General features: G+C 39.4%; 3 protein-coding genes and 1 long non-coding RNA gene across 19 annotated transcripts in view; 2 read left to right on the top strand and 2 right to left on the bottom strand.

Annotated features, from left to right (window-relative positions):
- Positions 1–811: 811 nt before the first annotated feature.
- Positions 812–115,558, top strand: MYPN (myopalladin). Of its 10 annotated transcripts, none has more exons than XM_086382713.1 (21): positions 17,593–17,657; positions 20,629–20,919; positions 29,563–30,465; positions 49,576–49,751; positions 52,871–52,922; positions 56,636–56,750; positions 57,948–58,019; positions 66,192–66,333; positions 68,177–68,200; positions 71,067–71,183; positions 71,961–72,330; positions 82,370–82,963; positions 83,723–83,861; positions 93,401–93,622; positions 94,768–94,917; positions 95,929–96,011; positions 97,185–97,311; positions 98,490–98,697; positions 100,380–100,545; positions 103,948–104,081; positions 106,997–115,558. In XM_086382713.1, exons 3-21 carry the CDS (start codon positions 29,564–29,566, stop codon positions 107,164–107,166), a joined length of 3,963 nt encoding a protein of 1,320 aa, XP_086238839.1. In that variant the 5' UTR covers positions 17,593–17,657; positions 20,629–20,919; position 29,563; the 3' UTR covers positions 107,167–115,558. The 10 variants fall into 10 exon arrangements, with proteins under 10 accessions (XP_086238846.1, XP_086238840.1, XP_086238839.1 ...); XM_086382711.1 differs by having other exon boundaries at positions 20,578–20,919; XM_086382714.1 differs by lacking the exons at positions 17,593–17,657; positions 20,629–20,919 and adding an exon at positions 860–979.
- Positions 64,551–111,439, bottom strand: LOC147343021 (uncharacterized). Of its 7 annotated transcripts, none has more exons than XM_086382759.1 (4): positions 111,301–111,439; positions 106,042–106,140; positions 68,665–68,730; positions 64,551–65,633 (listed from the first exon to the last, which is right to left on the bottom strand). In XM_086382759.1, exons 2-4 carry the CDS (start codon positions 106,123–106,125, stop codon positions 65,280–65,282), a joined length of 504 nt encoding a protein of 167 aa, XP_086238885.1. In that variant the 5' UTR covers positions 106,126–106,140; positions 111,301–111,439; the 3' UTR covers positions 64,551–65,279. The 7 variants fall into 7 exon arrangements, 4 of the variants coding, with proteins under 4 accessions (XP_086238885.1, XP_086238884.1, XP_086238886.1 ...); XM_086382758.1 differs by lacking the exon at positions 111,301–111,439 and adding an exon at positions 106,240–106,365; XR_015157110.1 differs by lacking the exon at positions 64,551–65,633 and adding an exon at positions 66,373–67,466.
- A 3,491-nt stretch (positions 115,559–119,049) lies between the features above and the next one.
- Positions 119,050–120,701, bottom strand: ATOH7 (atonal bHLH transcription factor 7). The gene has a single exon (XM_086382762.1). The coding sequence runs from the start codon at positions 120,174–120,176 to the stop codon at positions 119,718–119,720; it is 459 nt and encodes a 152-aa protein (XP_086238888.1). The 5' UTR covers positions 120,177–120,701; the 3' UTR covers positions 119,050–119,717.
- A 1,069-nt stretch (positions 120,702–121,770) lies between these two features.
- Positions 121,771–121,896, top strand: part of LOC147343018 (uncharacterized) — a 4,221-nt gene continuing 4,095 nt past the window's right edge. Inside the window, exon 1 of the long non-coding RNA XR_015157113.1 lies at positions 121,771–121,896. This exon is cut by the window's right edge and continues 24 nt beyond it. This is a non-coding gene — a long non-coding RNA (uncharacterized LOC147343018).

Here is a 121,896-nt window from a genome sequence, read left to right as displayed (position 1 = left end):
CTATGTTCATGGAATTCTCCAGGCAAGAATACTGGAGTGGGTTGCCATTCCCTTCTCCAGGGAAACTTTCCAACCCAGGGATTGAACCGAGTTCTCCCACGTTGCAGGCCGATTCTTTACCGTCGGCCACCAGGAAAGTTACTCAGAGGGATATAGAAAATGCTAGTGATATAGAAAGGAGAAACTTGAGATAATGTTTAGCATATCCATTTTGTCCACTGCATTTGTATATTTATTCTTAGTTAATGAACAATTTGTTCGATTATACCTATAATATATATGAAGACATAATTTTTATTCATTATATAAAAACTAAGGAATTTATAAGCCCTCCTCTTTGAATCTGTCTATATATTGAAACATCTTATTAGCTCTTGAGGACAGGGACTCTGCTTTATTAAGTTTTTATTCTCACATCTTAACAGAGATCATGGAATACAGTGGAAGTTTGATAGATCTGTTATCAAAATTACATAAATGAAATACAGACATGCTTTGCTCATCACTGTATCCCTGTGACTTAATACCTTATTCACAGTAGAAACTTAGTGAATGTTTGTTAGATAAACATGATGTGGAAATCTGGCTACTAGAAGTACCACTAAAATCTAACATAAGAAGTTTTCCTTAGTCCCTAGAATTCAGGTAAATTCAGATTAGAGTAAGTATAATTCTGGAAGATATTTTACTGACTGCTAAAAAATAGCTCAGTTATACAGAGTTGGGTTGGGGAGGAGAAGAGAGAGAAGTTGTAACAAACAAATGAGACTTGGAGGAGAAAATAGCTCCTCTGAGGGGAGCCACATGCTCTGATACCCAAGGCAGCCGCATGAGGAAGCAGCCTAAAATTAGCAGGATGGGCAAGCCCACGGAGGGAAAGCCACAGCAGATTTCCCTGCACTCAACAAGTGAGGTGAAGGACCAGGAGCCCCAGTGGAACCCTCTTTAGCCTGTAGAGATCCACGAAAGTTTGTGCCAGGTAAGGTGCTTCTTCAGAACTCACTTTGGGAGGTAAAGCAAGTGATTTCTTAAGGGAATGGGCAGAAATTGAACGATTTAATATCACCTAGTAAAGAGATACCTCCAGGAATCTAACGATTAAGAGAGCGATAAACCTATTCTTGTATCCATCCTCATCCAAGCTGTTCATCTGAACCACCCCTTTTTACTTTGTTGAATTAGGGCTTTCTGGGGTATGTAGGTGCTGTTTTTTTTCTAACCTTGTTGCTGGTTTTTTTTTTTCCTTACCTCCTACCTTGTTGGAATAAAGGGAGGAGCCTGTCCTAGGAAATTTGTAAAACCAGGTGGAAGAACAATAAGGAAAGAGTATTCCCAAGTGACATTTAAAGACTGGATAAGAGCAGAGCCAAAAAGGAAAGATTAGAGATACCAAAATAGGACTCGGTGGGCAACAGTGTTCTTTGATCATAGGTGAAGTACAGAGTTGTTGAATTGGTCAAAGACAGACAACAGAATCCTGGAGGAGGCCAAGATTTTCTGTGTTGTTGTTTCACAAAGAACTAGATCAGTGATTTACTTTATGTCATGTAAATTATTCCCAATTATAGTATTTATCTATCACTCATCATATTTTCTGTAAGTTCCCATTTTCTGTGCTGGAATTCATTTTTACATTATCTATTTTTTTGAAGTTCAGTTCAGTCAGTTCAGTCGCTCAGTCGTGTCTGACTCTTTGCAACCCCATGAACCGCAGCACGCCAGCCCTCCCTGTCCATCACCAACTCCTGGAGTCCACCCAAACCCATGTCCATCGAGTTGGTGATGCCATCCAACGATCTCATCCTCTGTCGTCCCCTTCTCTTCCTGCCCTCAATCTTTCCCAGCATCAGGGTCTTTTCAAATGAGTCAGCTCTTTGCATCAGGTGGCCAAAGTATTGGAGTTTCAGCTTCAACATCAGTCCTTCCAATGAACGACCAGGACTGATCTGCTTTAGAATGGACTGGTTGGATCACCTTGCAGTCCAAGGGACTCTTACTACTCATTAATTGTAAAACCCTCCATTCTCTTAAGAGGGTATCTCAGGATTGATCTGAAGGGACAGCAGAAATGCAGAACTTTAAAAATAATTACAGCTATCTTGAGATATAATTCACATACCATACAATTCATCTATTTTAAGTATACAATTCAGTGGTTTTTACCATATCTACAGACTTGTACAACCATTTCCACAATCAATTTAGGATACTTTATCGTCTTCTCCAACAAAACCCATACTCAACAGCTGTCACCTCCTCTTTTCTTCCAACACTCCCCTTACCCACAACCCTAGGCAACCACAAATTTACTGTTTCTGCAGATTTGCCTATTCTGCATATTTCATATAAATGGGATCAGGCATAGTGGTCTTTTGTGAGCTATTTTGGGGGCAGCTGGGGAGCTCGGTGTATAGCAAGAGAGAAAAGAACCTCTTCTGTTTTAGTTCTCTAGTGATACCCTAAATGAATGTACTTCACTGTATCAGGCTATATCCAAGATTATTATTAAATAAAAATTGTCATTATTGAAAAGAATTTAATCATATAATAAATGAAAATAAGATGTCAGGTGAACGGTGCCTGGCAGATATTAGATTCTTGGTAAACAATCATATTTTTTCCTCTATCCTACTCCCGGTGTTAAACATTTACTCATATTATAAAACATATAGAGCAGATTTGAAGAAAACTTAGCAGACTACTTTGAACATACTAGTTACTCAATAAATACCTTTTAAAATAGGAAAGGCAGGTATAGTCAGGTATGTATGCATTTTACAGCTGTGATATTATTTCATAAAGGCTATGGAAAATAGCTTTATTTGCTGGACTAGGAGGCACCAATTATAATTTCAAGTCTGAGCTGATATCAACTGCAATCTTAAATAACTGACTTACTTTCTTTGGTCCTCAATTTATCTACAACTCCAGCCCAAGAAAGATAGGCTGGATCATAGCTAAAATGCCGTCCCCATCGTTCGTATTGTGGAAATATCTTATGGCAGGATCTCCAAGATACACTTGCCTTTTGTGTATTTCATACTAAAGGTCACACATTGGATTATAGGACTCCTTCTTAGGGAGGTTCAGTTGGTTGACTATCATTAGATCTTGCTGCTTGTAATTACCTTGATGAAATCACCAGGTTCCATTGTCTGGTCCTCAGGTATCCAAGATCAGAAACTTAATTTGTTTTTCAGAAATTCTTATAGTGATCCAGTCCTTTTGCAAGGTTATTTACATTAACCAAACTCCCAAGTAATGCAGCATCCAAAATTCCAATTTGTTAATTTACAGTGAGAAAAATGACTTGAGAGCAAACTAAATGTCATATTTTCCTATTAACTTATTATTTAAAAGAAGTCTATTAAAAAAAAAAAAAACGCAATTGAAATTAGAATGCTGTGGCATCCAAAATTCCAATTTGTTAATTTACAATGAGAAGATGACTTCAGAGCAAACTAAATGTCATATTCTTCTATCAACTTATTTAAAAGAAGTCTATTTAAAAAAATTCAATTGAAATTAGAATGCTGTTGCATGAGAATGCTGTTGCACCAAGGTAAGTAATTGATCATGGCACCTGGCAGTATTGTTTTGAGTTGCCAACACCACCATCAGGAGCAGAAAAGGCTCTCTTGGATGAACATTGCTGATTCTTTCCTCTTTGACTTCCCTTTCCTACTTGTCATTCCAATTATCTCTTCAGATATAGATGCAGATATAGATATGTGCTAGTCCTTTCAGCTGTGTCCAACTCTCTGGGATCCTATGGACTGTAGCCCACCAGGCTCCTCTGTCCATGGGATTCTCCAAGCAAGAATACTGGAGTGGGTTGCCATGCCCTCTTCCAGGGCATCTTCTGAGATATAGATATAAATATTTATATACACACATACATTTGATAGATAGGTAGGTAGGTAGATACTATCAGTTAGGCTACAGTCAAATTATACTTCTTTTTTCTACTGATGGCCTTGATGCTTTTGTGTGTGTGTGTGCCTTGTGGGCAATTTTTACAGTTTTTTTTCTTTTTGTAAATATCATACACCCTTATTAGAAGTTTTTTTTTTTTAAGTACAGCTAAGAAAAATATGAGAAAAAAATCTTCCACAGTTCTACCACCTAGTTATAACCAATTGACATTTTAGAATACTGTACTCCAGAATTAAAAAAAAAAAAAAAACAGGGTCATATTACAAATACTATTTTGAAGACTATTTTGGGTTTTTTAAAATCTTATACAAATGTTATTGCTCTTTAAAAATGAGTATTTTAAAGAGGTATATACAAGTATGGGCTTCAAAGTCTCAGAACTGAACCAATTCTCTCTCATTGAACTAATTTTTTTTAAACTAGTTAAAATTTTACTCTTTAATTAAAAACCTCAAAGGGGAAAAAAGTCACAGTAGGACTTGGAAACCAATGCTTTCATCTTTGCTTGGGTTCACTGTATTTGCTCTTAAGTATTATTTTTGTTGTTCAGTAACTAAGGCATGTGCAACTCTTTGCAACTCCGTGGACTACAGCACGCCAGGCTTCCTGTCCTTCACTATCTCCCACAGTTGGCTCAAACTCATGACCATTAAGTTGGTGATGCCACCCAATCGTCTCATCCTCTGTTGCCCCCTTCTCCTCCTGCCCTCAATCTTTCCCAGCATCTGGGTCTTTTCCAATGAGTCGGCTCTTCACATCAGATGGCCAAAGTATTGGAGTTTCAGCAGTATTATAAAATGACTTAAACATCTTTACAAAACTACGCTATAGAAATATAGCCAGCAGTATTTTATCACAAATAAAATTTCCTTTGTGATATGTAAATTATGCTGCCCTAAAATAATCTTACTAAGTCCTGTTCATTAGAATTTACAAAGAAAACAAATGAAAGAAAAAAAACATAGGTGGTTGTAACTGTGTAAAGATGTAAGACATGAGACATGAAACTCAGTACATGCAAATAACTCTTTCTTGCCATAGTGTGCAGAAGTATCTTGGGCACTGGCATGGTTGGAGAACCAACCATAAGTCAGATTGCAGAATGGAGGCCCCCGCCTCACTTCTGACACACCAGCCATTTCACAACTCTACAAACTCAGAGTACCTAGAACAAGCTTAACATAGACCCTCAAGGCAGGAACCTTCTCAAATCTTACTTCCAAGACTAATCAGAAATGAACAATTTAAGGAATTTCCCCCCAAGCTTCCTTTAAGAACACAAAACAAGTTTGAATGTTCATAATAGGTTTCCCTATTAAGTAGTTTCCCTATTGAACTGTTAAATAATCAACTTCATAGGGACAGGAAGTAGAATGGTGGTTGCCAGGGTCTGGAGGTAAAGGGGGATGGGGAGTTATTATTTAATTAGTGCAAATTTTCAGTTTTGCAAAATGAAAAAAGTTCTGGAGATGATTCTGGAGATGGTGGTGATGGTTGCACAACATGAATGAACTTAATGCTACAGAACTGTGTCACGTGAGTGTATGTTCCTGGGTTCTTTGTCTCGTCACAACAAAGATTTGGAGCGACGGACATTAAAGCCCTTGGCGCGTCACAGCTCTCGGGTCTTGGACAAACCGTGCTACAGCTCTTAGGCAAATCAGTGTTACAGCTCCATTTTATTTAGAAGATAGCAGGAGAGAGAGAGTGAGAGAGAGAGAGAGAAAGAAAGAAAAGAGCACACGCACGCGGGAGAGAGTCTGTGAGATAGCGCTTTGGCTCCTCCTTTTATATGTTTTTTCCTCCACCTGGGCCTGCCCTATGCAAATTGGGTTTAGCCAGGAGTGCTGTTTGTTCTGCCTGAAGTCTTCACTCTGGTCTTCGGACCTTCCTTTGACCTTCCTTGTCTTTTAGCCACTGCCATTTTGGACTCCTTTTCCCTATTCTACCTACCTAACATTCCCCCCTCAAGAGATGGGAGGCCCAATTCTTTGGGAATAGGGGCGTCGAGGTCTTTCTGGCTACTTCCTGCTGAACTGAGACGGCGAGGGGTATTGGGCCTCCCCTTCTTGCTAGTCTCAATCCTCAGAGTCCTTATAGCGGTGTCCAAGGGTGTGTGATATTTTCCGTGGTCAGCTGTAGTTTTATATCTTTGTTGAACTGGCACTGCATGTTGTAGCTGGTTGACCCAGCTCTTCTTTTTCCATCCAAGACAAAGCTGCTTCCATCAGTGTACCAGATTTCCTCAGGATTGGTCAGAAGATCTTCCGACAATCCCTCTTGGGGTTTTGTCCAGTGGTCCAAGATTTCTAGACAAGAGTAAAAGGGGAGAGAGCCCTTGGAGGTAGGGAGGAGGGTGGCTGGGTTAAGAACCTCACAAGGGGATATAGTGAGGCCTGGATTTCCCATCAGCATTACTTGATATCTGAGGATTCTTTGATCAGACATCCATAAATGGCCTCTCCCATTTAGGAGTTGTTTTACTTGGTGGCTGGTAAAAAATAGTTAGTTTGCCCCCAAAGGAGAGTTTTAAAGCATCTTCTATCACGATTGCAATAGCTGCAAGATTTCGAAGACAGGGGGGCCAACCTCGGGTAGTTGGATCGAGCCTCTTAGATAAGTAAGCTACAGGCTGGGGCTTAGATCCCAACCTTTGAGTTAACACTTCCAAGGCTATTCCCTCCCTTTCATGGACATAAAGTTGGAATGCTTTTTCTGGGTCTGGCAACCTCAAGGCAGGTGCCTGAGTTAAGGCCTGTTTTAGTGTAGCCTCTGCCTTCTTTTGAGGAGCTCCCCACATCAGTGGGATTGAATCATTTCGTCCCTTTAAGCTTTCATATAAGGGCTGGGCAATTAGACCATAGTTGGGTATCCAGATTCTACAATAACCAGTTAGCCCCAGGAAAGCTCACAATTGTTTTCGAGTCGTGGGGGAGGGCAACTGGAGGATTCCTTGTACCCGATCAGAGGACAGCCTCCTGGACCCGTGTGTAATCTGAACTCTCAGGTAAGTGACCTTTGTCTCGACCATCTGTGCCTTAGCACGGGAGACTTTATATCCCCTTTCTGCCAAGAAGTTTAGAACCTGAATTGCATGTTGTTGGGCACTTTTCTCATCTGGAGAGCAGATTAGTAGGTCATCTACATATTGTAATATTTCCCCATTAGGTCCCAGGTCCAGATCTAGGAGGTCCTGGCTAAGGGCCTGTCCAAACAGGTGGGGGCTATCTCTGAACCCCTGAGGTAATACTGTCCAAGTCATCTGTTGGTGTTTTTCTCCTGGGGCTTCCCACTCAAAGGCAGAAAGGTATTGGGATTCTTTAGCCAGTGGTATGCAAAAAAAATGCATCTTTGAGATCCAAGACTAAACCGCTTGACATTGGGTGGGATTTCTCCCAAGATTACATAGGGATTGGGTACTGTGGGATGGAGGGGGACTACAGCTTCATTTATGATCTGGAGATGTTGAACCAGTCGCCAGGTTCCGTCTTTTTTCTTTACTGAAAAGATTGGGGTGTTACATGGCGAACTGGTGGGGATCAATAGCCCACAAGCAAGGAATTTATTTATTAAAGGCTGTAGTCCCTCCCGAGCCTCTCTTTTGAGAGGATATTGTTTCCGATTAGGAAACCGAGTGGGATCTTGGAGGACAATGATGACTGGTTCAGCTTGGTGGGCTCGTCCAGGATTCCCCTGGTCCCACACCTCGGGGTTAATTTTGTCTGCCCATAGTTTTTGGTCCCTCTCTATTGAAGGTGTAATGGGTTCTTCAGTAGTAACCAGGAGCTGTAGAGCTCTAGGGGCTGAAAAACTTCCCATCACAAGGGTGGTCCCCAGTTTAGTGAGTACATATCTTCCCAATAAGGGGGTAGGACACTCAGGGACCACCAGAAACTGGTGGGAAAATATTTGTCCATCCCAGCAACAAAGAAGTGCTTGGGTGAATCTTTTAGTAATTGCTTTTCCTGTAGCACCCAAAATGGTACAGGTTTGGGAGGAGAAGACTCCGGAGTAGGAGGTCAAGACAGAGTAGGTAGCCCCTGTGTCAACCAAGAAATTCTCGGACCTACCTGCCACATCCAGTTGCACCCTTGGCTCCAGCCCTGTGATGGTCATCTGTGACAGGCGGGCTGGCTGGAGCGGGACGCTTCAGTCCTCTTGAACCATCAAGAGGGTAGGCTTGGCCCTTGACCTTGAGGCTCTTGGGTCCCTAGGGCAGAGTGCTGCCCAATGTCCCAGTTGATGGCATTCGTGGCAAGGAATTCTAGGAGACTTGTCACGGTTTGGACACTCTTTGGACCAATGCCCCGCCTGTTCCCCGCCTCACTTCTGACACACCAGCCAGTTCACAACTCTACAAACTCAGAATACCTAGAACAAGCTTAACATAGACCCTCAAGGCAGGAACCTTCTCAAATCTTACTTCCAAGACTAATCAGAAATGAACAATTTAAGGAATTTCCCCCCAAGCTTCCTTTAAGAACACAAAACAAGTTTGAATGTTCATAATAGGTTTCCCTATTAAATAGTTTCCCTATTGAACTGTTAAATAATCAACTTCATAAGGACAGGAAGTAGAATGGTGGTTGCCAGGGTCTGGAGGTAAAGGGGGATGGGGAGTTATTATTTAATTAGTGCAAAGTTTCAGTTTTGCAAAATGAAAAAAAGTTCTGGAGATGGTTCTGGAGATGGTGGTGATGGTTGCACAACATGAATGAACTTAATGCTACAGAACTGTATGGTCATTGCAATTAAAAATAAATAATATTTTTGAAAAAGAATAGGAACCTGGAGATCAAAGTTCAAAATAAATTTTTGATTAAGACCTTTTCTCACAATGTCAAAATAGAATAGAATTATGCTAAGACAGGTCATTTATTGGTATGAAGTTGATCCACAGATGGGTAAAAGATGATATATACAAATCAACTAATATTTCTAGTAATTCTTAAATCATATTATCCTATGTATGTGGACACAGTTCACTAAAACTTAAAGATAAATACAATAAATAGTGATCTATTCAAATAAAAACACAATATTCAGGTTGTTTTTTGGTTTGTTTTTTTTTTAGTTATTGACATGCTATGTAACTCTAGCTAGTTAATTATTCTTTATGTCAGCTTCCTCACATATAAAATGTGAGTATTAAAGCAGATCTACTGACAGGACTCTGATGAGAAATAGCTAATAAAAATAATAAAACACTTTTCAAATGTAGTGTTAGTAGAAAAGATCATTTAAATAAAAGTATTAAAAACATCATTGCTCTTTGTATTTGACATCTACCCCAGTTCATCATCCTTATCATTAGCAGCATAATGGAGAAGGAAATGGCAACCCTCTCCAGTGTTCTTGCCTGGGAATCCCAGGGACGGGGGAGCCTGGTGGGCTGCCACCTATGGGATCGCACAGAGTCAGACACGACTGAAGCGACTTTAAAAAAAAAAGTCTTCTTTATTTTATTTCATGTGGTGTTTATATACATTCAAAATTAGTCTATTAGACTATTCAGGATCATGGGAATACTAAAATGTCCCTCACTTCCCTAGATTTCTCCTCTCTAAATCACTTGACCTTAACAATAGTTTTGTCAACTTAAAGTTTTATACTAATCTTATGCTAATATCCTTTCCTAGATCTGATAAAAAATAAAATATTTACCAATAAATTCAATTATTTCCTGTCATAAAGCACATACCACAGAGTGGATATACTGCTCTGATATTTGTCACCACTCTACTTATCTGGCTAAAGAAGGCTTGTTTGATACCTGGGTTGTCAGATCAAATTATAATTTAAACCCTTTAGCTATGTTTAGCCCCTTGGCAGTAGCTGAGTTGAGAATTTAGAATTCAGAAGCAAATGGTTCAGGAGCACAGTAACTAGATGGAAAGCATTTACCTCCATGTCATCGGTTTAAACCTGAACTTGGTTGATCACTATTGGTGTCCTATACAAGATGTAAGTGATCTGATTTGAATCTCTAAATGAATAACACCCATGTTCAAAAAAAAGCTCATCACTCTTGGCACTAATTGGCATTCTTGTTGTTCAGCGTCAGGACAGAAGCCAAGGACTGAATCAGTCTGGAAACCTGAACTGTGGCTGTGTCTGAGTCATCAGTCTCGGTGGCCCATTCAGCCTTTGGCCTTTCCTGAGAGTTTACAGCTCAGCCCAATTGTGTACACTTCACTCCCTGTGACTTCACAAGCCAGATTAAAAGATGTTTACTTAAAATACATCTTTTTATGATAAGAATGGTAATAATGATAGCTGACATTTACTGGCCACTTGCTAGAAGCCAGGTATTCTTCTAAGAGTCTTTACCTAACTCTCACAGCAATCCCATGAGATTAGTACTATTATATCCCTCATTTTTAGAGATAAGGAAACTGAGGCACAAAGAACTTAAATAACTTGCCTACGGCTTCTCAGATAATAAGTGGAGGTAGAATCTAGCTCTAAATACAATCTCTCTGCCTAATTATAGCATTTATTTGACTTCTTTTAACATCTTACCATACCACTGATCAAAGTTTAAACATTCTATGTTCAAATCAAACAGGGCACATATCAATGTCTCAGTTTAAAAACTGCTCACTTTTCTGTGCTAGTTATTTTTATTCTTTGTTTCTGAAAAGAGGCAATGGATCGCTCTTAAATTTGATTCACATGCATTCCTTATTCTGATTTTAAGATACTTGAAGACCTTGATTTGGACTTTCCTGGCAGTCCAGTAGTTAAGATTCCTCACTTCCAAGGCAGGGGGCACGGATTGGATCCCTGGTTGGGGAATTAATATATCCCACATGTTGTGAGATGCAACCAAGAAAAAAATAAAAAGGACCTGGATTTTACAATGTTTTAATGTTCACCTATTTTTTGTTGTTATTGTTTGAGCGAAACATTACCTGAACTTGGAAGCATCCTCTGACCTTAATGTTTCTAAATTAATAGAGAGAATTAAGTCAAATAAAAGCCTATCTACTACTCCATCCCAATATAAACATAGTGAATGATCACCAAATAGGCAATCCAGCTGCCTCTTTTTGTTAACATAGTAATTGAGTTCTTCCACCTACTCTTCATGCAAAATTAAAAAGCAGATAAGAATTTTTTTTTTTAATCTGAGGCTCCATTTCATGAGACTTCGCATAGTAGCTAGGAAGGAACATTTAAGTATACTGAGATAAATGAACTTAAAAATAAAGTTCATGAGCAATTTGATTATTTTAATGAATAAAAGAAATTAATCTGGTTCTCACAGAAAGTTTTAAGACAGTAAAATATTGTTTGCCATAATCACCAGCTAAAAATAGAAAAGAATCACTTTTTATGCTTCTTTCAGTCACCATCCATACTCAGTTATTACAAGCATGTTCGAAGACTCATTTAACACATATTTATTGCTCTCAGTTTTGCTAAAAGATAAACTTTGGGGTATTTCCCCCCCAAAAGCTCTTGTTAAACTAAATTAATAATGTAAACTTAGCGATCTGGGTTTTACTGCAGATTTACATCTACATGCCCATTCTAATCGGAGAAGGCAATGGCACCACACTCCAGTACTCTTGCCTGGAAAATCCCATGGATGGAGGAGACTGGTGGGCTTCAGTCCATGGGGTCTCGAAGAGTCGGACACGACTGAGCAACTTCACTTTCACTTTTCACTTTCATGCGTTGGAGAAGGAAATGGCAACCCACTCCAGTGTTCTTGCCTGGAGAATCCCAGGGACGGGGGAGCCTGGTGGGCTGCTGTCTATGGGGTCGCACAGAGTCCGACACGACTGAAGCAACTTAGCAGCAGCAGCAGCAGCAGCAGCCCATTCTAGTGTTTCATTTTCCAATTCTAGTGTTTCATTTTCCAATATACAAAATAATCATAATAAAGACGAACTTCACAAAAAGTGGTGTTGTTTTATGTAGTTATTAGAACATAATAACCAAAGCATGATTGTAAATAACTTCAAAAAGATAAAATGGTAGCTAAACATCTCCTTAAGATACAGTCTCTTGTGCCTAATTTCACTATGTCTAGTAATTTGCAGATAGAGATGTACCAAGAGAATTGTTTATTTATGGTTACTTCGATTTCTTTTCTTTTTGTAAAATTTTTGGTTGCACTGGGTCTTCATTGCTATGTGCAAGCTTTCTCTAGTTGCAGAGAGTAGGGGTTTCTCATTGTGGCGGCTTCTCTTGTTGCAGAGCACAGGCTCTAGGCACTCAGGCTCAGTAGTTGTGGCTCACAGGCACGTGGGATCTTCCTAGACCAGGAATCAAAACCAAGTCATCTGCGTTGGCAGGTGGATTCTTATCCACTGTACCATCAAGGAAGTGCTCAATGTATTTCTCTGACCAGGGTGGCACTAGTGGTAAAGAACCCGCCTGCCAATGCAGGAGACTTAAGAGACACTAGTTCGATCCCTAGTTGGGGAAGATCCCCTGGAGAAGGAAATGGCAACCCACTCCAGTATCCTTGCCTGGAGAATCCCATGGACAGAAGAGCCTGGCAGGCTACAGTCCATAGGGTCACAAAGAGCTGGACATGACTGAAGGACTTAGCACACAGAGACTTAGGTGTGAATCACAGCTCTGAGGGGCCTTGAGCAAATTTTTACTCCAATCTTCGGCTTGCTGCTGCTGCTAAGTCGCTTCAGTCGTGTCCAACTCTGTGTGACCCCATAGACGGCAGCCCACCAGGCTCCCCCGTCCCTGGGATTCTCCAGGCAAGAACACTGGAGTGGGTTGTCATTGCCTTCTCCAATGCATGAAACTGAAAAGGGAAAGTGAAGTCGCTCAGTCGTGTCTGACTCAGCGACCCCATGGACTTCAGCCTACCAGGTTCCTCTGCCCATGGGATTTTCCAGGCAAGAGTACTGGAGTGGGGTGCCATTGCCTTCTCCAGATCTTCGTTTTCCTCCTCTATAAAAAGAGGATGATGATATAGAACACCTTGGACAATCTCAAAGTATACCTCTTGAGACTTTTTCAGATCCTTGAATTTGCAAAACCCACAGTAGTGTACAATTTTTTCAGTTTCATTCTCCATAAAATGGAGATAATGATTCATACTTCCTGGGTTGTTGCATTCAGTTCAGTCACTCAGTCGCGTCCAACTCTTTGCGACCCCATAAATTGCAGCACGCCAGGCCTCCCTGTCCATCACCATCTCCCGAAGTTCATTCAAACTCACGTCCATCGAGTTGGTGATGCCATCCAGCCATCTCATCCTCTGTCATCCCCTTCTCCTCCTGCCCCCAATCCCTCCCAGCATCAGAGTCTTTTCCAATGAGTCAACTCTCGCATGAGGTGGCCAAAGGACTGGAGTTTCAGCTTTAGCATCATTCCTTCCAAAGAAATCCCAGGGCTGATCTCCTTTAGAATAGGTTGTTGCATTAAATTATGTATTAAATATGAATGATTAAGCTTTTGTGTGGTCACTGGGCTGGGTCAGCTAGAATCACTCAGAAAGCTGAGTAATCCATTCTGGTTTATCTGCATTTTAATAAGTCTAATTTGCAGTCAGTCACAAATAGTTGAAATCTTGATCTATGTTAGAGAATAAATGTGTGTTTTAAATGTGTTGTACTCTATATCACAGGCAACTCAGTCTGTGACTTGAGCTGGAATCTCAAAAAACAGGGCATAAGAATGGACAAAATTGCCTCTTATCTATGAGTAGTAGGGTTTTAAAGTTCAAAACAGAAAGGAGAAGTCTACAGAAGCAGAAAAGAGTTTGATTCTAAAGGACTGGACAGAAAGTAAAGACCTGATGTAAAACAAAGGTTGTTCCAAGGTGGGCAGGAAAAATAGTGGTAAGCCAGTTCAGGAGGATGCAAAAGTATGACAGTGCCTCTTATGGCGCACCTATAGAAGAACTCTAGGGCAAGGTGGGAGTTGTCAACAGCCCCAATCCTTTTCCAAAAGCAAAAGTCGCCCATATCAATTAGCTCAGGAATGTGAGCATCCACTAAGCCAAATCACATATAGTTCCTTACTCAATGACTGGTACACAAAGAGCATCCAAATATTTTTAGCTCCTTTTCTCATTTGAATTGATGCTTAATAATATTTCTGTGTTAAACTAATGTAATTGTTTTTGACAACCAAATCAGTTAATGTTGCTGAGAGTTTGGTCATTCAATCTTTTCTGGCATACAATAAACATTCATTAAATATTTATTGAATTGTGTAAATAATTAAGGACAACTCAACAATTAATACATTATTTTTATAGCATGCTATAGACAAATATTTTTTAAGTGACTATTTTGTGCCATGCCTTGAGATTGAAATTGTGTGGCCTACATAAAAATTTTTTATGGCTTCAATTCTCAAGGGCTGGTCTAGTTAAATAAATAAAGCATAAATGCATAAATGAAAACTCAGTATAATTCAGCAATATAAGAAATGTTATAATCACTAGTTGTTTAATTACATAATATTTGGAAGGAAAGATAAGAAAGAAGGAAAGAAGAAAAGATAAAGGCAAGAAGGAAAGATAAACCAAGGAAATATTCCTGAAATTTTTGGAGACAAGGATTTGTGTAGAAGAGTGGCAGATCAGACCAGAAAGACTATTAATATTTTACAGGATCAAGATGATCACATTTCTGATTATACTAAGATATTTCTTATTCCAAGTTGAAATTTACAGAATACTGTCTGGCCAGTGGGCTGACTACAAAAAGATTTACTCCCAGCTCAGTTTACTCTGGGGTAAATTTTTGTGTTTAATTCCCCTTTGACATTATATATTTGTTTATTCCTTTTATTGACATTATCACCCACATTTTTTTTTTTTTTTTACTGTACCATGTGGCTTACAGGATCTTAGTTACTTGACCAGGGATCAAATCCAGGCCCATGGCTATGAAAGTGCCAAGTCCTAACCACTAGATCACCAGGGACTTCCCTCACCCATATTTTTAATTAAAGTTTATTGTCTGGGTTAGAAGATGAAAGAAGAGGATTTCAAGGATATTAATGGGAGACCTCTTGATTAGACTAGGTTTTAACTAATCCATTCTCAGCTTGGAATGAAAAACAATTAGGTGAAGAGGCAAAATAAAAAAGGTTTTCCAGGTCTTCCTCTATTAAAGTACACTGCCTTTATTTGATAGGAAGTTTGTTAACACAAGACACACCAAATGAGTAAGTCCATTTATGCAAATAAAAACGTGAACTTGAATAGGGATATAAAATACAAATTCATTTTGATAGACTTCATGTAATCAGATAACTTCTCAGAAATGTGTATTAGTCCTTGCTATTTTAGTCAACCAATTTTATTGAGTCGTCTTTGTGAACAGTCCAAGTCTTAGTCATATGCTATTTTTCTGTTCTCTTCTAGATTCTGTTAAATAAACACCAAGTCCCTAAAATCAAAGTGATAACTTTAATAATCCTTTTCCATCGATACATATGAAAACAATAGCAAGTTTCCTTCTTTGGGTGATTTCTGATTTTTTAACTAGCCTGTATAATTACTCTTCATTAGAAGGCAATGGAGGCCAATGAAAAAAGAATACATTTAAAACTAAGAGGCCTAGGTTTGAGTTCAACCAGCTGCGTAGCTCACCGGTTGGGTAACTTTGGTAAAGCTAAACTCCTTTAAGTATTAGTTTCCTCATGGGTGTCCCTGGTGGCTCAGACAGTAAAGAATCTGCCTGCAATGTGGGAGGATTAGATCCCTGGGTCAGGAAGATCCCCTGGAGAAGGGAATAGCTACACACTCCAGTACTCCTGCCTGGAGAATTCCATGGACAGAGGAGCCCGGCGGACTATAGTCCATGGGGTCACAAAGAGTCAGACACGACTGAGCTCGACTAACGACACACTTCCTTCTTATAACATGCAAATAACAATACCTTTTCAGGGTTGTTGTGAATGTTGAATTAAGAGATAAAGGCTGCTCCTGTCAGAGTACACTAGGATGAAAAGTTCATTCCCATTTCCTTTCCTTCAGGTAACTAGTGTTAGTGCAATTATTCAGGTCATGCATAAGAACAGTGAACTCTGGTTTCAGCTTTCTGAGATGTCCAAACTGCCCAAAAATAGAATCTTGAGTGGAATCCCCCAGAGCCTAGCACACTGGCATTTAAGATATTCTATGATACTGTTACAAAGAGAAAATATTTCAACTGTTATTTTTCTACCCTTAATTTGTAAAAAAAAAATTACCGACCCATGTTGATGTGCTGAGAAACAACACAAAGCATTTAAACTTACCTTCAAAAGAACAAAGCTTTTAAATTGTCTGAGCAAAATGATTATCGTAAATAGAAAAAAATTAGGTCTGTCAAAGCATTCAGACTGACTTCCAATGTCCTATCTTTCAGCATTAATGCCTCATGTTTTGGTCTATGTATCAATTCATGTTCTCAGCTAAAATATTGCAGACAGAATGTTTCTGAAAGCATTTGCTCTTTTTTCTTTCTGTTTTTTTCTCTTTTTGCTTGTTTGTTTAGTCATACAAAAGAATTTAGCATTGGTTTCTGTTAGAAAAATTATAAACAAAACTCTATGTGTTTCCTTAAGGAAGAGTAGGTCTTATGCTCACTTTTACCCTTTAAAAAAATGTTTGCAAGTACCACAGAAATGTGAACTTTTAAATATGTGCAGTAGTTAAGAGCACAGTTAGTCTTAGGTTGAATCCTGGCTCAGTCACTCACCCCTTGTGTGACCCTAAGCAAGTTTTTAACTTCTTTCTAAGCCCCAGGTTCTTAAACATAAAATGAGAATTCTAATAGTACCTACTTCAGAGATTGTTGAAGGAATATGTAAAATAAAGCGCAATATCCAAAAGCAACTATACTTTAATAAAAATTAATTTTTAAAAAGCACAATGTCCATAAAGAGCATAGTGCCTAGCATAGTGCCTAGCAAACAGTTAAGGAATGTTAACTTAATTCTACTGAAATGATAAGCTTCTATGTGCATTGATATAAGCATTACATCAATGTAGGGACCAGTAGGAATCAATTGTAGACCTCAGGATTACATGCCTGATACTAATTGTCTTGGATTTCTTAAATAACTTAATGTTAGTCATAGATCCTCTTTTTAAAATAAAAAAAACCCTAGGAACAGATTTTCTTCATGGAAATAATACTTCCTTAAAAGTATAAATGTTGATAAGTTCTCCATATCAAAAGCATGAGTAAAGGAAGACTTACTGTGCTTTCATGGAAACCATATAGTAAGGCTTTAAACTACCCCCACATTGGGCACACATTTAAGTATTACAATAATTGATTATTTCCCCATATTTACTTTAATTAAACTGTCAACCATACTTTCAGTTTTGAATCAAGTAAAGATGTTTACACATGTCACATGCATCCTGCTCATGGATATTTTGTGCATTCCTTACATTCTGTTCTTTTAAATGTTATCATTATTATCCTATTCATCTAAGAAGAAATCAAGAAAGTGTATTTCCTTAGTCATCTTAGTCATTATCCACCCCCACCCTCAATCCAGGCTAAGAACACCGTGCAGACTGAGTTATTAAAGTCGATCCGAAAGAGCAATCTGTTCTAAATGACTGTCCCAAGATCTGCCACGGAACCCTGTAAATACTCTTCATTACTCTGGCAGGGCAGTATCACATTTCCTTCATGCTACTTTTGTGGCTGACTCAAGTTAGGCAGTGAGATTTGGGCTTTGGATGATCCTGGTTGATTGATATAGGAATGGTCCTTCTCCTGGGACAGGTAATCAAATTTACTTTTCAGGATAGTAAGTATTCTGTTTATAGTTTTTTTAAATGCTTTTAGTTTGTAAAACTAGAAAGGTTTTGAACTTACAGCTTTTTAAATTCTTTTTTTAGTTTTAGTTTTAAGCAAATGTTTTCAGTACTATTGAGACGAAAAAGACATTTCTTAGGATTTAACTGTAGCTCTCAATTACATTGTATCATGTTTGTATAAGACCCTCTATAATCTACCATACATACATTGTTTTGGATGGTCAAGAACTTATCTCTATTGTGTTTTTCTCATTAGCAAAGATTAGAAAGTAATGTATGTCTCTGTTCTTTAAAAATAAGATATAGACGGTTGTTGTCATTTCATCTGATACACACCTCAATATAAGTCTATGAACTTTAAGCAAAACTCATTGAAAGTTTGGAATATGTGAGAAATTTCTTTTAAAGGATAAAAATCTATAGCAATTTGGAAAAATAGCAAACACAAAAATTTTATATGAATCTGCTAGCACAGATTCTTACACACTTATTCTCCAAGTGAAGACTTCCTCTATCATAGATCTTCCAGATTCTTGGACATTCCTGTGGATCACCCCAATGTGAGTAAATTGTTTCTATAACTGAGTGACTGAATTCAGAAAACAGCTGAAGGCAAGCACAGGATCATGTTCAAACCACAATAAACACATGTGTTAGATGGGCCACTCAACTTTGTGGGTAAGGCTTAAGACATGTAACCTTGTATTTACCTGACACTTATGAATTTTGTTTTTAACTGTATTGGATTTAGATATATTTTTTTAAGCTTTAAGAATTATTCTTTGTCCCAGTAAACTCTGTTAAAATCTCAACTAGTAGGTTTGTGGTGTAATATAAGATGATATGCAAGTTATATTATATTACTTGCGAGCAGAAACCAATTTTTAAAAACTAGAATCTAGAATACAAGGTTCATGGATTGTATGCAAGGTATAATATAAAGTATTTATATGCATCTTTTTCCCCCAAAGAGCTCAAAAAATTTTTACAGTATCTGTATTCGAAATGTTACAGTAAAAATGAGAGGAGAAATATTAGTGTTATTCAGAAATTCTTTGTCTCTTTTTTTTGTAACTTTTTTTAAAAATGGATTTTACTTCTTCCTATTAATTCCTAATTTCACTGCCCAACCAACTCTATTTTATCTTTCAGTATGGGTCTCCTCCCACCTCAGTGTTCCATATACCTGGGTAAAAGGTAGGATATCAGGCTTATAATGGAACAGTTTGCAAGGAAGTCGAAATGTATTCACTTGCAGTGTGTGTGAACATTTCCCTTTGGAAGATCAAACTGTAGCACATCTATGTGCTAAATGAAACAGAGGTTCTATTTTTCCCTGTCCCTACTCAAGACTTAGTAGTCCTTATACTGATTATGCCTCAAGATCTGAATGGGATAAATGGGGAGAAAATCCTCTTTAAATAAAAAGAAATATTTGGGGCATCTACATAAATAGAAAATGCAGAAATACAATTAAGTAGGTTAATTTCAGAACAGGACTAGGTAAGAGAGCAAACAACCCTGTATATTGACGATTTAGATTAATGCAGTAATGAAAATAATCTATCCACATAACTCAGTTCTTCTTGTGCCTTCTTCCCTCCTCAGTAACTGTTCTTTTGACCTGGATTATTTTAAAGTTTTTCTCAATACTCTTTTTTATTCTGTCCATGTAATTTCAAGGTTCTTTAACAAAAGGTGTAGTGAAGCTTCTGATTTGATCATAGTAAACAAATTTTAAGTCTATTCAATATATTATAGAGTCTCAAGGTGACTGAAAAAGGTAAAAAAAGAAAAACCAAAATCTCTTAGTAAATACCATGAGGTCAAGAATCGGTATATTTTCCATGGACAGAGGAGCCTGGGAGGCTACAGTCCATGGGGTCGCAAAGAGTCGGACACAACTGAGCACTGCTTTATACCCAGTACCTGGTACCTAGTAGGTAGTAGGTAGTAGGTACCAGGTACTAGGTATATCATTAATTAGATAAATATTTGCTGAATGAATGAACAGGAAGAAATTCTGCAAGTAGTTGGTGATTTAAGAAAAGTAGGTTTAAACCAATGTATTTTATGCTACCCAAATCTAAGAATGACCTTTTTAAGAAACAGTTAATTGCATTTATCTGAATTTTCAAGACCCAGGCTTCCACAGAGATTGAAATAATGGGGCTAAATTTTTTTTCCAAATTCATATTCTGAACAAGTACGAAATCCTATCAAAGAGCCTATCCTTGACAAAGTGGGTTTTTCAGCAGATGTTGGTTTGGTTAAGGATTCTTTTTCTCGTTCAGTAATACTTGTGAAAGAAGAAATCGGGCATAGACCTTTTCAAAATAATATACAAAAAAAATGATTCCAGGATAGTAACAAATGAACAGAAGTTGTAATATATTACATTATACAGTAATTTAGACTTTTAAACAGTACCTGATTATCTTTTTTTTCTGAAAAAGTTTGTTCAAACTAATTTGTTACCAGGTTTATTCTCAGACTGATGGCTTTTTCCTCTCCATTTTTTCTGTGATCTCTAGCTACCAACTTTTAATGTTAGTTATCGTCTGCTTTTGCTAAGCTTTTGGACAAACAACAAAAAAAGATCTCTCAGCTTTAAGATGTTAGAGCTCACCTTCATGCTGGCTTTTCACAGCCAAATTTCCTAAAATGGATCAGTGATTAAATGAGAGTAAATTTCCCATGAATTAAGATTAATTCTCATAAAAATTAAGAATTTTGAAATATTTCAAAAATAATGCCGTTTTCTTTGAATGTGCTATCATGAATCCAGTATTAATTCTAAACATAAATCAATAAACAACTTGGGCCTCTAAGCTGTAAGTGAAATTCTATAGGTGGGAAAACTGACTGACCCCCACCGCCCATAGGTGCTGTCCTGCCGTGGAATCCCTTTGCTCAGTGTTCTCCTATCCAATCAGGTGGAATGTTTCACAGGCACATGGTTTATACAGCTCAAAATAACTTGGGACCTGTGAGCTGACAAATGCTCTGGCTCCGGTGGTGACAGGTTGTCCAGCTTCTAACAGCCATCTTCACTGAAACTAAGGTTAACTCCTCACTCTCTATGGACGGCTACTCTCTATTTCCAAGGGCGTGAAGAATTTTCTTTTTCTCCTGGGCTTTCATCTAAGCATTCTCCTTGGATAATTATCATCACAGTGGAGTGCCTGGGTTGGACATCCTCATCTGGGTCAACTGAAAAAAGAAAGGTAATATCCAGATTTAAGTTCTCGAGTGTGTTTTGATAACAAGAAACTGACAATGGGAAAGGGGGGATTTCGGAGACCTAATTTCTGTTGTGTGGAATGAAACCGAGGTTAACTTCCTAATTATGTATGATGGGACACAAAATTACATGAAAAATAAAGTTTTCTACATGGTCAGATTTTACAGGGGGGTTGATGAGACCCTCAGAGATCACAGCCTACTCAGGTCCTAAGGGAAAATATCTCAACAGAGGAAGTCATGACATGTGTGTATCATTGGCATTTTCCATACATTCTTTTATTAAAATAATGGTGTTTATATGGAGAATATGTGTGCAATGCCTATTTCCTTTTTAATGGAAATCAAACCTAAAATAATATGACTCCATAGTTAAAGACTTTCATTTAACATTTTTTTATCATGTAAAAGGATATGCTTGCTATATTTAGTGCTGGGAGATCTGCTCCCTGGATTAATGTACACAACAGCTGCAGAAAGTCTTGCTCAAAGGACATTGCTCTTTCTTTCTCTCCTTTCTCTCTCTCTCTCTCTCCCTCCCTCCCTCCCTTTTCAGCTGCAGCAGAAAGACGCTTGACAGTCAGTGGCAAGTGTTTGGCCTGGTACATTGCACTATTAGCAGTAATTAGATGCACAACTTGAATTATTTTTTTAATGATCATATAAGCAAAGAAAAAGAGAACATGAGTAAATCTGTATTTCCATTTCCCAAAAGTGAACATTACAGTAAGAGTGCTAAGAAATTTTACTATCTTATCAACAGATTTTTTCTTTTTACTCATACTTGTTAAAGATACTAGCATCAATCTATTTGATAGAAATAAAACAGATAACCAGTTTCCTTTCTCAAAAAATTATGATTCAACTACTTTCATACTGGTAATGATAAAATGAATTCTACAAGGTCTAAATTAAAAATTTGTTATAACTTTTCAGCCTCTCCTTAATAATAACTCTTAACTTCACATAAAATACATATAATCCTTTTCTACAAAACTAGAATATCCAGACTTAAAGCTATAATAAACATATTTTTAAACAAAAATTAATATAAGCTATCTGATACACAATTTGACAATATGTAAACTATTTCAAATCAAGACCATCTCATGAAATCTGAAATATATGCACACTAACTTTGTCAGGAGACAAAATTATAAACATTACAGAATCTTATAATAATGGACTATGAAACAAACAGTTGGACATTATCCAAATTCTGGAGGTTTGTCTCTATTCCCACTTATAGAATATGGCTAATGCTATTGGAACTTGAGACAATGTATCAAACCCCTAGTGTTCTATATGTCTATAATTTTGAATAAGACTCTATTCCAGACTCTAATACATCTATTGTATAACAGAATACACTTTCCAGCTCAAGGTGCTTACAAAGGCACATATTCAGCAGAACAGACTCAGAACCACAATTCACAGACACAAGAAATTGAATGAGTTTGTACCCTGACTAGATTTGGGAATTTATAGAGCTGAATTTTCAAATTTACTTTTGAAGAAATGAGACTGCAGGTAAATTGGGTTTCACTGTGAAAGATCTTTAATGGACTAAAGTTAATATATGAAAAGGTGACAGCTAGATTTTTTTAACAGTTAACTCATATACGCAATAGGAGTAATGAACTCAGCTCATTAACCTGAAAATATAAAATGAATGAGACTGCCAACCCCAGAATAATTAGTTTCCTTCACTGACATTGAGATTTGACAAAGGCATTGCTTATTGGATGGTGTTATTGCCTATAACAAGACAAAAAATGAAAAGATTTTTTTTAACTTTTTCCCTCTCTTAAGAGATACAGAAGGATCAAACACCACAGAGATATTTTCTTAAATTTCTATGGTGCTTTACAGCTAACAGAGAGCTTTAGAACTGCTATGGCACTGTGCTTTTGCTTAAAGGGAGCAACCCAGGCACCGACAAAATGGTCTGTTGAGTAATTTAGGAACATGTGTTTAGCAGCTACATTTTTGGTGGGCACAAAAGTTGGTGTGACTGTTTACCTGCAATTACTGAAGAGCTCTTAGAGCTCATGTATAATTAGAGTCACCTTGACAAGCTCTGTACAGACTATGTGTTACATAGACCTCTACTTAGAGTCACAGTGCACCCCACAGTCTGGGATGGGCCCAGCAGAGCCTTCCCACCAAGGGCTTGAATTCCAACTAGATCTTGAGATCACAAACCTATTTGGGGTACTTGTTCCTTTCCCAATCTAGCGAATATGTCAGTTAAGGAAGTTATCACTTTTCAAATCCTTAACCACCTAAGGGAAATTGACACGAGTATTAGGAGAATGAAGAAAGTTGAAAATGTTTAAATTTTTTTCTTATTTTTCTTACTTAAAATGAATCTTTGAGTTAATGAGAATTGACAAAGTTTTCTTATTTGGGACTTCCTGTATAAGAACTAAGTTCATCATGAATGGTGAATTGAGAGTGAAATAAAACTTCATTTTTGTGAAGGGTTTGGTAGTCACCCTAGAATCCTGAAGGCTTCTTACTTGGCTTCCATTAACCTTTTCATGGGTCATAGACTTTACTTCTACACTACTTTTTTTCAATATTTCAGATTAAATACTAACTTTGGGCTCTGGTTCCAGCATCCTTTATACTAGTGCAAAGGATTACCTTAATTTTGTATAGTGTTCTACATGTCTAAAGTTCTTTCACAGAGAATTCCCTGGTAGTCCAGTGGTTAAGATTTCGCCTTCCAACACAGTGAGTGTGGGTTCAGTTCCTGGTCAGGGAGCTCAGATCCCACATGCCTTGTGGCCAAAAAAACACAAAACATAAAACAGAAGCAATATTGTAACAAAGTCAATACAGACTTTTAAAACAAAAATTAAAAAATAACTTTAAAAAAAAATAAAGTTCTTTCACAAACCCTATGAAGTAAGCAGGGTAATTCTGTTCATCCTCCATTTAGAGGTGAGTTATGAGTTACTTAAAGACATCTATCTTTTCCTGTTCTAGGCAAAGTTAACTATTACATATTAGGTTGTCTTTGTGTTGATCTAGAGGGTAAAGCGTGTGCCTGCAATGTGGGAGACCTGGGTTCGATCTCTGGGTTGGGAAGATCCCCTGGAGAAGGAAATGGCAACCCACTCCAGTACTCTTGCCTGGAGAATCCCATGGACGGAGGAGCCTGGTAGGCTACAGTCCACGGGGTCGCAAAGAGTCGGACACGACTGAGCGACTTCACTTTCTTTCTTTCTTTTAGCACCAGATTTGCTTTTTCACTTAATACCTAAGAATACTTCATACTTCATAGCCAGAAAACTTCAGTAATCATGTTTGAATTTAAATTACTTCATATAACATTTTGCAAAACATCCATATTACAACCAAAAGATGAGTTAATAACTCATGATATTTCTAATGATAAGGTAGTCTTAGAACCTACAGAAGAATATTGTTGTGTTAATAAGACTTGAGAAATATGTCCAAAGGTATCAGCATTAAGTTTTGTTTTTATAAACCAGACTCTTAAATTTTAAGCAAGTCCTGAGGTGAGAGCTCTTTTTCAGGAAAATTCATAGGGGAAAAAAAATAGAGATATTTAGCAAAATAAAGTGAAGAACATTCAGTAAGCATTCTATGTGGCTAAATTAATTTACATGATTTACTGAAGTTGGTCTTGATGCCACATTAATTGCCTCATTTCAAACCTAAGACCATTTCATCAAAACCATAATCTGTTTCCAAGGATATTTACTGATTCTTATTTTGAAAATGGCAGAATATCTGTTTCAATTTTATAAGCAGCAGAAAGAAGGAAGCAATGTCCAATGTTTAGCACTGTGAACACACCACTTGAAATGTCTAAGAGAACTTTGACATCTGTCAAATGAAATGTCTAAGAGAACACTTCTTAAAACCTGCTTCTGCCTCATCCCAGTAAATAATGCCACCATTCACCTAGTTGTTTAGGTTACAAATACTAGAATCACTCTTGACTCTGCTCTTTCTCTTGTATTCCACTTTCAATCCATCAGCAGATCATACTAGCTCTATTTTCAAAAGATACCTCAAATCTGGCCATTTCTCGCTACCTCCCACTGATACCACTCATTGATCCCAACTAGCATCATTTCTTGCATTCTTTGCATAGCAGCCACAGTTGAACTTTTTCAAAACCATGTTGTCTGCTTCAAAAAACTTTAGATGGTTTCCCATTCACATGTTTAATAAAACTCAAAGTCTTTCCTACGGTCTGAAAGCCTTCACATGCCCTAGCCCTCTACTCTTCTTTTTCACTCACCTCCTGGAACACCGGGCTTGACTCAAACACACCAAACATTCACCTTCCCTGGCCTTGACACTTACTGCTTCCTCAGTCAGGAATATTCTTCCTCCCAGATGGTCACATGGCTAACGTCTCCACTGCATGAGAAGCTTTGCCTGATATCCCTAGCCTAAATAGCACGTCTTCTTCTCTACCCCATCATTCTCTATTCCCTTGCCCTACTTTATTTTTCTTCTTAACATTTATATATTCTCCACTAGAATGTCAGCTCCATGAGGGCAAGGACTTTGTCTTTTGTTCACTGATGAATCCTCGGGGCCTAGAACAGTGCCTGGCACATAGTAAATGCTCAATTAATATTTATTGGATGAATAAATGCAAGCGGGGTTATCCATAATAGCTCTTAGTTTTTTAAAAGTATAAATTTTATACAGATAGTTTTTAAATTAATGCTTGAAACAGAAAGTAATATATGTTCATATTTCCTATTTTAGGTAGTATCTATCAGTTTAGCAATTTATATATGCATTTCCACCTAAGAACTAACTGAGATGAAATTGTTATTACCCCATTTGATAGATGAGGATAATTGAGATTCAGATGCATTAAATGACTTGCTCAAGAAGCAAAATTATTTAGTGTTGGACTTGAGATTCAAACCCAGTTTTTTTAATTACAATCAGGTGTTCTTTGATACTTCTGGTATGAAAAAAACGCATAATTCTAGTTATTTTATCCACCATAAATACATTTTTATTTGAAAGTTACTTTGAATTTCCTACTACTTTTACCAGTTTATATTTTTTCTTTGTGTCTATAAATTTCCTCTGTAAATATTTCTATGTATCTGTCTTACTTTAGCCTGCAACTTAAAAACAATAGATTTAGTAGGAAGTTCTAATGAACAAAATAATTCAACAGATACTTTTTGATTACCTTCTATATGCTGTGCGTGCACAGAGATGATGGTATACAAAACAAAGTGAGGTAATAGTAAATAGGCAAATATATACTGAAATAAGGGCTGCGTTTGAGGGTTAAGACAGTGAATTTGGGGAGCATATTGGACAGGGACCCAATTCAGGAAAAAGAAGAAATTCCAGGGCCAAGTGTCAGGTAAGAGCTAAAGACTGTACAGGACTTGGGCCAATAAGATAGCAAAAATACATGAAGAGAGGGAGCAGCCTGAGCAAAGATATGTACAAAGATCTGCAGGGAGCATAGTTTGTTCATAAGACTATTTCAATGGAGTATAGATATGCTAAAATTAGAGTTCGATTTCTCTTCAAAATGTGTCCTTGCATCAAGTCATGTCACTAGTTCTACTTCCATTTCTTATCATGGTATGTGGCCACAGTTGTTAAATAATAATAAATAATAGTATCTACCCTATATTGACTGTTTACTAAATGCCAAGCACATTTAATAACCCTTCAGCCTATGAGATGGCTACATTATTATCCCTGTTTACAAACAAGCAAACTGAGGCTTATAGAGGTTAAGTAATTTTCTTAAGTTTATACAGCTAGGAACTGTCAGGATTAGGCTTTGAACCAAAGTGTTAACAAATGCTACATTCAAACATTAAAGAAATCCTTAATTTTGAACACCTGGAATTTTTGTTAAAATAATTTCTCATGACTAAGCATCAGAACAGGTACACATTTATACCTCAATTGGCTCCTTTTCTTTAAAAAAAGAAAAAAAATATTTGTAGAGAGCAGTAATTACTTATATGAGTATTTTATTCTGTATTTGCACCATAAATATAAACTTTCTGGAAGTTCTTCAACACTAACATCACCTTTTACCTAAATATTATCTTTTTACTAACATCAGTTGAGCTCTCACTATAGTGGTTGGCCCTGTTAAGAGATTTGCATTCATAATGTTATTAATCCTCACTCCCCTGGGAAATAGATATTATCCATGTTTCACAGATGAGAAGTTAGGTAATTTTCTCAAAGTCACACAACTCCTAAGAGATGAAGCCAGAATATGAAAACAGATTTATCTGATTCCAAACCCAATGCTCACTCCATGTTGCCCCAAGATAAAAGCCATCTTAAACTAAACAATTAAAGACAAAGTCACATTAAAACACAATATACAAGGTACTCTTTCTGCCCCCTTCTGATGCCTATGTCAGAAGCTTTTTCTATCTCCTTTATACTTTAATAAAACTTTATTACACAAAAAAAATAATAAATAAATAAAACACAATATACAGTAATGTCCAACTAATAGAGGGGACATCCTGATTTATAAATCACTTAATTTTTCTTCTCACATTTAAATATATACATAAACTCAAACTAGGTTAATGGGACAGTTGATTTACAAATGGAAAGGATTTTCAATCAGTATATTAATCATATTTTTCAAATAGCATTTTGCACCTTATTTTAATATCTTTAACTGTTCCTCTACAAAGTAAATGTACAAAGTGACAAATTTTCTGCTGGGCTCTCAATTACATTATTATGTACTATTTTGTATATCCTTCAGGGTTCTTCAAAATTTAATACAGTCATATAGTTCTATTTAATGAGTATATCATAATTTAACTAATTTTTATTGGACATGGTTCCACTCTTTTAATATTATCATCCATACTATGATGAATATCTTTGTAGATAAATCTTCACACCCATCCAACCCCTCTGCATTTTCAGTTAATCTTTTTTAAAGTACATATTCATTTATTTGACTGTGCCGGCTCTTGGCTGCAGCATGTGGGATCTAGTTCCTTGACCAGGGATCAAACCCGGGTCCCCTGCATTGGGAGCATGGAATCTTAGCTGCTGGACCACCAGGGAAGTCCCTCAATCAATCTTTTTTTGAGGCACAATAAACTTTACCCAAACAAGTGGCTCCAGTGGTGTCAATCTCAGCCTGTGGTTAGCAGACGGAAAAATATTTTGCTGTAGGTCATCCTTTCAGCCATCTCTAATTGTCCTCTCAAGGTGATTGCCTACCTTGTCAATTTAGAAGTTAGTTTTAAGTAGCATTCTAAAAGTATGAGAAGTAGGGCAGTCCCTAGGAAGCCCTACTTGTGATACATTGTGGTATTACAAATATTTTTACTTATAAGTGAGGCTGTCATACAAAAGAAGGAAGAGAAATTAACTGAAATAAAATTTGTCATAGAATGTTAAAGCCCGAAAATATTCAGGATATTACTTTCCTCTCCACCTTTCCAGCACAAGGCACACAGTAGCCAAGAATGGCAAACAGCCTTCATCTCCATTACCAGCTCTGATTGGCTGGTGGTGGCTGAGGGAATGGAGACTTAAAAAAGTGAAGGTCAGTGGGAAGAATACTGTAATTAGTTGGCTACATCTCTAAAGGGGGAAAGAGAGGAGTAACAGCCTAAGGGTCACAAGCTTGCTAGCCCTCTAGTAAATGTCTGAGTGAATAAAATGGATGTGACAATAATACGACAGTGGTTTGCATCACCCAAACTTCTAGTCCAGGGGACTGAGCTAAAGTTACTATACTGAATGAAAGTTACCATACTATTTTTATAAGACTTTACAAATTATTTATTTTTTGAATAAATATATTCATATAACTTATGCGACTATATAATTGATTATAAGATATTCATATAATTATGATTTAAAAGTGAGAAAATGGTATACAGTAAAAAGTGTCCTGTATTGAACCCCACTTCCCTGTCTTCCATATCTCCTCTTCACCAATGTTAATTTAAGAGATTTTTTTTTTAAACCTAGGTGTACTCACACTTTTATAGAAATTAATTAATTATACCTGATTTGAAAAAGCTAAATCACTACAGTTTTCAAGAGCAGATTGAGCCTACAAACAATATTGAATTTAAACAATTAGTTTCTAGTCATAAAAGCATTATTTATTTTCATGAGCTAGATCAAGTTTTTATTTTTCAGTAACAAGATTATTTTATCAAAATCTCTTAATTTCTGTTATTTTATTACATTCAGGGGGAAGGGGAAAGAATGGAGAGAAAATCTCTGTATATGAGAAACTCCTCTAAAACTAAAAGCCCTTTATAGATATTATCAAAATTGTGCTTAGAAACTATATTTAATGTCTCCATAGTTATAGCATAGCTTTCAACATTGAACTCATATTTAAAGATTAATTTAATAAAGTGATAATCACCCATGCTTTTATTTCCAGTTTCGGGGAAACCTCATTCAGTTCCTCTCCATTTTACAATTTGAGAAGTCTTTAAACTTTGTGAAAGTTATCAAAATTAGGTAATTTTAATTTTAAGGTTTAAGTTCTTAAGTATCTATCATGCTATAATCAACACAGACCTATTATTCTGTAGAAATAATCTAAACATTTTGTCATTATTGCTATTTTGTGACAGCATGCAAGACGACAGCCTAGAAGCTTCTACTTCCATATCTCAGCTTCTGAGAGAAAGCTATTTGGCTGAAACTAGGCATCGGGGAAATAATGAGAGGAGTCGAGCAGAGCCTTCCTCCAACCCTTTCCATTTTGGGGGTTCTTCTGGAGCTGCTGAAGGTGGAGGAGGCCAAGATGACCTTCCAGATCTTTCAGCCTTTCTGAGCCAAGAAGAATTAGATGAAAGTGTCAATCTGGCAAGATTGGCAATCAATTATGACCCTCTGGAGAAAGCAGATGAAGCTCAAGCTAGAAAACGTTTTTCTTCTGATCAGACGAAACACTCATCTATATCAAGTTTTGACTCTAACTTCTGCCAGGATAACTCTCAAAGCCCTACCAACTCTAAAGAGAGCCTCCAGGAGACAAAAAGGCCACAGTACAGTTCTGAAGCCCAGTCCAAAAAAGTATTCTTAAATAAGGCTGCCGATTTCATCGAAGAGCTCTCATCCCTTTTCAAAGCCCATAGCTCCAAAAGGATTAGACCTCGTGCCTGCAAAAACCACAAGAGTAAACTGGAATCGCAAAACCAAGTTATGCAGGAAAACAGCTCCAGTTTCCCTGATTTATCAGAAAGAAGAGAAAGATCTTCAGTTCCCATACCTATCCCTGCAGATACCAGGGATAATGAAGTGAACCATGCGCTGGAACAGCAGGAAGCTAAGAGGCGTGAAGCTGAGCAGGCTGCTGGTGAGGCGGCCAGTGGAGACACCACCCCAGGGTCCTCTCCTTCTTCTTTGTACTATGAAGAACCTCTGGGGCAACCTCCCCGGTTCACACAAAAGTTACGGAGCAGAGAAGTTCCAGAAGGAACCAGAGTACAGTTGGATTGCATAGTGGTAGGAATTCCACCACCTCAAGTAAGGTAAAAATGTCCCATTAGTAATGCTTGGTAATTACTTTCCATCTATTGTGATCCTTCTAATTTTATCTTTCAAGTATGTGGTTTCAAAGATTATATGCTCCCTTTGAGAAAAACAGAGTTTAAAGCAAACTGTCCAACGGAAGTATAATATTAGACACATGTGCAATGTAAAATTTTCTAATAGTCACATTTTTAAAAAATAAAATAACTTGGGGTGAAATTGATTTTTAAAACTATATTATTCAACCAATATATTAAAAAAACTACCATTTCAACATGTAATCAATATGAAAATTATTAATAAGACATTTTATATTCCTTTTGTCACACTAGGGCTTCAAAATCTAATGTGAATTTTGCACTGACAGCACATCTCAGTATGGATGCTAAATTTTTCTAGGAAATACTTAATGTGCATTTAGAGTTCATAAAATATACAGTTGAAAAACTACACTGTAAGATCCAAATTGTTCCAAACATATTTGAAAGGTCTATCAGAACTGAATTGAGTATCAGCTTTTACATTTAAATTAATTAAGGTTAAATAAAATTAAGAATTCAGTTCCTCAGTTGCACTGGCCACATTCCAAGTGTCCACATGTGGCTAATGACCATGGTATTAGCACAGGCCTACAGCCTATAGCTTAAAAAAAAGTCTTTATGATCTATACTCAACAAATACCTATGGTAGTTTTTAATTTAAAAAAAAGCCGAATAATAGAAAAAGTGTGATAGGATAAAGATACAATAAAATTGGTAAAGATCAATTTAAAGTTTATTTTACAAGTATTTATTATATACTTTTTGATTTATTCTAGGTATGTAAGCAGGGCGTCATCTTTTTTGCAAAATAATATTATAGGGCAGTAATAGCACTTGTATTAATAATAATATTTTAAATTATGTACGCTTATTGATTAAAGGAATTCTAGTCTAAAAGCAAATTTATATATTGAATTCTGCTTTTCAGAGTCAACATAAGGCAATACTCAATACTATTTCTACAATGGCATATACATGTTACTATCTAGTTAAACAACTGAGCTCCTTGAGGAAAGGAGTGTCTCGAGCACCAGGCATAGCTCCTAGCCTATAGTAGTCATGCATAATACATTAGTCGCTAGATTATGAGTATACTAATGGATAAAGAAACAGGAAAACAAGAAACTCGACTTAGATTTCAATCAGGAGTGAGACAATTGGCCTAAGACGTGGCAAAGGGTTGGAACAGCATAACAAAGGGAAGTGTCTACCCTTCTCTACGCATACCTGATGACACTCCCTGGGACTCTGGTCAGTGATGCTGGCAAGATGTCATCATAGCACCATGATGGATACTACTCAGTGGCATCTGGTCAGTCTAAGTAAGCTGGTGAGCACTCAAGTTATGGCACAGATACGGCTTACTTAGACTAGTTCTATCCATTCCACTAGTTTCTGGACATAGATTGGACCCTTTCAAAAAAATTAGACCAGGTCACTCAAGACTCATCCTCCCCATTCTTAATCATGACAATCTCAAACACAAAAAAGACTTGGGGCTCTTGTGAGAAAAATCACTCAGGAGAATTACAAAATACTCATTCCCCCCAAAAACAAAGTAATATGGTGGTTACTCAGAAACAACTTAGTCAACCAATTAAATATTTACAAATTTAAGAGTGAAAGAAATATACACAACTACCATGCAGCAATACTCATTTTTACCTGGAAAGAATTTCTTTAGTGATAGCATTCATGCCTATATCCCAGCCACTGGTTTGACGGCAGGAAATTAATATGTATTCACTAAGTATTTTCTGAATTCATCACAGTAATCATATTAATATTAAGAAAAAACTTAGGATTGTCTAAATAGATTGTTTTTGATGTTGTTGTTCAGTCGCTAAGTTGTGTCCAACTCTTTGCAACCCCATGGACTGCAGCATGCCAGGCTTCCCTGTCCTTCACTGTTCAAACTCATGTCCATTGAGTCAGTGATGCTATCTATCCATCTCATCCTCTGCCATCCCCTCCTCATTTTGACTTCAATTTTTCTCAGCATGAAGGTCTTTTCCAATGAGTCAGCTCTTTGCATCAGGTGGCCAAAGTATTGGAGCTTCAGCATCAGTCCTTCCAATGAATATTCAAGGAATATTACTTTGAATATTCAATGAAAATTATTTTCCTACATATAAATGTATATAACTCTAATCAGAAACCAAGTATACGTACCTAGCTTTTACTCTAAACTCAGCACTGTGACCAATACAATGACAGAGGCAATATAAACATGTGTCCCTGCTCTCAAGGAACTTGCAACCTAAATTAAAGAAATCATCCTAACTCTACTGAATACTCTGTAACGGCTTATATGGAAAGAGAATCTAAAAAAAAGAGTGGAGATATATATAGATATAGATATAGATAAACTGATTCACTTTGCTGTACACCTAAAACTAACATTACATGTAAATATACTATATTACAATAAAAATGATAATAAAGAATTCACCCTAATTTTTATAGGACAATGAAGGGCTGGAGGACTAGATAGGTCAAAGAAGACTTCAGAGACATAAGGGAATTTTAGCTGAACCTTGAAGAAAGAAGAAATTTAAGTAGAAATGTAAATCATTTATTCATTCAACAAATACCTACTGAGTTACTAAAGTGACTCATTGAGAGTACAAAACAATTGGGAGCTACTGGAGGTCAGGGACCTTGTTTTGAAACCAAGGGTAAAACTATTCTAAGAGGGTAGCTCACAGTCTAATAGAGCAGTCAGACAGACATATGATCAAAACATTGCAATACTGTGTAATAAGGGCTGTAACAGAAGTATGCATGGAATGCAATGGCAGCTCAAAGGAAGATTGATATTTGGCCTGAAGGGCAGGATGAAGGAAGTGTTAATGCTGGAGGTGCCACTTCAGTTGAGAAAACTTAAGGTGGAAGAGGAAAGCAGGTGGAAAGGCCCAGAGACAAATGTTTTCAGGGAACTGCAGATACTTGGCTATGTGAGGAACATGGGATAACAGGTGAGGAAAGATAAGAGAAAAGACAGAAGAAGTAGGCAGAGGGACGGGTCCTTTTAGGCCAGGTCAACTCAATATGTTTATATAAAAGTACAGATGCTGGCGGAGTAATATTTTTAGATGACAGTGAAGAGACTGACCTAACTGGACAAGAGTGGAGCCAGATGATTTCGAAAAGCCTTGAAAGCAAAGTAGAATAGTTCCGACTTGGTTTCAAAATCAAGTGGAAAGCATTTAAGGTTGTGTATAAGGACATACTAAGATAAAAGGGAGAATTTAAGTAGAATAGGTCTGGATGAATGAGTTAGACCCCAAACAAATAGAGCCCCAAGGGCACTTTGGAGGCTGTGAAAGGTATTCCAGGCATCAGACACTCTGATATCAGACTGGGGTAGGGGCTGTGGGAAAGCACAGAAAAGCTGTGAGGGAGCAATATTTAGAAGAAATGAAACCAAGCTGAACTTGGTGACTGACTAGATAGGAAGGACATGAGTAAAAGACTGATTCCACAAATTTGAAGCTGGGCACCTCAGAGAACCCTGGGGTCACTGTCAAGGTCTGAGAAACTGGAGGAGGTGGATGATTTGAGTCTGAGGAGATGGAGGGACCCTATCCAATAGATAGCCAGAAACGTAGGACTGAAGGGCAAACGAGGGGGTAGTGGAACTGGAGACATTCCAAGGAATGCCCTGGACACTGGGAGATTTGGATGCAGTATCTCTGGCGTTACAAAGGAACTATAAATACAGGTAACATTGGAACTCACATCCAGTTATGCTAGGCTGGGGCACGGTTTTTTCCAACCTTCTTTTGGCAGTAATTCCTCCTCCCACTTTTCTCCTCACAATGAATATGTTACGTTACCCCAGTACATACTTTACACACACATACACACACACACACACACGCACACACAGATTTCTTAAAGATGAGATTAGTGTTTCTGGGATTGAAGAGGATTGGGGTGGAGGAAGCATGCAGTCCTGCCTGCTTGCTCACCGCTGAAACTCCTAAAGCATCTCCATAGAACCCAAGAGCACAGATTTTGATTGAAAGAATGCCTTTAAAAATGCATTACAAGAATGAGGTGCTTTGGTTTGCCATAAAGGAAAACAGTACAGCCCAAAAGAAAAGTATCCTTTTTTCTATTTTTGCAAGAAAATATAACGCATATACCTGGCCACTGAGGTCTAACCTTGTATGTATGTGCCTCGGTGTGTTCTCCATATTTTACCCATGTTTCTATAATTCTAGTTTAGCAAACTGAAAAACGCTTTTGGCCTATATTTGTTGATTTCCAAGTTGACTGGGAAGAAATTGTTTTGTAAGGGTAGGATCCTGTATCATTAAAGCTAGCTGTTTTTGATAGCTTGTTAATTTTGGACATAGCTTCATTGGAGGAGCTGAAATACACTCATGCGTTACCCACAGATGAAAGAGTCTGCAGGAATTCACAGCAAATGGCCATGATCCCTTTTTGTATCCTGACTCGAAATTCTTTTCCCAGGAATGTACAGCTGGGTCACACTAAGTATGTTTGCTTGTACATAGCCCTCTGAAGCAGTAAAAACTTACCTTTTATAGATGCTGATGTCTGATTTGGCTGTTAAGTTTTGCTATTGCTACTTCTGGACATTTGCCTATGAGTGCCATGCTGAGGAATAAAAAGGAAATAAATTAGTTATAAAAACAAAGGATATTTTAAATTATATAAAATAGTATAAATAATTATATATGATATGTAATGTAAAATATTATATAAGTATTTTTAAATGCTACATTATTTAGGGGCTTTTTCTTCTACCTTTTGGGACAATCTAGATACCTTCATTTACTCATTCACACAACAAATGTGAAGTGTCTGTTATGTGCCATGTACTCCTAGAGCCAATAAGATTATAGCAGTGAACAAGGAAAATCCCCTGCCTTCATGTATCTTGAAAGAAAAGTGAAGTCGCTCAATTGTGTCCAACTCTTTGCGACCCCATGGACTGCAGCCTACCAGGCTCCTCTGTCCTTGGGATTTTCCAGGCAATAGTACTGGAGTGGATTGCCATTTCCTTCTCCAGGGGATCTTCCCAACCCAGGGATTGAACCCAGGTCTCCCTCATTATAGACAGATGCTTTACCGTCTGAGCCACCAGGGGAGTCCTGTATCTTAGGGTCTAGTAAAGATCACAGGCAAAAACCCCACAGTATTACATTATCATAATTGTGGTAAATATTATAAAGGAGGGCGCATATAGCAAAGGGACTAAACCTTGTGAATGGACTAGGGAAGGTTTCCCTAAAAGTATTAAAGCTGAGACAGGAAAGATGATGAGAGGTTAGCCTAGCAAAGCGGGGTTTACAGAAAACTGTTGCTGGGTGAAGAAATAACGTACATGAGGCAGTGAGACAATGATTGACTTTACGGAACTGAAGGAACTAATGCCACCAGAATATGAAGAGTAAGGAGGAAATGGTTTGGGGTAAGTTCAGAGAACAGGGATAGAGACTAGATTTCAAAAGCCTCCCAGAACAAGCTACTCAAAGTGGGTCCCTGGACCAACAGGTCAGCATCACTTGGAATCTTGGTGGATGTGCAAATTTGCAGCTTCTATGTCAGACCTACTGAATTAAGCTCTCTAAAGGGCAGGCCCGGACATTTGTGTTTTAACCAAACTGCTGTTTGTTTCTGTGCTAAGAACTTTTGCAGTCTCTTTGGAGACCTCCTCACCCAGGGGGACCGGCCCTTGATTCTATTCCTTAACCCAGATGTTGCAATCTCTACTTAAGGTTGTAACACCTGATTCTCAGTCCCACTCCTCAGTACACTCCTCACAGCCTCTTTCTGTTGATGTCACCTCACCCGAGCTGGTCATTCTTTGAGGTAGGATCCGTCGTCAGACAGAAAACCAAGCTACCTTGTGTGGTATCCATTTGGCCCCTGGGAAAACCGCACCTCTGCCCTCGCAAACTTCGGCAATGTAGGCTGCTTCCAGGGCAACCCTCTCCTCTTGCTCTTCCCTCTTGTGCTGTGCTTACTTTCTCAGTTGTGTCTGGCTCTTTGTGACCCCATAGACTGTAGCCCGCCAGGTTCCTCTGTCCTTAGGGATTCTCCAGGCAAGAATACTGGAGTGGGTTGCCACGCCTTTCTCCAGGGGATCTTCCTGACCCAGGGATCGAACCCACGTCTCCCACATTGTGGGCAGATTCTTTACTATCTGAGCCACCAGAGAAGCCCTCTTCCCTCTTGGGCAATGCTAAATATCATTTCACTTTGAAAGTTTCCAAGGCAAGAGTTGGGTGAAGCCTCTGTGCTGCCACCAACTCCAGGGGCTACAATAGAAGATCTCCAAGGAATTCCGTAGAAGGCCCTGTCATGTGGCCACTGACCTTCTCTAATCAATCTCCCAACCTCCTCATCTCTACTCCCAAAATGGACAAGGATCACCAGACTGAACTTTCTGAATTGCTTTAGAAGTGCATTTTTAAATAAATACTGAAGAATATCTAGAAGTACAGATACAGTATAAGAGTAATGGCACATCTATCTATATGCCCACATTAGTATTATTTTTAAGTTGAGTGTCTTCCTGATCCTGTCCCTTCCTTCTCCCCTTAGAGGTAACCAATAGCCCAAATCTTGTGTTTTCTCTTTAAATTTTCCTTAACAGTTTTTCTTCAGTTTAACAACATATCCTTATGTTCCTAACCAATACTGGAACAGAAGTATTTACTGGTGGAATGACAGAAAATCCTACATTGTTATTGTTGTTGTTCAGTCACCCAGTCATGTCCAACTCTTTGCAACCCCAAGGACTGCAGCACGCCAGGCCTCCCTGCCTCTCACCATCTCCCGAAGTTTGCCCAAGTTCACATCCATTGCATCAGTGATGCCATCCAGCCATCTCATCTTCTGAGGCCTCTTCTTCTGCCCTCAATCTTTCCCAGCATCAGGGACCGAAAAGCCTATATTTACATTAAAATAAGTCAAGGTGGGACACAGTAGAATATATAAAAAACACATTTGCTATCTGTTGATAATTTGTTGAAGCTAAGTGATATGCACGTAGGGGTTCATTATATAGTCTTTCTACTTTGTGGAAGTTTTTAAGTTCCCATAATAAAGTTTTGGGTTCTACCTGCCAATGCAGGAGAACTAAGAGATGCAAGTTCAATCCCTGGGTTGGGAAGACCCGCTGGAGGAGGGCATGGCAATCCACTCCAGTATTCTTGCCTGGAGAATCCCATGGACAGAGAAGCCTGACAGGGTCCATAGGATCACAGAGTCAGACACAGCTGAAGTGACTTAGCATGCATGCATGCATAATAAAGTTTTTAAAAAATAGTAAATTTTACATGTTGTAACGTGTTTATGTGAGTAGAATCATAATGTATGTATTATTCTGGTACTTGAATTTTTTTCTAAAAAGTATATCCATGATGTTGTGTGTAACTCTAGTTCATTCATTTTCATTACTATACAATATTTTACTGTAAGGCTAGAGAACAGTATTATTAATGTACATTTGGGTGGCTATCAGCTTTTTCCCTAATATGAACAATGTTATTATAAATGGTCTAGTATATTCTCCTGGTGCATGAGTATGTTTAGGTATGGAACTGCTGGCAGAGTGTATACAATTTCACTTTATAATTACACCAAATTATTTTCCAAAGGAATTGTTTCAATTTACATTCCCACCAATGTTATATAAGAGTTCTGGTAGTCCTACATCATTGCCAACATGGATTTATCAGACCTTTTAATTTTGCAGATCTGATGGGTATGGTATCTGATGAGTATGAAGGTTTTTTGTTGTGATTTAAATTTTCATTTCCACAGTTACTAATGAGGTTGAAAATTTCAAAAATATGTTTATTGAACATTTAGGGTTCATTTTCTATGAAGGGCCTGTTTACATCTGTCACTCGCTTTTTCTACCAGTTTGTTATTTTCTTACTGATCTGTAAGAATTTTAAAAATAAGATTAGGAGACTAACTAGATGACATTATGTGTTATGAAAATATTCTCTCTCAGTTTGATTTGTCTTTTTATTTAAGGTATCATTTGATAATTAGATATTTTTAACTTTAGTATCAAAGTCTCCTTCATGGTTTTTAGTTTTTATAGCTTGTGCCTAGTTTACCAAGAATTTTCCACCTCGAGTTCAGTTCAGTTCAGTTCAGTCACTCAGTCGTGTCCAGCTCTTTGCGACCCCATGAATCACAGCACATCAGGCCTCCCTGTCCATCACCAACTCCCGGAGTTCACCCAGACTCACGTCCATCGAGTCAGTGATGCCATCCAGCCATCTCATCCTCTGTCGTCCCCTTCTCTTCCTGCCCCCAATCCCTCCCAGCATCAGAGTCTTTTCCAATGAGTCAACTTTTCGCATGAGGTAGCCAAAGTACTGGAGTTTCAGCTTTAGCATCATTCCTTCCAAAGAAATCCCAGGGCTGATCTCCTTCAGAATGGAATGGTTGGATCTCCTTGCAGTCCAAGGGACTCTCAAGAGTCTTCTCCAACACCACAGTTCAAAAGCATCAATTCTTCGGCGCTCAGCCTTCTTCACAGTCCAACTCTCACATCCATACATGACCACAGGAAAAACCATAGTCTTGACTAGGCGGACCTTTGTTGGCAAAGTAATGTCTCTGCTTTTGAATATGCTATCTAGGTTGGTCATAACTTTCCTTCCAAGGAGTAAGCGTCTTTTAATTTCACGGCTGCAGTCACCATCTGTAGTGATTTTGGAGCCCAGAAAAATAAAGTCTGACACTGTTTCCACTGTTTCCCCATCTATTTCCCATGAAGTGATGGGACGGATGCCATGATCTTCGTTTTCTGAATGTTGAGCTTTAAGCCAACTTTTTCACTCTCCACTTTCACTTTCATCAAGAAGCTTTTGAGTTCCTCTTCACTTTCTGCCACAAGGGTGGTGTCATCTGCATATCTGAGGTTATTGATATTTCTCCTGGCAATCTGGATTCCAGCTTGTGTTTCTTCCAGTCCAGCGTTTCTCATGATATACTCTACATATAAGTTAAATAAGCAGGGTGACAATATACAGCCTTGACGTACTCCTTTTCCTATTTGGAACCAGTCTGTTGTTCCATGTCCAGTTCTAACTGTTGCTTCCTGACCTGCATACAAATTTCTCAAGAGGCAGATCAGGTGGTCTGGTATTCCCATCTCTTTTAGAATTTCCCACAGTTTATTGTGATCCACACAGTCAAAGGCTTTGGCATAGTCAATAAAGCAGAAATAGATGTTCCACCTCGAAGAACTCAATAAATGTTAATAAAATTTAAAGCATAGACATACCCTCCCAACTTGTACCTCCATACTGCCATGTGTGAAACATAGCCAATGGACATGAAGACTTAAGTTTGTTACCTCGGTAGTGGTCAAACAGGACATACAAAACATTTAATTGTTTTACAAAATCTGACATAACTTTGAGTCCTGGTAAAAAGTATCTACTGTTATTTTACTGTCCAATGTACTCCAGTTGCACTTTCTATATGAAGTGATGCATGGAGAGAGTGAAGATGTCATTAAGAATTGGCTTGGCCAAAAAATGGAATCCAGTTTTTCTATAACATCTTATGGAAAAACTTAAATGAACTTTTTGGCCAACCCCAAAAGTAAACTACCATTTAGCTGTTTGAGACCTTACACTCTTTACCCAAGACATCAGGCATCCTTAGTGAAGACCCAGCACAGCCATAAATAAGTAGATAAAAATAGATCAGGCATCTAGTCCCCAAGCCTTCTTGAAAAATGAAAATAAAACAGACTTAAGGCTATAATAATCCTAATTTGAATTCATTCATTTAACATCTATACAACAAACATTTTTGGGAACAGCTCTGATGTGTCATACCCTGGGCAAGGAACCAGATAAACAAGTGGTAAACCAAACATGTGTGATAATCTCTGCCCTGTGGTGTTTATTGTCCAGTAAGGGGGAGAGATATTAAACAAACAAACCAATAAGTAAGCTTATAATTATAAGTGATATGTAGGTTCTGTGAAGTAAACAAACAGGGTATTAGAAGAGGGAGTAATAAGAGGTATGACAGGGACACTGGAAAGGCTAGGGCAGGGTTAAAGGAAGAGTCTGAGTAATCATTCTTTTAAAGAGCATTATTACTGGTAAGTCAGAAAAACACATTCAAATTATGTTTAGGAGTTGATAATGTGCTAAAACAATGAGTCATGATATTGAGCCACACCATATTTTAGACAAAACAGTACCCTAAGAGCCGAATGGTGATCTGCAGCTTAAAAGGCCAGATAAATCCGAAACATGTGTCTCTTCAGTGTCTTCATTTCCAGGCTTGGTAACTACCCAAATGACCAGGTCTGGCAAGCTGTCCTTAGTGCATTAAAGATGGATCCTTCTTTATCATTTGGATTTGTCCCATTTCCCCAGATCACTGACTCAGTTCCGCTGAGCCATGAATCACGCCTGGCACCCACTGCTACTCTCTAAGTGTCATGAAGATTTGGAGTTCTAAAAACATGCAGCCGGGCAGGGTACTTATATGAAAGCATTCCCTAACATAGATAGACGTTGGAGGAGAGCATGTTTCCTCCTGACCCTCAAACGTCTTCAGCGTCGCTGGGTACATTTTAATATGTTTCTCAGAAGGTAGCCTGACCAGTGCATTATTTCTGAGTGGGTCATGGTGTTAAAGTAGGGGTGACGACGATTACTGGCTGTCCTTTGGGGCTGGCTGAAGCCATCCTGGGCATCTGAGTAAAGACAAAAATGCTTCTGACGGAGAGTTTGGGCATTTGAATCACTCCACTTATCACCTTCAGGCTGTCCAATTGCTCACAGATGTTTCCACTCTCATTTTGGTAAAGAAGAGAAACGTTATCTAAAGAAACAACACAACCTTGTAACGTTTATATAAGGGAAGGTATTTGTATATCTGTTTGAAATAGTTATTCATATTTGCCTTCTCAAATGAATAAAGGTATATTGCTTAAAAAGTCAAATAATATTTTTTTGAAAAAAGACCACTTTCGACTCCTTTGGCAGTTTCCTATTTATTCGTCTATGAATTTCTAAACAATATGCCAGTGGTTCTCAAACTTTTTGTTCTCAGGACCCCTTTACAATCTGAAAGTTATTGAGACCCAAAAGAGGTTTTATCTATGTGAATTATATCCATGATTATCATAAGTTAAAATTGAGAAATATTTTAAACTGTTATTTTGAAGTGAATAAGAAAAAACTATGATAAACATGCTCACATAAATAATTTTATGAAAAAATAACCGTATTTCCCCTCAGATTTTGAGTTACAAGAGTGGCATTGTTTTATGTTTTTTGCAAATCTCTTTTAAAGTCAGGCTTAATAGAGAACAATTGGATTCTCATATTTGCTTCTGCATTTGGTTTGTTGTGATATGTTTGGGTTGAAGTTAATTTTTTAAATATGGCATTGTACACATATGTAGTTAGAAACAGGAGGGATATTTTAATAGACTTTTCAGATAATGTGGCTATTCTAACTTGATATTACATGAAAATTCAACTAGGAGTAGTTTCTTAAAGGTTAGTTGCAGTATGAAATCTGAAACCATACCAATGAACTTTTGTACCCTGCTATAATAAAACCCTTTGTCTGTCTTGAACTTTGAATGGATAACATCATGCATTGGTCATTTGGAAAACAAAGTCTTCCAAATTTTGACACATTTTATTATATATTTTTAAATCATATTTGTTAATATCATCACTGATTTCACCAAAAATCTCTTTGTGTATTGGGAAGTCCTAAACTCACTGTGGGAGATACAAGCTTTCCAAAACTCTAATTTTTCCTTAAAAGTTCCAGTTTTTTTCCTTGACAACAAATGTTATCAGTTATTTTTGCTTGAAAGAACAGGCTTACCTCCTTCATTTTTTGAGAAAATGTCTGCCAAATACCCAAATCTAAATAACCATAATTTGTCAGCTGTTCTTTCAAGATATTGTTTCATGCATTAGGTGCCTGCTGCTGCTACTGCTAAGTCGCTTCAGTCGTGTCCGACCCCATAGAAGGCAGCCCACTAGGCTCCTCTCAGATCAGATCAGTCGCTCAGTTGTGTCCGACTCTTTGCGACCCCATGAATCACAGCACACCAGGCCTCCCTGTCCATCACCAACTCCCGGAGTTCACCCAGACTCACGTCCATCAAGTCAGTGATGCCATCCAGCCATCTCATCCTCTGTCGTCCCCTTCTCTTCCTGCCCCCAATCCCTCCCAGCATCAGAGTCTTTTCCAATGAGTCAACTCTTTGCATGAGGTGGCCAAAGTACTGGAGTTTCAGCTTCAGCATCATTCCCTCCAAAGAAATCCCAGGGCTGATCTCCTTCAGAATAGACTGGTTGGATCTCCTTGCAGTCCAAGGGACTCTCAAGAGTCTTTTCCAACACCACAGTTCAAAAGCATCAATTCTTCGGTGCTCAGCCTTCTTCACAGTCCAACTCTCACATCCATACATGACCATAGGAAAAACCATAGCCTTGACTAGATGGACCTTTGTTGGCAAAGTAATGTCTCTGCTTTTGAATATGCTATCTAGGTTGGTCATAACTTTCCTTCCAAGGAATAAGCGTCTTTTAATTTCATGGCTGCAGTCACCATCTGTAGTGATTTTGGAGCCCAGAAAAATGAAGTCTGACACTGTTTCCACTGTTTCCCCATCTATTTCCCATGAAGTGATGGGACCGGATGCCATGATCTTCGTTTTCTGAATGTTGAGCTTTAAGCCAACTTTTTCACTCTCCACTTTCACTTTCATCAAGAGGCTTTTGAGTTCCTCTTCACTTTCTGCCACAAGGGTGGTGTCATCTGCATATCTGAGGTTATTGATATTTCTCCTGGCAATCTGGATTCCAGCTTGCGTTTCTTCCAGTCGAGGATTTCTCATGATGTACTCTGCATATAAGTTAAATAAACAGGGTGACAATATACAGCCTTGACGTACTCCTTTTCCTATTTGGAACCAGTCTGTTGTTCCATGTCCAGTTCTAACTGTTGCTTCCTGACCTGCATACAAATTTCTCAAGAGGCAGATCAGGTGGTCTGGTATTCCCATCTCTTTCAGAATTTTCCACAGTTTCTTGTGATCCACACAGTCAAAGGCTTTGGCATAGTCAATAAAGCAGAAATAGATGTTTTTCTGGAACTCTCTTGCTTTTTCCATGATCCAGCGGATGTTGGCAATTTGATCTCTGGTTCCTCTGCCTTTTCTAAAACCAGCTTGAACATGAGGAAGCTCACGGTTGCTCTTCCATATTCAGTAGAAATGCTGTGTGATACCTCCCATTTCACCACTCAGAATGCTAAAAAGATGTGGACTCAAGGTTGAGATGGCTTTTACTGCTTAATCAATGACATTTTTAAGTGAACCTGGATTTTTTTTTTAAACTGCAAGTGTGACAATGGAAAACACAGTGACCACTCATCAGCTTTATGCTGCTAAAGCACCAACAATTTTACCCATTGTGGCTTTTGCACCATCAGTGTAAATATCAACACAGTGAAAAGGCAAATAGTATCTTAGTATTATATGAAAATAGTTTTGTCTTCATAGAAAGTGAAAAGAACCACTGTAATATGCTTATAAACCACAATTGCTTGGTATGTTAATGCTATTTTTTCTTGACTTCCTGTTCCAGAAGATGGTGGGTTAGCACCCCTTCACCAAACCAGAACTTCTGTTGTTCCTTCCTTCATTGCCTCATATCACACTGTTGTTTTAAAAATTTTTAATGTATAACTTCTTGTCACTATGTAAGTATCATTTTCTGCCAAATCCAATAGGGAGAAGTGACTGTTTTCTTGCCTGTACAACTTTTTTCACCTGGAGTTGATGACTATTGTTTTTATGTGCTTGGCTCTCTGGTCTTGTCACAATTTGTCTCAGTTTTCCAATACCTTTGTAAAACATGTCCTATTAATAAATAGTCTGTTCCATGCAGTTAAGCCACCAAGCCCATTTGTTTTTTCCCTGGAGAAACTCTGCCTGAAGCCCCTTTTCCTCTTGCTCCAATATGGAGCAGCTGCTCATGCAGCCAACAACTCAGCCTTCATCCTAGGGCATCTCTTAACTGCTCAGAGGAAAGGATGCGGCCTGCTGTGGGAATATAAATACTCATTTTTTCAACCTGAAATCAGTGACCCTATTTTAAGCTCTGTATCTCCTCCCCTATTCTTAGTGTTTCCACCAAACTTGCATCTTCAAATCCTGTAACTTTCTGGGGTTCTACTGCACAAATTGCCTTCTTCTCAATGACATCCCCAAGCAGGCACCTGGTATTCAGATTTTTCAACTCTCCTGGCTTCTCATTCTGCTTTCCATCTTTCAAAAGTGATTGAGGCCTCAGGTCTGCTCTTGTCTCCCTCCTCATTCTTTTAGTCCTTGTGATTTTTTTAAATCCCTTTAAAAATCTCCTTTATTCTCATGTTAGGGTCATTGTCAGTGGAAATGTTTGTCTGGATGCTCACTATTTGTATTTACAACTACACATACTCTGAGGGTGTGCTCCTACAAGTTCCATGGGGTCTTGCTGAGACTGATGCTCTGGGAGACTTAGGGACCCATTTCAGCAGCTGCATGCACCTCTGCTGCCACAACAGAGCAAACACTGGCATAGGATTTAATGAAAGCAAATAAAGTACTCACAAAATATTAATGATCAATTATTTCCATCATTTGTTCTTTCAACTAATCCAACACGTATTTTCTGCATACCTACTACTATGTGCTAAGATGTTGTCATAGGTGTGGGATTATATTCATAAGACTGATAAGATCCTCTAATGGACTTTACAGCTTAGTAGGAGAAGCAAACGATAACAAAATAAGCAAGTATGTAAGATAATTTCAGATGATAATAAGTGCTGTGAGAATAACACAAGAGAATAATGTGATGGTGTCTGAGGATAAAGAAGCTACATTAGGAAGAGAAGATGACATTTGAACTGAGGCCTGACTGATGAGAAGGGCCTGTTTTTACAAAGACTGGGGGATAAGGATTTTAGGAAGTACAAATATCCTAATATGGAGAGTAGTTTAATATGTTCAGAGAATAGGAAAAAGACCAGTGTGGTTGCAACATAGTGAAGGGAGAATGATGGGAGAGGAGATCCAGAAGTAAAAGAAGGCAGGTTTGGATATTATCCCAAGTAGAAGTGTTAATTGAAACTAAGGGATGAGACAATGGCCAAAAGAGAGAATGTATAGAAAACTGTCCGAGCTTGTCAGGTACCATCTCTACATACAAAGGAGCTTAAAATTTAGTGAAACTGGTGAGACAAATTCTCCCAAATCAAGAATAATCAAGATCAGATCAGATCAGATCAGTCGCTCAGTCGTGTCTGACTCTTTGCGACCCCATGAATCGCAGCACGCCAGGCCTCCCTGTCCATCACCAACTCCCGGAGTTCACCCAGACTCATGTCCATCAAGTCAGTGATGCCATCCAGCCATCTCATCCTCTGGCGTCCCCTTCTCCTCCTGCCCCCAATCCCCCCCAGCATCAGAGTCTTTTCCAATGAGTCAACTCTTCGCATGAGGTGGCCAAAGTACTGGAGTTTCAGCTTCAGCATCATTCCTTCCAAAGAAATCCCAGGGCTGATCCCTTCAGAATGGACTGGTTGGATCTCCTTGCAGTCCAAGGGACTCTCAAGAGTCTTCTCCAACACCACAGTTCAAAAGCATCAATTCTTCGGTGCTCAGCCTTCTTCACAGTCCAACTCTCACATCCATACATGACCATAGGAAAAACCATAGCCTTGACTAGACGAACCTTTGTTGGCAAAGTAATGTCTCTGCTTTTGAATATACTATCTAGGTTGGTCATAACTTTCCTTCCAAGGAGTAAGCGTCTTTTAACTTCATGGCTGAGAATAATCAAAGACAGTGTATAATCAAGACTTGCATGACATAATATAGGTTTTTTTAAAAAGTAAAGTGACAAAAAAAAAAAAAAAAAAGGTAAGGTAACAATCACTGAGAATTGATGGTAAAAGGTGCTTTGCATAGGAGGTGATATCTGAGCCAAACTAATGGATGAGTTATATTTACAGTAGCTGAAAGGTGAGGAAGAGAATCTCAGAAAGAGACAAACATGAATAGAGGCTTGAATGTAGAGGTGAATATGATGTATTTATTGAACAGCAGAGGAAAGTTTATCTCTTGAGAAGTCATTGAATAGGTGAGTTTTCTTAAACGTGCTTTAGAATCTTGCTTTACAAACAGTGGGAGGGAAAGGTTCAGGCATTGAATGGTTAGATCTGAAATTACAAGAAAGATTAGCAATTGCCAGGACTCCTTCATTCTTGCCATTGAATAATGGTAATGCCTCCTCCCCAATTACTTCTTATGATGATGCTGATTAATAATTATTACTTAAATATGGAAACAATTATAAAAGGGGTACAGTGAGACATCTCACATTTGTCTTCATTCATCTTATTTCCCCTCACCCCAATAGGAAGCCACTTTGATTTTCACTTTATTCTTTTAGTTTTCTTTATGTATATGCAAACAACATGGCTATATCTGATTTTTTGCCCCTGGGTTGACATCCTTGTGCTACTGTAACAGAGCACCACAAACTGGATGGCTTTCACAGCAGAAATGTACTGTCTCACAGCTCTAGAGGCTAGGTGTCTGGAATCAAAACATCAGCAGGGCCGTGCTCCATCTGAGATTCCAAGTGGACTCCTTCCTAGTCTTTTCTAGCTTCTGGTGGCGGCGTTCCTTGGCGTTCCTTGGCGTTCCTTGGCGTTCCTTGACTTGCAGCTGCATCACTCCAGTTTCTACCTGTGTTATCATGTCATTCTCCCTGTATGTCACTGTCCTCACTTGAAGTTGTTCTCTTCTTGAAGAACTCCACTCATATTGGATTAGGGCCATGCTAATAACTTCTTCATAACTTGATTTTATCTGCAAAGACCTTATTTCCAAATAAGGCCATATTCCCAAGTACTTAGGACTTCAACATATCTTTCGGTGGGGGAATAATTCAATGCATAACAACCCACAATTCTTATACAAAAGCTAACCCTCTCCATGTACTATTTCATACCTTACTGTTAAATTCTTAACTATGTATCTTCAGGTTCTTTCCATATGAGTACATAGTGATCTTTTCCATTCTCTTTCTAGAGCTGCATAGCGCTCTATTACGAGGCTGTTCCAGAGTTTCATCAGTCCCCTAGTGATAGACACTTGGGTCGTTTCCAACCTTATGCTATTTAAATAAGTAACCTACACATTTGTCATTTTGTATGTATGCAAGTGTATCTGTAGGCTTTTTTGGTGGCTCAGTGGTAAAGAATCGGCCTGCCAATACAGAAGACACAGGTTTGAACCCTGGGTCAGGAAGAGGCCCTGGAGAAGGAAATGGAAACGCACTTCAGTATTCTTGCCCAGGAAATGCCATGGACAGGGGAGCCTGACAGGCTACAGTCCATGGGGTCACAAAAGAGTTGGATACGACTTTGCGAATAAACAACAAGTGTAACTGTATGATAGATTCCACAAGTGGGACTGTTGAGTCAAAGGATAAATGTAATCTGTAAATTTGGTAGACACTGCCATATTTTCATAGGGGTTGTATACAACCCATTTTGCATTCCTACTAGCAGTGTATGGGGAGTGGTTAAACTTTCAGGCTTTTGCCAATCAATATCATGAACAATGATATTTCCATGTAGTTTATTTATTATTTGACTGTGCTGCATCTTCATTGCTATGGAGGCTTTTCTCTAGTTGTGGTGAGTGGAGGCTACTCATTTTGGTGGCTTCTTTTGCTGCAGAGCACAGGCTTTAGAGCATTCAGACTTCAGCAGCTGCGGCATGTGGGCTCAAAATAGTTGGGGCTCCTGGGTTCTAGAACACAGGCTCAGTAGTTGTGGCACACAGACTTTAATAACCCAATGGCATGTGGGATCTTCCTGGACCAGGGATGGAACCCCTGTCTCCTGCATTGGCTGGTGGATTCATTATCACTGAGCCACCAGTGAAACCCCTATCTCCATGTGATTTTAATGTCTTTTCCTCTTATTATGTACCTTCACATTTTAAACATTATTTTATGCATTACTCAGCAATGGCACCTCACTCCAGTACTGTTGCCCAGAAAATCCCATGGATGGAGGAGCCTGGTAGGCTGCAGTCCATGGAGTCGCTAAGAGTCGGACACGACTGAGCAACTTCACTTTCATTTTCGACTTTCATGCATTGGAGAAGGAAATGGCAACCCACTCCAGTGTTCTTGCCTGGAGAATCCCATGGACTTTCTTGAACTACTAAAGTTATACCAGCAAACAAGAAAATATGCCATTGTAAAGTTGTGAATTAAAAGTTGTAAAATAGCAAATAAAAAAAAAAGAAGAAGCTTGGTAGGCTGCAGTCCATGGGGTCGCACAGAGTCGGACACGACTGACGCGACTTGTAGTAGTAGTAGTCCAAACTTCTGGTGAAAAACTTTCATAATAAAAATTTCTAACCTCAAGTATATACATCACAATAAAATACCTTAACATATAGAAATACATTTAACTTAGGTTATTTGCCAGAGTTGGGTCACTCCTAGGAAAATACGAGCCAGCCCCCTTATCTGATGATTCAAGTAACCAATCAAAATAACTTTCATTTAGCTAGGTCTGATGCAATTTTGTAGTAGGGAATGAGTGTTCAACTTTAACTTCACAAACCTTTAATATTCCTTAGATTCCTTCCAAATAAGCTAAAGTAGCACTTACTGAATGCATACTATAGAATGCTGTAGGTGAAGTTCCACATCAAAGACCCTGCTCTCCGTGGTTGGCAGTGTTCGAAATCTCTTCATCTTCTTTTGGTTGTATCATTCTTAATAGGAGCTGCTTTCTAATTTCCTGAATATAATGTCACCGTGACTTGAATCCTGCCAGCTCTTCTCATTGTTACAACCAAATTATACCATAATACTGGGTCGTTTAATGTTTTGACTCCAAGTTTGCCGCAATTTTCTTTTTAGGGAACATCTGGAGCCATTTATGTTATTACTTCTCACATTTCAATCATGCCGATATTCTTCCTTGCAGGTGGTACTGTGAAGGCAAGGAGCTTGAAAATTCCCCAGACATTCACATCATCCAGGCAGGAAATCTGCACTCACTGACCATTGCTGAAGCCTTTGAAGAGGACACTGGACGTTATTCCTGCTTTGCTTCTAACATCTATGGGACAGATTCAACTTCTGCTGAGATTTACATAGAAGGTAAAGCAAAATACTCTTGGAGCATGGTACTTACTAATAAGATATATAGTTATAATAAATAAGTTAAATACATACATAATAAATATTTATTAAGGGCTTTCTCTACCACACACTCTTCAGTGAGGAAAACAGCAGTGAGACAAAGAGACAAAAATCCCCAGGTTCATGGACAGATGGCAATAACACTGTCATAGGAGAGAAAATAAATGAGATAAACAAAATATATACTTATGTGAGATACATGAAATAGTTCTAATACAAATTCAATGTGTGTGTGTGTGTGTGTGTATGATAAGGGAGATGGTTCTCACACCAACAAACAATTTTTCATGGCACCAATTTGGTTTCCTACAATTTAACTCAGTTCTGACCCATCTACCTGGAGATAAGGTCAGATCCAACAAGTTAAGAGCTCAGTCCCACAGGACTGCTCCTACCCCACTTCAGATGCCAATCACAGGGAGTAGGTGCCCAGGTCACCCACAACATCTGTCTGACTTGGCTACAAATCGGAGGTTCTCACAACCCCCTTTTCAGGTTCAATTAATTTGTTAGAGTTGCTCACAGAACTCAGGGAAACACTTATTTATGTTTGCCAGTTTACTATAGGGTGTGATAAAGGATACACGTGATCAACCAGGTGAAGTGATACACAGGGAGAGGTGTGGGAGGCTTCTGAGCACAGGGGTTCTGCCACCGGGAAGTCGCCATGTGCGGTCCTCCTAGTGTGCTTGTGTTCATCAACCTGGAAGTTCTCCAAACCCCACACTACTGGGACTTTAAGGAGGTGTTCTCACACAGGCATGATCAACTCTTAACTCCATTTCCGGCCCTCCTCCCTTCTCTGGAGTACGATGTGGTAGAATTGAAAATTCCAAGCTTCTAATCACCGTAGGGATTTCCAGGTGGTGCCAATGGTAAAGAACCCGTCTGCCAGTGCAGAAGATAAAAGAGACATTGGTTCAATCCCTGGGTTGGAAAGATCTCCTGGAAGAGGGCATGGCAACCCACTCTGGTATTCTTGCCTGGAGAATCCTTTGGACAGACGAACCTGCTGGGTTACAGTCCACAGGATCACAGAGAGGCGGACATAACACAGCTTAGCACACACACATACAATCACAGCTTGGTCTTCTGGGTGACCAGCCCCCATCCAGAAGCCACCCAAAGTCACCTCATTGGAACGAAGATGCTCCCAGTGCTCTCATCACTTAGGAATTTATTAGAGTTTTAGAAGCCCTGAGTCAGAGACAGGGTTAAAGACAAATATTAGAGCAAGAGATGCTCTTAAGTGCTCATCACTTAGGGGATTATACGGGTTTTAGGAGCTCTGTGCCAGGAATCAGGGGCAGAGAGAAAAATTTATGTTTTCTGTTATCTTACAGTATATATGAGCACTATGACAGGAAGTAGAAGGGATAGGAAGTATGTGAATGCACACATGCCTGTGTGTGTGCGCGTGTGTGTACAGATTGCAGTACAAGACCGAACTTACCGTGTGACATATAAATGAAAACCTGAAGGAAGTGAGGGAGTGAGTCACAGGGATATTCAAAGGAAGAATACTCTAGGGAGTGAAATCAGCCAGCGCAGTGGCTCAGAAGAGGGAGTGTGCATGTCTTAGGTACAGAGATGAGCAGGTCAGAAGTTCAGGATGGGGTGGAGGTGGGAGGAGGCAGTGAGAAGATCACGTAGGTCCTCACGGGTCACTGCAAGGACCTGGCTTTTCCTCTGAGATAGGAGGCTCTGAAGGATTCCAGGCAGAGTTGTAATATGATCTGACTTAGTTTTTAACAGGGTCACTCTGGCTCCCAGCTGAAAATATACCAAAAGGAGTCAAACATAGAAGCAGGAAGACCATCTCGGAGCCTTGGAAAGGCATTAATATCAGTACCAAACTTATATGACTAATTTTAGGGAGGAATCAATTTATGTACCTTATATATCAACCTAAGTTTTTGATCCTGTTTCCTCTCATCGTCTGTGTTTTTCCTGGGAGCCACTCTTCAGTACTTTTATCATCTATTATACCTTATGCATGCCTTGCTTTTAGCACTTAAATATTGTATTCTTATGATATTAAGGTTAGAACTGTCTCATTCTTCTTTATATCTCTAATATCTTATGTAGTACCAGGTACATAGTGGTTATTTAATAAACTTTTATTGAATAGATTGGAGAAGGAAATGGCAACCCATTCCAGTATTCTTGCCTGGAAAATCTCATGGATGGAGCCTGGTAGGCTACAGTCCATGGGGTCGCAAAGAGTCAGACACAACTGAGCGACTTCACTTCACCTCACTTCACTTATTGAATAGATATATGAATAATGATACTAAAAACGAATAATACATAAATAGATGTTATATTTTTTCATCCTCAAATTTTTGGAGTACATAAATACCTCCAGATTTAGTTTTGTGATATCTTCCTAGAATTCACTATATTAAGAAACAAATCAGGGATCAAAGCTCTGCTAGCAGTGCTGAGATTCAATTGCTGATTTTTAAAAATTTTTGGCAGCAGAGCTTCAAATATTCCCATCTCCCAAGATGAAGAGTGACTTGTTAATATTAGTACTGGACGGAAGGGCATCCACCTACACCTACAATGTTTGGAATCTAATGTAATCCCTTCTTTTATTTAATCTGTGTAGGCCAAGAGCAAGAGGATTTATGGACAATACAGAATGTCTGCAAACACTGCTCTGTTAAGCTAAAGGTGTCAGCAGGTGTTTTATATAAAAGAACCCACAGAATTTGGGCCAGTTAATTTGTTTTTCTTTTATTTTTTGGCCACATCTCATGGCATGTGGGATCTTAGTTCCCTGACCAGGGATTGAACTGGTGCCTAACTGCAATGGAATCACAGCATCTTAACCACTAGACTGCCAGGGAAATCCCCGGACCAGTTAATTTGAATTCTGTCACTAACTAGGCATGTGACCTGAGCAAGCACTTCAACTACTTAGGGTATAGTTTCTTATCTGTAAAATGGGTGTTAGTTCAGGGAATCACTGAGTTTATTTCTAGGTCTAAACTTCCATAAATCTTCAAATGCCTAGAAGCTGGTTTAAGAAATTATCTTTACAATTACATGACTTGTTTTTATTTTTCCAGGGGTTTCTTCTTCAGACTCAGAAGGGGACCCTAACAAGGACGAAATGAATCGGTAATTCCAATTTTCTATCTTATTTAGCATCCTCAGGTCCTGAGAAAACTGCTAATTGTTTAGTAGAACTTGAAGAGTGGGGCTGCAGAGTATGACATCAGAAAAAAAAAATGAGTGACTTTGGGTAAAAAGCTATTTCTTTGCTTGTTGTTGCTTAAAAGATTAGTGTTCCCAATGTTTTAAAAATGAAATATCACCTATAAAACACCATCATACTTATATCTAAAGAATAAGAACAAATAACTCAGTGGTCCAAAAAAAATCATGTTTTCTGACTAAAGAATAGTACTCAAAATAACACACAATCTGGTGAACCAAAAATATATGTATAAGTTATCTGGGCAAGTCATAACCTTTTTGCTAAAGTATTGGGTACTGAACAAAGTTACATTACTTTCCACAACCGTTGGCTAAGCTGTACCTATAGCTCTATAGGCTACTCTGTACCTATAGAGGAGCACTGTATCAAGTGCTTCACCAGATACACTGGATACTAAGAAAAATCAGATGCTTCCTGCCTTCAAGAAGCTCACAGCCTAGTAGAAAGAAATATACATATAGCAAATATAGCAAAAAATGTACACCATGTATATAGACATTAAGAGTAATAAAGTATAATAGACTATGACAGACCCATGTGCAGGGTTTAAGGATTTGACACAAAGGACCCCTTATTGCTTGGGGAGGGAAGGAGATCAGGAAAGGTGTCACAGAGCTGGGGACCCTAAGCTGGCTCTTAAAAGAACAGTAGGTGGAGATTCCCAAACAAGAGAGGAAAGGGTGTTTCAGGCAGAGGAAATTGTGGACAGAAAGCATAGGAACTAGAAACAGCCGTCTCTTGAGACTTTCTGAAACATAGGCAATGTCTGAAAGAGTAAGGAGTTGTTAACTGAATTTGCATATTCTATCCTCTTCCACAGAGGGCAAGCTCCTTAAGGGTAGAAATCATGACTTATTCTTCAAACTGGGGAGTGGCGGTGGGGGTAGGGAGTATGCCTATCTTAGGCTTCCCTCGTGACTCAGATGCTAAAGAATCTGCCTGCAAAGTAGGAGATCCAGGTTCAGTCCCTGGGTCGGGAAGATCCTCTGGAGAAGGAAATGGCTATCCACTCCAGTATTCTTGCATGGAGAATCCCGTGGACAGAGGAGCCTGGTGGGCTACAGTCCATGGGGTCACAGAGTCGGACATGACTAAGCAACTAACACACACATGTCTACTTTGGAATGGCAAACTGCTTTTAGCTTTTGTTCACATATGAAAACTTATAACCAGAGTAAATTATTTCTCCCTTTAACCTTCTTCCTTGTCATTCCCATGGCTTCAGTTCACTTTTTTCTTCATTCCTCTCCCGTTATGCCAATCACCTCTTTATAGGTGCTCCAATCTTTTTCTCTCTTTTATAGTTTCCAAACTACCCAGTTAAAAGATCATTCTGAGCTTATCATTTTCTTGACTTAAAAAAGTATTGTCTATTGGAAAATAAAAATCAAACAAAACAAGCAAAAACATTTAAAAAAAAATCTCAATACGGGCATACAAAACTTTATTCACTAGAGTATCAGTCAGGCTTTCCTGCCCCTCCTCAACCATTCTCCCACCTCAGGCTCTCTACACAGCTGCCATTTCATTCTGTTCACTTTGCTAAGATTGCTCTATCACTTCTGCCTGGCAAACTCTTATTTATCCTCCAAAACCCAGTCAAGTCACATAATAAGCTCCTTCTCCACTGCACATCACTCGTTCCTCAAGGCTCTCATAACACGGCTTGCAAGCCTAATGGGTATGAATTTGACATACAAACTTAAATAAGAAATATCTCACTTGTTCATTTTCTTTAAATCTACTTGTGGTAGTTAGGATTTAGCTCCAGTTGGGTATAAATAGAGACCCCAAATAAAAGTAACTTAAATAAGACAAATATTTTTCTCCTTTACATAAAAAATATGAATTTGGCTGGTAAAACAGCTCCACCTTGCACTGGACTCCAGTCTGCTTCCAGCTTTCTGCCTCCTTCCAAGATGCAGCCTCATCTTCTCAGTCTAAGATTGAAAGGAATAAAGGACATACCCAACCTCTTTTTTAAGGTCATCTCTCTTAAATTACATACAGCACTATCCTTCATTTCCCATGACCAGAATGTGGCCACAGTTAGCATCAAGGAGGGTTGGGAAATGCAATCTTTTTTTGGAGTAGCCATGGAAAGAAATCAGGGATTCTGTTATTGTAGAAGAAGAAAATGGATGCTTCAGGAAAACTAATAGCCTCTACACCATAAAATGATTCTGCTTCTGAGACCCCACTCTACCTGCCTCTGGGAAAATATTCAGTCATTATTGGGTGTCCCTTTTGCTGCCAAAGCTTCTCTTGTGGCTCAGCTGGTAAAGAATGCACCTGCAATGCGGGAGACCTGGATTCAATCCCTGGGTTGGGAAGATCCCCTGGAGAAGGGAAAGGCTACCCACTCCAGGATTCTGGCCTGGAGAATTCCATGGACTGTACAGTCTACAGGGTCACAAAGAGTCGGACACGACTTGCAGTTTCACTTTCAGTTTTGCCTCCAACAATGAGCAAAGATTCCTGAGATATAGACAGATACAGACACAGACATAGATATAGATATATAGTGTGGTATTAAACATTGCTCTAAGCATCTTCTCTGGTGACTCAGATGGTAAAGAATCTGCCTGCAATGCAGGAGACCCAGGTTCAATCCCTGGGTCGGGAAGATACCATGGAGAAGGGAACAGCAGCCCACTCTAGTGTTCTTGCCTGGGAAATCCCATAGACAGAGGAGCCTGGCAGGCTATACAGTCCATGGGGTCACAAAGGGTCGGACACAACTGAGCAACTAACACACACACTAAGCATCTTACATGAATTACCTTATTTTACCCTGTGAGGTAAGAATTATTATTTCCTCATTTTATATATGTGGAAGCTAAGGCAAAGAGAGGTAACATACAGACAAAAGAGGAGCCTATCCTGACATCGGTCATCTACCCCCACAGATTAGGGTGAGAAGCCTATGTCCCAGATCTCAAGGTCCCTTCAAGTCCTGACATGCTTAGGGACTGATATGGTTAGCAAGACTGGGAGCCTTTAATCAAAGGATTGCCATTCTGTCTGGACTCAGGTTCTCTCTCTTGTTAGGTTCTCTGGCAAGATACCCAGACCTCTCTCTCTCCCACAACAAAACTGAAATAATCTCCCCTCTGCAGACTTCTCAAGAATACTTTCTGGCTCCCCTGCCCTTCAAACAATCTCATTAATTTAATTTGTGTAAACATGAAGAGCTCGTTGTCTTGGGCGATTTCTGCTGTTTGCCACATCAAAATCCCAGAAGCAAAAATGTACAAAGCCTGGCCTCCTCCTTGGAATGGGAGGGGGAAGACAAACACAGAGAGCAACAACAAAACAAACCTCAAAAAAGTTTTTGCACGTGCACTGTCATAGCCCTTGTCTTGAATCTCAGCAATGAACACGTTTGAGTCCCCAGCTCTGCGAACGGCAGTGAACTCAAGGACAGAACTGGCGTCTTATCATCTTCCTGTTTACATTGCCTAACAGAGTGTACAGCAGAGAAGCCCTCAATAAACGTTTGTGCGATAATGTTGAACAAAAAGTTTTGTAAGCAGTGCTGAAAGCTTTGCTGAAAGAATTTTCACAAGAATGATAGGTCTGTTTTATAATCTGTATTTTAATCGTTTCTCAGAATCCAGAAGCCAAATGAGGTGTCATCGCCTCCCACTACTTCTGCAGCCATTCCTTCAGCAGTACCCCAAACCCAGCATGTGGTGGTCCAGCCCAGGGTGTCAACCATCCAGCAGGTACAAGAGTCTAAGTGAAACACAAGTGCCATGAACTGTGTCAAGCAGGCACTGTGACCATGATCCTCTTGTATGGCACGATCGTGTTCTCCTCTGGTGCAACTTCATAATGACCTTGGGCGACACACTTCTATAGTCATGATAATCACTTTGTACTGCCGGTATATGATATCAGTAGTTCCCCTGGCTTTGGGAACATGTTCTGTAACTTCATAGGCAAGTTTCATAGGAAAAGAAACTCTACAAATTAGTCTCTGATATTCCAGCTTTTGAAGGGCATGGATTACATATACAATGAGCTGCCAGCTCTCCCACTGGCCCAGGACTCTCTTGAACCTCAGTTTTTCTAAGATAGAGTAACCATTAAAATAACTTTCAGAAAACTTAAAGTCTTTCATCCTTCAGGTTGATTATGATGATGATGATAGTACATGCTTATTGTAAAAACGTTTAAAAAATACAAAAAGCATACTAAGTAAAAACTTAATCAACATTCTACTTCTCTGCTCCCACTCTTCAGAGGTACCTCCTGTTAATACTTTCTATCAGTTTCAGGCATTTTCTTTGCATATCTATATGCATATCTTTGCAAACTCCAGGAGATAGTGAAGGACAGGGAAGCCTGGTGTGCTGCAGTCCATGGAGTCACAAAGAGTCAGACACAACTTAGTGACTGAACAGCAATGCATATACATTAAAATATGAAATCATATTAATATAAAATACTTGTAATGTGTTGTTGTATATTTAAATATAAATAGTGATGTATATAAAGATCTAAAACCTTAAAAAAATTTTTTTTAATTTTCTTCAGCATACTTCTCTGACCCAGTTAGTAACGCAGAGGGGTCATATTTTAGTTCTAATCCAGTAGTTTTCAAACTGTGATCTGTGAAGCCTCAAGAGTCTATGGAACCTCTACAAGGGGTTAAGTTTCATTACTTAGCTCTTATGTAAGGGGCTGGTGACGGGTGGCATGTATTTACAGCCACTGTGATGTAGGAAGAAATAGTAATACAACCAGTTCAGCATAAAACTTGGTGTCTGTGAATCATGACATAGAAAATGTCAGTCTTTGGTTTTAGATTAATTTCATACACCAAATTCTTTAGCTTGTTATACGTATCTATCATCTATCTACCTACCTACCTGATAATTCTAGTGACGATGAATCTATTGTTGGTTCCCTTCTAACAGTGTCAGAGCCCTACAAATTATCTGCAAGGATTGGATGGAAAACCTATCATTGCAGCTCCTGTGTTTACAAAGGTAATCAAAATGTTACTTCTTTCTGCCATGGCTTTAAACACAACACAATACCCAAAGCTGCAGGATCCAAGATTCACTGATTTTATCTCAGAATTTTGTTCTCTTATAAATACACTATAGGGTTTGGGTTTTTGTGGTAGTTGTTACCATGCCTCCTGAAGTCGGAGATGTCTAATAACAGTTTGTGTAATAAAGTAGAGGTCATCCCCATCCCCATTCACCGCACTGATCTCTATGGCCTATTGCTTTAAACACGGTAGCCACACCGACGGGTCAGGTGTTAAGGTTTCTAAGCACTCCACAGTTTTCTCTGGATGTCTTTGGTGCTCAAGGAGATGCAGTTACATGCTCTCAGAAGGCTTAATATAGACTTTGTCACTCAAGGACAAAGAGCATTCTTTTTCTAATCCATAGTGTCAACTATTGTAGCGGCATCAAATTCTGAGTCTCATAATCTTTGTCTTTAGAACTGGAAATTTTACTCAGGAACTTTCTTTACAAATGAAAAAAAAAAAAAAAAACAAGGGTAGGCAGAGAGATTAAACAATGTATCCAATGTCACAGACCTTGGTAGAATCAGGACTAGAAACAAGTTCTCTCATTTCTGTCTGTTGTTCTTTCTATTATATAACATACTTTGTTTATATGTTGCCCAGGACAGTAAATTCAAAGGTGAAAAACTGAGTCACACTGAATTTGTTTTGGTATCATGAAGACTACATGAATGGAGTTTATAAATTATGGATTTATAATTTGTTCTTTATATGAATACCAAACTTAAACCCAAAGAGATCTTATCCTCTCAGAAGTATGTTTTAGAGCAATGGTTCTCGATCAGAGTTAATTTTGCTCCTCAAAGGACATTTAACAATGTCTGGAGACACTTTTTGATTTTCACAACAGGAGTTGGCATCCAGAGATACTGCTAAACTTTCTGTAATACACAAGATGACAGCCTTCTGCAACAAAGAATTATTCAGTCCAAAATGCCAGTTAATCCTGGGGTTGAAAAATCATGAATTAGAGAAAAATGTAAAAAAAAAAAAAAAAAGGTGTCTTTTCCAATAAGTACTGATCCTAAAGAGGAGCTAAATTCACAACTTCCACAGAAACATCAGTTTTAAGAGAAGTTCTACCGTATTAGCTCATCCAAGATGGTTTTCCAAAATTAAGCAGAGTCTGAGTGAGACATGTTTATCCATGACCGTATCAGGTAGGCAAACATTCTTATGTGAAACAAGATGCATCTTGATTTTTCAGATGTTTCCTGTAACCTGCTTTCAGAATTTAAGTTTTGCTATTTTCAAAGACTAGCAGTAGGAAAGCAATGTGTTCTGATTTGGTGACTACCAGACTTTAATGACAGAGAAGGCAATGGCACCCCACTCCAGTACTTTTGCCTGGAGGATCCCATAGATGGAGGAGCCTGATGGGCTTCAGTCCATGGGGTCACTAAGAGTCGGACACAACTGAGCGACTTCACTTTCACTTTTCACTTTCATGCATTAGAGAAGGAAATGGCAACCCACTCCAGTGTTCTTGCCTGGAGAATCCCAGGGACAGGGAAGCCTGGTGGGCTGCCGTCTATGGGGTCGCACAGAGTCGGACACGACTGAAGCGACTTAGCCGCAGCAGCAGCAGACTTTACTGAAGATTTTTAAGTGGACCTGTGTGTGTGTGTGTGTGTGTGTGTGTGTGTGTGTAATACAGCTAACACAGCTACCTCTATTTGTCTTGAAAGTGAAAGTGAAACTGAAGTCGCTCAGTCGTGTCCGACTCTCTGCGACCCCATGGACTGTAGCCTACCAGGCTATTCGTCTTAGTTCACTGCTAAGTCACCTAGCCTTAAAACAGACCTTTAAATGCTGAGAAATCTGAACACTTTGTCGTGCCGATTTGTCATAACACTACCTTTGTCAGGTAGGGCTGATTCTTCAAAGGTAACGAAATCACAGAATAATTTATTCTGTCCCAAACTGAAGTCTCCTCCCACTCTTCTCCTCACCACCATCTGCCCAACCAAACAGCAGAGATGTGTCCTTACCTCCCTCCACACTTTCAGATCCTTTGGGGGTGCTGTCTTCTCTGCATCTATATCATCTGGTACATATCTCTGATATAACATTTAGCACAATAATAAAAAGGTTTACTTTTCTGTCTCTCCCCAAGCACCTTGAAGCTTCTCTCTAATATCTAGATAGGAGTCCACCATGATTATAATAGGTCCAAAACTATCTTTATTATTCCCAAAAGCCTAGTAAGACTTTAAAAACTATTCTTTACATTTAATTTTCATGGACTGGTTAGTCACAAGTTAGCTGTTTTTGTGTGGTAACTGATTACCTCCCTCTAATTATATGCTCTGATTTGCAGATGATATATATGCTTTGATAAATAAAAATGAGAAAGTGAATTAGTCATCAGTGTATGCTGTTTATCAGATAAATCTCCAAAAATGTTAGCTCCATGGTGGGAAAGCAATCTCTAATACAGAGATTCAAACTTTGGTGAGGCTTTATCAGTCCTCGGAAAGTGTGCTTTTGTCTCCATAAATGGGATCAGGGTTGTTCAGATGTAGGGCTCTAGCATAGCCTGTGGCTCAGATTCCAGAGGGACTTATCAGCAACAGTGTGCTTGCGTTAGTTTCCATGAGTGAGGGCAGAACTGAGGTCATCGTCACTGCCAGTGTCATTAGAAAATTTCTGAATCAGAGCCACTGATGATGGTAACCATGTGGCGTGAGCCGTGATAACCGATCACTGGCATATGTTTGCTTGGGTTTTTCCTTGTTCTATTTACTTCTTTAGGAACTTCTGGCATTCCAGTCCCTATGATTCACTTCTATACTGCCCAACAAAGCATTTCTCTGCCAATAATGGCAAGAAGCCATTTTTAAAAGGGTCTTCCCTGGTGGCTCAAACAGTAGAGCATCTGCCTGCAATTCAGAAGACTTGGGTTCAATCTCTGGGTTGGGAAGATCCCCTGAAGAAGGGAATGGCAAGCAATTTGAGGGCAAAGTTTTATTTAACCCCTTCTACCTCCTTTGGTGATGGGGAAGTACTGGTATTATCTTCTCTTTAGAGAAGGTTAAAATGAAAAGGAGGATTGCCCAGCAAAACAGTGGTAGAATTTGAAAGAAGTGTGGGGTCCCATATGCTAGTTCATTGCTCTACTTATAGAGGATAACTTTTTTTTTAACCTTTTTATTTTATATTGGAGTATAGCTGAATATAGTATGGGCTTCCCTTGTGGCTCAGTTGGTAAAGAAGCCGCCCGCAATGCGGAAGACCTGGGTTCGATCCCTGGATTGGGAAGACCCCTTGGAGAAGGCAAAGGCTACCCACTCCAGTATTCTGGCCTGGAGTCCATGGACTGTATAGTCTATGGGGTCACAAAGAGTCGGACACAACTGAGCGACTTTCACTTTCACTTTTCATAGCTGATTAGCAATGTTGTGATAGTTTCAGGTGGACAGCAAAGGGACTCAGCCACATATATACATGTATCCATTCTTCCCCAAACTCCCCTCCATCCAGGCTGTCACATAACACTGAGTAGAGGTCCCTGTGCTGTACAATAGGTCCTTGTTGGTTACCTATTTTAAATACAGCAGCATGTACATGTCAATCCCAAACTCCTTAACTATCCCTTTCCCTCATTCTTTCCCCCTGGTAACCATAACGTTCTTTCTCCAAGTCTGTGAGTCTGTCTCTGTTTTGTAAATAAGCTCTTATGAAGGATACCTATATTTTTAAATACTTTACGAAATAGACTATCCTCCATCCTCTATATTGTATCAAAAACGCTTTCACTCTGTTTATGGGGGGAAAACAGTGCTCACACTCCTTGAACATGAAGGGAGGTAGATGATCAAATTAGAATCTTACTCCTATCACTGCGCCCACTCCAACAGCAGCTGCTCAGGCGGGCTTTCAAGGCTGCAGCAGCACTGGCTCCAGCTGCTTCAGCAGTAATTTGAAGAGTGCAAGGGGGCAGGGGAAGTGAAAATTTGAAGAACGGCACTTCATTATATAATAGCAGAGGCAGGAAGCCCTGAAATAACTGGGCTGGTGGTTGGCTCTAGACTGCTAAAGACTACATGGGCCCCTCTCCCCAACCTGACAATTCCAGAGACTTCTCTGGCTCAACTGTTGCCCTGGACACTTGTGACTATCTTGGAGCAAAAAGGGTTCTTTATCAGTAAAAACTGCTCTGATCCAACTCCAGCCTAAGGCATGACAGCATTCATTTCCAGCATCTCCCAAAGTGCAAAAGCAGCCACTAGAATTAACAAAGAGAATAAAGTGACGATATGAACCTTGTAGCTGACATCTTTTCAACCAGTAAGGGAGACGCCTTTTCTCAAGGATGTCCTTGCACTATATCTGTGGGATCTACTGAGCAGGAACTGTGTCCTTTCAAGTCACATTTACAGCACCTGCACACAGCACTTGGTACAAAGCAGGCACCCAATAATATTTATTCTGTGGTGAATCACTTCCATTTCAGCTAAGAAGGAGTTGCTGCTTTCCTCACTTTGTGGCTTCAGAGTGTCTTTAGCAGGAACAGAGAAAAAAAAAATCCAATAGCAAATGGCTGTGGAAGACATGCTTCTTAGGGTTGTGTTGTCAACTTACCACACAAAGAACGTCTTCCTGGATGATCAGTACGGTGATGACACACAGACAGATGTGCACTTTGGATACTGTTTACCTCAGCAGGTTGTAGACTTTTCATTATAGGGACTTTAATTCAAATCGGTAATTCCTAGTTAAGACTAACTTAATCTTTGCTTGTTGGGAAATGTTTCACGTCTTATTCATCTTCAGTGAAGTCAAGGTAAGTATGATCAAGTCTTATACAATGTGCCGTTAGTAACAGCCTAAGACCTACTGCTGTGTTGAACATGGCCCCATTTACAAAACGTGCAAACGGTGTAACTGATTTGGACAGTGATGTGAACCGATTTCTTGTCATGAGACTTTTGTAGAAAAGCACAGCTTTTAGCAGTAACAACTATCATTGTCCTTCAAATCATGACCTTCAACAACCTTTTCTAAGTGGCTTGTAAGATGACCCATGGCCACTCCTTTACTGAGTATTGATGTGTTACACCGGAACAAGCCTCCATCTCATATCACAGACACTTAACAGGCATGTTCTGTAACTGTAGTAATTCAAGTGTCTTGGCTATTGTCTCCAATAGAACACAGGTCTCGGCTTTCAATGTCAAGTGAGTACTTACAACAAGCTAACAGTGGTCTCAACTATGAGTAACATATTCTCTCAAGGAGGTCCTTCTGCAAACAGGACTGGGGCTTCCCAGGTGGCCCTAGTGGTAAAGAACCCTCCTGCCAGTTTAGGAGACATAAGAAAGAAAGGTTCAATCCCTGGGTCAGGAAGATTCTCTGGAGCAGGAAATGGCAACCCACTCCAGTACTCTTGCCTGGAGAAGCCCATGGACAGAAGAGCCTGGTGGGCTACAGTCCACAGCATCACAGAGTCTGACACGACTGAACCAACTTAGCACGTACACACAGCGCTGCCAGATTGAGACTTGGTTCGTATATCCGAACTGCAAGTCAGGTCAGAATGAACAGATCGACCTCATTCTGCTTACATTCATTCTTTAAATGTGCCACGCTTTTTTTATTCAATCCCTTCTGCAGCTGCCACTTTTTTTTTTTTTTTTTTGGTTTGCTTTTTTTTTTTTTAATTTATTTTGCCTCAAGAAGAAAGAGACTTCATTATGTATGAATCCCAGGGAGATGTCTGATTGCCATTAAAGTTTTCGATAGACTCCCAAACTATCATTTTCGCACAAAATTGGCTCAGATATCAAAGTGAAGGGCATATTCACCAGCTTACCGGGAGCACCCAAAACTCATTGATGTTCCCTACTTATTGAGAACATTCTTGTCACTAGAAGCCACTGTTTGCGAGTAGACAAGGAAAAACCAGGTTTTTAATCAAATGGTTCCTCATTACTTCAGAAACCACTCTGCAAATTCCATCCTGAACTCCTTCAGCGAACAAATTTGGGAATGCAAAAAAAAAAAAAAAAAAAAAAAACCACCACCAAACCCACTAACTTTTGTCTGTGGCGCCCCCTGGCAGTCACAATATCAACTTACACACCCTTCTCAGGTAAAAATCTCCTATGGTAGCTAAAGCCATGTAGTTCTCCTCACCCTGTTATTCCTTAGACAGATGTTGTGAATATGATGGGTCCATGCACAAAATACCATATATTGTTAAGACAAGAGCTGTAAACAATCATAAAATATTTATCAGAGTGAATGACAAAAGCGAAAAAGACTACTGGCCCATCCTTCTCCAAAGTGAAATGTAAGTGAAAGTTGCTCAGTGTAAAGTGAAAGTGTCCAGCCCTTTGCAATCCCAGGTACCGCAGCCCGCCAGGCTTCTCTGTCCATGGAATTCTCCAGGCAAGAATACTGGGGTAGGTTGCCATTTCCTACTCCAGGGGATCTTCCTGACCCAAGGATCAAATCCAAGTCTCCCACCCCCTTCTGAAGCAAGAGCCAATACCTAAATGCAGACCCCAAAATTGTAATAATAGGAAAGCCTGAATTATTTATTGCTAATAGAGCTTGTAGAGGAAGATAATCATAACCTTTCCCATATTTGTAATCTTTTAGTCTATGGTAAAAATATGCCCACACACATGCCAACAGAGCTTTTCACAATCAAATGAAGTACCAATAACACAAATGAATGTGTGACTTTAAGCTCACAAAGCACGATGAGTGAAAGACAAGTTATGAAAGGAAAATGTGAGTTCTATTCTCCCATAGAGTCTGTTACAGAATAGACTGATATTTTACAGTTGAAAGTGATTTTTGTAAACTTATTTTTTTGTGGAAGTTTGGAAGAGCATTTAACGATGCCTTCACAAAATTATGACATATTTTACCATGACCCAAAACTTCACATGCAATTATGATTATATAGAGATTGCCATTCTATATATCCCTCAACAGACTCTGAGGCTATACTGTAAAGAACACATACAGAAAACAAAATAGCAAAACAAACATCAATTTCCAGGTCTACAGAAAGTTGACAAGCAAGCCAAGAAAATAGTCAGCATTGAGCCACAAAGATTTCCCACCTCATGGAACATTCTTATGTGGAAAAATACATTACTTTCTTTTTTAAAAAGGTTTTATTTATTTATTTTTTGGCTGCCCTGGGTCTTTATTGCTGTTCAGGCTTTTCTCCAATTATGGCAAGTGACAGCTACTCTCTGGTTGCGGTGCAGGGGCTTCTTTTTGTAGTGGCTTCTCTTGTTTCGGAGCACGGACTCCAGAACACTGGGGCTTCAGTAGTTGTGGCTCCCGGGCTGTAGAGAGCAGGTCCTGCGGTTGTGGCTCCCGGGCTGTAGAGAGCAGGTTCTGCAGTTGTGGCTCCCGGGCTGTAGAGAGCAGGTTCTGCAGTTGTGGCTCCCGGGCTGTAGAGAGCAGGTTCTGCAGTTGTGGCTCCCGGGCTGTAGAGAGCAGGTTCTGCAGTTGTGGCTCCCGGGCTGTGGAGAGCAGGTTCTGCAGTGTGGCTCCCGGGCTGTAGAGAGCAGGTTCTGCAGTTGTGGCTCCCGGGCTGTGGAGAACAGGCTCAATAGCTGCGGTGCTCGGGCTTAGTTGCTTTGCAGCATGTGGGATCGTCCCAGACCAGGGATTGAACCCAGGCCTTCTGCACTGCCAGGCAGATTCTTCTATCACCGAGCCACCAGGGAAGCCCCCCCAAATACATTACTTTCATGCTGAATACACCTAGTATATACTCACTGCAGATTTTTTTAATTGTTATTATTTCTGAAAACCAAACTCTACTTGGGCATTTTCTCAAAGGAAGCAGAATGACTTTACTGAAAATTAGTATTTTTGCAAACCCTCAAAACATTTTGCCTAGTATTTGTCTGGCACTACAACAGAGAAGGAAGAAGATAGTGAGGAAAAAGTATCCTATGGGCACAGATGCGTATATCTTTAAAAATAGATTTGATGTAGATCCACCGAATTGAAGCTGCTGAAAATGTACAAGATTTGAAGAAAACCCAAACATGGAAGCAATAGTGCCTTTTTGGAAAACTCAGCACTGGAAGTAGATTCCAAAAATAGATACTTTTTGGTTCTAACAATATTCTTCTCATTACAGATGTTACAAAATTTATCAGCCTCTGAGGGTCAGCTAGTTGTCTTTGAATGCAGAGTAAAAGGAGCCCCATCTCCTAAAGTTGAGTGGTATAGAGAAGGGACCTTGATAGAAGATTCTCCAGATTTTAGAATTTTACAGAAAAGTAAGTCAATGCTTTAAAATAATTTTTAAAATAATTTTTATAAATTTATTGTGTACATTATTTTTATAACAACAGCTAATTAAAATGTAATTAAAAAAAGAATAAAACAAAAATCACTTATAATCATAATCCATCAAACTAAGCCGTGTTAATATTTTGGTGTACATTCTCCAAAACTTTTTCCATGCATTTTTTTAAATTTACTTATTTTTTAATTGAAGAAAAATTGCTTACAGAATTTTGTTCTTTTCTGTCAGACATCAAAATGAACCAGACATAAGTCCAGATATATGTCCCCTCCCTCTTGAACATGCATGTTTTTTAAGTAAAAATAAATCATTTTTTGTAAATTGATTTTTCACTCAACATTTCATATTTTTCCATATTAATACAGATCTTTTTTACCTTTAAAAATAAATCAATTCAATTTCATATTTACTTAATCACCTATTGTTGAAAATGTAGAATGTCCAAAAATTTTTACTATCATAAACTATATCTCAAAGCATGTTAACAGAGAATATCTATGAATAAATTTGAGAACTAGAATTTTTACTGTAAATTCACAATTTTTAAGCCTTTAATATAAATTACCAAAGTACCCTCCAAAAAGGTTGAACTGAATTTACAATGATCATATAATTGATCATCTAATTTTGGAGAGTAAAAGAGGGTACTCTTAATCATTATACAGAGATCCCAGAATAAACCAGATAGATATCTGTCCCAGCCAAACTGGGACACATGCTGTTCCAGTTATATTCTACTACAACCAGAAATACATGGGAAATTCCTTTGTCTTAATACCTTCACTAACAATGGATATTAAATATTTTTTAATCTTCACTAATTTTCTAGGTCCAAAATGAGAACACTTGTTTTGATCTGCACTTCACTAATTAGATGTGGGAAGGAACTTCTTTTTCATATTTATTAGGTCTTTAAATTTATTTTTAAAATTACCTATTCATATCATTTGTTCGTTATTTATTTGGGTTTTATTTTTTATTGTAATAAACATATATGTATGTGTGTGTGTGTATCCAAGTGGTTAATTCTTCTTTTCTTGTCATACAGTGCTTTCAGCTTGACACATTTCAGTCATAAATATGCTGAAATTTGTTCATTTTTTCCTGTCACAAAATAGATTAGATATATGAATCAAATTACTATCAGGTTTAACAGCAGCAGCAGGAACAATAATATTCTGAACATCATTTAAGCTGAGAAAAGAAAGAAAAACCCTCACTAGTTTTATCAGTGGTAAAGACTGTTCTGCATGACTGCAATTCCATAAACATTAGTTGAGCACCTGTTTTAAGTACCAATCAGGCACTTTCAGAAATGCCAAAGAATTTTAAAATAAAAACTGCTCTTGAGGAATCTGTCATCTATCCTGAGGCTCTTAACATTAGAAACCTTAGGGCAGGAGGTATATTCTACATTATATCAAGATGTGATAGCCCAAAGCCAAGAAGGATCTCTCAGTCTTCACAAAATTTTTCAGGTCAGGCTGAATGAAAACAATAAAAATAAATCATCCTGAGTACCAGCTAATTCAGTAACTTTTCCCAACCTAAGGTTTGCATGTCTCAGGTGGAACCCAGGTATGTCCCAAGATGCAGCCACATCATTTAAGCAGTAGTTCTCTCTTGCTGCTCTTCTATGATAAATATCCTATCCCCATCAAGGTCATCGGTGCTTAACATTTACAGATTAGCTTTGTCAAATTGCTCATGAGTATGCAGAAAAAAATTGTGAAATTCATTGGGAAGCTTCTGATGAAAATATCACCTCTCAGTAAAATGAATGCTCAGAATCTTTTAATTTTTTTTCCTTTTAGAACCTCGATCTATGGCAGAGCCAGGTAAAGATCATTTTAACTTTCATTTTTATGTGATCAGTGATTTGAAATATGTAATAAAACATATTGCAGTTATACTGGTGTCAAGAAAAAAAAAGTTTTAGAAAGAAGATCGAAGCCAACTCTAGCTATTACTGTAGGAGAAGGAAATGAGGAGCATGTACAAATTTGAAATATATATTCAATACCTATTGTGAATACAGTTAGTTCTGGGTTGTTGAGGAATGTTTCTTAGGAATATTTTCCCTCTTAGGAATATTCTTAGGAATATTTTCCTACTTATGATTTCCTTCAACTGGGCTGAGCAATTTCCATGATGCTAGAGCAATTCCAATTCTACAGCCTATGTTTCTCAAAAGTTATGCATCATATTTTGAAATTCACAGAATCAATTCAGAATCAATACAATGTTAGTGGTGTTATTAGATGAGGTTGGGAGGATATTAAGATGACATAGAAGCTCTTACCTCTAGAAAATACAAGTCATTCACAAACCACAGCGTAAACATCTGAATGTCCTCTCTGTGATCACCCTGAAATATAAGATTGTATTTGTGTCCATGGGTAAGAATCATGGTTTGGAATTTCATTATAATTCTTTCTCCCAAAAACTGAATGGAAAAGCATTCCCAATACAGACACTGAACAGAAGAGGGTGGCAGAGCATGAGGTGGTTAGATAGCATCACCAACTCAATGGACATAAATCTGAGCAAACTCCAGGAGACAGTGAAGGACAGGGGAGCCTGGTGTGCTGCAGTCCACGTGGTCGCAAAGAATCAGACATGACTTAGCAACTGAACAACAATAATCCATGTTGCATAACCTTGGATTATGCAGTAAGTAGGCCCTTGGGGATACAGTAAAGACCACAGTGGTCTTACTCTAGCATTGCTTGCAGTGGAGAAACATTTTTCCCCTTGAATATATTTCAGTCTTTTGATACTTTCAACCAGAACAAGCTTTTTCACTAGGTAGTCTCATACACAAAATAATTTCAGAGTTACCCTAAAGAGGTCCATGCCCAAAACTAAGCTCAAGCTCCACAACCTAAAATTTCATGTCCAGAGAGTTCTTCCTTCCACCTTGTATAATGCAAATACCCTTTGGAGACAGAATATTTTATCAGGCAGGTATAGTGTAGCTGAATAAATTTATCAGATCATTTTCTGAATGCAGGTTCCTGAAAGCTGAGAGAGCAAATGTTTGGGAAGGGGAACAGAGAGAAGGAAGCATAAGCCTCAGAAAAAGGACAGAGAGGTACCAAAAACCAAACTTCGCCTCTCCATCATTTAAGATTCTTTGGGCAGCAAGCAAAGAAAACCTAACCAAACGTGGCTTAAGCAACAAGAAAAATCTATCTTGTCACATTGTAAAATGCCCTAAGAAATGGCAGTCTTGAGACTGCTTAATTTTGCATCTCAGATCATCAAGGACCAAGCTTTTTTTCCTCCCTCATTCTGTCACCTTCAGAGTATCCTCTTAAGCTGGTTCTACTCATATACCTAAGACAGCAGCCACAGTTCTGGGTATTACATGCAGATGACAACGTCCAGAGGCAAAAATAGGGAATAATGCTCTCTATTATTCCTTTTAAAGAGCAAAGAAAACTTTCCCAGAAACTCCTCAGGAGACTTCCCCTAATATCTTATTGATCAAAATTGTGTGTCACATGCCACCACCTAAGCAAGAACAGAGTTAGCATGACTGGTTAGCATGACCAATCATGATTCACCAACCAAGGCTGAGAGAGGCCAGTCTGCCTTGAAGCCTATGATCACTTCAAGGAGGGTGGACAAAGCCAGGATTCTATTAATAAGGAGTAAGGAAGATGAAGAGTTAACTGAGCAGGTACCCAACACTGTCTGCCATGGCCTCCTGTCCGGTTTTCCTAGAAGTTATCCAGCTAATTCAATCCAGTTATCATGAAACACTGAGATGCCAAGTTTCTAATACAACTCTGCTTTTGTTAATTTTGTTTTTAATGTCAGTTCCACTAAGTGATAACTGGAGGTTTATGTTACCATCTTATATCTCTCTTCATTAGTTGCCAAGGAACACCTAACTATAATAACTTAAGGCTGTAATCATATGATTCTATCTGGGAATCGCTTCAGCAGTTACTCAAAGGGGGTTCATGCTCTGTATTGGAGTAATCTTATAAGAATTACCATAGTATCACAAAAGAAAAGGTGCTTTTCTTTCACCCAGAATTCTAAGTTGCTCTACCAGCTAATTACCAGTAGCTAAGCAAAATATTACTGTCCAGTTTTAAATTATGGCCTTCATTTAAAATTACCTCAGGACAAAAGTTCCCCACAGAATAGGTCACCAAAAAAGAAGAAAATAGTTCTCCATGGAAATAGTGAGATCTGGGCTTAAAAATCGTTTTTTCAGTCCTTTTAGTTCACACAGAACTCCTTTTGCTTTTTAAAAAAATTTATTTAATTTTAATTGAAGGATAATTGCTTTACAATATTGTGTTGGTTTCTGCTATACATCAGCATGAATCAGCCATAGCCTCCTTTTGCTTTAAATCCTTTGTTTTTGTGATTTTAAGCTTATTGTTTCTTGGTTCTACTTTTGTTTTCTGGACTGATGACATAAAAACATATTTATGAATTCATAATCTGATTATATTATTATTAAATTCTCTTGCTGAGTGTCTGCATGGAGTTATTCATTTTACATCCTTTGGCTCATTTGGTCTGCTAACCAGTCAATTCAATCAAATAATTGGACTAATTATTTTCAAACGATGTAATTCTCTTCTTCTATTGACTTTTATAGAATCACTATCTAATATCAGAAAATTCCATAATTCCATTTCCATAAAAAGTCAGTAACCATCTCTGCTTTATTGACTTTAGAGGAGATCTGTACTTTGGTCATTGCTGAGGTATTTGCAGAAGACTCTGGGTGCTTCACATGTACTGCAAGCAACAAATACGGCACAGTGTCAAGCATTGCACAGCTAGATGTGAGAGGTAAGGATTCTTTCAATGCCATAACCGTCTAGACCAGGGATTCCCTAACCACCAGATCAGTACCAGTCCATGGCCTGTTAGGAACTAGGCCATGCAGCAGGAGGTGAGTGGCAGGTGAGCAAGTGAAACTTCCTCTGTATTTACAGCTGCTCCCCATCTCACTTTACTGTTTGAGTTCCACCTCCTGTCAGATCAGCAGCGGCATAATAAATGTAATGCACTTGAATGAATCATCCTGAAACCAACCTCCCCAACCCCAGTGCATGGAAAAATTGCCTTCCACAAAACCAGTCGCTGGTGCCAAACAGGTTGGGGACCATTGGTTTAGACTAAGATTTTGAATATGAGTATGAAGAGTATACTTTACCCTTTCTTACTGCTTTTTATATGAAGCTAGTGTAGCTCTCCTAAAATTTTTTTGAATTATTGAGGAAAGTGTTTCTGAACAGAATTCAATTTCTAATTTCTTATCGCATTTATCACCACCATCTCATTTATCCTGCTGTTATTTATGATATTCCCTAAAAAACATCTCCTTGGTCTTACATAGACTTCTAAAATTCTTTCCAAAATGCTACTTAGATTTTTTTGAGTCCCCCCCCCGCCCCGGTATCCTTACCATTCATTAATGCCTCAGATTGTGTTTTCTGTTTTTGACAAGCATCTCTCATTAGCACATTCGCCTAAGTTGGATTCCGGCCCCAACTCAGGTGTACAGTCCTTTCTCAGTCTTGTTGAGTAAGGCTAATGGCTCACGTCCTGTTATCATCCTTTCAGGAAATGAAGATCTCAGAAACAATGGGTCTCTTCACTCAGCCAACTCCACCACCAACCTGGCTCTTACTGAGCAACAGCCATCCCCACCCAACCCAGAGCCTCCTGTGGAACAACCCCCTAAACCCAAACTGGAAGGGGTGCTGGTGAACCACAACGAGCCCCGGTCCAGCTCGAGGATCGGGCTCCGTGTGCACTTCAACCTGCCTGAAGATGACAAAGGAAGCGAAGAATCCTCTGAGGGTGGCATGGTGACCACCCAGCAGACCAGGCCAGATTCCTTCCAGGAGAGATTCAATGGACAGTCAGCAAAAATCTCTGAGCCTTCCTCACCCGTCAAAGAGCCCCCTCCAGTTCTGGCCAAACCCAAACTGTAAGTAAAAATGAGAATGGATAACCAAGAGTGCCTGTGACCTGCTCTGAGTCTGCCCTTCTTAAAAATGAAGAAGCTGAAAAGGAGGATTATGAAATGAGAGGACACACATTAAGTGCTTTGCAAGTCATATGTCCTCACATCAGTGCAAACGTGCTCTCACTACCACCCCTTACTATTCATATCCTACTTCCAAGAAATGCTGCATCTAAACTGGCTCCAAAAAATGTTTCTTCTATACTAGGCGGCTTCAGGTGAAGCACTTCTGCACTTTTCTGTTTTAATAAATTTTTTTTGACTCAGCTTCTTGAGCCATTTTACTTTTTGGCTGCACTGAGCAGCTTGCACAATCTTAATTCCCCAACCAAAGATCGAACTGTGTCCCCTAAAGTGGAAGCACAGTCTTAACCTCTGTAGTGTCCGGGAAGTCCCTCCACATCCTTCAGTATTTTTTGCACCTGAATTTTTTCCTTTTTTAAAAAAATGAGGATATAGTTGACTTACAATGTTGTGCTAGTTTCTGATGGACAGCAAAGTGATTTAGTTATACATATGTATTCCTTTTCAGATTCTTTTTTCTTGTAAGTTATTACAAAATATTGAATATAGTCCCCTGTACTAAAACTGGCTGGATTTTAAAACCCAAATTTGCCACTTCTGGGATGTTATAAATATCTTTGTGTCTATTGGTCTGTTTTTTCAATTAATTTTTTTTAATTGAAGGATAATTGCTTTATAATTTTTGTGTTGGTTTCTGCCATACATCAATATGAATCAGCCATAGATATACACAGATCCTAGGTGCCGCCCACCTGAACCTTCCTCCCACCTCTATACGCTTCTTACAAAGCCCTTTCTTAGGTCTAATAATCTTTACAGCCTATAATTTCATCTCTCTATTTCCTGTTTCTACTTCAGCTTAAGTTTTTATACTCATTATAGAAAAGATATCAACTGTTTTTCAGATAGTTCCTTGGTATGGCTAGATATGCTGTGGCAATCACAGTAGGCTTCATATAAATGTAATGGGATGAAAGAAGTCATAAAAATTCAGGCACCTCTGGATCTGATGCACTTGTGGCCCAAACCCTCTTCAGAGCTTCCATCAGCGTCCTGTTGCAATATTTAACGTGCATCCACAGTAAAGCAAACATTGAACGTGACAGTACTATTATGTTCTGTTTGATCCACACATCAAAGTCATAAAAGTTACATTGATAAGTACATAGACCTTTAAATATCAACAATGAAATCTACAGTAATAGGACTCCCATCATGTGTTCCTTGGTGCTGACCACAAGGTACTCACTGGAAGCAGCTCATGTTGCTTAGTTTTATATTTTTCTCCCTACCACACAAGTTCTGGGCATAAAATTAAATGTTACAAAACATACAAGTTACACCCAGAAATACTTCAGTTTAGTCACTCTGTCTTGTCTGACTCTTTGTGACCCCATGGACTGCAGCACACCAGGCCTCCCTGTCCATCACAAACTCCTAGAATTTACTCAAACTCAAGTCCATTGAGTTGGTGATGCCATCCAACCATCTCATCCTCTATTGTCCCCTTCTCCTCCTGCCTTCAATCTTTCCCAGCATCAGGGTCTTTTCAAATGAGTCCGTTCTTCCCATCAGGTAGCCAAAGTATTGGAGTTTCAGCTTCAGCATCAGTCCCTCCAATGAACATTCAGGATTGATTTCCTTTAGGATGGACTGGTTGGATCTCCTTGCGGTCCAAGGGACCCTCAAGAGTCTTCTCCAACACCACAGTTCAAAAGCATCAATTCTTCGGTGCTCAGCTTTCTTTACAGTTCAACTCTCACATCCATACATGACTACTGGAGAAACCATAGCTTTGACTAGATGGACATTTGTTGGCAAAGTAATATCTCTGCTTTTTAATAGATTGTCTAGGTTGGTCATAGCTTTTCTTCCAAGGAGCAAGTGTCTTTTAATTTTATGGCTGCAGTCACCATCTTCAGTGATTTTGGGGCCCCCAAAAATAAAGTCTGTCACTGTTTCCACTGTTTCCCCATCTATTTGCCATGAAGTGATGGGACTAGATGCCATGATCTTAGTATTCTGAATGTTGAGCTTTAAGCCAACTTTTTGTACTCTCCTCTTTTGCTTTCATCAAGAGGTTCTTTAGTGGTTCTTCACTTTCTGTGTGAAAGGGTGGTGTCATCTGCATATCTGAGGTTATTGATATTTCTCCCTGTAATCTTGATTCCAGCTTGTGCTTCATCCAGCCCAGTGTTTCTCATGATGTACTCTGCATATAAATTAAACTTCTGTCCCCTCAAAGTTCTGCCAGTCACAGGAAAGAGGAATTACTTGAAGTAAAAAGAAGGGAAGAGGTTATTGTAGGGATATAAGGAGGAATGGGAAACAAAACACAGCCAGGCCCTGCACAGAGAAGGAGAGTAGGGAGTCAGTGATAGCTTACGGTGAACAATGTTGGATTTGTGATCTCCGAAGAAGATTTAGCTTTGGGACCAGGGACCAGGCTTGATCACTCAAGAGCTTTCGTGTAGCAGAGTTTTAGTAAAGTGAAAAGGGACAGAGAAAGCTTCTGACATAGATATCAGAAGGGGGATGGAGAGTGCCCCCTTAGCTAGTGTTAGCAAGGGAGTTATATACTTTTTCAACTGGTCATTATAGTAAATCAAAAGAATTTCTCAAAGTTGTAAAGATCTTACTAGGCCCACTCCCACAATTTACTTTTGAAGATGACAGGATTAGAACTAACAATAGAAAGATCTTACCAGACCCACTCCCATAATAAACATTCTAAAATAACAGGATTAGTCAGAAGGTTTTCAAAGAGAAACTGTCCTCAAACAGGATACATTGTTGTTATATAATCCTTAGTACAGAGTTTAAACTGAGTTCTTTGTTGTGTAATCATCAATTCTGGGCTTAAAGAAACAAATATTTTATGAGACTAAAACTAAGGAATGTAGAGAAAAAAAAAAGACATTTGTCCTTTTTTCCTCCTTGAGAATTCCAGATATCTATCTCCTCCTCAAGAGCCCCAGATCCCTCTCTCTCTTCCTCAGGGACCCCAGACTTGTTATCAACCTGCCTAGGGACTGACTCTCTCATTAGGAGCTAGGATCAAATGTATGGTCAGTCCGGCTTCTATCTGCTGTTCATGCTCCGTCCTGAGCACCCCCTTGCTTCCTCTTTGCATATCCTCTCCACTCTTCTGTCTTGGAAGCCTCATCAACTCATATCCGGCCCATAATGACATGTCCTATCACAATTTGTGTCCAGTTCCACTGTTAACTGGGCTTCCCTGTGGCTCAGCTAGTAAAGAATCTGCCTGTAATGCAGGAGACCTGGGTTCGATCCTGGGGCGTTGGGAAGATCCCCTGGAGAACGGAAAGGCTACCCACTCCAGTATTCTGGCCTGGAGAATTCCATGGACTCTATAGTCCATGGGGTCGCAAAGAGTCGGACACCACTGAGGGACTTTCACTTTCACTTTGTTTTCACTGCTAACTACATCGTTCTCAGTAGCTCCATTCCAAATACCAATCAGCCCATCCTTGTCAGGTGCAGAGGATTTAGGTTTACAGGGAAGAAGAGCCAAACGGATCAAATCACAACTGTGTGTGAAGGCAATTCCCAGAGAAGCGAGTTGTGGGAACAGGTAACCCCAGACAATCCATTTGCCATTTTGTAGAGCCTCCACTTACTATTAGATTTACCTTCATGTTGCAGAAAGTCCAAAGTGACAGTGAGTTAAATATATGAGGGTTTATTTTTCTATGAAATAAAGGAATTAGAGGGGCTGCTGGGGCTGTTATCAGGGCTCTATAGTCATTAAGAACCCAGTCTTTTATCTTCTGCTCTGCCATTTTAGCACTGGCTTCTTCTCCAAGTACTCTCATGGTCCAAGAGGGTACTTGACTAGACAGTGGTCTAGTCATCACGTCTGCGTTTCAAGCAGCAGAAAGAACAAATGGGTAGAAGTCGTGATATTACTGTCTTTTAAAGGAGTCTTCTAAGGACTCACTCCAAATCACCTGCTTATATTTCACTGGCCAGAACTTAGTCACATGGCATACTAACAAAGGAAGCTGGGAAGTGTAGTCTTTAGCTGCACAAGTTGGCTCCATGGGTAAAATCAAGTCCCTTTACAAAGGGGAGAATTAAGTAGTCAGCCAGCAGTAGCTACCACATGAAATTTTCAATGAATATACAAATTCTACTAAGTTATGTAGTGACACCTTCTAAAAATCCAGTCCTCAGCACTATATAATTCTTTAATATGTCTTGCCTTCCTTAAATTTCGTATTAGAGACAAGAATATGCATGCGGATGCTCCCCGCTTCCTCCGTTTTTCCTTCCTCCCTCTCTCTCTCTCATACACACACATACTCCCTTTGTGAATCCACATGCTTACACACTTTCTTACTGGTTTTAACCTTATTGATGTTAATCTTTTAGGTTTTTACATTAAAACATATTGACTCAGTAATCTTGAGGATACCATTTTCTGCTTGTTCTTCAATTTGCCATTCATATAGAAAATAGAATTCTTATAGATCTTAAAACTGCAAAGGGAAACTGTCATTTTTAAACACTATCATCAAAACCTAGATAATTTAGACTTTGAAATTTTCAACTTGAATATTAAGCTATCTAAAGAAGTGATTCTTCATCCTGGCTACACCCTAGAATAAAATGTAGAGCTTCTGAAAAATATTTATGCCTTGCACCCCAGCTGAATCATAATCTCTCCACAGATTATTCTTAGGTACAGCCAGTTGGAAACTACGAGTGTAAAAGTTGGTGAACCTGACTTACAACCCATTGTCACCCCACCCAGCCCCATACACACATTCCTCCATGGCCAGAAAAACAAGAATAAACATTTAAAGTGGATAAAATGTCAGAGACAAAATGAGAATGTACTGGGAAAACGTATGCTTTGGGGACAAGTGTTTCTCTAGAGCAGCGGTTCTCAGTCTTGGATGCAGGCAAGAATCACCTAGAGGCCTGCTGTTCAAAGCACTGGCATCCCCTTGGGGCCTGATAGAACTAATACAAGCTCTAGTATTCCACTAAGACCTACTGAACCAGAAGCCCTGGGCGTGGGACCCAGATTTCTATCTTTTTAACAAGCCCAACAGAGGATTCTGAAGCTCGCTGAAGTTTAAGAACAATTCACCTACACTTAAAAACTATGCCTGGATCCTTTCCCAGGCCAATTGACTCTCTAGCCAGTGGTGCCTAAATTAGTGAGGTTTCTTTGCCTTTTATGCTCCCTGCACAGCCAGCATGATTACCACTGCTAAAACCACAGCTAAATCTGATTGCAAGGACACATTTACCCAGAATTAGTTATCTTAATCAGTGGTGCACTGGCAAATGTTTTAATTACCAACAGAGGCAGGGAAGCCCTGACTTGCAGCACTTGCCAATTTCCTCCCACCAGGGATGATTTCAAGTTACTAAAGAAAGATCGTTGAACTGGGAATTGGGATGAGGTGTGCACAATCTCCTCTCCAGAGCCAATGAGAGCTGGCTCCAGAGCACACCGCCCCAACTGTTGTCGCCAAAACTGCTTTCAAAGGTACTTGATACAATAGCCCAAGTTTGTTCTACAGTGCTTATCATGAAGCCTTGACATTTTATCTCAACCACTTAAAATCCCTAAGAAATTCTTTCATATTCCAGAACCACAATAAGAAGCAACCTTAACATTTTTGAAACCCATGTTCATTCTTACAAATCTTAAAATTGGCATCTGTAGTTCAGAAACTGAAAAATATAATAGCCACAATTTGTTGATCACTCAATTGATTTAGGTGATTCATCTACCAATTCTCACAACAATGTGAAGAGAAATTACTTACTCCTATTTTACTTATGAAGAAATCGGGGTCGAAAAAACCTAGAAACCACACCAAACCACACACATAATCAGTGGCAGAGCCAGGATTAGGATTAAATCTTTCTGCTGAGGCCATATTCTTGAGCATTATGCTTTAACTAAGTTGTGACAAGAGAAAAGATATTTTCAGATAACCCGAGAGTGTTGATAATCTACAGAAAGAAAGCTTGGGTATAACCCTGATTTCAGAAATCCTCACAGCAACAAGATGTGAACAGCTGAGCGTACAGCAATTTATGATAGGCTGTTATTTTGAATTAGAAAGGTTTAGGGTTTTGTATGCTTTGTAATTAACTTTTCCTTTCTTCTTTCACTGCAATGTGTATCATTATTAAATAGTAAATTCTATAACTGAATTGAATGACAACAACAAATATGTCGTATGTAAATAACCACTCGTTATTTGTGTTACATGCATATATAGAAAGATTTTTTTAAGCCCTGAATAGTTCATACTATCTGAGGCATATTTGTATATCCTATAGCACCTAGCAAAGTAAACATACAGAAGATTCAATAAAAGTTTGTTGACTACTAGAATTGACACCTTGCCCTGTTGTAATGAATAAGCAAATTGAAACAGGTGTTTTAAATCCCTTCTGAAACAAGATAGAGCTTAGTAACATTTGGAGAAAAAAAGTCATGTCCAACTCTTTGTGACACCATGGACTGTAGCCCGCCAGGCTCCACTGTCCATGGGAGTCTCCAGGCAAAAATACTGGAGTGGGTTGCAATTCCCTTCTCCAGGGGACCTTCCTGACCCAGGGATCAAACCCAGGTCTCCTGCATTGCAGCAGATTCATCATCTGAGCCATCAGGGAAGCCTATCAATCAAAAAGACACATTATTCTCAAATGAATTCTTCCAGAATCTTAGATAATCAAAACAATTTGATGCTGTATCTCATATATCATTATGTTTAAGGTTTGTGACCCTCCAATATACTGCATTAAATTATAAGGGCCAAGATGCTATTTAAAGTCTGACTTAAAGTTAAAAGCTAGTTCTTGGTTTTCATTCAATGGGAACTAAAAGAAAATCAGAATCAATATCAAGTGACTTCCTGGCCCCTTTTTTTCATCCCCAGCTTTCTAAGATCACTTAGTTTTCATATACTACTTTTTCTACTTCCAAACCACAAGAAAATATTTCTGCATCATCATCAGATTAAAATTTACTCAAGAATACAATACAAACCTGTCCTAAAAATCACACAACATTGTCTTTATGCTATAGATTCACAGAATGGGACCTGCCAAATATGAGATCCATTAACAGTGTAAAGGTCTTATATTCTCATGCCATTGGGAAAGTTAACACCAGCAGAAATAATGTTAATTGTGTACATTTTTCTAAGGGTATCTAAGAAAGATACTTCTACTTCTCTTGATTGCTAAATAAAATGAAAAGGTTTAATTAATTTTACTTTATTCTCTCAGCTTAAATACTAATTTCTAAAAGGGGGGAAGAAAGTTACTCTGCCAAGTGGGGCTAGTACTTCTAAATTCTTAGTTTAATCCAAGATGAGAGTTTTCATAGTTTAACAAAGGATCATACAGTATGTAGCATTTGACAGGAGAAAGTATTTTAATGAAAGCAGAGATTGGTCTCTACTTTGTGAAGTTACTCTTCCATATATTGTGTATCAAAAATGTCAACGAAGGGAAGGAAAACTGCCTTAAACTCCAATGATTTTTTTAAATCAAGGTTTGGAGAGCCTTCTGACTCAATCTTTTTTAAAAAATATATAGTTTCATTTATTATTTAGTTTTTATTGTACTGGGTCTTCGCTACTGTGCAGGCTTTTCTCTAGTTGCCCTGCACAGGCTTCTCATTGCAGGAGGGGTGGGGGGTGGGGCTTTTGTTGTTGTTGCAGAGCACTGGCTCTAGGACACACAGGCTACAGCAGTTGTGGCTCCAGGGTCCAGAGCACAGGCTCAATAGTTGTTGCCCACGAGTTCAGTTGCTCCACAGCATATGGAATCCTCCCAGATCAGAGATCGAATCCATGTGTCCTGCATCAGCAGGATTCTTTATCACTGAGCCTCCAGAGAAGCCCCTGACTTGATATTGTTGGTGTTGACTTTCCCAATGGTATGAAAATGTAGAATAGATCTCATGTTCAGCAGATCATCTTCTATGTTCCAGGTATACTTTCAGAGAACATAAAACCATGGTGGTTGAAGCACTGTGGGCTCACTTGTGGCTCCTCCTATGGTTATTTTCTCAAGAGGAGAGTCTCCTAAACAGCAAAACTTGACAGCCCTGACAATTTGATGCATATATAGTATTTAGTGGAGAAGGCGATGGCACCCCACTCCAGTGCTCTTGGATGGATGGAAAATCCCATGGATGGAGGAGCCTGGTTGGCTGCAGTCCATGGGGTCGCTAAAAGTCAGACACAACTGAGCGACTTCACTCTCACTTTTCACTTTCCTGCATTGGAGAAGGAAATGGCAACCCACTCCAGTGTTCTTGCCTGGAGAATCCCAGGGACAGAGAAGCCTGGTAGGCTGCCGTCTATGGGGTCGCACAGAGTCGGACACGACTGAAGTGACTTAGCAGCAGCAGCAGCAGCATAGTATTTAGACATTTTCCATTTTATTTATTAAAAAATAATTAACTATTTTAAGAGAAAGTATTAGACTGTGGGACTTAAGGCAAATCATACGATTCTGTGAGTCAGATTTCTTTAAATAGAGAAAGTGCTCCCAGCTTGATCATCTTCCTTTTTTTAGGCACAAGCCAAGTCTAAGGCAACATTTATAATTATGGTGACCATATAATCTAGCATTGAAACCATGATATTTTTGAGAGCAAAAGAGCACCAGTAGTAATTATGGCAGGAAAACAGGCATAAAGGAGGATGGTCTAGAATGCATCGAAACATATGGTTACCTTATCTATAAAGCTTTGTTGTTAGAAGAGGATGAGAAACACCAAGACATATCCAGCTGCTTTGCTAAGGTTTGCTCTAAAATGAGGCAGAGTGATGAATCCAGCACATTTTGTGGGGAATTCAGTCCTCTTTAGTGTTAGTAACTAACATCAGTGTGTAGCTCAACACCTTCTGTCCAGGAGCCCAACCCTAACCCTAACCCTAGTTCAGTTCAGTTCAGTCACTGAGTCATGTCTGAGTCTTTGCAACCCCATGGACTGCAGCACACTAGGCCTCCCTGTCCATCACCAACTCCCAGAATTTACTCAAACTCACGTCCATTGACTCGATGATGTCATCCAGCCATCTCATCCTCTGTCGTCCCCTTCTCCTCCCGCCTTCAATCTTTCCCAGCATCAGGGTCTTTTCAAATGAGTCAGTTCTTCCCATCAGGTAGCCAAAGTATTGGAGTTTCAGCTTCAGCATCAGTCCCTCCAATGAACATTCAGGACTGATTTCCTTTAGGATGGACTGGTTGGATCTCCTTGCAGTCCAAGGGACTCTCAAGAGTCTTCTCCAGCATCACAGTTCAGAAGCATCAATTCTTCGGCGCTCAGCTTTCTTTGTAGTCCAACTCTCACATCCATATGTGACTACCAGAAAAACCATAGCTTTGACTAGACGGACCTTTGTTGGTAAAGTAATGTCTCTGCTTTTTATTTATTTATTTATTTTTCTGCTTTTTAATATGCTGTCTAGGTTGGTCATAACTTTCCTTCCAAGGAGCGTCTTTTAATTTCATGGCCTACCTACCCCTAACCCAGATACTATCTACTCATCTTGGAACTTTAAGCATTCCCAACAAGAGGGCCATTGTTTCTATTTCTTCTTCCTAATTTATAAACATTCTAAAATGGGGCTGCTGTGTTGCCCAACACCAGGGTCACAACACAAAGCACAAAATGTCAATAAATGATGCCTCATGGAGTTGTGCATTGTGGTGGCCTTTCCCTTCTTCCTGGCAATCAAACAGATCTGGAAAGAAGGAGAGAGCTCACAAGAAACTGATTGGCTGATTGCTGGCCGCTCTGGCTGTGCATTTTTAGCAGATACTGGGTTGACCAAAAAGTTCATTCTGATTTCTGAAAGAACTTTTTGACCAACCCAACAATAAAGAGCCTGTCTGGACACTTTCTGATGGGTGAGGCGATGGTGACAGTTTCTCTTCTCTCCCCCGACTCTTGTTTTGTGTGCAGTGACTCCAGTCAGCTACAACAGCTTCACAACCAAGTTTTACTGGAACAACACCATTTGCAAAACCCATCTCCTTCATCTCCTAAGGAATTTCCTTTCAACATGAGTGTTTTGAACTCCACTACTGTTCCGGCAGTGACGGTGTCCAGCAAGCATGCGAAGGCCCCTCCATCACAGACATTCAGCTTGGCCCGGCCAAAGCACTTCTTCCCCTCTACAAGTACCACTGTGGCCTCCGTGTCCCCTTCCAGCTCTCCAGTGTTCACCCTGAGCAGCACTCCTCAAGCCATGCAGAGGACAGTGAGCAAAGAAAGCCTCTTAGTTACTCACCCCTTGGCTCAAACCAAATCTCTAGGAGGGGCCTCCATCCAAAATGAGCCGCTCCCCACTCCAGCTCCAACAGAGCCAGCACAACTGCCACTCACGTTTTCCATCTCCAGCGGAAACCAGTTTCAGCCCCGCTGTGTGTCCCCAGCTCCTGTCTCTCCCACTGGCCGGATTCAGAACCCAGTGGCTTTCCTCAGCTCCGTTCTGCCTTCTCTCCCTGCCATCCCACCCACCAATGCCATGGGGCTGCCTAAAAGCGCACCATCCATGTAAGTATCTCTGAAATTTGAGTCTTTATTAAATTGGTTACAACACTGCTTCTGTTTTATGTTTTGGGTTTTTGGCCAAAAGGCATGTGGGACCTTAGCTCTCTGACCAGGGATTGAACCCCCACCTCCTGAATTGGAAGGTTATGTCTTAACAAGTGGACCACCAGGGAGGTCCCTCATTGAGGTTTCTTGATGTAAAAGATGTCATTTAAGAAGGGGTCTGCATAAGAATAGCTTAGTCTAGGATAGGCCTGTCACTTATCACTATCATTTATCCTTTATAATCCTATCTCATAGACAAAATGGATATTGAACACCTTAGGACAAAAGTACGTGATTATTTTAAATATGGGCTTCCCTGGTGGCTCAGATGGTAAAGAATCCACGTGAATGCAGGAGACCCAAGTTGGGAAGATCCCCTGGAAGAGGGCATGGCAACCCACTCCAGTATTCCTGCCTGGAGAATCCCATGGACAGAAGAGCCTGGGGGGCTACAGTCTATGGGGTCACAAAGAATCAGACATGAATGAAGTGACTTAGCATGCAGGCATTTTAAATATATTTTTATAATTTAAATACTGAAAACACCTCTATACGCAGATTCTTTGCTCAGCGCTCAACTTTTGCACACAAGATGCCCTACATAAGTGCTTGATGACTCCTGGTGTATGGTTGTCATTCCAACCACTCTGATTCCTAGGCCTTTGTACCCTGACCAGGGCTTTTCATGAGTGACTTAGGGGTGAATTAATTTTACAGGCCATCCCAGGGACTAATGAAGAAAAATACAAAGTCTTCCCACCCAGTGAGTGATGATTACATCCGTGAAACTAAGAATGCGGTGATTCTAGACTTGGGAAAAAAGATGAATTTCAGTGATGTCAGATCAAACCAGCAGGTAAGACTGTTGGGTTCAGATGATTTATTGGAATTTCATTGTAAGGAATGTAAGTTTGCTTAATTCAGTCCTTAGGTCACCTGACCTCAGTGAAACTGACACTGCAGCTTTGGAAGGCAGAGTCCAGACTGACCATGGTTTGTGCAGGAAATTTGTCCACATGGACCCACAGTTCTTCATTAGCCCAATAGCTAATTCAGTTTACTTGTTTACATGTGTTTACCTAGAATAGAGTCGGTTGAGAGGGACTAGATAGTCTGCTTTCCATTCCAGCAATCCTCTGCTCAGTATTGGCAAACACCATCACATCTTTGAGACATTTCAATATCTGAGCCTTGAGGTGATCTGGACTTGAAGGAACTCTGGAGTTCCAAGCTGTCTCTTATCTGATTCCTTCAACCCTAATGTGCCTGGGGATTGCTCACCAGTTCCTCTCAATCTTTACATTAGGTTAAAGTTTGTGTGAAACAGCCATTAGCCAATATCCTGTGGTTCAACCTGTACAACCCCCTGCTTTCTAGTTTACCCTGAAGGAGAAAAAGGAAAGTCATATGCAAGCATTATATGAAAGAAACACTATTTTATTTGAACTAGTTTTTCTTTTTCGTCTGTGCCACATAGCATGCAGGATCTTAGTTCCCTGATCAAGGATCAAACCCATGCCCCCTATAGTGGAAGCATGGAGTTTAAACCACTAGATCACCAGGGAAGTCCTGAGCCATTTATCTTTGCTTTCTGTACGGTGGTTATTTTTTAAATGCAGATATATATTTTAATAATTTAACTCTTGGTTTATTTCCTCAGGTAGGAACTGATTAAAATTGATTTTCAAATAGAACATAAAATTTTAGTGAAAACTGTATGTCAAATATTGTGCAGTCTGTGATATAAGTGACCCTGGAAACAAGATCTGACACTCCCCTGACCATATGCTGCTTTCCTTCATGTTTTTAAATCTTACTTCCAGTGGAGCCACTGATACACAGTATTTTACTAGTGTATTATATGTTGGGAAATTCTTACTGAGTGCATTCTTTTGAATATAGTGTCTACAGTACTCAAAACTGGAACTTCCCTGGTGGTCCAATGGTTAAGACTTTGCCTTCCAATGCAGGGGGTGTGAGTTCAATCCCTGGTAGGGGAGATTCACATGCCTCAGGGCCAAGAAACCAAAACATGAAACAGGCAATATTGCAACAAATTCAATAAAGACTTTAAAAATGGTTCACATCAAGTAATACCTTTTTTAAAATGCTCAAAATAATGCTTTAAAATGTTTTTTAAAATTGACTTTAAATTATTGACTTGAAGCAATTGGAAATATTTAAGCTTGCCATAATCAAGTACACTTTTCATATATCATTTCATCAGATTCATACATATCTGGGAGGCAAATACCAAGGCAACTATGCTTCTTTTCCATCTTCTAGATAGAGACACTGAGGCACAGTTGTCAACCTGTCAGGTCAGTGGTAGAACAGGAACCAGAGGCCTGGTTTCCAAGACATTCACACATTTTCCCTGAACCTCTGCAGTCTTCTGCAGTTTACGACAATTACCTCCAAACCCCATAAACGTTGCTCTGTCTAGCACAGATTTGTTTTCCTATAATACTGTCATCACAGTTGTGGTTGTTAATCCTTCTAAGTATCACTGAAATCAGAGCTGTGTTCAGACTGTCTTTTACAACTCAGACAGGGAGCGATTAGAACCCTGTAAAAACGATACCAAGTCAGCACAGGGTCTGTCTGGTTTTACCTTTATGGTTACTCTGTAGGGAGATTCATGCTAATCCATTGCCCAACTAAAGGGAAAGTAGGGTTTTTCTCTAATATGAACTGTGAGTACATGTAAACATGAATTTCCATGAGTAGAGTGCTATAAATCCAGTAGAACTCTATTAAGCCTCCATCATGAATTAAATTCAAGGCTAACAGCAGGAACTTGGAGTCTCAAAAAGTATCTCAAGCCTTCCCATCTGAAAACTGTGACACATGTCAGTGTTCTTCTGACGATTATTATTCTTAGAGTTACTACAGTATGTTAATTACAGAATTGATCTTACACAGCATTCTGTGCCAATGAAATGAAATGAAAGCCAAGCTACATAATGCAATTCAGGAAACTAAGGAGCTATCTGAGATGGAATGCTTGCATTAGGTTGGTAGATGTTGATCTGAGGAAGTTTTGAGGCCATATTACAATACTGTTTTGTTCACTGCTGTCTTGGGAAACAATAGGGGAAAAGTCATGAAGAACTGTTTAAATGTGCTGTGGCCCACTGATGAAGTTAAGAAGAAAATCTGTTTAGAAAAAGTGGAAAAGAATCATAAAGAAACATGAGTATTGACAGCTGTCTATACCTGCATTCTAGGTACATGGGAATATAGATGATCTATTTTTTTACTCCCACATTAGCTTTAGACATTTAATGTCTTATTTCAACTTTCATCCTTGACCTCATTTCTCTGGAAACCTCCCCATCTCTTTATTCTGATCCTCCCTCCCATTTTTCAAATGAAAACTTTTAAAAGTGTGGCTCCCAGATACTCTCCTGTATGACAAGGAGGAAAAAATACCTAATTCTTGCTCTGCCTTTTTTTCCTCTAATCTCCTTCTTCTCTAAGCGCCTTAGTCATTTCTTCTATTTAAATCTTACCTCTTTCATCTCTTACCATGAATTCTTCATGAAAATTCTCCCTTGAGTGCAAATAAATAATCTTGCCATCTATTTCTTTTCTAATAAAAGTACCATGTGTCACTGGCCTTACATTTTTCACCGTGGGCATGGTAGGACCCTGAGTGATGGAACAATGAAGTGTCCCATGTCATCTGCTGTGGGTTCACCCAGGATGTACTAGTCACAAGCTCCCTGAGAGCTGGAGTCGGGGGAGGAGGGTCTTGCTCATTGCTGCACCCCTGCTGTGTCTGGCCCAGAGGAGGTGCCCAGGGAATATCTGTTGAATTAAGTCACAACTCTGGGATTTATATTAGTTTCAGATAGGATAATGAAACTTTTGACCAAGGAGAAAATTTTGGATTTGTTGCATCTCTATAGAAAATATCTCACTTGACTACAGGGATTCTGATTATACCTAATTATAGATACTATCACCATGATAATAATCTATTTTAATCAACTGACTGCTGCTGCTGCTCTAAGTCGCTTCAGTCGTATCCGACTCTGTGTGACCCCATAGACAGCAGCCCACTAGGCTCCCCCATCCCTGGGATTCTCCAGGCAAGAACACTGGAGTGGGTTGCCATTTCCTTCTCCAATGCATGAAAGTGAAAAGTGAAAGTGAAGTCACTCAGTCATGTCTGACTCTTAGCAACACCATGGACTGCAGCCTACCAGGCTCCTCCATCCATGGGATTTTCCAGGCAAGGGTACTGGAGTGGGGTGCCATTGCCTTCTCCAAATCAACTGACTAAAGAGATGAAAACTTTAAAAAATAGCAAAATTAAGCAAAGCTCTGGCATTAACTGAAGCTTTAAAGGTAAATCTGTGAATCATTTAGTGATTATTTATTCTTAAAGACAAAATTTGGATTTGAAGTATTTTTAAATACTTTAAAAGGAGGTCTGCCTCCTCCACAGGAGAGTCTGTTTTATAGAATGCTGTACCACCAGTGCCTATTATAGTATTCTAAGAATCTGGCAGTAAGGATAGGGCGGGGGGCTATGAAGCCTGGTTATTTCTACTGAAGGTGGCATGTAGTATTAGATACATGGTAAAAGAAGACATCCTCTGTGTATGTTAAAGTTTATCTAGGAATCTTTGATCTGCTGCCCATACTGTGGGCTGTCCCAGGAACAAAGGAGAATGCCTTCTCTAACGCACACAACTTCCTTTAGCACACACTGTACCCAGAGTTGGTTGGGAGCCCTTTGAGCAGGCTCTTCCAGCTGGTTTGATCCTACTTGGTTATTTGCCCCGAAGCCCAGACTCAGAACCCAGCTCAGGGCACTGAGTGTCAGATCATGCCCCATGTTTTGGAAATCCGGAACCTTGGCAATGACATATCTGATTAGAGTATGTCATGACACTGTGGTTCTCAGCAGAAGGAAAGTACTCTCCACCACTCTGACAATTTGAAGGAAATTTCTGCAGATGTGTCCCAGAAACCAAATGCCTCAAGTTGTCAAACTATCAGCCTAAAGAGGATTATCTTTAAAGAAAAAAAAAAAAAAGAACCTATATTTTCAAGTGGCATATTCTTCTGAAGTAATATTTTGGCTTTTCATTTTCTTTCATAGAGCAACTGAAATTCTGTGCAATTCATTTCCACTTAAGGTCTTTAACATAAGCCTGGAAAGGATGGGCCATATGTCATTGACTTGCTGGCCACACAGACCAGATTTACACAGAAAAATATTCTCTCCTTTGAGCACAGACATCACCTACAAGCAGCCTTCACAGAAACTCCTGCTTCTTCTCACAGAGGGGACAGGGCAAGGGAAAATGGAGACCACAGCACAAATCCAGTCCTGGAAATTCAAAGTGCACAGCCACCCACAGTGCGTCAGTAGCACAACCTTTGTGCAGAACACTGCAGAAAGCACATTCAAACTTAACTTAAACATATTGCTTATTTGCAAATGTCCTTAGAAAACCTGAATCTCATCGGTCACAATTTGGAATGACAACCTTGATTTATGTATAAGAGGAGTAGTTATTCCTGGGATAACCACCTCTCAGGAGCAAAGCACCCCTCCTCTCCTCAAAAAAAAAAAACACCCTACACCAATTCCTGCTTTGGACATGGTATGCATCTTTGTAAACATCCCAGTTGTAAAGATATGCTGCTGTAGAAACAGGCCACATACTCCTGCCACACAGTTGCATAGTTTTCTTTTCCCTAAGAATCAACTCCCCACATATTTTATGAAATCTTTCATAGAAATGCCTTGACCTACAGTATTCTTATTTGGTTGTGCATCTGTGACTCATACATCATATAACTGGCACCTTAAACAATTGTATCTTAAATGCAATTTTATTTTTTCTCCCTTTCTCCTTTTAAATTTATTCAGTGGGGCTAATCCTTCTCCTGCTCCTGGCCACCTCAAATATGAGGTAATGGCAAAACTATTTTGACCACTTTTAGTTCACATAAGGTTCTATGTTTTCTTTGTTGCAAAATACAATCTTGATCCAGAAACATGCAATGTCCAATTCCTGTAGTAACTAACACCCTAATCCTTATTCAAGAATAAGACCCCACACACAAACACCCCACACCCAGGGACCCCCCTACAAATGGGGACATCTAAAACTAGGAAGGAAGTATGGCCAACTTCTCTCTTTTTTGCTCCCTCCATCCCCCATTTCACTAACTGCTGTTCCTGACTTCTTCCTTTCCCAGCCACAGGGGGACAAAAGCTGAGCCCATGCTGGCTTTCTCTCATAGCGGTCCACATGTGCATGACAGGAATCATCACAGTCCTCTGACCTGACACCATGCAGGAGTGCGGGCCACTGAAAGCAGCCATCACTTGCCCATCAACAATAACCCACCTTGTTTCTCACCCTAGATTCCTTAGGCAGGAGTCAGATACCACCCACTGGAGGAACAGTAAGTGCTACAGATGGGTCTATTTAATCTCCCTCAATAGCCTGGAGGTGAAACGCAGGTACTCTGGGACTGGAGGTATGAGACAAACATTATTAGCTCTCTCCAAAGTCATCTCACTGGATCTTCTCCTTCCTGACTGTTTTGTATTTCTGATGAAGAATCTCAATTATCTAACCTGTCCTTGAACACCTGCTTTGAAATTTCTGTTACCTCAGGAGAAACTTACAGTTAAGATCTGGTTACAACTGTATCCTCAGTACAAAGTAACAAATAGTATATTTAGATAACTCACTGAGTGATCTGTTTTCATTACCTCCCAATTTGTAGCACTGGTAAAATAGTAAATATATAACCAATAAGTGTACTTTTATAGCAAAACAAAATGTGCATATTTTCATTATGTTGTTTCCATGGTTCCTTTGGTTAAATCAATTCAAACATTAAAAATTCCATAAAATCAGGTCCCAACTGGGTAAAATCAAGTTCCTAAAGATTGGAATGCATGGAGACAATGCAGTTTTTATATTCTCAGGCAAGTACTAAAAGCCTTATCTATCACCTATTTGTCCCTGAAGTATACACATAATCAACACTTACCACCATGCACAATAATACTTGTTTGGAAAAATTAGTTCATACTTTCAATATAGAAAGCCAGGAACTGACCAGCCCTCACTCATTATGCAGTAGGAGAAGCTGCAGAGAAGGTTCTTTAGCTTGGATCAAGGACTCCACTAAAATAGTGGCTACAGGTGGTATGGAATGGATTGGGCATCTGGGGACTTAAACAAAACAAGATGAGCTGCCATAGAACCTGAGACCTCTTGCCACCCTCACAAAAAGCCTGGGTTATCCTGAACTCCAGGATCTCATGTGAGGTTTGCAAACTATGAGAATCATTCATCTGACTATTATTTTTAAAATAATAAAACAACTTAGTACCAACCTCACATAGTAAGGGAATAAAATAACTCACTGGTTTTATTCCTAAGCATCCAAAAAACAAACATATCTGTTAAAAGGAAAAATAATACCTATTTGGGAGCATGAATGCAATTCAACAAAGATGAAAAATGAACTCCTTGTGGGATTTTTAAATTGTGAAGAATAGGAAATATTTCAAATTTGTAAGATTAGTTAAGGTATTTATGGAAAATATGTTCATTGTATAGTATTAGGGAGAATAATTTGAAATTGCTGATATTCTACCACTTTTAATCCTCAAAAAATGGCAATTTCATATGGTTCAAACTAATAGGTAGATAGCTGGAAGTTTTAAGTATTAACTATAAAAAAAACTCCCCAAATGTAGAAAATAGTCATAATACTTTTAAACTAAATTAGGTTTCAAATTAGAAGTGAACAATCTTTTACTTTAATTGGTTTGAGTTATCTGATGAAAAATGAATACACTTAACTGGAGAGTCATAATTTTTTCCTACTCTGAAAGAGCTGCTGTAGATTTATTTTGTTTACCCAGTCTAAGATGAGGCTGAGAAGAAAGATTTAAAATTGGTTCTGAGAAATTAAAACCAAGAAATATTTGGTTTCTGTGTTTCCTAAGTGCCAATTCTACACAAATTCAGGCAGTGATATATATAAAACAATAACTAGAAGACATGAGTGATGTGATTTGATAGCTTGAGATTACATCTCATGAGTCCTGAACTCAATTATTCTGCCTATGAATAGGGCAGATGCAAATCAGCCTGGTGCTCCCAAATTCACTTCAGGGGCATGCTAGTATCATCTGCAGGGAACCTACCTGAATCATAAAATTATGGTTAACTAGAGTCACAAGTGTAACCAAAGGTCTCACCCTCACCCCAGGCACCTGGCTCTGGATTCCTCAGAGATACAGTGGTACAGAGATACAGAGATACAGATACAGGAACAAATGACAGCCTCCAGGTCACTCATGTATTCTTCCATCCTTTGGGTACTCAAGGAGCCCCTGCCATGAGACACGCACTCACTGTTATATGTACTGTTGACATTGTGGGAAGCAAGACAAACAAGAATTCTGCTCTTTTGACACTAACATGCTTAGAGAGAGTCAATCATTTAACCAATAAACAAACAAGCAAGAATAATACTGGAGGGACTTCCCTGGCGGTCCAGTGACTAAGACGCTGTGATCCCAATCGGGGGGCCCAGGTTCTGATCCCTGGTCAGGGAACTAGAACCCACGTGCCACAACTAAGACCTGGTACAGCCAAATCAATAAATAAAAATAAATCTTTCAAAAGTTTTTTAAAAAGAATAATACTGGATGGCAAGAAATGCTCTGTAGAGAATTACAATAGGGAGTTACTTTAGATGAAATGCCTGGGAAGGCTGTTTTACGGAGGTGACATTTAAGCTTGATAGAACAGGGCAGGAGAGGGAATGACAAGAATCCAGGATAAGTTCTAGATTTAAGTTAACTTGGTGCACTCAAAGCATGGTCTGAAACCTATGCCAATTTGCAAGCTGTCATCTCTCCACCTTGAGATAACTATGGAAATTGAAAGTAACCAATAAGAAATTTCTATAGCATTTGACAGAGAAATTTTATGTCTATCAAACATAATCTTGCATGCTTTTAATATTTCACTTTTCTAGTAATTCATTTTTATTTTACAAGAAGAACAGGTTGAAAAATACCCATTTTTAAAATTTGGTTTTCACCATAGCTAATGTGAGAAACACCAGTTTAACTACTTAACCAAGTGGATGAATACTGGTGCCGGTTCCTAAAATGGAAACGAGCAGGGTAGGAGTATATTCTCTGGGGAACAGAAACCAAGTGTGTATCGTTTGCACCCGGCTACGTTTCAAGTGTCCATGAGGTACCCAAGCCATGACACAGAATAAATTGATGGGTTTATGACTTTCACGCTATAGAGTAGATGATTGGGTATATGAGTTCTGGAGAGAAACCAGACTGAGAGACATGGATGTGGAGTCATCAGCACACAGGAGGCAGGTAAAGCTGTGGGACTGGATGAGACAATCCAGGACAGAGAAGGAAGAGCTAGCAGAGGAAACTGATAAGGAACAGCTAGAGAAAGGGAAGGAAAACCAATACAGTGTCATGGAAATCAACAACAACAAAAAAATGTTTTACAAAGGAGAAAGTAAGGACTTCTTTGGTAGTCCAGAGGTTAGGGGGCCGGGTTCGATCCCTGGTCAAGGAACTAGCTCCCACATACCACAACGAAGATTAAAGATCCTGCCTGCTGCAACTAAGACCTGGCACAGCCAAATAAATAATTTTTTTTTTTTTAATGGAGAAAGTAGTCATCTGTGTTAATGCTGCTCAGAAGTCAGGTAAGGCAAGAACAGATAAGTGACAACTGGATTTGGCAAATAAGAAGACCCTGACAGCAGCAATGTCAGGAGAACTGTGAGAACACAAACTTAACTGGAGTGTGTTAGTGAAAGAAAAGGTGACAAGGGAATGAGGCTATAAGAGAGAAAATTATCTCAAATAGTTTTGTTGTGAGGGCTGCAGAGATACTGTGAAGGCAAGCATGGGGTCAAAGGAGAGTTATGAAGACAGGTTTTCTGATGGCAAAACCCAGTAGAGACAGGAAGTTGGTGATGCAGGCAAGTACTAGAATGCAGTTCAGAATAATTTTGCCAAAACACCATACAGATAGTTCTGTATATCAAGATGGACACTTTTAGTAGCTATGGAAATTACATTCCATCTTCATTCCATTCCCTACAAGATTCTACTGGGACTCCATGATGAAGGTGAGGAATCAGGACATTTTGGGATTGCAGTAGAGACCCAAATCTCCTTCAGTGCTCCATCGTGAGGAAGTGGAAATGGAACGTGCCTAGTTTATGGAGGTTCCATGATATGAACCTAACATTTGAATCTTAAAAAGTTTCATCCTCAAATTATACTGATGAACACGTTCTTCCTCACCCACAGAAACTGACATTAAAACATGTTTGCCATTTTGACAGGAGTACAAAATCTCAAGCTTTGAGCAGAGGCTGATGAATGAAATAGAGTTTCGCTTGGAACGCACCCCTGTTGATGAATCAGACGATGAAATCCAACATGATGAGATCCCCACGGGCAAGTGTATAGCTCCCATCTTTGACAAAAGACTCAAGCACTTCCGGGTCACCGAAGGCTCTCCAGTGACATTCACCTGCAAAATTGTTGGGATACCTGTCCCAAAGGTAGGGGAAGATGAACAGCCAGTCAACCAACAGTACAAATCTGTAGACTCAGTGCCCTCAAGAAAGCCTTATCCGACTCTAGTGAAATATCCATACAGAGAATACAAACCAATACCAGAAAATTAACAAAGGCCAGATAATCTGACTAAAAAGATACAGTCAGGAATAGAATCATTAAGTAGGCAGAAAACAAATCAGATTACTTATGGGCATGTTAAAATTTTTGCAAAAGTTGAAAATAAATTTTCTTAGTCACAATCCTCTCTTTGGGGTTATTGATCCTCTCAACCATCAAATTCACCAATCTGATACTTTTTTTTTCTATTTATTATCTACTGAATATCCACAGCCAACCTGTTAAACAAAGCGAGCTATATTTGTATCATTACTATTAGGTTGGTAAATGCAGAAAATGTCATATCGTTATCACTGGCTGGTGAAAAATTTTATGAGTCACCAGATTTTCTGGCAGTCAGCTGAGAGAGGATTTACACCCGGAATGTCTACAGCAGGGAATCTCTTCACTCTGCTTTCACAAACATTAACATGGCATTAGCGTGTATGGTTTGGTAACCAGGAAATGCAGAGAAGGTCAACTGCTACCGTACTTTAACTCACCTGTCTTTCAGAGATTCCCCTTGATACATGCAGAACTTAACATGAAAACCATGTAGACTTAAATTTTAGTCAGATGAGGAATTCAGCAAGTGAATCCTGGCCTCATTCCACTTGGTATAACACACCATACTATCCTTTCAAGTAAGGTCAGCTATTCTAGGCCCTGAGATCTGGGACTTCTAGCAGGAAAAGTTTCGAGCTATTCCAGTTTTCATTATTTTGCCTCTGAAGACCTGCCTGGCCCTTAGGGTGGCTTTTTAATTATAAAGTACAATAAAAATAATCAAAAGCTTTCTCTCCATCCTAAATTATTTGTAGTTTTTTACTTAAATATTCTATACGTACAAGTGGAGGAGCATATTATACTGTCATTGTAATACATCTGATAATTTTTCTCTGTTTTGTAAAGGATGGGTTACTAGTTGTAGAGATGGCAATCCATTCAGGCCTTATCCTACTCCTTATATCAGGATCCTCTAAAGATGTACAGAAGTGTGCATAGTCTCCTTGTCTATTGTTCATTTCAGGTTTACTGGTTCAAAGACGGGAAGCAGATTTCAAAGAGAAATGAGCACTTCAAAATGAAGCGTGAAGGAGACGGGACATGCTCTCTGCATATTAACTCCACTTCCAGTGACGACGACGGCAACTATACCATCATGGCAGCCAACCCCCAGGTGGAGACTCAGGGTTCCACGCTGTGCTGCATTCTGAGGAAGGAGCAGTTGATATCATTGTGAATAAACCTTGAGAAGTGCAAGTTACTAAGGACTGCTGAGGAAAATGAATGAGGAGCGCTGAGACTGTGTGTAACTGGAGCACAGGATCACAATTTACACGACTAGTCAGCCATTGATGGGTCATTCCACTCTTCAGCCTTTGAAGAGGACATTAGTACCATCTATTCACTAACTATATGCCTCAGCCTCTAGAGTACATCTTGTGTTTATCAACTCATTGACTCTCTTGAAGAGTCAATAAATCAATCTATCAAAGAATGATTTGCTATTTTTAGTTCTTTAGAGAATAAGCAAATTACTTGTGAATAGCCCTCACTCATAAAATTTTTTCTTCTTTTTTTGGTAAAAGTTGGAAAGTCATAATATTTCACTTTCCTTTTCTGAAGAGATCAGGACTTAAAATCCCCCTTAGCAGAATATGTATACATATAGCTGATTCACATTGTTGTATAGCAGAAACTAATACAACATTGTAAAGTGATTATACTCCAATAAATAAATAAATAAGTATAAAACTGAAAAAAAATATGGCAGAATAAATATTTCCAACTACTATGAGACTAGGAGGTACAGAACTATGATTTCTATTCTCACCAACTCCTATTAAAATGTTAGTTTTGAAGATAATCTCTATTGAGGAAAGCATAAAAACACTTGGCCATGATCTCTGCATGTGCCTGCAAATAATATTAAGTGCATAAGAACTCAATTTTTTTACATTTGTGTCTGTTCATTTTCAGCTTAAAAATGAAAGGCATCACAATATGCTTAAAAATCCTTTCCCCTGAAATGTTAACAGCAATTTAAAGAGTTATATTGTTTTTATCCCCCCTCCAAAAAACTCGTAATAGCCAAAAGCTAATAAAATTTTGGTCCAGAGAAACGTATGTATATTGAAAAAGTAGGGAGTTCTTTTTATTTTAATCTCCTTCATTTTCTGTTTCTCAGGGGAGAATCAGTTGTTCTGGCCACTTGATGGTACAAGGTTTGCCCATCCGAAGTCGACTAACAGCTGCTGGTCAGTCTCACAGGTAAAGACAGTGAGAACCTCACTTCTCCAGCCCCTCCCAAGCATGTACCTGCTGCAATGAGCACTGAAGTATGGGGCCTATAAACTGAAATATTGGCATCACTTGGGAGCTTGTTGCAAGTGCATAATTCCAAGCCCCACCCAGACCTACTGATCAGAATGTACATTTTACTAAGATCCCCAGGTGATTCACAAGTGTATTAAATTGGAGAAGTATTGGTTCACAGCACATTTTTAATGTTCAAAATTTGTAACCATCCCTAGCACCTGTGCATATAATATATAAATCAGACTGAACTAAGTTACCTTTTCCTTAAAAAACAGAAACTGTTAATGAGTATATATATACTAATAAAAGATTTTTGTTGTTGTCATTATCTCCAACATAACAATTGTCTCCAACATAGCAACTAACTTTCCTCCTCTCTGACTTTATTAATGTTAAGAAGAGACAGCCTGGCTTTCTCTTGAGTCGTATGGTGCCACAAAGTCTTAGCAAAGCATTTCATAGGTGCTGACATGGATGAATTAAATTAGACTTACCAAAGAAACAAAAATAGTGACCTACGTTTCAGATGCAGTATTTCACTACCGTTACAACTATACCTTCTTCTTCAGTTTTTTTTTCCCTTCTTCAAGAACAGCTGTTACTGTTGGTCAGTCTTAATCAATTTAGGTTCATGATCATCTTTAATGGTCTGGCAGAATTTATAAGCCGGGTTACATTTTATTACTCAGAGACACAGGGACCGCAGCTGCCTTGCTCTGAGTAATAAAACAGGACTTCTCTTTTGGCTCTCATTGAGGTTCAGATTGAATACTGATTTATTTGTTTATTTTGAAACTTTTGAACAACTGGCCAAACCCAAGGCAAGGGGAGCTGAGTCACTTAACCCAGAAACCCAGAATGACTTCACAGAGAAAAAAGCTAAAGCCTGCTTATTTAATTACAGATCTCACAAGATAATCCTACAGTGGTGAGATACTTAATACTTTCTTTTTTCACACCAGCTCCGCGCTATTACTTATTATTTCTTTATGGTTCAGCAACCCTTACCCCCACCCCCCAAAGAAATCTTTCTCCAAGCCCTATAGCCATGCCTAAATACCTATACGTTATATGTTTATGAATTGGTTTCTACTGTTTAATGCCTGAACGTGCTTGCTGTTTTAGAGGAAGGTCCCGAGTGCAAGAAAGAGACAAAGAGCCCCTACAGGAACGCTTTTTCCGACCACATTTCCTGCAGGCTCCTGGGGATATGGTGGCTCACGAGGGGCGCCTCTGTCGCCTGGACTGTAAGGTAGCCTCCAGCACCATCTTTGGCACCAGACCTGTTCATATTTTGTATTTATTTGTTTGTATGCACCTATTTTTGTTTGTATTTGTTTTATAGTTGGTTTGGGGGGCTTTTTTTTTTTTGGTGAAAGGGGACTGAGGAACAAAGAGAGAAAGAGACCACTTTTTTCCACTCATAAGGTTCTTTTGGAGCATTTAATATCAGATGAAAGTATCGTATCAAGTTAACTCTATGTTTGTAAAAGACAACCAAAGAGGTGATGTAGTTCAGACATCTTCCGTATGGTACCTGAAAAGTCTTTATTACCATAAAGACATAAGGATGATTTTTACATCCTTGAAATGAACTGCTATGAGGTACAGCCTTTGAAAAAATTCTAGTCACTGGCTCCAAAGCAGTTTATGAAAACAGAAGCTGGTTTCTAATACTAGCTAACATCCATCACCTTTAACTAGTCTATAATATATTCTAACTTTTCCACTTGAAAATAGGTTCAGTTGAACAGCATGGATAGTACTCAGTATGAACAGAAACTTAAGTTCTCCTTCTGCCCTGACGCTGCAGAATGCTATGGAGATTAAGATGCAAATTAGTAAAGGTTTAAGGTTAAATATTTATAGAATCCACTCCTCTAGGTGGATCTTGCCCTCAAATTAGTTACCTAAATAATATTTGGGATGGACTGTTAATTTCTTCCACCCTAAATCCTAAAAGAAACCCATCCTGGGTCCACTCCCTAAAGATTCTGATTTAATATAGTAAATGGGCATCAGGATTTTCAAATATTCCCATGTGATGATGACACACAGCCAGCTTTGAGAACACTGGTTTAATGTCTGCCCCTTTCTTGGCCACCTCTTGGTCGTTAGGTATGTAAGCAATATATTATCTCTGAAACTGACACTACAGGCCTATTTTATCTATTTAGCTTTTTAATTCTTATTCATTTTAATCTAGTATATAATCATTACCCAAACTGGGGTCCAAATACTATACAGTTTAAATTCACACGCCCATCCATCCAGATCCCTCTTGTCCTGATGCCCTTATGGAGAGGTTTCTCACCACTAACATTCCCTCACTATCTATGTGGTGCCAGATCAGGATGAAGAAGTCAGCCACCAAATAAATCTGCCTATCATCAGTCTGTCATTTGCCTCAGCTGTCCTTTTGTTTATTAGGTGAGTGGCTTACCGCCCCCGGAGCTGACGTGGCTGCTCAATGGCCAGCCTGTCCTCCCCGACACCTCCCACAAGATGCTGGTCAGGGAGACCGGAGTCCACTCTCTGCTCATTGACCCGCTCACTCAACGCGACGCGGGGACCTACACCTGCATTGCTACCAACAAAACTGGGCAGAATTCCTTTAGCTTGGAGCTCACTGTAGTAGGTAAGGCTTGCTGCTGGAACCCCTAAACATGACTCCCTCCAAAGCTACTGCCCAAATATGCAGAGCCTCTGACGTAATTCCTTTGTCCTTTGCCACACCGAGCCTCATCTCAGTTTCCCCTTCTGTGTAGTAAGGGCCATGTTCCATACATTGCTCTTGAAAACATATCAGTAAGCCAAAAACAAAATGCGGTACCTTGTGTATATCATGCTTGCAATAAATGATAGTCATTGTAATAATTAATCAATCAATTAATTACTAATTATTTGACTATCACTCCAGGAGTTGGTGATGGACAGGGAGGCCTGGCGTGCTGCAATTCATGGGGTCGCAAAGAGTAGGACACGACTGAGTGACTGAACTGAACTGAACTGAAATTCAGGTCACTTGCCCTACAGTTCATCACTCCAGGGTCTCCCCCTACCCCAAGCTTCTATGCCTTTGTATTAATGGTCCCTTTACATGGAATGCCCTTCTTTGCCTAGCAACCTCCTACTCATTCTCTAAGACTTATTTCATATGCTACCACAAAGGCACAGCGGACCCACCAGGCACATCCTCCTCTATGTCCACAGCACTCAGGAAAGGAGACACTCTTATAGCACTCATGGCTTCTGTGTAACTATTTTCTCTTTGCCTCCCTGAAGAGACTATGAGCCTCTGAGGCCACAGAAGCTTGTTCTTCTGTGCATTTCTGATGTCTGACTCAGTGCCTGGAACATGGAAGGCATTCAATCAATAACTAAACAAATGAATCCTTACCTTACAAGATGATGTCAGCAAACACTAATGCCTACAGTCATCATCCCCTGGGAGGTGTCAGCCCCTTGGGGTGTTAGTCCAGCTAGAATTAGCTTTCAGAATGAATGAATTCTTCCATTGAACTTTCTCCTGCTACCTCCCTTGCATGGCCCCTGAAATAAATCAGGACGGCATCAGAATGTTAACCTTCTCTCTAGGCTAGTAGCTGTTTCCTCTGTATTATCTTCTTTTTTTCCACTCTCAATCCCCTCTCCCAACAGAGTAGGAAAAGCTCATTCTGCAAGGATACACTGGTTGCAGCTTTTACTTTTTTCCCACTGTTTTGCTAAAGTATGGCCTCTGGAACCCTGAGATAGGAGGTGTTTTTGTCTTAACTGATTCTGCTGGGGAAAATAAAAATGCCTCCTTATGAAACATAATTTTTTTTAAATAATATACTTCTTTCAATTTTTATGGAGCAATAAAATTTCTCAAGGTAAAATATTGAGGGAAAATCAATATACCTTCTACAAAATAACCTCCTCTAAAAAAGAAAACAAAATATATTTAGTACATAAAATATATCATTTCTCAGCATTTACTACTGAGCAATAAAAGAAACTCCCTTAATTCCACACCTACCATTTGCATCCCACATGTGTTACCCAAATCCTTGAGCGTTCTCTCTCAAAAGATAGGCAGAAAAAATAAAATTAAAAAAAATTTTTTTAAGATAGGCAGAGGCAATTTTCTCATTTCTTTTTAAAATCATTTTTGGAGCTTTTATCAAGGCAGTGATCTTCACTAAGAAGCTTGAAAAGTGTTCTAAAGAAGAGAAAAGGTGGGTGGGTGCTCCCTCAGGTTCCAGAACTGTCCTGAATTTGAGGCATGGAGCCCAAGGCACTTACTATTCAAACTAGCATGGCTCTTCTCTCATTCAGCCAAAGAAGTAAAGAAGGCACCTGTAATCCTGGAGAAACTGCAGAACAGTGGTGTTCCAGAAGGCCACCCCGTGAGACTGGAGTGCCGGGTGATAGGCATGCCTCCGCCTGTGTTCTACTGGAAGAAAGACAACGAGACCATCCCTTTCACCAGAGAGAGGATCAGGTACAGCCTCCACACTTGGTCAAGTTCAGCAAAGCTCATCAGGCCGCCCAAATAAGTCTTCAGCCTTTTGAATCTGGCTCCTTCCACTTGCATAATGCATTTGCTTTATCCATGTAACTGTGCTTATCAAGAATTTATTCCTTTTTATTGCTGAGGGTTCGTCCATTGTACAATGTCCCACCATTTTAAAACTTTATTATTATTATTATTATTGCACTGCATGGCATGCAGGATCTTAGTTCTCTGACCAGGAATTAAACCCACACCCCCTGCAGTCAACATGCAGAGTTTTAATCACTGGACCACCAGGAAAGTCTCTAAAACCTTAATTTTTAAGCTTGAAAAGGTTTGAGGGATTTATAAAGATCTTGCATGTTTTGGTCATTTGTCTTTTTGTCATGTGTCATGTCATGAGTCATATTAGTACCCAGACAAAAACTTTTGACTGTAAAAAGTGAAAATAAAATAAGGCAAAAAAAAAAAAGGCAAAACAAAACATTATGGCAATACTCCTTTTCCATCTGTCACTACATGCCTATTTTTTAAGTAAATTTAAGGATCCAGTTTCTCTAAATGGATGCCTTGTTTAATTTCCCCTGAGGTGAAGTGACGTGAAAGTCGTTCAGTCGTGTCTGACACTTTGCGGCCCCATGGACTGTAACCTGCCAGGTTCCTCTGTCCATGGAATTCTCCAGGCCAGAATACTGGAGTGGGTAGCCTTTCCCTTCTCCAGGGATCTTGCCAACCCAGGGATCAAACCCAGGTCTCCCACATTGCAGGCAGATTCTTTACCATCTGAACCACTAGGTTCCCCAATTTCCCCTAACCATCCTTAATTCTTTGCCATTTTGTTTTTATGCCACAAGGTCAGCTTGTGCACAGAAACTGCCACTGAGAAATTATTATTACTGAGAATTATTTCTTCACAGTAAACTAAATTTGTCCTAAAGGATATTGGCTTTTACAGAATCTTGGCATCTAAAAAGTCTAAGTATAAAAAGGTCAGAATTTTCCTCTGGTAATACATAAGCAAGAACAGAGAATATACTTGAGTTAACCCTTCAGTGTAAATTATCAAAACATGTTACACCCAGCCTGAAATTCTGGTATAATTATGCAGGATGGCACTACGCAGTCAAGGTTGAGAACTACAGATATAGAGAAAACAGAAGGAAAGGACATGCAGATTTCCTCCTGAACTGAACTAAGTCAAATGCTGCCATGCCTAGTTGGTTATATTAAGAAACACTCCCTCCACCCTAAGGACTACACAGAAAACTATTAGAACTAATGAATCATATATTTTAAACGTATAACCAACAAGGTCCTACTATATAGCACAAGAAACTCTGCTCAGTGTTATGTGGCAGCTTGGACAGGAGGCAAGTTTGGAGGGGCTGAGTCCCTTTGTTGTTCACCTGAAATTATCACAGTGTTGTCTGTTAACTGGCTCTGGTGATGATTTAGTCACTAAGTCGTGTCTGACTCTTGCAACCCCACAGACTGTAGCCTGCCAGGCTCCTCTGTCCATGGGATTTTCCAGGCAAGAATACTGGAGTGGGTTGCCATTTTCTTCTCCAGGGGATCTTCCCAACTCAGGTATCAAGCCTGAGCCAACTGAGCCACCAGGGAAGCCCCAATACAAAATATAAACCTTAAAAAAAAAATCCTCCCCCTGCAAAAGAACTGATGAATGAATTCAGCAAAGCAGCAAGATACAAAGCTAACACAGAGAAATATGTTGCATTTCTTTACACTAACAAAGAAATATCAGAAAGTTTTTTAAAATCCCTTTTAAAATCACATCAAAATAAAATACTGAGGAATAAACCTGACCAAGGAAGTCAAGGACTCATATGCTCAGAACATTGATAAAGGAAGATGCTTCAAAGAAATGGAAAGATATCCCATGCTTTTGGATATCCTTGAGTGGTTCTGGCACAAAAACAGACAGACATGGATCAATGGAACAGAATAGAGAACCCAGAAACCCACACACCTAGAGTAAATTAATCTTTGATCAAGGAGGCAACAATATACAGTGCAGAAAAGACAGTCTCTTCAGCAAGTGTTGGGAAAGCTGGACAGCTGCAGGTAAACCAATGAAGTTAGAACACTCCCTCACACCATACACAAAAATCAATTTAAAATGAATTAAAGACTTAAATATAAAACATGACACCATAAAATTCCCTTAAGAGAACATAGGCTAAGCATTCTCTGACATAAATCATAGCAATGTTTTCTTAGGTCAGTCTCCCAAGGCAACAAAATAAAAGCAAATATAAACAAATAGGACCTAATCAAACTTATAAGCTTTTGCACAACAAAGAAAGCTATCACAAAACAAAAAGACAATCCACAGAACGAGAGAAAATATTTGCAAACAACATAACCAATAAAGGCCTAATTTCCAAAATATGCAAGCAGCTCATACAGCTCAATATCAAAACAAACAAACAACTGAACCAAAACCCAGGCAGAAGACCTACATGAACATTTCTCCAAAAAACATATCCAAATAGCCATCAGCCACATGAAAAGATGTTCAACATTGCTAAGTATGAAAGAAATGCAGATCAAAACTACAATGAGGTACCTATACCTATCATCTCTCACCAGTCAGAAAGGCCATCATCAAAAAGTCTACAAATAATAGGGACTTTTCTGGTGGTCTAGTGGTTAAGACTTTGTGTTTCCACTGCACGGGGCACACGTTTGATTCCAGGTCAGGGAAGTTCTGCATGCCACAAGGTACCCAGCCAAAAAGAGTCTACAAATTATAAATGCTAGAGAGGATGTGGAGAAAAGGGAACCCTCCTACACTGTTGGTGGCGATGTAAATTGGTGCAACCACCATGGAGGAACCACTAGGGAGAACAGCAGGGAGGTGCCTTTAAACATCAAAAGCAGAGTTACCATATGATCCAGCAATCCCACTCCTGGGCATTTATCCAGAAAAGATGAAAACTCATTTGAAACACTGCAGCACTACCTACAAAAGCCAAGACGTGGCAGCAACCTAAGTGTCCATATATAGATATAGATACATACATACATCTACATACAGTGGGATATTACTCAGACATAAAAAGAATGAAATAATGCCATCTGTAGTAACATGGATGGGCCTAGAGATTACCATACTAGATGAAGTAAGTCAAACAAAGAAATGTTATATGATATTATTTACATGTGGAATCTAAAAAAAATTATATGTGAACTTATTTACAAAATAGAAAAAGATCCACAGACATAGGAAAAACTTATCGTTACTGAAGGGAAAGGGTAAGGGGAGGGATAAACTAGGATCTTAGGATTAACTACTATATATAAAAATGAGTTTCTGGGAACCCTGAACTCTCTCCAGATACAATGCAATATACTCTTTCTTTTCTCCAGCATGCACCAGGACACAACTGGGTATGTCTGCCTCCTCATTCAGCCAGCCAAGAAATCAGATGCTGGATGGTACACACTGTCAGCCAAGAACGAAGCGGGCATCGTGTCCTGCACTGCCAGGCTGGATATATACGGTAGGTATAAGGCATCGGTTGACCTATGTGATAGGCAGCTTAAAAATCTTTTTTTTTTTTCTTTTAGGATCAGTGTAATATGTTTTCATAAATGAATTAATTGGTTTTTATTTTAGTGCTTAAGATATTGATTTTTTAAGTCATTTTATTCTACTCACCTCAGGGCTTTTGTACACTTTTCCATTTCACTATAAGGTTAACCTTCTTCCAGACGAAGTTTTTTTCCGTACTTCTAATACAGCTACTTCAGAGCATACATGGGCTTGTACTTATGATCACCCAGCATCTTCATGCCATCCCCTTGCTGCCATGGGTCACCCACAGGAAGCCCTCCCCATGCCTGTAATTCCCCAGTCATAACTCCACATGGCAGAATTTTCCAGACCCTATTCATTTGTTAATTCTTCCACAAATATTTATTAACTCTCATCTCACAACCAGATTAATAACAGAGAGCTGTCCTGAAAGTGATAATCGCTCAACAGGTCCAAGTCTTTGCAAGCCCGTGGACTATACAGCCCATGGAATTCTCCAGGCCAGAATACTGGAGTGGGTAGCCTTTCCCTTCTCCAGGGTATCTTCCCAATCCAGGGATGGAACCCAGGTCTCCCACATTGCAGGTGGATTCCTTACCAGCTGAGCCACAAGGGAAACTTTCACCCTTGCTAAGTCGCTTCAGTCGTGTCCGACTCTGTGCGACCCCAGAGACGGCAGCCCACCAGGCTCCCCCGTCCCTGGGACTCTCCAGGCAAGAACACTGGAGTGGGTTGCCATTTCCTTCTCCAATGCATGAAAGTGAAAAGTGAAGGGGAAGTCGCTCAGTCATGTCTGACTCTTAGCAACCCCATGGACTGCAGCCTACCAGGCTCCTCCATCCATGGGATTTTCCAGGCAAGAGTACTGGAGTGGGGTGCCACTGCCTTCTCCGACTTTCACCCTTAGATAGTCCCAAACCCATGAGATTACTGTAATTGTTGTTACCCTCCTTTAAATGCCAAAGAAACACAGAGACTCAGAGAGGTTAAGTGACCACAGCTGGAAAGTAAATTCAGATTTTTTACATCATTCCTTCGAGTCATGTTTCTAAATATTTAACAAATTAATCTTTACTAATGTATTTGTGTACTCGACTATTCTCCTCTATAATTTTGACATTAACTGGCATTTTAAAGAAATATTTCTTAATCCAAAAGAGTAATCCTTTTTTAAAAAAAAAAAAACTAATTGGTTGGGTTAATATTCCTTACTGATTTAACATGATGAACCAGAATAAGAAAGAAGAAAAAGTAACTATGCATAGAACCTGAGGCCCCTGCTACTTACAGGTACACACCAGATGCATTCCCCTTTTTTTGACAGCACATAGGAGTCCTGGCCTGCCATTTTCCCTCAATCTAATATTTAGAGGAAATACATAGCTTTCTGGTTATTCTCTCTAATCTGTCGACTTGAAATTCAATTGTGAAGGAAGTTGACTCTAATGTACTTTCCCCTGGAAGGGTCCGGAGAAAGAGAAGCCACTGATATGTTTCTTAATCTAAGCTAATGCCTTAACCATTTTACCTACTTCACCATGTCGGAAGGAAACAAGTCTCCAACCAAGAAACTGCTACCAATAAGCCCTGAAACCGATGACACTTGTCCAGATCCTGCTCTTCCGTGACGGAGCCCCCACTTCAGTTCATCCCGGCTCACATCTCCCAGACTCTGGTCCTGATTCCACAGATCTGGGAGTGGGCGAAGGGATAGAAGACTAAGGCTGAGATCAATCCACTTCGCCCCCCACAACCACTTCCTGCCTGCCCGAGGAACCGGGACAGTAGGCATCCCTCCTCGCCCGCAAAGGAGGGCTTCTAAGAGTAGCTCCTGTCAGGTTAAGATGCCGAGAGAGCTGAGGAAAAGCTAAGAGGCAGAGGGGCCGTGGCGAGGGACTTGACTAGTTCACAGTTGCTTCACTTACCTGCTCTCTTGTGGAATCGCTATTAAGTTTTGTCCTGTTTTGTAGCTTTCCAAATTTGATTTTAATCAGTTCACTTAGAGGCATTTAGACCCTGAAAAACTAATTGGAAATAATGAAATCAACAAAGAGCCCATTTATAACTGGGAATGCTACACGCATCCATGATTCCCCAGGACCCAGAGCATCAATGTTTCCCACCTGGTGCTCCTTGTTCGCCACCACCAGGTTCTTGGAAACCTGATGAGAGGGCTGCTTGGTAATTTCTCAGTCAGAGGCAACGCCCAGGACTAAGCAACCAGGATCCCCCTTGGACAGTGTTTAGTGAACATGGAAATTCTAACACGTTCTCTTTTGTCCCCCAACCCTGGTTGATTGCATATGTTACTCTTCGGTCTTCTGGCTATAACTAACTAGAACATGATTAGGGCAGTAGGTAGGTAAGTAAGGGTGATTAGGATTAGCAGTAAGTACTCGTCAGAGGTCTGGATTCATCTTTTGTCTTCCATTTCCACAGATATCTCATCTCCTCCTTCTGAGGAGCCCTCCCTTGAGAGCCTACAACTCTCTCTACACCCACACCCGACCCCAGCCCCTCTAGACTCCATGCTAGGTCAGTGATGTTAGGTCAGGAGATAATTTTGAGATATCACACTCATCACCCACTCTTCCTTCTTATAGTCCCAGATTTTGCTGGATTAGAATCATGGGGGTTGGTATTACAAAATCAAAAGATCACGAGCCCAATTTCCCTATTCCTAGCAGGACAGGAGAGATTTTATTGATTTTTTTTTCCTTTTTTTACAAATGAGGCATTTCAGACCCCGCTATTCATATATTTCAATGATTTACCAAGATCCCACACAAAGTGCTGGCATGAGGACAGAGCGCACCCCTGCTGTGTACCTGCTAGACTGTATTCTTTTGATTGTAACACATGATTTGGTCCATTTTCCAGCTCAGTGGCATCACCAGATCCCACCACCCATGACCGTCCGGCCCAGTGGCAGTCGCTATGGATCCCTCACCAGTAAAGGACTTGACATTTTCTCTGCTTTCTCCTCCATGGAAAGCACGATGGTGTATTCCTGCTCTTCTCGGAGTGTAGTGGAGAGTGATGAACTTTAAGAATGTCTGGATGCCTGCTGTGTAAGGGGGCAGACTGTGGAGGGGGAAGGAGGACAAACCAGATAAGGTGGTTTCCAATCAACCGGATTTGAGTAAGTTTCCATGCTGCCGGACTTGTGGCAAGGAGAGCTTTGAGTAAGTCAGCTGGGGACTCCTGCATCTCTCCTGGGAGAGATGGAGGGCTGTACCTTTTAAGATTCCAACAAAATGAGAAGATAATATGGATGAACCAAAGATATAACGCAGATGCTGTCCACTGCTTTGGGAAAAAGTTAGCATGCTCCTCTGCCCTCTGCTGTGTTAGGGGTGTTCAGGCCCTCCTAAGAGCAATGAGGGGCCAGATGCTTGGGCTGAAAGGAGTTAGACAGTAGTGACCATAGGTATCCTAACTCACCAAACAATGCAAAGGGAAAAGGCAAGGGGGTCGGGGGGAGGTGGTGTCCATCACCTTTCACTGATTGCATTCATAGCAGAAGTTTTGGATTCATTAAATCAGCTTCTACTTAGCACTAGGAGACTGTGCTATACAACTCACATACGTAGAGAAGCACTTTTGATGTGCTTATCCTGGGTATATTGAGCCACATGATAAAGTGCCAAAATGTGCCTGAGATACCAAAAAAAAAAAAAAAAAAATCACTGAATGCTCAATATTGCACAGTGCACTTATTCTATAGCCAAAATAGGGACCCACCAGCCTGCCTGCACCATTTTCTTTTGAATATGATGGTGAGTGGTTTTTCTCTCTGAATATATACATAGATTCTATAACTAAAGTGTTGTTAATAAACCAACCAGAAGGAAATCTTCTGCGGGGTCACTTTTAAAACTACTAGCTTCAGTTGCCACTTGCAAAACTATACAGGCATCATCATCATCTGCCCATAGAATAATGACTCTCCTGTTTCTCCCCTCGTCCCCCAAAGTCTGCACATCTATGAAGCAATGAGAAAGGAAAAAATGCAAACAAGGAGAGGAGGTGATGAGAGAATGGTTTTTGTTGTTTCATTTCCCCGAGCAAAGCAGTGGTTGTGGAAGGAGAGGTCTTTAATAGTTGTGAACTGCTTTGAAATCATTAGTCAAATTGCATTTTCTATTCAGAAAATACTATGCTAACTGAAGAAGTGGGAAGGAAAAGGAATGTGCCTCTTTATTCTAACTCACCAATTCAGAATTTGCCTCTCCACTTAAGGAATATTTAGACTTACATTCACTGTGATAGCCCAGTGCCTAGAAGATTGCTTAGCACAAAATAGATCTTTGATAAATATTCATTGAATGAATGAATTTTACATTAGAGAAATCTACAATGCATGAACCAGTCAAAACATTGCCCTAGGGATGGTCGTCATGGCACAGTCTGCTCCAGATTCACTAGGGAAATGATTTGGAGTATCTGTTAGCAACTCCCTGTGCCCAAGTCTTTGGTGTTCTCTGAGCCAGACACCCTCAGCTGGCATCTTACTCAAGTGAACAAATAGTAATTGCTTAGAAAGGCTTGAAATTTCCTTCACTTTAAGGCAAAGATTTCCAGTATAAAAATAAATTCATTCACTCAAAAAATATTTTGTGTGTCTACTCTGTATAAAATGCTATGCTAGAGATTGTGGGCCATACACAAATATGATAAGACACAGTACCTGCCTGCAGAAAGCTTAGAATCTAGCGGGAAAGGTAAGATAAAAGGCATGTCAAGTTCTGCTCTTTGGAGCAAAAATCCTTTTGTCAAACGGAATTTTCTAGTGCTCTTCATCCTACATTTTTCATGACTCTAAAAATCATCTAATTATTTTCAATCTTAATTTCTAAATAAATACCATAGGTTAATTCTTAAGAAATAAAGATTTCAGCCAGTTATTTAGCAGAATTATTAGATTTTTCTCCCTTTCTTATGTATGTGGGAACAATAGTAAAGGTATAGGCAACTGCAATGATATAGAATGCATTTCATACAGAATGCATCTTAGAATACATTGTTTCCATATTGGCTTCTATTATCAAATTTCTTTATGACCAAAGAGAACTTTATAAGTTCAGGATTGCTTCTCCACAATTGGACACCCAACCTCCTCATCACATCTATTAATGTAAACTCTAGACAGTTCTCCCATAAGAGGATATATTCTTCATTTCTGGGTATATGTCTTAGCTTTCTCAAGATTTTAGGATAAATATTCTATTTAACCACTAGATGGCACTGTTGAGCCTAAACTATAACAAGCTTTAAAATTCCTCGAATTTTAACTTTTGGATTATGTTACAGCAAAGTTTCTCAACCTCGACACTGTTGACACTTAGGGCCAGATAATTAGTTGTTGTTGGGGAATCCTCTGCTCACTGTAGGATGTTTAGCAGCATCCGTGGCCTCTACCCACTGGATGTCAGTAGTAGAGCAGCCACTCCCCAAGTTGTGGCCACCGAAAATGTCCTCAGATATTGCCTTGTTATCTAGGAGGCAGGATCCCCTTTGTTAAGAACTACTGTGTTGAACAAATCCAAATTCTACTGGAATTCAGTTACAATAAGGAATACTTATATAAGAAATTTCAGTTCTGCTGAGTAAGTTTGGACTCAACATATCCAAAATCAGATTCATGGTCTTCCCTTTTATAAACCATTCATCATCCTAGTTTAATTATTTCTATTAGGGGCACCATCACAGTCCTAGTAATCCAAATGGAGTATTTAAATCATTTTTTGTTTCTTCTATCTGATCAATTGACAAATCATATTAACTCTAACTCTTATTTCTTTTATATTCAGGCCTTCCTTTCATCCCCCTTGTGGTTCCCAGCTCAGGCTTTCATTACTTTCTTAATTTCCCTCAATACTTCTGACTTTAACCATAATAAGAGACTTCTAACTGGTCTTCCTGCCTCTAGTCCTGCTTTTTATCCCCACTCAAGTCTAGCCCTGATCTCAGCATCAGACCATTCTTCCTAAAGTACTGTTTTATCTGGGCTTCCCAGGTGGCTCAGCGGTAAAGAATCTAACAGCCAATGCAGGAGACACAGGTTCGATCCCTGAGTCAGGAAGATCCCCTGGAGAAGGGAATGGCAACCCCTGCCAGTATTCTTGCCTGGGAAATCCCATGGACAGAGGAGTCTGGTAGGCCGCATCCCATGGGGTCACAAGAGTTGGACACAACTTAGCATGCACTGCTTCATTCATAACATTCCTCTAATTTTTGGACCCCAAGAGATTCCCTGGAGCCAACCCAGGCCAGCTGTTCTGCCCATGCAATTCAAGCCTTGCTCCAATATGATCCCAAAGCTTTTCATCCATTACTCAGAAAACACACCCAGTGCACCAGTAAAATTAACACAGGCCCCTGCTTTCCACCCATATGGCTCTTTTCTGCCTCCACCTGGAACGCTTTCTCCCCAATCCCGATGAAAATCTTACCTATTGCTTAAAGGCCATCTCAAAGGCTACTTTACTGCCTCTATGAAATATTTTCCTGGTGTCCCCCCAACCACCCCAGAAAAATACAGTTGACTTTATTTGAAATCTTATAGCAAATTTCTTGAGTCTGGAAAAAGAGATTAGTTTGTATAGAACTTTGTATAAAACACAGCTTCTATATACCTGCCTGTCAGTCTCGCCTGCACTAGATTTTAGCTACTTGTTGGTATGGACTGTGTCAAAAGTTTGCCATGGCAAAATGTTGCCTTATACAGAGTAGGCACTTAATAAATATTTATTGATCTAAATTGAACTTTAAATTTCTATGCAAGTCAATAGGTTTCTATATAAAATGAAGTCAGTCTACAGCAGTGGTTCTTAACTTTGACTGCATATTAGAATCTCCTGGGGAGCTTTTAAAAATCCCAAAATGTCCTTCCCTGGAGATCCAGTGGCTAAGACTCTGAGCTCCCAATGCAAGCAGCAGGGGTTTGATCCCTGGTCAGGGAACTAGATCCCACAAGCCTCAACTAATACCCAGTGCAGTCAAATAAATAAATATTTGAAAAAATAAATCCCAATATCCAAGCCACAACCCCAATCAGTAAGTCATAAGTTCTGGGGTTCTGGCATTGGAATCAGTATGTTTAAAGCTTCCCAGGTGATTCCAGTGAGCAAGTGAGATTGAGAAGAGTCATTTTATTATCATGGCTTGATCACAGAACTTACCCTAGAAGGTCGGAAGGGATGCAAATAGCATAGGCTATGGTGTTGGTGTCAGTGAAGAATGCACTTCCTCCCTTTTGCACGTGCAATGCCTGCCTGGAAAGCAGAAATAAACATGCACTTTGGCCTCATTAGACCCTACTGTCTTGCACTACACTCGTTGGACATGTAGCATTCATGAAGCCCTAAATCTGCAAAAATGGACCAGGGAAAGTTGGGACAATTCTTCTGGCCCTTTCTTCAAAAAGCTATGCCGATCCCGTAAGCTCCCTTCTAACCAAACAAGTGAAGGACTTTTCCTAACTTGGTGAGTCATGGAAATGGGGATGAGAAGGATAATGGAGAAGAAAACACACCATTAAACCTGAACTGCCAAGCAACTAACAAAAAAAGACGACTTCCTCCTCCATTTTTGTGTTCATGATACGTCCAAGCTACACTGTCTATGGTCCCTTCTACATCTATCCCCCATTCTGTGTTTTTCTCCAAGACGCCCTGTGTCCCCTGTTCTGTAATACCCTAGGCTGTAACCCACCCCTCCTTTCCCCTTTCCCAGCATGCTTCGTGCTCCGCAATGACCTAATTGCTGCCCCCATGTATCTTGGCTTGGTGTTCAAAAGAAACCAGTCCAAACTGAACAAATCTTGAATGCCTGAGGGCCTTTTAAATTCATGGCGGTGCTGCACCTTTAAAAGCAGTTGCTTTCTTACTCCCATCAACTTCTGATATTAATAGAAATGCAGGCAAAAGGGAAAAAATCAGGTTGGGAGGGGAGGTCTTAAAAACTGAATCCGACACCCAAATTATTCTGGTTGATCAGACTCCTCCTGTCCTCTTCCTCCCCACAAAACTCCCAAAAAACCTTTGAAACTGAGATCCTGGCCTGAGTCTGTGAGTATGTGGGCTATGTATAATTTGGTGGTAAACTCAAAGGCAAATTTACTCATAATGACCTTTATTCAAGGTCTCTTCCCAGGTAACCTGGACTCAAAGCATTTCCAATGATGGTCGAGTTGAAAATCAGTGTGCCTCACCAGGAAGATGAACAGTTACTTAGATTGCAATAGAGCTTGTCGAAGTCCTTTTCACCACTAATTGCCTTGCCTTGTTTTAAGTGGATCAATATTTCAGAAAGTTAATTACTGAAGCATTGCTGGAAGAATGCCTAGCATCTTCTAAACTTTGACAATGCAGTGGTCATCAGTATGCTAAAAAAAAAAAGTTGCTACTACCATGTTTTTTAAAAATCTGTGCGATGCAAAAAAAATGCGTATTTGTTAAAAATATGTTTGCCTCTTTTTTCTGTCTAATTACATTAGTTAGCATACTTGGTGTTGTAAAACCATAAACATGATGTTTTTTTGTTAATATGTAAATAATGGCCACTTCAAACGCAATAGCCTTGAAATTGCAAGAAATAGAGAAAGAACTCACTTTTCAATCCTCTGAGAATTGTGCCATAAATGCTGAGAGTAAGCATAAAGAAAATGGCTGTACTGTAGAGGCATATTCGCTAATTTGCTAGAAGATTTAACATACAAGTGAGTAGAAAATGTTCCCCTACTAATAAAAATTAAAATATTTCAACATTATTTGACAATAAATATTTGAAGGTTGAAATACATAAACATTTTTCTTTAAAATGCAGAAAACAGTGCTAGTTTCCAGGTTTATCAATTGTTTTTTAATGATTAAGCTGATTTTTTAATATACAAATATTCAATACTTAAAAGTGATTTTTAAGTTATTCAATTGTATAAATTATTCAAATTCTTTGCGACCCCATGGACTGTAGCCTATCAGGATCCTCTGTCCATGGGATTTTCCAGGCAAGAGTGCTGGAGTGGATTGCCATTTCCTTCTCCAGGGGATCTTCTCAACCCAGGAATTGAACACCGGTCTCCCGCATTGCAGGCAGACGCTTTACTGTCTGAGCCACCAGGGAAGTCATAAATTATTCAAATTGAAAAAATTACCACATATGCTATAACCTGGTCAGATATCCCTAGAGGAACAGAAAGGTAACTGGGTTTTAATCTTCCTAAAACATCCAGCAAACCCAATAAATCTCTCATAGAATGTTTTTTACTCTCTAAGATAAAACTTCATTCTACCTCCTAATTGAAAATAGAGACACATTAAAATGAGACTTAAAGATGTGAAAGATGGGGTTCGGGGGGTGGTTTGACCAGTTTCAACTGGAAATTAATGGAGTTATAAGTATAGTTTTCTTACAATAAGAAGTACTTTAGTACCCACTAAGAAACATGAATGATTTCACATAGTATGGTAAGAAAGAATTGTTTGATGTTCCAAAATTCCAAAGAACTTGATATTTCTACACAGATTCATTGAGTTACCTGCAAACTGGAGGCTGATTCTTGTAATTTCTCCACAATTAGTGGTGTAAGAATCCAGTGAAATATGTTCTAGTACTGCCCATAGCAGTCACTACCAAAAGATTACTAAATGTATGTGCACACAGTATAAACGATTTTACTGTGTATTTTAAGGAGAGTTAAAGTCCCGAAATAATTCCAATGAAATAATTTCAGCGCAACTGTATTTTTTTTTAATGCACACTGGTAAATTAACTTTTACTTAGTATTGTTTTTAGAGATACTGTATCTTTTCTGATTAAATTTCACTTATTTTTTCCAAGCTTTAGCATTTTTCATGACCTACTCTCCTCTCTCATTACCTTCTTGTCAAGATAAAAATCTGTAAAATATTTAATAGCATCCAGAGAGCGCCTTATTTCTAGGAATTCTCAGGGGAATTCCAAGGGCTTTTTAAGCATTCAGGTAAATTTCAGACATGTTTTCTAACTTTTCTATAACTCTGGATTTTGTTTCTTTATTTGTAAAATAAAACATTCGAGGCTTTCCCAGGATGAAGGGTAAGATAAATAAATAAATATTTATGAAGAGTTTACTGCACAGACCCTTTTAAAAAGTGATAGCAGGGGTTTCTTCATTCCAGATAAAATGGTAAGAATATTTTTCTCCAAAGTAAGTAGTTGATTTGTTTTAAAAGTTCACATTTCTTCCCTATCCCACCATGTCGTTTCCTTAGAAGGGTACTACATACACTATGGGGGAACTGCCTCTTCCAAGATTCTATGCAGTTGAAAAAAAATCTGGAGAAAAATCAAATAAATTCAAGAAATATCCCAGCTGCTTTCTATAGGCAGATTCAAGGGAAATTAATTTCAACACAACCTAAGGAACTCTGACTCCTGCATCTATGACTGAAGCTAGTGGAAATAATGGCTCCGCAGTGCACGGAGAAATAGTAAGAGAGTTCCTGTATTCCTTTCTGGCTCAAGGAGTTCAGGAAAACTCTGTTATACTGTTCTAGGCTCTAATGAAGAAACGTTCCATACTGGCACGTCATTGGCCTTATGTTAAATGAATCAACCTGAGGATAACAGATAGATAAGGACCCTCAAAAATGAGCATAACCTTTGGTCTCTGTTTTCAAATTCTTAGCTCCATCAAGCCCCAAACAACCCTCATGATTCATTGTAACCATGAGGACTGACAAAGGATGTACTCTATGGGAGTGTGCGCGCGCACAAATACTCACACACACACACACACACACAGCTAACAATTCAATCATGGTCAAGTGACACACATCTTATCTTTTCCTTTCTCTTCCTGTATGATGACTTCTTCTAACCTAAAAATACACCAGGCCCCAGAAGGCTCACAAACATGCTATGCTTCCATCTCAGGAAGCTTGAGTCAACTTAATTTCTAAAGTACTTTTTTGGTTATTGAAATCCTAATGGAAAAACTATTATAGTAAACATTTTGAAACGTGTGAACTATATAAACTGTATATTTTGCCTCTATTACTAGAAAGCAATGAATGGATCTTGGCTTTTATTCCTTTCCTCTGCATCATGCATGTTGGGTATTCTTTGGAACTGAAAACCAGTGTTCACTTAAGCCAAAATGTTTGTGAGCATTCACTGTCTTTGTCCAGAAGTATACGGTACTCTATCTGGGTAGGCCACATCATCTCCATGCCACCCATTGCTGTTTTCTAGTTGTGCTTTCTTGAAGATTTGAGAGGATTGTGTTTTGCTTGGAAACTTTGCAATTAGAAAACAAAGAAAAATTAAAAACCAGTATTTCATTCAACCTGGATGGTACCAGTATTTAATTCAAACTGGATGTTTTAAAAACCAATTTAGAGAATGTGATGGACTGTTTCTTTATTCATTAAATAAAATTTTATTTATTCTCAGTTAGTTACTGGGTTTGTTTTGGGTTGTGCTTTGGTTCCAGTCTTCGTATGTGAGATGGGTAAGTTCTTCCTCTCAGTAGTTTTTTTTCAGCTTGAGTATTTTGGGGGACTCACTGCCAGTTTGAAATAGCAATCCAAAAGTCCTGTGTTCATTCAATAAAACACTCATTAAGCCTGCACCATCTAGTATATTCATGACCAGAGAAGGGAATGGGTATACATGTGAAAAGGCTGGTCATGTAATTATGTGCTTTGAAATTTCTTTTACCCACAGGTAGCAAAAAGGGATATCTTTAGTGAAACCTAACCAGAGAGCAGAGCCAAAATGAGTCCAAAACAACACTTTGCTTTTACTATAAGACCAAAATTAAGTGAGCTGAGCTTTAACTGTTGAATCCTGCAGCCACAACCCAAAGACATCCCATCTGGCTCATATCCAGCGGAAATTTTAGACCTTCATTAATATAAAGGTCACCTCATTAGGAAATTGGCTGTAGCTAGATGTTAAGAAAGCCTAATCCTTCTTAAGATCTATAAATACAAAGAATGCTACATCAATATAATCAGTTTTGAGTAATGAGTTTAATGGTGTCATAGTACATATTGTTTAATTAAGCAATTCTCAACCCCATTAGCCAGTTAGACTCACTGGGAGAATACTGAAAAAAAATATCTAGGCCTCACCTCAGAACAATTAACTCAGTTCTTGAACTGGGGGCCTGAGAATTGGTATATTTTTCAAGATTCCCCACGTGATTCTACTGAGCAGGCTGGGCTGAGAACCACTAGCTTGGATGGCCCTCCCCATCTTGATAGCCCTGTTCATTTGTATATGGTTCTTCAAGACTTCTGACCCTGGTGTCTGGCCTCAACTTGTAGCTAGCTCCTAGGGAAAGCCCACATAAAATAACTAAAGGAATTCAAACGATGCCTGGGAGTGGGTCTTCTTTTATTATTTAATGTCTCTCTTAGGAGCTCTTATGGCACATATCATTGATACTTCATATCATTGAAGCATTCAGCTAAACCCTGTTTAGGGCTACTTACTGATTAGTACATGTATGTTCTTGACTGCCTACTCAAGGACAAAGATGATGCTCGGTAAGCCAGGGTATAAATAGAGGCTTGATAATGTATGGTGATTTATTGAGGAAAGGGGTCATGGATTAAAGAATATTTTTAAATTTCAATATGTTCTGTTATCAAACTACAAAGAACATAGATTTTCAAAGGTGAGACAATATAGTATATTGCAGCAACTAGGACATCCCTGGTGGCTCAGTGGTAAAGAATCCGCCTGTCAGTTCTGCTGCTGCTGCTGCTAAGTCACTTCAGTCGTGTCCGACTCTGTGCGACCCCATGGCAGCCCACCAGGCTCCTCCGTCCATGGGGTTTTCCAGGCAAGAGTACTGGAGTGGGGTGCCATCGCCTTCTCCGGCCTGTCAGTTCAGGAGACACAGATTCAGTCCCTGGGTTGAGAAGATCCCCTGGAAGAGGAAATGGCAACCCACTCCAGAATTCTTGCCTGGGAAATTCCATGGACAGAGGAGCCTGGTGGGCTACAGCCCATGAGATCACAAAAAAGTCAGACACAACTTAGCGACTAAACAACAAAAGCAACTTTTAGGTTGCTTGGTAATTTAAATTCTATTATGTATAATAATATATGAACTTTAAGTTCAAAAATATTTTAATTTGTTTTATCCAAGCTCCTAATCCATAAGCCACAACAGCTTCCTCAACATACAGTTTGAAGAGTTTTACCAAAGATTGCATTTGATCACTGAGACCCATTTACTCTTCCTTCAACTGTCTTTCAGGAAAAAAAAAAAAAGTACATCAAGTACTAGGAAATCTTAGGAATTTGCTAAGATCTAAGTTGCTTCCAGAGATTTCCAACAGAAATGAGCCACTAAAGCATAATAGTTAACAGATTCCTACTCTTTTCGGGGAATGGGGATGGGGAAAAGAGGCATAGGATTAAAATCACATTTTAATTAAATCATTTGATTTCATTTCCTGTTAACAACCAAAAAAGAAATACTTATTGCATGTTTATCTCTGTGCTAGAAGCCACAGAGATAAAATGAAAAGTACAGTTCTCTTTTGCAAGGTATTTATAGTCCAGAGAGAGGAACGTGCACCCTACTTAACAAAAGGACTAACAATCTTAATACATCTGTGAGACTTTCTCTGATTAACCTATTTTATTTTAGCGCTGATTTTATTCATTCTACAAACTCCATAAACTCCCTGGGGCTCCTAATGAAGCAATGTAAGTCTAAATAAGTAGACTACTGTGCTCAAATAGGATGGGAGATGCTCTGAATCTTGCCAGAGCCCAAGTACTCACTGCAGAGCGGAGTATGACCAGAAAGAGGTCTGAACATAATCCCTTCTAGATCTGTTGTCTTCTGGGACTACTGTGTCTTCTAAGAGCTGTTGAAGTCAAGAGGTTAAACATTTTATTCTCTAATTTGCACTGAGGAAGCAAAATCCTGAGCACACCTTAGTTTCTTGTTTACAGGTATCAGAAGGTAGGGGAAAAACTTCTCTGGTGTCCAGTGGCTTAGACTCTCAGCTTCCACTGCAGGGGGCACAGGGTCCATCCCTGTTCAGGGGATTAAAGTCCCACAAGGAAGCACACAGCCAAAAAAAAATTAGATAAGAAGGAAAGGGAAATGCAGCATTAGACTGTCAGAATTTCTAGCAATACACTTGTGATTTTGTCAATTTTAGATGATGGCCTGGGAAAGATACTGCCACTCATTATAAACCAAAAGGAATCTGATAATCAGGGATAACTAACAAAATTTTAAAGAAGACTCTATAAAAATTGCAAATGGTGGCTATGCCTGATATTAGGTGTTGGAATCCATAATATTATAAAAAGGGTTTGGGAAATGTCATTGTTTTGTTAACTTGCGACAAGTTCCAAAGGCACAGATGGCTTAAGAGTCTTGCTTTTTCCAATTATTAGTAAGACAGTCACCGAAAAACATGCGATCTGTTGACCAAGTCATTCTTTACATTAAAGGCTTGGCTTATTCATCCAATGCTTAAGCAAACTTATAAAAGTAATTCAAACCAATACCACTGCTTTTTATTATATTACTGTATTATTATTACTGCTTTTTTGATTAGCCTTGGTGGTAGTGAAGCCCTTATTGCCCAACTGGTACTGATTAAAAGCAAATCACTTCCAAAAGCCAAATATACATATATTCAATACATATATGAGCAAATATATATATTTGAGTACTTGTAAGGAATTAGTAGTTAGCAACTGGCTTAATAAGGAAAATAAAAGATTAAGGAACTGTGTATCTAGCTGTTTAAAAGTTGAATATTATTTCAATTAATTCAATCGTTTTAAAAACCATGAAAAATATATTTCCAAGTTGATAGAGAAAACTTTCAAATTAATTACTTGCACACTCATCAGCTTGTCTTTTTTTTGATGATTACAAATCAGCACTTTGCCAATTGCTGGGGTTAGATTTAAATACATCTTTACTCAGATAAGCACTCAATGTCACCACCCCCCAAACAAATAGGCCTTTAGCACCATCAGAAAACTAGCAGGGCACCTCGCATGAAAAGCAAACCCAAGTTTTTAATTCTATTTTACAAAATGTATATTACAATAATGTATACACAATTTTTAAAAATACAGAGCACTCACACCCATGTATTCTACCAAAGAAAAAAAGAAAGTCTACTTCATGCATGCACACACAGTACACTAAGCATAAACGCATTTACAAGACAGGAAGGCAGCTCTGTATTAAGCATACACAGGTAAGAGATACTGTAACTTCATCCTAACAGGACAGACTTACTAAGGTTAAGGAAGTGAGGACTAAACCTAAAGTATAACCCAATTCTATTTTTTCTTACATTGTTTTCCCTCAAAGTCGCCCAGAAAGGGGGGAATCAATCAAAACTATTCCAAGATGCATTAATGAAATCTACAACATAATAGGGAGGAAAAAAGTAAAGCAATAAAAGCATTGCGTCCCTAGGACTAGAGATGCGAAAAGTAACCTGGAAATTTCCTAATTTTATTCTAAGAATGTGTCCATCCTATGCCGCCGAGTGGGGAAGGCTACGGCTCCACAGCGCAGATCACTGGGCGTCTCATTCCGACCGGGCCGCGCGACCTAACTGGCCATCTGGAAGGGCTCAGGCTGGAAGCCGAAGAGCCTTTGGCCGTAGGGCTCGGTCTCTGCCGGCAGCTTCGCGCCCGCAAACGGAAGGTAGTGGTCTCGGCCGAAGTGCTCACAGTGGAGACTGACCCAGTCCCGTTCCGAGCCGAATCGTTCAGCCTCGGCCAGGATGCGGGTCAGAGCCATGATGTAGCTTAGCGCCATCTGCAGGGTCTCGTACTTGGACAACTTTTTATCCTGGCCCCACTGGGGCACCACCCTGCGCAAGCGGTCGAAGGCCGTGTTGAGCCCCTGCATGCGGCGGCGCTCGCGCGCGTTTGCCGCTAGGCGCCTGCGCGCCGCGCTCTCCAGTCGCCCGGCCCCGGCGCACGTGCCCGCGCACTCGGCTCCACCCGCGCAAGGGGGCGCGGCACGCGCTCCCGCCGCCGTGTTGCAGGGCTTGCAGGACTTCATTCCCCGCCGGCAGGAGGGAGGCGCCGAGCTCTCGGGTCCTTTCAAGAGTTGTGCGTGGCTGCTGTATGAACCCGCTCTGCAATTTGGCTCTTCCTAGCAAATAAGTCATACACAAAGCAACTACGTGGAATGGAAGTTTGCAGTGGGGAGTGCGGGGTTCCGCCTTGTGTCCTATTGGATAACCAGATAGATGTCTCTTCACTTGCCAAAATTTAGAGGAAATTGAGAGGTAAAAGAGAAAGTCATTTTCCCAGTGTTAAGTTGCAAAAGAGAAGGGAACTTTCCTGCAGCAGAATTGGTGTGGCTGGTTCGAGAAAGGTCTCTGGGAAAACCGGAGACTTCTGGAAGACAAAATCTTTTCCGAAGCTCAGATAGGAAAGGAGCGCTTCTTCCGCAGTAGCTGTGGGAGAGTGCTGGATCAATCTTTGAAGGAGGAGAATTTATAGCAGAAGGCTGAAGGAGGGAACAGGTGGTGGCAGGTGGGCGGGCGTCCCTCGGCTTCCATCTCAGCACCTTCCTACCCTGGGAACCGCAGGGGGGAAGGGGGACGACGCACAGCAAAATCCTGACATCACCGGCTTCGTCTGTTGGAAGTTTCTCCAAAGCTATGTCCAGCATTAACTAACACACCATCTGGAGTGGCCGGTCTGTGCCCAAAAGAATAACAGGGTGGGGGTGGGGGAGAATTTGGTTCATCTTTTTCCATATCAGTGTGCAGCTTACAGATCAAAAATTGAACCATAGTTTTTAAATGATTAGAAATCACTTTGGTGATTAGGTTGGTTTTGTGTGAATATGTTGGTCTTGGATTTGTAAGATATATAGACGTTCAGTGATAGAAATTTTTGCTTTGTCAAGATGTGTGGCAATTTCTCACAATGCTGACTGAATATATTCTCATTTTATTTTAGTTATTAACTAAGTTGGGACAGACAGCAGGTCATAACATTATTTCAGACATGGAATTTTACTGTGCAAATAATTTGGCTGTTTTCTGAAGAATAATTTAGTATAGCATATCAAAAGATATTGGTGTGCTCACAGACACAGAAAACAAACTTGTGGTTACCAAAGGGCATGTGGAGGGTGATAAATTAGGAGTTTGGAATTAACATATACACACTATTATATATAAAACAGACAAATAACAAGGACCTACTGTATAGCACAGGGAACTTAGAATAATCTAAGTGGAAAAGAATCTGAAAAAGAATGTATATATACAAATATATATGAACTGAATTACTTTGCAGCACACGTAAAATTAACACATTATAAATTAACTATACTTCAATCAAAAATGGTTTAAAAAACAGATTAACATATATGTAAAAATGTATATTATTTTACTATATAATTGGATTGCATGAGTTTGGATACTTAGGCAAATTCAGAATTTATAGCACATTCCCCCAACACAGGTTTATAAATATTTGGGGGATGTATATTGAGATGATAATTATTTCATTTGACTTTTAAATCTAATAAAACTAATCATGATGCACATATATATGCAAAATGAAAACATGTAAGTAGTTTGTGAAGTGTTTGTTTTTTTTTTTTTGCCCATGCCTTGTGGCATGTGGGATCTTAGTTCCCCAACCAGGGATGGACCAGGGATCAAACCCATGCCCTCTGCAGTGGAAGCGCAGAGTCTTAACCACTGGAACACCAGGGAATCTGATTTGTGAAGTTTTAAAAAATAATTCCTAATGGAAGA

This window comes from Bos grunniens, chromosome 28, assembly GCF_055505025.1.
Source record: "Bos grunniens cultivar Pamir isolate PY7600 chromosome 28, Bosgru_T2T1.0, whole genome shotgun sequence".
In the NCBI taxonomy this organism is placed as follows: domain Eukaryota; kingdom Metazoa; phylum Chordata; class Mammalia; order Artiodactyla; family Bovidae; genus Bos; species Bos grunniens.
This window is presented reverse-complemented; position numbering and strand designations above follow the sequence as displayed.

Coding starts and splice junctions, on each gene's coding strand:
- MYPN (XM_086382714.1), top strand. CDS start 29,564: ATGCAAGACGACAGCCTAGAAGCTTCTACTTCCATATCTCAGCTTCTG. Junction 71,184..71,960: donor TGCACAGCTAGATGTGAGAG/GTAAGGATTCTT, acceptor TCATCCTTTCAG/GAAATGAAGATCTCAGAAAC. Junction 82,964..83,722: donor CCTAAAAGCGCACCATCCAT/GTAAGTATCTCT, acceptor TTAATTTTACAG/GCCATCCCAGGGACTAATGA.
- LOC147343021 (XM_086382759.1), bottom strand. CDS start 106,125: ATGCCTCTAAGTGAACTGATTAAAATCAAATTTGGAAAGCTACAAAAC. Junction 68,731..106,041: donor GCGATTCCACAAGAGAGCAG/GTAAGTGAAGCA, acceptor CTTATATTTCAG/GGTGATCACAGAGAGGACAT. Junction 65,634..68,664: donor ATGACTTGTATTTTCTAGAG/GTAAGAGCTTCT, acceptor TGTTCTCCACAG/CCCGGGAGCCACAACTGCAG.
- ATOH7 (XM_086382762.1), bottom strand. CDS start 120,176: ATGAAGTCCTGCAAGCCCTGCAACACGGCGGCGGGAGCGCGTGCCGCG.